This window comes from Nelumbo nucifera, chromosome 3 (genome assembly GCF_055504915.1).
Source record: "Nelumbo nucifera cultivar China Antique chromosome 3, China Antique-T2T, whole genome shotgun sequence".
In the NCBI taxonomy this organism is placed as follows: domain Eukaryota; kingdom Viridiplantae; phylum Streptophyta; class Magnoliopsida; order Proteales; family Nelumbonaceae; genus Nelumbo; species Nelumbo nucifera.
In genome coordinates this window covers 52,729,980-52,850,394 of record NC_142651.1, presented here as the reverse complement: position 1 = coordinate 52,850,394, position 120,415 = coordinate 52,729,980, and the positions used below count along the sequence as shown (strand labels likewise).

Sequence of the window (120,415 nt, the reverse complement as noted above, 5' to 3'; positions counted from 1 at the left end):
TATTTTAAATTGTAAATAATTTTTAAATATGTTTTGATATATATATAATATAGATAATATAATTATATACATAACCAGGGTCGAGGCAGGGTGGGGACCTCAATCCCCATCCCCGTCCCCGATTCCAACCCCGATCGAGGATTCCTATTAATCCCGTTCCCATCCCCGCCCCGTCTACATTTGTTTTAATAATTGATTTTTTTAGAAAATTTATAGAAATAAAATATTAATAATGAAAATTACTTTAGTAATTAAAAATTATGAATTTGCATATGATATGCATCTTAACAGATTTGATATATTTTAAGTTAAGATTGTATATATATGTATAAATTATTAATTGATATTTTAATTTATATTTCATAATAACATATTTATTTTTTTACAAAAAATATAAATATTGTTTACCAAACATTTGAGAATTAATCTTTTAGTTGACTTTTTTTGTTAATGTTAAAATTAAAAATAGTAAACTAGAAAATAATTGATATGATAATTGTGTATATTTTGTGCCTTGGACTTTAATAGGAAATAAAATACTAATGTTTTTGCATGTTTTAATTAAAAAAAATTGTATAATATGTGTATTGGGCTCTTCATTAATGCATTGTCAATACAGTTGTATGATATCCATGCATCCCAATATATTAATTGTTGTTGCTGCCAAGGATGGGGCCAAGGGCAAGAAGGTAACTTCACTTCTTTGGCCAAGGCCAATGCGTCCAACCTGAGAATAAGAGGATACACGTCAAAGGCCCCAGGTGTTATCCCAAGGGATGAGGCTCCGATGGTTAAGTTAGTTAAGTGTTTGGAAGGGATCGGAAGAGACTTGAGATGAGGGCTCAAACGAGGCCACTCTAGAGCAAGAGAGCTAGAGAGAAATAAGGAGTAAAATGGCTTTACCTGGACCTGGGCATCCCTTTATATACTTGACCTTGCCATGGAGTGGTTGAAGGTTGTTGGGAATGGACGTCCAGGATCACGTCCGTTCGATGCCATGTGGTGCAATCCTGGGCCTAGCCATATGTGTCTATATCAATTGTAATGTATTTTCTTGATATATATTATTAATATATATATACATCATTTGTGGCTATTTTGGAATTAAATTTAGTATTATTAATATATTTATGAAATTTGTAGCATTTCCCTAGTGTATCCAAGCATCTCTGCATTTTTTTCGTTCGTATCCATGCATTCTGAAAGCATATTTGTATTCGAGTTAACCAATACAATACTCAATATCGATACTTTAATCATTCGTTTCATTTATTTGGTCCAACATTTTTAAGTGTAGAGAGGACATTAGAAAGGGGTCTCAATGGAGGGTACAAAATGGGTGGTCGATTAATAAATGCTAGGTGGGTGCAAAGTTTATTCACTCAGAAAGTGGTAGGTGGAATGAACGGGAGGAAAGAAGGACGTTCAATGAAGCTTGAAGTCAAGCCATATTTGGAATAACTAAAATATGATCAACCTGTGATCATATTATGAAAAAAACTCCAACAATTAGAGAGGTGAAATTTTAAAACTTTGTTGAAACCTTGATGTTGAAATTGCATAAGAATAAAAAAAAATCGATTTTCTTCTTTTGGATCATTTGGGATCTTGGACTAAGAAAGATCAAGTCTTTTGGATTAAGATTGAGTGTAATACCTGATTATGATGTTCAAAAGTGAAGAAATAGAAGTGGTGTTCACACCTAAGCTTAATATTCTTGAAAACACTACAATAAGTTGAAGATGGTGCAACTATATCTTTACAACCTTGGAATTCTTCTCCAAAATTTACAATAGCAATGGTCCGACCTTTGTCATGTTTTTGGGTGATGTTTTTGTTCCAAAACACGTCTGAAATAGTGGTAATAAAGTTGGATAATAGATGTGGTTGAATGGGGTTCAAAACCTTAGCTAAAAGGTCTCACAATGGTAGGATTGATTTCAGTTAGAACGAGAGAACATTTATAGTTTGATCCCTTCTAATTCCTCTCTATTCATAGAATTTGGAGTAATTCTAAAATATTCTTACCCAATTAGGAGATTACAGCTTGTATGTTGTGGAACCCACAACTTAATGGGAGAGTCAACATGCATGTGCATGCTTTATGCAAGCTAGTAAGGCGACCACTTAACTTTTAATTGGCCATTATAGGCTAATTCGACAATAGTTGTTATGGGCTTAAGTGATTGGGCCCATTAAGTGTCTAAACACTTTAAATCACTTGGAACCTTACCATCCTAAAGGCCCAAGTCTATTGGTTTAGCTCATTATGTGATAATCAAGTCAATACAATCCAATTAATCACTTGTAATTAACCTCTCTACTAAAAACAATTAACACCGCATTAAGAAGACTTTTTCCCTCTTCGTCTTTATGACATAGTGTTAACTTCCAACACTATTGGATCCTTCATTGAGGATTCAAATAATCCAAATACTAGTAGATTTAGGACTCCAAGGAGGAAGTTGTATAAAGTGTTATCTACCTGATATTAATTGCATTGGTACTCAATTTGATTTTAATTTCAAGTCTAGGAATTAAAAGCAACACTTAGTTGTTCCACTTATTGGAATGTTTAGGAACATGATGGGCTTAGTATAGTTTAATGTTTCTTGTAAACACATATCCTCACACATTAGGTCACAACCCAAGCAAATAAGACCCACTACTCCACTACCTTGGGCAATGTGAAAATGACAACCTTGTTAAGATAGACTTCCCCAAGTGTCTCCAATGATTGTGAATCTTTAACTCCATATCATGACAATCATGTACTAACTTAAGGTATTTAGCAGAGCAACCCAATGACGCATTAAGTAAATATTCTCTTATTCATAACAAAAGTATGTACAATACGTTAGTTAGAGCTAAAGGCATACACACCGTCTACCAATAACAATTCCTAAATAGTGTAGCTTAGAGTAAAGACTTGTTGGTTTGATATTCATACCCGCCTATAATGGCGATCTCATTATAGGGGAGAGTTATAGATTTCTCATATTACAGGAGGCCCAATCTTCTACAGTTTGGCCTATAATGCATGCAATAGGATATGAAGTTTAAGAGGGCAAAATAATAAATGTAGGAGTTAGAAGGCAGCATAACAATAAGTGTAAGATGGTGATGATAAAGGATTCCCAACCACCACCACACACACCCTTCATTAATTTGGGTCCCCATAAGGCAAAGGCTTCAAATAAGTTTAAGATGTTCTTGTAATTATCCCATGTGGGATTCAAGAAAAACATTAGGAGAGAAAAGTGGCTTAAAAGTGGAGGGAAATTTGAAATTTGGCTAAATCTAAAAATAGTTTGTGTGGGCATAAAATATACCAGTACGAGTGAATTAAGTGAAAAAGACAAAAATACCTTACTAGACTTTGAATAACATCTAATGTTAACTAGCAAAACTACTACAATCTTGGACATGATTCAAAAGTTTAATGCAAAAAGTGATACCAAGTTGAAATTCTAAAATAGAAACACAATGGTGTATGTCTTTTATATTTTAAACCTACATTTAGGATATGCAAATCAGGACCTACAAAAACTTGGTGCATTGAGCATACGAACTAGTCTTCTTCATCATAGATCTATTGTTGCATGTTTAATTAAGTGGCATTATTTTAGCCTTATGTCATCTTGGTTTCATGAACTTAGTAGAAAATTGGCCTAAGTTTTTATGGAAGGGAACCTTACTCCCAAGCTCACATAGGTGAATCCAAGAACCATACATGTGTGCTATCATTTCACACAAAATCATAATTATAACATGATTCATTAAGAGTATAAACACAACCTTAAAGGTAGAGGAGCACTTAAAAAGAAAAGAATATGAGATAAGGACATTATAAAATTTATAGTTCTCAATGGGTCATCTAGTAATTTGTTTTTTCCATATGAACTTAGTGTGGAATCTCCACTCTCATAGGCTGGGTTTCCATCACTAACAACCTCAGTTCACAAGTTCTCTCTAACAATTTAGACTTTAGCCCATAGAGCTTTGCTTCCAATTTTGTTATTATTGCATGGAGTTTATAGAAACTAACAATTCATGTCATGTTTAAGGAGCCCTGTAGATAAATATAGTTGGTTTGGCTGGTAAACTTTGACCTAGTAGGGTTGGGTTATCTTTCATTTGGTTCCAAGTCAAGCTCGGTTCACCTAAATCAAACCCAACTTGTTGATATTATAGGCTTGTTTGAATATAGATGTACTATATATATGGAACAAGTCAGCGAAAATACAAGAATTGTGGGTTGTGTTCCAATTTCACAAGCATTGACATCAATGAATATTTGGCAACATTGCCTTAGGTGGCATTTTTTGAATATTGTCAAAATAGACATTTCTTAAATCGTGTTGATGATCCTAAGTCACCGAAGTGAATTGGCACATTAAAATTTAAAAAAAACTAACAAATTCTTCTTTTAAGATGTCATATCATTATAATAAATACTAGTGTAAGGGGTACGAGATGTGTGTAAGGGTAAAGGGTAAATATATAAATTAACATTGTATTATCAAATTGAGCTTTATAACTTGCACATAGGGGTGGAAATGAATCGACCCTTTCACAAGCTATTCGATCTTGGCTCATGAAAAAATGAAAACATTATATATAATAATTTTAGTTTATATGTATAACAATAACTAGTTTTTATAATTCTTAAATTTTTTATATGTAAAATAAAAAATATTTTTTATATTTATAATTTTTTAATTTTATAGGAAGCTTGGCTTACAGTTGAGTTCAAGCCGAGTTGAACTGAACTCAAGCTTAACTCTCTAGCTCGAACGAAGCTCGACCTCAAGCTTCATGGCTTTCTGGTGAGCCAAGCTCGAATAGCCAAATATTCAGCTCAGCTTGGCTCGAATCCACCCCTATTTGCACTTAGCCCAAGGCAAGTGCTTACCTTATATATTGTAGAATAGATTATAGATATAAATACTATAAAAATAGGTCAACACATTTTAAACACTTAAGGCTATTTAGTTAGATTGTCATTTATTAAATAAAAATTTTGTATAATATCTTACTTGAAAAATGAGAAAAATGGTTTAAAAATGTTTTTTTATGTTTTTTGATAGTTAGATGCCATTATAGGCCATTAGATGCACAGAAATTGAATAGTGAGAAAATGCCTAAGTGTTAGGGAAACATCAAAAAGACGTTTTCCCTAACAGATAATTTTTACACAACCTAAGAAAAACATTTATTGGATAAACGATTTAACTAAACAACACTTCAAACTCCATTGGGGGTAACACCTATGTGGCGCTAAGTTGCCACCATTTCTCAAATAAACAACAATTGAACCAAACACAATCCTAGTAAGATTGTATCTCCACCACACATGATTTTTTATGTTTTCTTTAAAAATAAAAAATAAACAAAATGGAACACTTGTGAAATGCAACGATGTGAAATACAAACAACGATGGAGCCAAACCCATACTACACACAATCGGGTGGAATTTGGATTTTGTCCTCACAAAATCCGAACTCACACCATCCTCACAACAATTGTAGCTTTGCATTGATAATATCTCCCCATGAATAAAGTCATACAAATATGGAGATGTTTCCAATGCATGACTATAAAGGTTGTGACAGTGGTATGATTATGGATTTTGTGAGGATGAAATCCATGTTCAATCAATTTATATCCCTATTCCCTGGTTGTGGATGATACATAAACTACCTACTTTGACATCCCCAACAACAACAAAAACTATCAAATGTAGATAAGTAAAAATGTTTTGTTGATGGGTACAATTTAGTCGGGCCTTTTTGGTATTGTAGTAAGTGGACACCACAGTCCGTGGGGAACTATCCCTGGTCACCTCGCGCTATCCCGATTCCGAAGTCCGTGGGGAACTTCGTGGCCAAGTAGTACGTGGACACCACAGCCCGTAAGGCATGGGTAATCGACCGACCTACTATGGCGTTATACAGGGAGGGGGTTGCGACCACTAAGAAATCGTGGCTGAGCCTCACTATGCTAGGCTATGTGTTGACTTCCACAGGTACTGTGATCCTTCCTAGGGGCCTGACTTCCTCTCCGCGGAAGCCACCAGGGGAGTGTTCGCGGGCTTCAGGTCGCTCTCTTGGAGCTGAAGTTGGTCGAAGGCTGCTTTGAAGAGGATGTCTGCTGAGCTGCCTGAGTCAACGAGGACACGCCTGATTTCAAAGACATTGATCTTCATCTTTATGACGAACGCGTCATCATGGGGGTAGTGGACCCCGCGTGTCATCTTCTATGAAGAAGATTGGGTCTTCCATCCTTGACCGCTTTGGGGGGTTTTGTTCCTCCCTGACGGCCTCGCGAGCTGATGCGTGAGCTGCAGCTGAGGTGCAGCCCACCACAATCGAACCGCCAACTATCACATGGATGGTCCCCCGAATTGGTCTCTCTTCGGGGGGCTGCTTCTGCGTCTGTTCTACCTGCTTGCTGGACTCGGGAACATCTCTACTCTGCTCCCCCTGCCGACCTGCATTATTATTATTGTTATTATTCTATACAAAATTTCTCAGATACCCGCGATGGATGAGCTCCTCTATCTCGTCGTGGAGGTTTTTACAGTTCTCGGTGCTGTGATCGTGGTCTTTATGAAAGCTACAATACAAACTTTTATTTCTAACATTAGGGTCCGCCTTCAACCAAGGTGGCCACTTCACATACGGGGCGTCCTTGATTGCCATGAGGATCTCGGCCCGCTTCGCGTTGAGGGGCGTATAGTCCCTTTCTACTGCTGGAGCTCGGAAAGGCTGATTTGGCTTTGCCCCCCGAGCTTGGTCCTTCTTCTTCTTGTTGTCGCCCTGAGTTGAGGGCTCTGGTTCCCTTTTTCTTTTCTCGAGGGCCAGCTCGCCCTTTTGGTTGATCTCTTCCTCCGTCCCTATGAACCGATCTGCGAGCTTGAGGAACTCGGTCACGGTCTTGGGCTGATTAACGACCACGTGCCACTTGAACTCTTTGTGGGTAATACCTCACTTGGATGCGGTGAGGCGAACTGCGGGGTCCAGATCGGGTATCTGTAGACAAGCGTCATTAAATCGCTTGATGTAACTCCAAATGGATTTCCCTTCCTTTTGAACTATGCCGAGGAGGCTTTCTTGAGTTCTTGGGCACCTCTTGCTAGTGACGAAATGGGAGGTGAAAACTTGCACGAACTGCGCCCAACTTCTTATCAAACCGGGGGCGAGGTTTCGGTACCATGTGCGGGCTACCCTTTTGAAGGTGGTGGAGAAGGCCACGCACATGCTGGATTCACTGGCCCTTGCCAGGTGCATTTGGGACTGAAAGGCGTTCATGTGATCATTTGGATCGAAGGATCCATCATACTTGTCCAGTGGAGGGAGCTTGAAGTCTCTTGGCATGGGGACAACAAGAAGTTCTAGAGACAATGGGGAAGGAACTGAGAGGAGAGGAGTAACTTTTACTTCACCTGAGCTCACCTCCTCTTTACCTTTGAACTCGGGCGAGACACGGGTAGCAGTTCGGCGAGCTCGTTGGCGTCTTCGCTGCTGCTTTGCCGGCTCAGCGTTGGTGCTGCTTGCTTCAGTGTTACCGAGCTCGATGGGTTCGGACTGCTGGTGGTAGCTCTGGACTGAAGGATTTTCTGTGAGCGGGAGCTCGAACTACGAGTGCTGGGATGATACGGGCTTGATTGGTTGGGAGGCCCCCGACCTACCTATAGGCTACGTGGCGGGGGTGACTGGCCTCTCCTTTCTGCCATGTGAAGAGGCTTGGCTCTTGGAGAGATCCTGGGCCTGAGAGGCTTCTTCCCAGCGAGGTCGTTCGCTCCGGCAGGGGAGTTTGGTTTGCTTCGAGGCCGGGTGCCTAGGAGGGAGTGGCTACTGGGCCTGAGGCAAGGAAGGAAACTGCTGCTGATATTGGTACTGAGAGACCTGATGCAACACTTGTTGCTGGTAGAGTTGGAACTGCTAGAACTGTTGCATTTGAGCTTGCATGGCTCGCATGCATTGCACTAAGTCTTTCAACTGATTCTGGTTGGTCACTGGGGGCACAACTGAAGGTTCAGCAAAGGTCGCTCCAATTGTGGAAGGGAGTGGAGCGTTCACGGGTGCCACTGTGAGAGGCACGTTCAAACTGTGAATCCCGTCCACAGAGAGGGGAACGGTGAACTGTCCGATACAGACAATGGGAAGCTAGGGTTGCTCTTCAGAAGCGTTCTGGTTGGCACCACGCCCGGTGTTGCAGGAGGAGGCCATGAATGCTAAGTTCTCAAAAGGAAAATGTATAAACTTATAGAAAGGTTTTTTTGAAGTGTTTCCCATAGACGGCGCCAAATGATATTGCACAATCCGAGAACTCCTAGCTGGAAGCTGACTGGCTCCTCGCTGGCGACAGACGGTACCTGAGAAGAAGATGGTGAAGGATTCCCGGGGGACTTGCCCAGTGGGAATACTCCAATGCTTAAGTTAGAACGTTGGAGAAAACAGTAAAGAGTGTAAAGAAGGCTAAGAGTGTAGGTCGCACTAGATCACTGAGTTAGCTTGAGTGAAAGTTCGAGATATTCAAGATAAGATATCAGATATTCGAGAGAGCTCCTTCCTTCAACTAGGGGGCTCTTATATATGAGTGTTCTTGTCAAATCGGGCATAACCGCCACTGGACCTCTATCACAGCCGTTACCTACCAGGGCTGCGCAGGTAACCGTTGTAGTGTACTACCCAATCGGGTGAGTGACACGTCCCGGAAGGACAGACGCACCACCATCTGCCAAGAGACGTGGGCGCAATCTTGTTGAGCTGGCAGGGACTGCGCCGTTGGTCAGGAGACGTGGCACAGTTTGACGGGTACGGTCTTGTCAGATAGAAGCTTCCTGAAAACATCGCGTCGCTTAGTAGCGAGTTGCCCTGTAGGCTGTAGCGAGCTACCCTGTCGCGAGCTGCCTTGTAGCGAGCTACCCTGTCGCGAGCTGCCTTGTAGCGAGCTACCCTGTCGCGAGCTACCTTGTAGCGAGCTCCTGAGGGTATTGCGAGGTGATTCCTCCTGAAGTGGCCCCTTAGGCAATTTTTTTGCCTAAGTATTAGAGTGAGCTGGTTACCCTAGCTCGCGAGCTGGGATAGACTTGTCTTGGAGTATTCCCTTTCAGTACATCGGGGGTCCTTGAGCTCGCGCTGTAGCGGGCTCCCCCTATAGCAAGCTATGACGTAGCGAGCTGTCCTGCGGACTCGTTACTTAGTCGCGGTCAGGCTGTGATGCTGAGCTGTTACTTGTGCTGAGTCATGTCCACGTGTCATTGTCTCAAGGGGTCGGGTCAAATCATCCTCCATCATCATAGATTTGACATATTAAACAATTATGATAAATAGGAAATATTTTGATTAATGATGAAAATGTAATACAAAATTTAAAACCAATTGGAAATAAAACTATTTTCCTACTCTATTTCATTAGATCTCATATATAAGTTATATTCTCTCATCATTAAATTCTACTAATTAAATCCATAAATAAAATCAACAATTTTTAATATTTTTAACCATATTTATTATTATTATTATTATTATTATTACTACTACTACTACTACTACTACTACAACTACTACTACTACTACTACAACTACTACTACTACTACTACTACTACTAAATTTTAACTATGAGTTTATTTGAAAAGTTAGATCATTGACCCACCTTCTAGATAGGAAAATAGCTTTGCTTTTATATAATTATTTTTTACTTAATATACTAATTTTTGTTTGATATAATTAATATATAACATTGGAGATTTATATATATTTTTTATAATTTTTGTATTCTTTTGACTATTTGTACTTTTTTTACTTTTTAAAGATTTATTATTTAACTATGACATCATTAGTTAATTCATTTGACCCAAAAAGGACAATAGTAGGTTGATTTTTAGGTTGACTTTAAATTTTTTATTACGTTTATATCATTGATAAAGTTAATTTTTATGTATAATATTTATTTTTGTTCAATATAATGAACGTATAATATTATAGATGTACCCAATATTTTATTTTATTTTTATAAATATATAACATTAGATATGTTCCTAAAATTTTATCTAGTTTTTTAATTTTTGTGATTATTTTTATTTTCTATTTTTTAAAATTTTATTATTTGACCATGACATCATTTCATTTATAGGTCAATTTTAGATTTGACATTCCATTTTCATCATTAATAAGAATACTTCTTATATTTCATATTTATTTTTGTTTATATAATGAATATACAATATTAGAGATATGCTTAATTCTTTTTGTTTTTTTTTTTTTATTTTTTTTTTATTTTAAGTTTTTATTATTAAAGTATGACATTGTTGATTAATCAATTTAATCCCAAATGGTTGAATTGCTTACCCACCATCAGGAGGAAAAGAAAAGGGTTTTGTTTTCAAATGATTTTCAAAATATTTATTTTTATAATAATAAAGTTAATATTGCGGATTTAATTAGTGAAATTTAATGATGAGAAATATATATTGAATATAGGATTTAATGAGAGAATATAACTTAGATATGAGATTTATAGGAAAATGGCTTTATTTTAGATTGGCTTTAAATTTTATATTCAAATTTCATCATTAATAAAAATAATTATTATTTTCCATATTGTTATTGTTTAATATGTAAAATATATGTTGTTAAAAGTGTTCCAAAATTTTCATTAATTTCTATTTTTTTGCATTTTATCTGTTTTTGAATTTTATATTATTTAAATGTGGCATAACACAATACACTATCTTTCAACTGGTGGATAATTGTGACAATATGAGCTAGGCCATTTTGATCCAAAATGGTTTAATTTCTTACCACCACCTAGATGAAAATACCATTTTTTTCCATGTATATTTTAAAAGCATAAGTTTTTATGTTATTGGAATTATTAATTTATTATATATGGATTTAATTAGTATAATTTAGTGATGAGAATAAATAAAGATGCTTTAAATTTATGATTCAATGAGGCCCAATGGGAGTTAGTACCTTAAATGTGTAATTTATGATAGAGAATTGAATGCATTGAATAATAACATTTAAATTACATTTTCTACCCTCACAATAGAGGGATCATATTTCAAAAAATATTAAAAATTGCAATTTGGGGCCAAAAGGGGATTTTTTTGGTAAAAATAGCAATACAAGATGCTTAAGGCACTTGGGGCATATAGATCTTGAAAAGTTACCTAAAATAAAAAATAATCATCCAAATTGGACATCGGAGTGCAAAGTTATGGCCTCCAAAAGTTTGCACGTAATTAAGTATGTAACCCATAACTCGGTGACTGGGTCGAAGGGGTCAACGGTTGAACTGCTTGGGTTAAATGGTTTTTGACCAAAAGGACAAGCATCAACAAAACTAGACCCCGAAATCAAGGCCGAGTGATGGTTCAATCAACCGGGTCAACGGCGGGTTGAAAACACTGATGTTAAATAAGAAATATTTTTATTAATGATGGAATGGAATGTAAAATTTCAAAATAATTGGAAATAAAACTATTTTCCTATTCTCTCTTATTAAATCTCATATCTAGGGTATATTCTCTTATTAAATCTTATATTTAAGATACATTTTTCTCATTATTAAATTCTACTAATTAAATCCATAATATTAATTTTAATAAGATGAGAATAAATATTTTTAAAAATATTTTGAAAACATAACCATTTTTTCCCTCCTAGTGGTAGGTAAGCAATTTAACCATTTGGGGTCAAATGGGTTAATAAATAATGTCATAATTAAATATAAAAATTAAAATAAGTAAAATATATAATACAAAAAATAAAAATAATTAAACATGTTTCTAATATTATATATTCATTATACTGAACAAAAATAAGTATGAAATGTAAGAAGTATTTTTATTAATTATGAAAATGGAATGCCAAATTAAAGTTAACCTTGAAATGAAATGATGTCATAGTAAAATAATAAAATTTAAAAAAAATAGAAAATGCAAAGAATACAAAATTGAAAAAGTAGAGAAAATTTTGGGCACATATCTAATGTTATATATTTATAAAAAATAAAATGTTGGGTACAACTATAATATTAGACATTCATTATATTGAACAAAAATAAATATTATGCATAAGAAATAATTTTATCAATGATGAAAATGTAATACAAAGTTTAATTTCACCATAGAAATCATACTATTTTTCTTTTTGGATTATGGGATAGTGGTTTGTGTCAAATGGATTAATTGGTAATATGATAGTGAAATAATAAATTTTTAAAAAGTAATAAAGAAGTACATGTAATCAAAAGAATATATAAAAATTGGGTTTGACTATGATATTGGAAAGATATGATATCTGAATTTTTTTACCAATCAACTGATATAAAAAATGTGGTAGCCAATTAGATGTTATTTATCAAAATTCATGGGTGGGTTTTGATTGGTCAAAACTCTTTCGGTACCATGCTTTCCCGCACCATAAATTTTTATATATTAATTTTGTCGAGCAAAAATTAAGTGTGATAAGTAAAAATTATTTATATAATGTAGATATAGTATATAACTTAAAACTGGCCCGAAAGCAAAGCTATTTTCTTATAGAACACAAAAAATGAAAATTATAGAATTTTGTCAAAAGCATTTAGAAACATTTCTAATGTGATATATTCATCATATTAAATAAAAATAATTGTTAAAAAAATATCTTTATTTATTTATGATGATGATGAGGATGATAATTGTTATTGTAATTTAAAATTTCCACTACAATGCATGTGCACATTTACTACAAGTATTTAAGTTTATTTTTAATCATATTATTACTTTTGTTAATTTTCAATTCCTATCTTAATTATTATATATATAAAATTCAAGTAATTAATATAAAAAAAATCTTACGTGCAATGCACATGCTTAACTACTAGTATTTTCAAATATTTCAATGGTGCAATGGAGCAAGGATTAGCAGAACACAACGACTGTTTAGTGGGTTGTGAAACCAATGGTAATGTTCCACATCAATAAAATACATATAACCCACACCTTTTATGGTAATGTTCCATGTCAATAAAATACATGTAACCCACACTTTTTATGGTGGGGCCCATGAATTTATTATTGGTATGGAATATTATCATTGGCTCCATAACTAGCTTAACAACCATCACGTTCATCTAATCCTAAGATTGGTGCAATGGTAATAGGTTGGGTTCAACACAAGTTCTTCTCAACCCAAATCTCAATTAAGGTTGAGCTGCCCCTAACCCAATAGAATCAATTCATTAGGGGCATACCATTAGGGTTGTTAGTGGGCCAGGTATAATTAATAGATCCTGACTGTACCAATTATGTCAATCTTGGTTATGAGGTTTTGTCATGATTAAGAATTGGGCCGGGATCTAATTTTTCTATTCTGAACTGATTTAGAAGTGAATGGATTTTATAGTGCCGCTTGATAAGTCTTGGTAAATATCCTATTCTACCATGATCTATAAAATTGCTAAATAAAAGCAAGACCACATGAAAATGCTAGATTTTTTTTTATAACTTTTGTTATAACGAAAGAATAAATTTCATAACTATATAAGTATGATTAAAAGCACATATTTTATACCTTAGTTTCAACTTATGTTATCAAATTAAAGTTCTAAATTATTATTAGAGTTAAATACTTAAAAAAGAGGATCCCACCAATCACAAGCAACAAACAACTCATCAGCCGAAACAAATAAGTGGGTTCCTGTGCAACCTTTTTTTTTGATAACCCGCTCAAGTTGCAGAAGGTTTTAGAAAATGGTTGATAGCACCAACTGCTTAAAGAACTCAGACCAAGCGCAATAATTTTCTAGAAAGGTAAAGGCCCTTCATAAAGGGGTTTGGGTTTATAACTCTAGAAAGGTACAGGACGGACATTCACAGAGTAATGCCTTAAAAAAGCCCATTAGAATTGGTTTATCTCAAGCATCAAGAATTGGTGGAATTTCAGAACCTGTGTCTCTGAAACAAGAATTAAGAGTTGGCTTATGCCTCTCCCAGAAAGCAGAGTTGGTTGCTATGAAGCGGTTATCAAAACCAACATCTGTGGTTTCAGAAGCTGAAACTGTTAAGACGTTGTATAACCCAAATAAAACTGGTACAAACATCTCAATATGAGATTGTTTCTAATCAACAGAGGTCAAGGGTGAAATATCAAAGGGAGAGCTACATCATAAGGGAAAGTTGAAATCTGTACCTCCAACATCTAGCTCTAATACCGGTAATAAAGTTTCAGAGATAGAGGGAATTGTTTCGTCTCCAAAGAGATTATTGGTAGAAAAAATTTTGCTTGGTGAAATGCTGGAGAAAAATGCAGTTACATGGACTTACTGGACATCTGGCTATACCCATCAACACTTTTGCTCGTCGCTCGATGATTTGTGCCGGATGTCTTCCAACGCAGTACATTTGATAGCGTACTCTGAGCTTGTCAGGATTCTAGGATGTCTTCCAACGCTAAGTTTTTAGGGGATAGTTTCGACCTTTTATTAGTTCTAAAACGTGTCTCTGTTAAGAGGCGAAATTAAAATTTAAGATATGAAAACAAAATTCAAATATATTTTCAGATGCATCGCCAAATACATCTGATTTTTTCACAAATTCGCCCTAAGTTTTTGTCCGTTTGTTAAACGGAATACTTTTAAGTATTTAACCTTATTATTATTGATAATTACATGTACCAAGTATTGCTGTAACAAATCTAATCGGGTTAGACCCGTTTATCCCGATTATCAATTGGTTTGGATAGGTCCTTCATAGTTCATATTGTCCCAATTAGTAATGGGAGCGGGGACTGTACACATCACTATTCTTTTTTTTTTCGAAAGATAGTACACATCACTAGTCAAGTTCGTGTAAACAGATTTCCGTCTCTTATCATGAATCTAAAGAGTGTATACACAGTGTACTACCATCACGTGGACAAATATACACCGTCAGGTTAGAACATAACCTCCTAGCTCTTTTAATCAAATCGAATCATATAATCCAACGACTTTAAATGTTCATCACATTCTAGTACGATGTCACTGCTTGTATGTCATACCACGTTATAGATATGTACCGAAAACCAACTCAACTCTACGTAAGTAAAAACTCTCTCTCTCTCTCTCTCTCCCTCCGTGGCTCTGGTCTCGTTTCCAGAAAAAGAAAGAACAGAGTGAGTAGTAGTAGTCTTGGAGAGTTTCGGTGTCTGTCTCGTGCCTTCTCTTCATTCTTCTACCCCTTTCTACACTCGCTCTCGTCGTTCTTTGACTCTCCTCATAGATAAATCTAGGGTTCTTCTTTACGTGTATTGCTTCGTTGGTCCTCGTTGGCGATCGAAATCCTGGTTCGGAATCTAGATCTGGATCTTATTTAGAACCAGTGTAAGTTAAGTTCTTTAATGTTTGCTTGATAGTTGATATAGGAGAGAGGATCTTTGTTGGTTCTATTTCGTTTCCTTTTCTGTTCTCAGCTTGGTTTTGTTGTTGGATTTGACTGCAATGTAAGGTTTTTTAATAGATCTGCTTAAGTTGCCTGTCCGCATTAAGAATTTGGTTGTTTTGATGCTCAATGACTTCTTTCGATGGTTTGGGTGGGTTGTTTCGTGAGAACTTGTGGTTGTTTTGCGTGGTTTTACTTTGGAGTTTGTTTGGGTCCAGTAGTTGCAAAAAAGCTTGATTGTTTTTTTTTCCTTTATTCTTTTGTGGTTTTGGCTTTGAAAATTTTGTGAATTTAGTGATTCGTGATTCGTTTTGCTGCAGTAGTGTTTTGTTTCGTTTATTCGTTCCAGATCTGCGAGTCCCTGCCTATTGAGTGATTCATAGAGTTATCGAGTTTGTTGATTTGTTAAGAACTTCTTTCGGATCGTTGGAAGAAACGTTGTACTTTTAACACAAGATAAACATTTGTTTTTCTTTCTTTATTTTTTATTTGATATTCTGCCGACACTGTTATCTGAAGCGCTCATTTTCATTTACATCTCTTTCACCGCTCGGCCATGGACTTTATTGCTTGCGGTTGTCGGTGGTTAACGTCAAACATCAATATCTTGTGTTTTTAACATACATTTGAGGTCGTTGATGTGTTACTGGGGCCAATTAAGAGTCAAATTTCTCGGGGGAACATACTGAGAAGAAAAATTCTTAGCGGAACATGGAGTGACCAAGGAGATAGAGGTCGTTTTTATGTATTGTCAATGTTTTCTTAAATTTTTAATGTTTTTTATCATACTTTCCGTTATGTGGTTTTGTTAACGCTTATTGGTGAAGTCAAATAGGTTTCCCTAAAAACTACTCACAGTTGTCAAGGTGAAGCTAGGCAACAGAGGAGTGGTTTGTGACTAAGCACCTATGTCCCCGCATAGGCGGTTTATTTATTTATTTTTAAATAAAAACTTAAATCGTAGGGTAATTCCCTAGGTTTAGTAGCAACTAGCAACAACTTTGCACTAATAATAATCAGTAGTCTCTATCAAATAACTATAAACTTCACATCAAAACATAGAAAATCAACACATTCATAGGAAGAAAAAGAAAGGAAAACTCAGGAATTTTAAGAAAAGAAGGAATGGGTGGAAGAAAAATTAAAGGAAGAACATAGAAAGTAAAAAACGAATAAGACATTACCTTGGTTCTTGATGTTGACCGGATAAAGTCTTGAAGTTCTTCCTTGCTCATCGTTTTAAGAGAATGCCTACCAACTTGTGTGCTGATTGAACCTTAAGAAGTAAGAAAATAATACAAAGAAAGTAGTATATGAGTATGAAAATATTATAAACACAGAGAATGAATAATTTAGTGTAATGATGTCTTTTATAAGTTATAACATTACAATTTCATACACTAAAAAAATGCAAAAATATAGGTGTTTGTACATGGTAACCCACCATCGGTGCTCTAGTATTTGCCTTGACAACTATGAAACCACTAAATTTATTGTAATTATGGACTTGAAACCTTCTTTTTTACCCCTAAACTGGTCACATTTAATCAAGTCTGAATGGGTTCCTGGGAATTCTTAGATTTGTTGATCAAGGTATTGCTGGCATCTCAAAAAATTATGGTGATTGCATATGGCTTTTGTGGCAATTATTCTGGCTGGTTCTTTATATTCTAATTTCAAATATATATATATATATATATATATATATATATATATATATATATATTGATGTGAGGATAACTTTCCCTCTTCCTGAGGACTTTTAAGGCCTTTAGGTGTTAAACCTCCCCAGTTATTGTGAAGATCAATGATTTGATTTTCTACAGCAGTATTTTAGCTTTAGTAGTCCATAAATCCCACTTGTGGGAGTCTTCCATCTGACTTGAATCTTGATTTCCATACACCTGTGTATTAGACTCTTTGTTGGCTATACACAGCTCTGTGGATCTTTCTGACAGTTTCTTACCTTAATTTTTGCAGGGTTTAAACCTTTTTTGCTTCACATCTAGATCATGCATATCTGAAGGGATTTCTATATTATGATCAGACTTTAATTGAAGAAACATTGCAGAATGAAGGCTTTGGCATGAATATTAAGGTTCTGTTTTTTTTTTTGTTTTCTATCTTTGTAATGCTCTGGTTGGACTAGAGTAAAAGCTCCACTAAAGGTTCTTGACACCGAAACAATGAGGGGAAGAGCTGACGAGGCCCAAAAGAAGCGACTGGTCGCTGGATTGTGTGTTGTTGCAACTTTTCTTATTTTCCTATTCGTTTATTATGGATCCTTTTTCGAGTCTCAAATTCATCATGGTGCATCAACTGTTGAATATGGAAGTAAATTGACATCTTATTTGGGTGGCAATGATGACTCCGATCTTGACAGCAAGCAAGATGGGGGGGAAGATATTGTACCAAAAAACTTTCCAGTGAGTTCTCTTACTCTCTTATTCTATATATTTTTTTTATTTTATAAGTAATGGTGAGTTCTCTTATTCTATTTTTTTTTTTTTTTAAATTTTATAAGTAACAGTGAGTTCTCTTATTCTTTCTCTTTTATTCTTCTTGATCGGTTTTTCTCTCTTTCTTCTAAGCTCTGCTGTCATTGCACCTGTTACTTTCCCCCAAGAAAATGACAACTTATATCAACTTGCCTTTTGTAATTTGGTTTGTGCCATATTAATGAGATCCTTCTATATTTTCTTCTTTGCATTTGAAGGTTTGTGATGATAGGCATTCAGAGCTTATTCCCTGCCTAGACAGGAATCTTATATACCAGATGAGGTTGAAACTGGATTTGTCTTTGATGGAGCACTACGAGAGGCATTGCCCTCCAACTGAAAGGCGTTATAATTGCTTGATTCCTCCACCATCAGGCTACAAGGTTGATTTTGGTTACATTATATATAAGGAGTGAAGCTAGAATTTGGTTCTCTTATTTTGAGATTTTTCTATATTGTCAAATCGGCCAATACATTTTAATATTATATTACAGATCCCGATTAAGTGGCCAAGGAGCAGAGACGAAGTATGGAAGGCAAACATACCTCATACCCACCTTGCACATGAGAAGTCTGACCAGAATTGGATGGTTGTCAAAGGTGATAAAATTTCATTTCCAGGGGGTGGCACCCATTTTCATTATGGAGCTGACAAATATATTGCCTCTATTGCTAATGTAAGTCTCTTCTTTAATAAGCTTTGTTTTTTAGTCAAACCTCACATGTCTGTGGAACTCAGCTCATCAAGTAAACAAACTTTCTCATTGCCTAATGTAAGTCTGTCTCTTTGTAGTTTGTACTATGAGAGAAAAAGGATATAGAACTGACAAGTTCTTCCTTTTCTCAGTTACATGACCGTGCCAATGTTTAAAAGGCAATTAATTGCGTGAATAAAGGCTTTGAAACCTCCAGAAGCAAGAGTTATAAGCCATGAAACTTCAGTTTAATTCTTGCACCATCTAATTTTTTTAATAAAAAAATATCAAGGTTGCATAAAAAAATAATAAAAATTGTATACATGCAGACATAAGATTATTCATATAACTTGGTGACATACATAAAATCATGTTAACATATTAATTATATGTGCATATCAAAAGAATATAATATCCATGTATACCTTTAGAAAAAATGTAACTCAACACATAATTTATGCATGTAAAATAAGTAAACATAACCATGTAAATGATCTAACCATTGCATATAAATGAATGATGTGAGTCCAACTATGATACTGGCAAGGGCATGATACCTAATAACCTTATAACCAATAAACTTGTATCATAAAAGTGGTAAACAATCAGCTGGTATTCATCAAAATATTTTGATTGGTCAAAGTTCTTCCAGTATCATATGGAAGGAGACATGGGGAAGAGAGGGGTGTTAGTTTTTGAAACCGAACTGGGGTTACTGGTTTTCGAAACCTAACCGAAGCTGATCGGTTAACTGTCGGTTCGGTTCATTGATTTTTTGGTTTTTTATTATTTACAATATTTATTTTAGAAAAATATATAAATATATAATAAAATACTAGAAATATATATAATATTATATTTTAAATAATAAATAATGTATTATATATTATAAATATATATATTTATATATAATGCATATTTATTAATTTATAATGTATAGAAAATATAAAATATATAATATATAAATATACATAAAATATATAGAAATATATGTATACCGGTCGGTCCGGTTAACCGCTAGTTTTCTATCTTGGTTAACTGAAATAGGGATGGCAATTTTCCCCATTTCCCCGATCCCCGTGGGGATCCACCCCATTCGGGGTGGGGATGGGGAAATTTTCGTCCCCATTAGCAGGGACAGGGAGATCACTCCCCGCCCTACGGGGACCCCAATCCCCGCCCCATGGGATCCCCAATAATATATATGTATATATGTATATATATACACATACATCTATATATTAATATTTTTAAAAATATGGTTGAATATGTTTGAATCTTTTCTAATAGGATTGTAAATTTTAATTATTTTATTTTTATTTTTTTAAATAAAATAAAAAACAAAAACACAATGGTTAACATTATAAAAAATTACAGGGAATGGGGATCCTTGTGGGGATGAGGATGGGGATAACCTTGTCCCTATTAGCGGGGACGGGGATGAAGAGAGGCTCCCCATCCCCGCCCCACCCCGTTGCCATTCCTAAACTGAAACTGAACCGGTACCTTCGGTTTTTTTAAAATATTGAATTGAAACCGAATCAACCGGTTTGGTTAACCGAATTTTTGGTTTATTTTGCTCACCCCTAGCTGCTGCAATGGACTCCAAATCAACTTGGGAAAGGGGTGTCGAAGAGTCTCCTGTAATTGTCACATTTGCATTTCCCTTCTTGTTCTTTATTCGAGCTGGTATGAGATGAGGGTAAAGCTTCCAACAAGTGTCTCCAGTATGCTTAGTCTTCTTCCAATAGTCACACACCAAGTTCTTCTTGTCCTCCCTCCCAGCCTCACTACTCCCCCTGTCTGCATTTGGCTTAGATTTGACTATACTAATCATAGCTAACTGATCAATCCCAGGCTGTCTCAACATGACATTCCTCCTCTCCTCTCCAAAGACAAATGCATAAGCTTGAGAAAGAGACACTTTCTTTAGAAAGGAGGTGTTGCCTGGCAATGTCGAATTCAAGGTTCAACCCAACTAAGAACTCAAAAACCCTATTCTTTTCCACCAACCCCTGATAGGTTGCTGCATCCTTCATATTCTCCCAAACCACAATATCTAAGTGGTCTATCTCCTACCAAAGAGTTTTCAACGTAGAGAAATACATGGCAAGAGGTCTATATCCTTGTTTTGTATTAATCACCTGATTCCCTAACTGATAGACTCTAGCTACATTTTATTTCTTTTTTTTTTGATAATTGAAATGATTTTATAAATCAGCAATAAAATAGTACAAAGTCCTCATGGAAAGGTATGAGTTGCAACCTCTCCAGGCTAGTTAAGTACAAATTTTTGAATTAATAATAACTTACATAGAAGCACGAAAAAGATCTTCCCTATATACCCCTTGTTTGGCTAGAGCATCAGCCAAAGAATTAGCTGACCTACTAATCCATTTTACCTCCACTCTCATATTGCTGGTTAACCACTTTACTTTTTTGATGAGATCTTTGTAGCCCCAAATGGTGCTATCCAAGTTTAGGAGCCACCTGGTTACCACCTGAGAGTCCCTTTCAACTAGGAGATGCTCCACCCCAAGCCGGTTGGCGATCTGAATTCCTTGTACTGCAGCAAGTATTTCTGCCCTTGTGGAATCCCCCACTCCCACTGGTCCTGAGAATAGGGAAATTATGTTGCTGTCCTTATTTCTCAGGATACCCCCTATACCTGAAGGCCCGGGATTGCCATGGCTGCTTCCATCAAAGTTCAGCTTAATGACACTTTCCAAAGGCGGAACCCATTTTGACAGAATTCTATCCTTCTTTGTTGAAGTGTTGGCTATTACTAGCCAATTTGTCCACAAATCATCACGGGAGAAGTCATCAAAGATATCCACAGTTTTCAGCCAATGGATTGCTCTTGTTAGGATACAATCCTTCATTTCATCTAACCCTCTTTCCTTCTCTAAAGAAATTCTTGCATTCCTTTCATCTAACCCTCTAGCTACATTTTATTTCTGGGAATAAGTTTTAGTCACTCCATCCCAAATCTCTTTTGTAGTATTAGCCCACAAGAAATTTTTACCAATGTGAGGTAACATAGAGTTACACAACCAAGTCATCACCATGTAATTCTCCTGTACCCACCAGGAGGGATCTGTATCAGGTTTCTTCTCTTCCCTAGTGATGTAGCCTAGTTTCCCATGAGCACCAATGGCCATCTTGGCTGATTGTGCCCATTCTAGATAATTTGTACAATCAAATTTCATTGTAGTAATAATTCCAGACCCAAAAATATCACTAGTACCACCAACACCCAGACCCATGTTACCGATGGACTTTTGCTCAGTACTCCAACTCTCTATTTTAACTTCAAACAATTCAAAACTAGGAAATAACTAGGTAGAAAGCCTTCAAGATCAAATTGATCTCACACAGAAGGGTAACAGACCTTTTTGGAAGAAGAAAACCTTATTCAGAGAGAAATCTCTCTCCTCCCAATGTTTCCCACCAGAGAGAAATGTGAATCGGTCACTCCAGAGGGCCTAGAGATTCCCAGAAACCTAACTGCCCCCTATAGAGGTCCAACAATGCCTAAGCGCCCAAGATCAGATCAAAATTGAAGAGTCCAACATGACTAGGATTCTTCCCCACACTCCAGTTCTTCCTTATTTTGTTGCCAAAACATAGATCACCCTCCTGATGACTAGAAAACACCAAAAAATCCAAGAACTGGGCAATCGGCTGATCTAGGACTGCATGGAAGAACTCCAAGTCTCCAAGAAACTCTAGTTGAGCTCTGATACCAAGTAAAAATTTTCTGCCTTCATGATTTCATAAGATAAGTATTCTCACTGTCAGAGTAAGGTGTTATTCACTTTTTTGTGAATTACCATTATTTTATTTTTTGAACTTTTAGAAAAATTTTCTGCCTTGTTTTGAGGTGTCCACCTCACCTTGTGCCTTGCACCTTGGTCCAAAAAGCCTCTTTTCTTTTCTTGTGCCTTGTGCTTTTAAAACACTGCCCTCATCAAAGCAAACCTCAAGTCATAGATATAAAATGTTTGCACTGCTTATTGTACTGTTTATTGTTTAATGAACTTTTCTTGGCAAGCATGGATTTCTTGGATTATGCACAACTAATTTCAGATATTGTTGCTCTTTTTCTTTATCTTCTGCTCTCCTCTGTTTTGTTTTTCTTCTTTTTGGTAACCTTGGTTCTCTTGTACATTTTTTACTTTGTAAACCTGTCTTGACCTGCAACTAAAGTGAGCTTTCTTTCTCCTGTTTTGCATTGGCAGATGCTCAACTTTCCAAACAATATCTTGAATAATGAAGGAAGGATCCGAACAGTTCTTGATGTGGGTTGTGGGGTTGCAAGTTTTGGGGCATATCTTCTTTCATCTGATATCATAGCAATGTCTTTGGCACCAAATGATGTGCACCAAAACCAGATCCAATTTGCATTGGAGAGAGGAATTCCTGCATATCTTGGTGTTTTGGGGACGAAGAGGCTTCCTTATCCTAGCAGATCATTTGAATTTGCTCACTGCTCTCGCTGTAGGATTGATTGGCTCCAGAGGGATGGGATCCTTCTTCTTGAACTAGATAGGTTGCTTAGACCAGGGGGCTATTTTGCTTATTCGTCTCCTGAAGCATACGCACAAGATGAGGAGGACCTCAGAATATGGAGAGAAATGAGTGTCCTTGTGGAGAGAATGTGTTGGAAAATTGCTGCCAAGAGAAACCAGACAGTCATTTGGGTTAAACCTCTAACTAATGACTGCTACATGGAAAGAGAGCCTGGTACCCAACCTCCCCTCTGCAGATCTGGTGATGATCCAGATGCAGCGTGGAATGTGAAGATGGAAGCTTGCATAACACCTTACTCTGACCGTGAGAATACTTATCTTATGAAATCATGAATATCATAATCTCTTTGCTTCTAATGCATGGTGTTAAGCATGCAGTTGCATTCATATTCTTGTGTAGGAAAATTTAAACTTGTATTGTTACATTGTATGATTATAATTGTTAAGGTTGTTTGTAGAGCAGTAATAGCAAGTATTCTATTTCCACTATTTTCGTTTTCTTCAATGGAAAAAAAATTTATGGTTTACTTGGATTTCCTACCTAATCCCTATTGCTTATTTTAAAATATTATCTCCTTGCATGCTTTACATATGATTTATTTCTATGTAGTGCATTAATCGTTGTTCCATTGTTGCATACTTCATGCTGACAGCATCATTTTCTTTTGATAGCCTATCATCAAAAGCTCAGCACAAAGAAGAGATACCTGGGTTATTCATGACCTTACTTGATCATGAAGATGGTAATTATGTGCTCCAAAATAGCTCACTTCTAGAAATCTTTTCTCCCTTGGGGGCACCCTTCTAATCCCAGGACAAACCCCCAAACAAAACATCAAACTGTAGAACATACCAATGGCCAGAGAACCAAGACTTTTTAACTTTCTAACTTTCTAAACCCATAGCTTAAAGAAATTAAAAAAGAAAGAGGGGTGGGGTGGGGGGGGGAGCTATTTTCTTGCATCCTCATGCACATTGTGTTTTCTTTCAATACGAATACAGTTAACATTTAAACAAAAAAAGTACAAAACTCACCTACCAAAAAAAGCCCAAAGGCATATTATTTCCCCATTTTCTTTCTTTACTGTAACCAAAAAAATTATAACTTGTTTCAACACCTAAAACATATAAAGCTTTGACTTGGTGTTGGGTTTCAACACTGAAACTGTTCCAAATGTTATCTCAGAAATGTAGCAGAACATTCTATTAGTACGGGTTGTCCAATGCAAACATCTCGAATTTGAAATTCTTGTAGGTTTGGTTTTTAGGCCTTATGGTTTTGGTAAGGTCTGATATTGAAAAGTATTTCTATAAAAAGACAGGGAGAAAAGACAATTTAGAAGCTTGTGAATGATTTTCGAAGAAAACATCTTATTATGCAGAGAGGTGTTCTCTGGTGTCAAAAAAAGAGATTTGAAAACCCCTTCCATTGGAGATTTCTTGGAATGGGTCTAGGGAAGAAAAATGTTGGGCATGAGAACTTTCTTAACAAAACATGGATTTGAAGCATAGATTAACTTGTGGTAATGCCTCTAGCAATGCTGTGTGCCCCCAATCTAGCAGTGAATGGTGTAAAGTAGGGGGATTTGAGGGTTTTTATTTGAAGAGAAATGTGGGGGGGGGGGGGGTGGAGGGTTGACAGAAGACCCGCATGTAGATACTAATCATATTATATTAAGCTTAGGTATTACATGCTGTTGTATTGGTGAGGAACATAGTTAGGGCTTTTTACGAGACTGAGAATTGGGTTAGGGTCAATTAAGAGCTTGTGTTCAAGGGGAATTAGAGAGATTGTTGCCCTAAGGTTTCAGGATTGAATGCAATGATAATTGGAGGATAGGGAGTAGATTCATTGTAGGTGGAAGTGCGCCCTTTTTTTTCTTTTTGATCAGTTAAGTTGCTTTGTGATGGACTTGTGGAGGAATTTGGTCTTGTGGATTAGTGCAAATGATTCTAGCTGTAGTTTTGATTTTTGGAGTATGTATTTTGGGATTCTTTTGTATTGCTCCTCCTTTGGCCCTTTTGGCCTTGTTCAAGCTTTTTTTCTCATCTTAAATTAGTCCTCTTTATCAATGAAATAGAAAAAAAGAAGGAAAAAGAGATGAATTGGGCAGAATGAATTTTCACATTGCTTTTACTGCATACCAGGTGATTATAATAATGCTTTATTGATTATTATTGATTCATTGGACAGTCAGTAGGATATTTAAATATATGCTACTTTATAAATATTAGGGAAAATTCTCGATTAGTACCCTGTACTTTGGGCCTAGTGTCACTTTGGTCCCTGAACATTAAAATGCGATAATTCAGTACCCGAACTTTCAAAACATGACAATCCAGTACCTGCTGTTAATTAGCTGTTAACCAGTTGTTAAGTGGCATTTGAAAAAGACACAAATGCCCTTCGAGTGTCATCTAATTTTCTTTATCAACCATCCAAACATTGACATAAAATTAACAGTCTCAAATCCTTGCCTCTTCTATTAAAGAAAGTTGGGGTTACCAGAATGCCCATTCAAACGTAACCCCAACTTTTTTGAATGGAAAATGCAAAGATTTGGGACCGTAAATTTTTCCTCAATGTTTAGATGGTTGATAAGAAAATTAAATAACACTTGAAGGGCATTTGTCTTTTTCAAATGCCACTTAACAACTAGTTAGCGGCAGGTACTGGATTGTCACTTTTTAAAAGTTTGGGTACTGAATTGTCACATTTTAAAATTCGGTGACCAAAGTGGCACTGGGCCCAAAATACAGGGTACTAATCAGGATTTTTCCCTAAATATTATTGCTTAGGAGTCATTACAATAATCTCTTAAAATACGTATTCATTTCTAGTCCAATTATAAATGGGTTCCTTAACTGGATTGAATTCAAATTCAGATAAACAGATACCATTTGCAGCCTTAGATTGCTTTTCCTATCTAGGAGTTCACACAAAAATCGCAATGATCTAGTAACTTTCAACAAATTCATTTTTATTTAATGCATTTTCAGGATTTTTTTTTTCAAGACTTCAAATTCTATAGAAGTTTTCCCCATCTAAATTTCACGAAGGAAAACAACATGGTTGCAAATAATCTTTTTAAGTTGATTGTTGGCCATGTTGATATTTATTGTGGGACGTATTCTTTGTTATATATACATATATGAGATGTAGACAGTTCTTAGCCCTCCGAGTTGGTTGCTTTGTCTGGATTCTCATTTTTGTTTTTAGTGTTAGACTATTAACTCTGATATAATAAGTTGTTAAATACAATCCAATTGTACCTCTTTTAAAAAATAAGAAAATTGAGGGCCATAACTGTTGCAAAATTATAGCAATCCCATATCTTTATAGGGCAATGCAATTCCCTCTTTTGTAGTCCTAGATGATAAATATATGCATATTATCTGTTCATGTCATATTGCAGGCAACAGACATGTTTCCTCGTAACTCATTTTTAACATGTTTGACATTTCAATTACTTGTTTTTGTGTGCCATCCTGTGATGCTGCTCAGAGTATCGGTGGTAATACTAATTGAATTTTGTTGGTCTCCTCAGAACATCATAGAGCCAGGGGAAGTGGCTTATCTCCATGGCCAGCTCGATTAACTACTCCTCCCCCTCGGCTTGCTGATTTTGGCTACTCAAATGAAATGTTTGAAAAGGACACGGTAATCCATGTGAACATACTGTCAATCACACGTATTTTCATGAACAATTTTCTTATATCTGCCTTTGCAATGATGTATGCAGGGGAAAAAACCGTTCTTACCTGGTGTTTAATATTACTAATTTGATGCAGGAGTTATGGCAAGGGAGGGTAGAGAGTTACTGGAATCTTTTGAGCCCAAAGATTGATCCAAACACTCTCAGGAATGTGATGGACATGAAAGCAAACTTTGGCTCTTTTGCAGCTGCTCTGAATGATAAAAATGTTTGGGTGATGAATGTTGTGCCAGAAAATGGACCAAACACACTAAAGCTGATATATGACAGAGGCTTAATAGGCACTGTACATGACTGGTATGAATAGAGATATCATTAATAACTTTGTCACCTTAATGAAAAATTTAGAGGTCTGGTGTCAGAAAGTGCCCAGTTAAGGACAGGAATTCTAAATCGAGTTCATCCCTTTTGGATATGAATTCTAAATTTACTTTTAGTTGGTTCTTAACTTGCCTTTTATTCCAACACAAATATAGGAGCAATGATTCACAATGTCCTTGGACATGGTGGGATATCTTTGTGTAATTTTAATTTGGTTAAATATGAATAATTGAACCAAAATTGATGCTTATCAAAAGCATTTTTAAATAGTACTTGTTCTACCTTGACTGGTGGCATCTAGTGGCAGCCCTGCTGAGGTAGTGTGTTCCTTGGCTGCATTTCTGGCCTGTTTTTCCTCATTGTTAGCTTGTTTAGAGGTCTGAGGTCTCCTAGGTCTTACATTATTCCAGTACTAATGGCTTGTCAATGGTATCCTCTCTCTCTCTCTCACACACACACACTCTCATTATGATGTTTCCGTTACTGATAAGGGGGGAGAGGGAATGAGGCTTCCTTGAACAGAAAACTGAAATAGGACTTGAGAAAGGTTGTAAGAGTAAAGTTCTAGAATATGGAAACAAATGAATATCTGATTGTTCAATTGATGTCATTCTTTACAGGTGTGAAGCCTTCTCAACCTATCCACGCACTTACGATCTTCTCCATGCCTGGACTGTCTTCTCTGACCTCGAGAAGAAAGACTGCAGTGCTCAGGATTTGCTGATAGAAATGGACCGCATACTCAGGCCTACTGGATTTATTATTGTACGAGACAAGAAACCAGTTGTGGAATTAATTAAGAAATATTTACCAGCATTGCACTGGGAAGGAGTGGCAACGGCTGATGCATCAGGTTCGGAGCAGGATGAAGATGAGGTGGTGTTTGTTATCCAAAAGAAGACATGGCTAACAAGTGAGAGCCTCAGGGGTTCAGACTAATGAAGACGAGGCCTCTTGGTTCATAATGGTTTGATGCTATCCCCCATCCACTTCTCTGGTACACCTGATAACACGTTGTTTGCAGGGTCTCACCCAAGGAAGTAATGACCCAAATAGTATAATCGTCATCATTTTTTTTTTTAATTTTATCTTGTAATCTTTAGTAATATATTTTGATTTATTTATTTATGTCTAATTACGTGGTATGCAGTTAAGTACTGTTCTCTCTGTATTCTTCCATCAGTTTCAGTATGAATGTATGATCAAGTATTTTTTTAGGTCTCCATGAAAATTACTTCAGCTGGTTATGTGAATTGTGAACCAAAACATGATACACGACATGTTTTACTGGAATGATAAGAAAAAGAAATGCGTGATGTGTTTCAACGGGTTCCACAGTTGTCCTTCTTAATCTTATATTGTGATACTTTTGAATTGGTTCTTGTTCTTGTTGAATCTGTCAGGATGTGAAGCGTGATTCAAGTACAAGGGACCACCTACATTACGATACAAGGTGGAGGCTATGGCGCATGGGTGTTGAGAGCAAGGTATTAAAAAGCAAAAAGGTGAAGCGTGGAGGTGAACTAGTTCAGCGTTGGACAGGAAGGCAAGGAGTAAGGCTTAATGTATATGCAAGTACAAGCATGTGTACATTAGTCTGCATGTATACAAATACAATATGTAGATAATTTTTAATTTATATATAAAAACAATATATTATAATTTTTAAGTATCTTGGAACATAATTTATTTTTTCATAGCCAATTTATATATTTACTTTTTTTATCACATACGTATTTTTTAATATGAATCATTTTTTTTTCAAATTTTATTCGGCATTTTATTTTATATTTATAACCTTTTTACTTACACATATTCTAGCTTCTTTAAATAAACAATAATAATTTTTTTGAATGAATATACAACTTTATTGGAACTAAATGGCTTGAAAAAAAGTGAAAGTGGATAAAAAAGCGTGGCACTTCTATTTATTTTTTTATTTGAATTGATAATTTTGTTTTTGGTTTGTAGATGGGTGTGTTCCATCATCATTTGTCATGGATGAAATTGCTTTAAATAGGACTGGCGCCCATACTGTAGCACAACTGACATGTGCTGGTCTCTTTAGATGCTGAATTGGGTTTCAATTCAACTGCTAGAAAAATTACACGAGTAACATTCCAGGGATTGAACAATGCTGAATTGGGTCTCTGTCAAGATGATTTACAAAATCAATCAAGAGATTCAAGACATCATTCATCATTCTACAAACCTTGAAGGCTTGAACAATGACTGATGATTTACAATTTTACATAACATTCCAGGGTCTAGCTTACTCGCGTGTTAGAAATTGACTATAGGAACAGAAAAGCCCTGGGAAACATGACCGACATCAACTATCCTTCTTAACCACCCATTGGGAGCATGTTCTAGCTTACTCACTTGTGCAAGACGCTCTTCTTTGGAAGCTTTGGTTTCTTTTGAGTTTGGTTCTATCAAGAATAGTTAACAAGGCCATAATCAGAAACCATGTAAAAAAAGTCAACGAGTAATTCAAAAGAAGTTGAATCCCAATGATGAAATGTACTTTTTGCCTTTCCAGTGCTTCATAATCTATCCCATCCTTCCATTTTCTCTTACGTAGTTTGATTGGACGGTTCCCAACATATTTACCTGAAATGATTTGGTTGTCAAATTAGAAATGTAAGACCGCATGGCCAGCGAAAATGTTCTTTGTAAAATTTCAGAGGTCAACAAGCTCAACTTCAGAGGTGAAGCACTCAGCTTGATCCATCTATAGTTTTCACCATGGCAAATATACTCTTGTATGACTATATGCACAATATACTCACGATGAGCAAACACATTCAATAAAGCAAATGGCTATGAGCAGGAAACAGAAAGATGCTTACCATTCATTTCTTTCATTGCTGCTACAAGGTCAGAAGGGTTGGCAAAACTAACAAACCTGTAGCCCTTGGTCTTGCCAGTCCGTTTTATCTCTAACCACCTGGAAAAGTGAATTTACACATAGACGTGCGAATGTTTACATTATTAAGTTTGCATGCATATATATAGATAACACAAAGGCTACAATAAAACCGGAAAGACATCAATAGACAATATTAATAATTTAAAAATAATGCAATGCACCATAATATGAAAACTTCACAGAAGATGCAGTGGAAAGAGAGAAAAGAACCATACAACCGCAATTGCAGTATTGGAAAAGAGAAAGTAAAACTATTAAAACCGAGCATCTTCCCAATGAAACATTTTTTTATCACCAGATCAGTAAGCCAATAAAAGGCCAGCCACTTGATTCCATTTATCATTTGGAACTAGCACAATGCTCCTAAAGGGCAGGAATAATCTTGGATTATATATTTGGGATAATCTTGGATCAGATTTATATGCTAACAAAAAAATGACTTAATATTATATTCATGTTGCCAACCCATACAGTTGGGACAATGCTTAGATGATGATGGTATCGTTGACCAAATGAAAAGGCCATTTTTGGTCCAATGGTAAATTTTGGGCTGACAAAGCATGTGAACACGGTTTTATACCCTTTTTTTTATAAGACCCTTTTTGAGTATATAACATCCATGAGGTCTTAATCCATGACATTTTACTAAAAGATACAGTACTCAAACTAAGCTTGCCAAGGGGACTGATTTGGGTATACCCCATTTTTTTTTATAAAGGGGCGGTGGGTACACCTCTAATCATTAGTCAGAAGTGCATGCGTTTTAATAGACAAAAAATACCCCTAGGTTTAGACTACTATCATTACCAACACTATTTCCTTGTTTCTTTACTAGGAATATGACCTCTTATCAAAATAGCAAGTTCCCAATCACTTCCCATTTGCTTATGAATATATATTGTGGAATCAGATCAGGCAGATCCAGACTATGACCAATTGTAAGAATATCTAAGATTCTAAGCATGATGCAATCATGAAAACATGCAAACATTAAAAAAATACACACAGGAGCTATCACTAATATTAATGCCTGATAAATATGTCAAGTACTTAACTATCTACTTCCAGATACTCTTTTATGGTATAGTCAGTTAGGATTAGGCTGATCCCAAGGTTTACCATATAATCAGTTTCAGCTGTAGGTGGACTCGTCCAGGTGGTGTGGAATCCATATTTACAAGCTCCTTCAATCCTCAACAAAAGGAGAGAAAAGGTGATGCAGAGATGCACTAGGATGGCTATTTTATGATCGATTTGGGAGGAAAAAACAGATACAGTGCTCTTGGAAAATCATAAAGCAAAGAGGTTATTATACAAAAATCTTAGTAACAATGGTTCATTGACTCAAAACATTGGAGTTATTTGCTCCATTTAATACTAATGAAATCTTTAGAGGCTGGTCTAATGTAGCAAACTCATGTACTTTAACTCTTCAAGGATTGAAATAGAAAAGATTGTTGAATGTTAGATATATGGAAATAGAAGGAGTAAACAGGGAATGATAACTTAGGGAAATGATAGCACTTTGAATAGGAAAAGCAAAGGAACAACTATGCTCGGGTGTGGTGGGAAATGGGCAAGGGTACCCACATCCTTTTAGACAAGAGAGGGTAAAGAAGTTAATCTAAGAAACACAATTTTAATTAACTGCTTGGAATTTGGGAAGATTAAGTGATTAACAATAGAGTATAGAATTGGTAGACACAATGAAGAGGAGAATGATTAATTTTGCATGTTTACAAGAAACTAAACGTAAGAGAAAAAAGATAAAGAAATTGATGGCTACAAATCATGGTATATGGGAGAGGTAAATAATAAAAATGGAGGAGCGATAATAATAGATAAGGATCTAAAAAAATGAAATTGTAGATGTTAAAGAATTTGAGATAGAATAATTTTGATTAGACTTGTTTTAGGTGAGGAAACCATTAAAATAATTAATGTTTGTGCATGTCAAGTACGCTTAGAAGAAAGTATTAAAAGACAATGTTAGGAAAACTTAGAAGGATTGATCTAAGAAATTTCAAATGAAGAAAAGATCTTTATAAGAGGAGACCTTAATGAGCATGTAGGGGAAAGAAGTGCAAGATATGCTGTGATGTACGGAGAATTTGGGTTTGGTTGGGGAAAGGAATGAAACGGAAGATGCACTTTTAGAATTTGCAATAGCTTATAATGTGGCAATAGCAAACACATTTCAAAAAGAAGAATGAGTGCATATAATGTGCCAATTGTTCCCTGTTTTTCTTCTTTAATTTTTTTTTTTCACATTTCAAAAGTGAAGGAGGGAATAACTCATTCACTACACTATTTGGATCTGATTTGTCTAATCAACTAAGAGCATATCCCAAATTTCATATCCATTCAAAAGCAGCCACCAAAATACTTACATAATAGATTGCAAGTAGTCATCTTGTTTCTTCAACATACTTTCATGTTTCACATCTCCTAGACAACAAACACAGTCAAATATCTAACTGATGTATAGAGAGGCCTTGCTTAAGTACATAAAAAATATGAGTTCAGTAAACTTTAAACAAGAATCTGTAATGACATTCTATTGATTGCAGGCTTCTACAAAACATAGTTGCTATGTATGCAAGAATTATGGGACTAAAGTTCACAGATTCTTACTCTTGCCATATTAAAAGAAGGAAATCTTGAAAATGTTTTTGAAAGAACCTCATCATTCACTTCGTTACCAAGATCCCCACAAAATAAGCGGAAATCATCTGCAAAACATTGTTCCAGTATCAGAGAGCCTTAGCAATGCATCTAGACATGAAATATTGGGAAAAATAGAAACACCTACCTCATGAAGGGAAATGGTCTAGGAATCCTACAGAATCATATTCAGTGAAATGGTATTTACACAACAGAACAATGTAAAAGTCAAACATCAAATATTAATTAATAACATTGAGCCTGAAATTATGCTAAAATTAACAAGACATTTGATACTAACTTGTAATTGTGAAATTAGAAGTTAGGCATACCCTATAGAATGATTCTTGCCTGTGAATTATTGATGACACACCTTTTAAAATATTGATTTATTCATTACAGATTACTTAGATTAGTTTTATATGTAATCTCTTTAATAAGGCAAAGGTTAGAGTGTTTATTTTTTCCTTGATGCTTTTAAGGTTTGGTTTCGTGCCTATGTTACATTTTAGAAAGAATGGGTTGAGATCTTTACAATCTCTTAAAGTTTACTCCTCTAGAATCCCATAAATAAAATTTAACATTTTTTTCTTCTCAGAACTAAAGACAGAGTTTTGTTTCTTTAGAGAAAGATGAAGTGATTTCTCACAACTAGAAGGAATCCCAAAACAGATTATTGAAATGTTAATCAGTTCAAGCTGCAAACGGGGCTATTGCTTGATGCAATGGTAAAACCTCAGGTTTAAAAACATAAAAAAAAAACATTCTCAGAGAGGCTGCTTCATATAACACCAGAGTTTAGGTCTGTGTTTACTACCCCTCCCAAGATCCCAGATAGATGGGAGTCTGGGACCAGCTTAAATTGTTCTCATAGCAAAAGATGTCAATCAAGTGGCAGCAACTACAGCATGACCACATAAAACAACTTTTTGGATCAGTAACATTGAACTTCAGACTGGGATGAGCCAGCCAATCAATAAGCTAGTATATTTTATGCTTACTTTCCCAAAGCACATGACCTAACATCAACTGGAGTTGCAATCTGAATCAGAAGGCTACATCAAATTATTTGTGTGAATTAGAAATTTTATAAAAACACGTACACACAGATCTTATTCTCGGTAGACATGCACAATGAAAAATGACTAATGAAAAACGTAAATGGATCATACTCTCTGGCCAGTCTGCAAGTGTTGGATCCTCCCATGTTTGCCCAGCTGCTTTATAAGGTATTGCTTTCTTCTTTATTTCTGCTTTATGCTCAGTTTCACTGCTTGCAAGGGCAGCTTTCATGCTCTCGAGAGCCTTGGGTGTAATTGTCTGTGCATCCCTCTGGAATAACTGCTGTGCCTGAATAGATTAAAACAGAAAACATTAACAAACCTGAAAGATGACGCAAAATATCTCAATCTTTTAGGATTAAGTAATATGAATATAGCAAGTTACATAAACAACTGAAGTATGAAAAGATAAAAGTACAAAATTCTTAATACTCCATACTTAAAAGCAATGTGAGCATAATACAACCTTATACAGGCCAGCATTTGAAGAACTCTTTAATCCTTTATACTTGGAAATGTTTTGTTAAGGTCTTAAACGTTAAACAATTTGTTTGCTGCATTCTAACAATCTTAAGCTTTTGGCTTATTGGTCAAGCATATAACAGTTGGTATCAAAGCCTACTCCACGTCACAGGTTTGAATCACAGGAAGAAGGGTTACCTAAAGCAGGGTAAGAGTCAGCAAGGGAAAGGATTATCTGTCGCCAAGTGTGAGAGCTGCCCAAAGTGAAAGTCACAAGCGTAGTGGCTTGTTACGGTCCTAAAGGTTAGATATCTTTCATGACACGTTCCAACAGCCTTAAAATGCTTCTGCCGTATTGGTCAAGCACGTAACAAATTGGGATATAAATAGAAACATGAACAAACCGGCGATCCCAAAAAATTCTGAAAATTTTCAACATGGACATATGTGGAAAAGAAACAACACTAGCTTATAGGGCGTAATTCTTATTCAATATATGAGTAGAATCATGTTTTTTATTTTATTTAATTATGATCGATACATAAAGGAGGAACATCACACACCAATACACAGAATATACATAATCAATAAAACGTCCTATTTGAGAAACGAAAAGATTAAACTATTTTATTTTATTTTGATAATAAAGGATCAGTTTTTTTTTTTTTTTTTATGGCAGAATATACAATTGATCGAAGATACCTTGAATACTGCGAAAGAGAACAGAGTACAAGAAAGAACAATGAGAAAACAATGGAAAACCAAACAAATAACTCGCCTGCTGATACTGCGGAAGCGAATATACGCCGGCAACAGGCGCTGCAGCGGGATACACCGGAGGGATAACCGAAGCAGTAGGAATTTTCACCGGCGGAGCAGGAGGCACGTAGGGTTTGGTGTATTGCTGAGCCGCCGTTGGATCCTGTTGTTGAAGATGGAAAGGCACAGGGAAATAAGGACCGTTTGTATACGAGTACGGCGCTGAAGCAGAAGGAATAGTACTCGAAATTAAGGCTGATCCCGTAGCCATGACTGCAAATTTCTTAAACAAAATCAAACTTCTAAACGAAAAATCTAGGGTTTCTAAAGGCAGAGATGAAAGCTTTGGCTTTTCGCAGAGAGAATTGTAGGTTTAGGACTTTGAGCAATGGAATGGGAACGTTTCACGCAGACGGAGAGCTTCTTTTCCTGAGTCCTGACGTTCTTGAATGTTCTTTTTCCTTGTATGGGCGTAAAACGAAAATTCCAGAAATTTCTATTTTGTTTTCTATGAAGACTGCTAACGTGCGCCGATGGTTCAGGACTTGACTGCATGGCACCCGCGCTTAATACTTTATTTTTACCATTAGATTGGAATCCACTGGATACCAATTATACTGATGCTAATTTGACGGTCAGGAACAATACTGCACCTCTGCAATCACTACTTCCACTAAGCTCGCTTCCTTGCAGGATTTAGGATTCTGTCGAAGGCTCGAAGCTCGCTTCTCTTATGAGAGATGGAACCGTGAATCGAGAGAATGGAGAAGAGTTCAACATCAATGAGGAAAGAAAGGCCTACTGGAGGAAGAAGATGTCGAAGCTGAAAACGATGAAACTGATGAAACGCTATCATTCGGTGAAGTCAGTCTGTTTTTAATCTTTTAATTTTGTTTAATTTGTTTTTTTGGGGAATCTGAGCATTCTGTTCTTAAGTTGCGTAGAATGGAATTTTCGATTCAAGAGTGAACATTATAATTAGTGTGGGTGGATTTTTCATGCATTTCGTCAGTTTGGTACTTCAGTTTCTTGTGGATAACATATGTTGAATTCCAGAGCATAGCTTCAATTTGGCTCCGTGCTTGATACATGTAGAGAGACTAAGGCTTTTGAGTTTTTATATTTATAATATGAATTGGTAAGACCAATCATCTGAGGCAAGCACTAAGAAGGCATTATCGTATCAGCCTATTTCACATGCAGAAAGGCCTTCACACTCCCACTCAAGCTGAGCATATACGATTGAGTTCATCTCTGTGATTACATTGAATTGGGGTGGAGGATAATATCATTCTTTTCTCATAAAATCTGTCAGTCTCCATGTACCCCAGCTTATTGACAGAAACTGATTCCCTGATCCATGCCTCTATTTAGTTACATAGTTTTTTTAGATGAATATATTTAGTTACATAGTTGGGATATAGAACAATGGCACATGAAATCTATCAGAACCCTCATGGATCTTTCAGTCTTTAGTTGTTGTTGTTGTTGTTATTATTATTATTTATATCGTCCTTTTCATATCTCTATATTTTCTCTAAAAATTTCTCCGGCGCCACATAACATGGAACTATTTCATTTTACTATTGTACAGCATTTGAACCCAAATGGTAGTTGCTGGAAATGGAACTGTTTCAGGTTGTCAGGAAAAATGGAAATGGTTTCCCAACAATGAGTCTCTTAGAGCTAAATCCCACATATGAATCTATCAGGGTTTAGATATTGGGGGGTACAAACTTCCCATCAGTACAAGAAGTATATGCTCTAGTACAGTCAGAAGAGAGCTGACAGAATGCGATGAATAATCCTGAGGGAGAGCATGTTGCTTTAGCAGCTAAAGGGAGTGTTGCTACGGGTGGTGGAAATTCCTTCAAGAAGAGTGACTTCTAGAAGCAAGTTGATGACAAAGATAAATTATGGTGTACACACTATCAGAAGCCAGTACAACAAGGTTAGAGGTCTGTACTCGGGAGACATGTTGGGAGCTTCATGGGAAGCCAAAGTGGGCTCAAGAAATGAGTAAAAAGCCGGATCAAAAGAAGAAGCCAGTACAACAAGGTTAGAGGAAGTTTAATGCAGCAAATTTAGCCTTTCAAGAGCCTCAATCATCTATCACTACTATGAGTCCTTTCGGGACTGATCTGAGGGAAGATATCATTAATTCTTTCCGTGACTATTTGGAGTTGTATGGGAGGGCAATCTGCCAGATGGATTCTGCTTCTCCACCCTCGACTTCCTTTGCATCTACATCAAGTAACGGTAATTCTGCCATAGCTTTCCATGTGTCCTCTCATCCCTCAGACTCCCCTTGGATAATAGACTTTGGAGCATCAAACCATATGACGGGTAAGTCCAATTGTTTTCAATCTTATCATCAATTATCTGGTCGGGACAAGGTGAGACTTGCTGATGGTTCTTTCTCCACCATAGCTAATCAAGGAAGAGGAGTGATGAAGTTGTTATCCTGGAATGTAAGGGGATTGAGAGATGGGAAGAGGAGAGAGATGGTTAGGATTCTCTTAAGGAAACATAGTCCTGATGTAGTTTTGATATAGGAAACTAAGTTGCAGCATTTGATTTAAGGATGACGAACGAGATTTGGGGGTCAAACAGAGGAGAGTGGGCCGAACTGGATGCAATGGGTCTGTCAGGGGGTATGGTGGTATTTGTGGGATTCGAGTAGCTTGAGGAAAGTTGGGGAAGAAAAGGGGAGATTTTCTATCTCAATATGCTTTCAAACAGTGGAGGGGGGTGGCAGTGGGGGTTGTCATGTGCATATGGGCCAAATACAAAAGGGGAGAGAGGGGAGATGTGGGAGGAGTTGGAAGAGGCAAGGAGAGGGTGGGGGGGACTTTAATGCAATAAGAAGGCTAGGGGAGGGGAAGGGGGGAAGGGATCGAAGTGAGAACGTGACAATGAGAAGGTTTAGTAACACCATCCGAAGAAATGGCCTAATAGACCCCCCATTAAATAGTTGCAGATTTACTTGGAGGAATGGGCAGGACCCACCAATTCTTAGAAGACTTGACAGGTTTTTGTACTCTGGAGATTGGGAGGAACATGTAGGAAATATGATTCAAGAAGCATTGCCATTTCTAATGTCGGTCCATAAACCAGTTATGTTGAGACAACTTGTAGCAATCGGTGGTCCAAGACCTTTTAAATTAGAGAACATGTGGTTAGTGTTTGTTGGAAAGCAACAGCCGAAGAAGAAGAAGAAGAAGAAGAAGAAGAAGAAGAGGAGAAGATTTGAGAATGGCGGCTTACCCACTTCAACCGGCCCTACAATCTTATATAGATGTTTACAAAGTAATGTTACATGAATGGCCTAGAATGCCCCTGATTAGTGATGGGACACCTAGACAAATAAAAAATCAAACAAGTTTAGGCCCAATAACTAAGAACTTAAGACACAAATATGACTAACATAGACACTAAACCAGCCGAACCAACACTCCCCCTCAAGCTAAGCATGGATGTCAGTCATGTTTAGCTTGCCAAGTAAGTCTAAGAATTTCGTTGAAGCTAGTCCTTTTGTTAGCACATCTGCAATCTGCATCTCGGAGGGAGTATAAGGAATGCAGAGTTCCCTTGAGACTATCCTTTCTCTAACGAAGTGTCGGTCAATCTCAATATGCTTCGTCCTATCATGTTGCACTGGGTTATTTGCAATGTTGATGGCAGCCTTGTTGTCATAGTACAACTTGAGAGGACACTCGACCTCTATCCCGAGCTCACCAAGAAGGGTCCTAAGCCACAATAGTTCAGCAACACCATGAGCCATAGCTCGATATTCAGCCTCTGCACTTGATCTAGCAACCACATTCTGCTTTTTACTTCGCCATGTAACCAAATTCCTTCCAACGAACGTGCAATACCCAGAAGTAGACTTCCTGTCTCCAACAGAACCAGCCCAATCTGCATCAGTATATGTTTCAATTTCAATTTTATTGTGTTTTTTGAACAGAATTCCTTTTCCTGGGCAAGTCTTCAAGTACCTAAGAATCCTTTCCGCTGCTCTCATATGAGGAATCTTTGGAGAGTGCATGAACTGGCTGACAACATGTACAACATAAGCAATATCTGGTCGAGTGAGAGACAAATATATCAACTTCCCTACCAGTTTTTGGTATCTCTCTTTATCAAGGTACTCCTCTCCTATTGATTCCTGTAGACCATGGTTCTGTTCTATTGGAGTATCTGCTGGTCTACTCCCCATCATACCTGTCTCCTCTAGAAGATCAAGGACATACTTCCGTTGACATATATAGATGCCCTCTTGTGACCTAGCAACTTCAATTCCAAGGAAGTATCTCAAATGGCCCAAGTCTTTGATCTCAAACTCAGAAGCCAAGAACTCCTTCAATCTTTTTATCTCTTCTAGATCATTCCCTGTAATCACTATATCATCCACATAGACGATGAGTGCTGTAAGTCTGCTATCCTGTTTCCTTATGAACAAGGTATGATTTGCACCACTTTGAGTGTATCCCACTCTCTGCATTGCCCCACAAAGCTTCTCAAACTAAGCCCAAGGAGACTGTTTAAGACCATATAATGCTTTCCTCAGTTTACACACTTACCCATCAAAGCCATAACCTGGTGGAGGATCCATGAATACCTCTTCATGTAGATCGCCATTTAGGAAAGCGTTCTTCACATCCAACTGATGTAGCTCCCATGAGAAGTTTGCAGCTAATTACAATAGAACCCGAATTGTGTTGAGCTTTGCGACTGGAGCAAAGGTCTCTTTGTAGTCAATCCCTTCTTTTTGAGTAAACCCCTTTACCACAAGTCTGGCCTTGTATCTTTCAATGGACCCATCCTCCCTATGCTTCACAGTGAACACCCACTTGTATCCCACAGTGCTCTTCCCTTCTGGTAGATCCACTAATTCCCAAGTCCTTGCTTTCATTAAGGCTTTTATTTCTTCATTCATAGCCTCTCTCCATCTTGGGTCAGACATTGCCTCTGAGTACCTAGTAGGGACATGCACGGAAGAGAGAGCAGACAAAGGAATAATAACGAGGAGATGAACGTGAGTAAGAAACAAATTCAGCAATGGGGTATCAGATAGTACAAGAACGGGTAGACTTACGAAGAGCAATAGGGAGATCCAAATCAGAAGTATGAGTGATAAGATTACCTAGAGTTGCTGAGACAGATTGATCTGAGTCCGATTGGTTGCTGCCATGAGTTAGAGGGTCTTTTTTCCTTCTGTTGTAGGTGATTCTTATATCTTTATGTTGCCTACTAGTGTCCTCAGTTACATTTGCAGTATCAAGAGTGGTAACAGGTTCAATGGGAGCCTCACTAGATTCACCTGGGATGCTACAACTAGGAGGATCAGGAGGAGAAGATGGAAGGCCCGAGGCAGAAAGAGGCACAAAAAAGGAGGGGGAAGAAGAATCCTCTTCCATCCCACTAGTCTCTCTGAAGAGGATTCTGGGAAGAATGAAAATAGGATTGAGACTCAAAAAATACATCTTTTGTGATGTATTTCTTCTTGGTAACGGGATCATAACACTTGTAACCCTTCTGTGTAGGAAAGTCCCCTAGAAAGATTCCTTTTGTAGCCCTAGGATCCAACTTGGTCTTCTTTGGATCCTTTACATGTATAAAACATACACAACCAAAGACTCTAGGTGGAAGAGGAAAGTCTGGAAGATTAGGACAAAGGGCAAAGAAAGGAGTTTTCATACCCAACACCTTGGATGGCATCCGATTTATCAGATATGATGCGGTAAGGACTGCTTGAGACCAATAGTGCTTGGGAACCTTGTGCTGAAATAGTAAAGCTCGAGCGGTCTCCAATAAGTGTCTATTTTTGCGCTCAGCAACCCCATTCTGTTGAGGGGTACTAGCATAAGATGACTGGTGTAGCATGCCTGCATCCTCCATGAACAAGTTCGAGGATCTTTCAAAATATTCAGCAGCATTGTCTGAACAGAATTGCTTAATCTTCTTGTCAAATTGAGTTTCAATCATTTTACAAAATGCCATGGTTATCCGTGGCACTTCATCACATCCTTTTAACAAGTAGATCCATGTGCATCGAGAATAGTGATCAATAAAACTGATAAAGTAACAAAAGCCATCTACAGAAACAAGAGGTGAAGGGCCCCAAACATCAGAATGGACCAAATCAAAAGGAGCTTAAATTTCATTACTAGAAATTGGATAAAGAGTTATACATTGTTTTGACAACTGACACACTTCACAAACTAAACTTTGACTTGAAATACCCTTGAATAATTCAGGAAACAGCCCTTGCAATGATAAAAAAGGTAAATGACCTAGCCTTGCATGCCACAAGTGTAACCTAGCTATTGACTCCTCATTATTCTGACTACTGGCAGCAGATAATTGTAAGGCCAAACTGATGTTTGCATCAAAATAGTAAATACCTCCACACTCATGACCGCTCCCAATCGTTCTCTTCGTCAGTCTGTCCTGAAAGACACAATGAGTAGGAAAGAAAGTTATGCTACAATTTAAATTCTTGGTAAGTTTCGAAACAGATAAGAGATTGGAAGTAAGATTGGGAACATGTAGAACAGATTTAAGAGAGAGGTCCTTGCTTAGGTCAACCCCCCCCTCCCAAAGATGGTGGAGAGAGAACCATCAACAACTCTCATCTTATCTTGGCCAGACATCAAATGGTAAGAAGAAAATAAAGAGGACATGTGTGTCATGTGGTCAGTTGCACCGGAATCAATAATCCAAGAAGTAGAGTCTATAGAAGTAGTTGCACTATAAGTAGAGACAATACCTGATCTAGCAAGAGAGGTGGAAGCAAGGGAATTAGTCCTTAGACAGGTTAAGGCCCGGCTAAGGACCTCTACCTCATCGACAGTGAAACCCAAGGACCCGGATGTGGTGGAATTAGCAGTCTGTCCCATGGGAGGAGGTGTAACTGTAGATGTGTTCTTCGAGCTATCACCACTATGACTAGTAACAAGGTTCCCACTTGCTGTTTGATTCCTCTGGGGCTTCTTGTCTTTCCTTAACGCAGTTGGTTTCAGATGGGGATAAAGAACCCAACAAGTCTCTTTTACATGCCTTTCACCTCCACAATGAGTGCACTTAAGATGCCTCTTGTCTGAATGCTTGCTCCCTTTTTGGTTTGAAGAAATCAGGGCTGAATGTTCAACAGATTGTATTTGAGTGTCAACTTGCATCTCTTTCCTCCTAACCTCTTCATTCCTTACTAGATAGTAGACATGGTGTAAATCTGGCATTTCATCTCTTCCCAAAATTTTGAGACCTTATGCTCTCATACATTGGGTCTAAACCAGCCAAGAACTTAAAGGCTCTACCCTCTTCAATTTGTTTATCATGCCTCTCCTTGTCTTTTGCATTCTCCCAATCGAGAATATGATGATGATCAAGTTCTTCCCATAGTCCTTCTAGGGTTGCAAAATACGTTGCAACTATCATATCTCTTTGTCTCAATGCAGCAATGTCTTGGTTTAGCCTATAAATTCTGGCATTGTTCTTTCTCTGTCCATAAGTTTTAGACACTTTCTCCCAAATCTTAGTAGCAGTGGAAAAGTGTTGAACAGTCCTGGCCACTCTTGGAGTCATCGAAGCAAGCAGCCAGGACATAACAGTAGCATTTTCCTTACGCCATATTGCGTACTCCACACTACCCACTTCAGGTTCCTTCTTCTATCCATCTAAATAACCCGTAAGTTCCCGGGAAGTAATGAAGAGCATGGCTGAAACAGACCATTCTCTGAAGTTATATTCATCCAACAATACACTGGTGATCTGCAAGCTGTGCAGATTTGGGTTTTCCAGATTAGAAGACCTCCCACCAGTTCTATTATCCCTAGAAGACACTTCTCCCGATATTGAAGACATCTCCTTCCTCTTACAGTGATCACAATTGAAAACTCAGTACAAAGAACACGATTTCAGACTTACCGAAGCTGTTACAAGTCTGAGAATCCCTCGTAACAGGTCTGAAGCCATGAACAATCCACTTCTGTACTGTGCTGAACTCTTCTGGACTAGGCTGGGCTTTGACTTCTGCTGTCATAGACTGTGACCACCCTTACAATCTGTACTAGGACTGTCTCATTCAGTCCTTCCACCTAGATCTGTTCCACACAGATCTCTCTTAGCAGCCGAATGGCTACTACCTGCTGCAGGGTGTCTAGTAGGGCATCAGCTTCTGGAACAAACTTCCCTTGGGCCCTACAACCAAGGGAAACCCTAGATACAGACCTTGCTGTGTTCTACGGTCAGCCCTAGGGTTTCTTCACAGTGGCCAAGATAGGAGAGAGAAAAAACAAAAAAAGGAATAGAGAAGAGGAGAAAAGAGGCGGCTGTAACCAGAAGACGGATTAGTGCTCTGATACCATGTTTGTTGGAAAACAACAGCCGGAGAAGAAGAAGAAGAAGAAGAAGAAGAAGAAGAAGAAGAAGAAGAAGAAGAAGAAGAAGAAGAGAAGAAGATTTGAGAATGGTGGCTTACCCACTTCAGCCGGCCCTACAATCTTATATAGATGTTTACAAAGTAATGTTACATGAATGGATTAGAATGCCCCTGATTAGTGATGGGACACCTAGACAAATAAAAAATTAAACAAGTTTAGGCCCAATAACTAAGAACTTAAGACACAAATATGACTAACATAAACACTAAACCAGCCGAACCAACAGTTAGGACACCCAGATTTTTTAGGTTGGGCAAAGGAAAAATGGGAGAGGGTTTCAAGGTGGAAGGCTTGGTAGGCTTCAAATTAGCTAGAAAATTTCAGCTACTAAAAGAAGAGATCAAGAAGTGGAATGTTTCAGTGTTTGGCAGGTTAGAACTAAGGAAGAAGGAGATTGTGGATAAGTTGGGCAAGTTGGACAAATGGGAAGAAACAAAGCTTTTGTTGAGGGAGGAGAGGGTGGAAAGAAAGAGGCTGGAGTCAGATTTGAAAAGTCTGATCTATAGAGAGGAGAGTTGGAGACAAAAGTCCAGAATGACTTGGTTAAAAGCAGGGGACAGAAACACAGCCTTCTTTCATGCTTACGCCAATGCAAGAAGGAGAAATTTCGTTTCAAGAATTCAGGTGGGAGGGGAATTGACAGAAAATTGGATGGAAGTTCAGGAGAAGGTGATAGGTTTTTACAAAACATTGTACACATCAAGGATAAGGAGTGGGTTAACACTTGGAGATCTAGCACCAAAAAAGTTGTGTGAAAATTCAGCAATTTGGTTAGAAAGAGTTTGGTATCTCCTCAGAGAAGCTCTAAAAGGCATCATTGGAGACAAAGCACCGGGTCCAGATGGATTCAATTTTACTTTCATCAAGACTGGTTGGAAGTGGCTTGGGAAAGATTTTGAACAAATGTTCAAGGAGTTCCACAGAGAGAAGATGATGAATGCCACCTTCATTTCTCTAATTCCTAAGAAGGAAGGTGCAGTGGATTTGAAGGACTTTAGGCTTATTAACTCGATTTGTAGCCCATACAAGCTGTTGGCTAAGGTTCTATCCAAAAGGTTAAGATGTATGTTTCATGAGGTGGTTGGTGAAGCTCAAATGGCTTTTGTAAAGGGGAGGCAGATGTTGGATGGGGTCCTAGTGCCCAGTGTGTGCATTGATTCCCGTCTGAGGAGTGGTAGGCCAGGTCTGATTTGTAAGATTGATTTTGAGAAGGCCTATGATCATGTGGAGTGGGGTTTCTTAGAAGAAATACAAAGCTTGATGGGGTTTGGGGAGAAATGGAGGGCTTGGATGCTTGCATGCATATCTACTGTCTCCTTTTCAATACTTCTGAATGGAAATTCTTCAGAGCTTTTTTAGGCTTCTAGGGGCTTGAGGCAAGGAGATCGTGTGTCTCCTCTGTTGTTTGTTATGGTGATGGAGATATTGAACTTATTTCTAGAGAAAAGTGATCAATTGGGCTTAATTGAGGGTTTTAAGGTAGGAGGAGATGGACCTTGCATTACTCATCTGCAGTATGCAGATGATACTCTAATCTTCTTGGATGCCAAGGTGGAACAACTGCTGAATTTGAGGGCGGTGTTGGCAAACTTCGAGTTATTAACAGGTCTGAAGATTAACCTTTCCAAGAGCACAATAATAGCAGTTGGAGAGGTTGGGAGGGATTTGTTGAGGGAGTGTGTTGATGTCCTGGAATGCAGGATTGGTAAGCTTCCTTTCACATATTTGGGATTGCCGATCAGTGGTGCAATGAAATCAGTGAATTTGTGGAAATCACTTTTGGAGAGAATTGAGAGAAGGCTAGATGGGTGGAAAGCCAAATATTTATCCATGGGGGGGAGAGTGACTCTAATCGAAGTGTTTTATCTAGCCTTCCAACATATTACTTATCTCTGCTAAAGGTTCCACCTAAGGTAGCTGAAAGAATTGAGAAGCTCCAGAAGGACTTTCTTTGGGAGGGTGTGGGTGGGAGAGGAGGGGGCAAGAAATTTCATTTAGTGCGCTGGGATAAGGTGTGTTTACCAAAGGAGAAGGGTGGGCTTGGGATAAGGAGAGAGAATTTTTAAGAGGGCTCTACTGGGGAAATGGTTGTGGAGATTTTTTTTTTTAGGGAGATAGGAGAATTCACTGTGGAAGAGGACTGTGGCTGGGAAATATGGAGTGGTGAGGTTTGGCTAGGAATCGAGGAGGATGAGAGCTTCTTACAGGGTGTTTGGAAGGGGATCATGGCCTTTAATAAATTCAGAGACCTTACTAGTTTTGTGGTAGGGGATGGGTCTAAAATCAGATTTTGGGAGGATGAATGGTGTGGAGTGGGTAAGCTATGCGAGTTATGCTCGAGTCTGTACAGATTATTAGAGTCTGAAATCACTATTAGTGGATGCTATGAAAGAAGGGAAGATCAGCTGACTTGGAGCCCGCAATTCAGGAGGCCTCTGCTGGACAGGGAAGTTGAGGAATGCATCTTGCTCTTAGAAAAACTTGAGGGGGCAAAACCTGCATCTCAGTAGAGAGATAATCTCTGGTGGAAGGAGGGAAAGAATAGAAAATTCACAGTTAAGTCATGTTATATGGCTCTCAGTAGATCCATCTCAGCTTCAAGTCATATGAAAGGCATTTGGGGAAATCCAGTCCCTCCAAGAGTTGAATTGGCCTGGCTGTAGCCATGGATAGTGTATTGACAGTTGATCATTTGAAATCTAGAGGTTTTAGCATGGATAACAGATGCTGTCTGTGTGAGGGGCAGGAAGAGGATGCTACTCACTTATTCATATCTTGTAAATTCTCAAGCTTCTTATGGAAAGTATTCACATATATGTTTGGGGCCTCAGGCTTTCACCCAATTTCAATTGCAGAGATTTTCTCTACTTGGCCCAGGCTGAGTGGGAGTAAGAAGGTAAAATTTCTATGGAGTTGTATACCATTTGCAATCTGTTGGAACATTTGGAAGGAGAGGAACAGAAGGATCTTCAAACATAAAGCTTGCAGCGTGGACAAGATGGTTGCAGTTGTGGGCAGATCAGTGATAGACTGGTTGCTGATTCTTCCAGAGTTCAGCCAAGTAGAAAGAGAAGACTTTGGTTTTAGGAGAAATCCTGGATTTTCAGATATGTATTGTGGTGAATGTTCTCTAATCCGAATTTTGGTCTTTGTATTCGGGTGATGACTTGGCACCTCCTGCTGTAACTTCTTTTTCCCTTTAATAAAATTTTTATTTTTACTTGTCAAAAAAAGTAGAGCAATTAAGAGACTTAGTCAATTTACTAACAGACATAAGGTTAAAGGCGTATTTGGGAACATACAAAACTGAGGACATGGATAATGAATCTATGTCAACATTACCAATACCACAGATGGAAGATGTGGAAGACTGAGAAAGGGAGGAAAACACACCTGGAGTCCCAATCATATGATCGGAAGCTCTAGAATCGATAATCCAATGGGAGGGTTTGGATGCCAGAGTGTGCAAGAGTAGTCGTATTCTGTGGAGAGGAAGCTTGATGAACCGCTCATACTCATCATGTGGGACACCCATCATCTCTTTCCTAGAGGCATCTGTATATGTAGAAGGTGTTTGGTCAACTTGTTGAATTTCCTCTCTCGTACCACCACCATTAGCTACCACATGATTTTCCCAAGTTAAAGGCGGGCCATGTAGATCATAACAAAAGTTGATAGTGTGTCCCTCCATTCCACAGTGTGTACACTTCCTCGGACCATTACCACGTCCCCTACCACGAGCTCCCCCTGAATCTTGGCCTCCAATGTGCTCATCACCACAATTATACATGGGACCATCACCACCATCACCACCACCACCACCTGGCTAACCTCCCTGAGCTCCTGCTCTACCTCCACGATCTCTCCCTCTTGTCATTGCAAAAGTAGAGCTATCAGAGATGGTAGAGTTCTCTGTAGGTCCAAGTGTCTAACAGAAATCCTCTAAAGACGAGCAAACACCTCTTCAAGAGAGGGAAGGGCAGACCCACCTAGTATCTGTGATCTCAGCGATTCATATTCAGACTTTAACCCTACTAAAAACCTGGTTACATCAAGCTGCTCTCTCTATTGTTGCTGAATCTTGACATCAGAAGTAAGGGGATGATGCGCATTCAACTCATTGCGAAGATTCCTCATGTTAGCATAATATTCCTTAAGACTTGATTATCCTGTTGCAAATTAAAATACACCTAGTAAAGCTGGTATACTCTAGTATTATTGTCTTGTCCAAAGTAGAGCTTCTTTGCATGGTCCCAAATCTCCTGTGCATCTTCTTGTTCCCACTCACTGTATCCTTGAGAATCAACAAAGGGTTTTTCTTCTTTCACATGCTTCACCTCTTCTTAGCTCTAAGAAAAACTTCTACAGATTTATCTCAAGGCACATAATTCTCACCATTCAGTTTAATAAATGTTATCTGCACATTTAGGTAATGTGTGGGAATCGTAACACTAGATTTGTGTCCACTGCTGTCTCCCTTAGCTGCCATGAAATTTTTTTTCTTCCCTTCCTTTTTTTTTTCACTCACTTGTCACACCACCTCACTTACTATCACCACACTGCACACTAATGACTGGTTATTGCTGAAAACATCTACTGTCACAGTTTTCAGCACTAATAGTCACTGTTATTCTTCATTTTCAACATCATAAAACCAACTGAATACACCCCACACGCATAGTACTAGGTCTGCAACCAATCAACACTCACTTCACACCATAACACCCATGCAACCTACCTATTTGAGCAACACAAATCAGACCTGCATTCGTCTGTCCACTACACCACCTGAAACAGCCCTCTTCGATCCATCGATTAGAGAGCTCCCTACCAACCACCACAAACGGCCACTGCACCACAAACCGGAGGCATGAGAACCTCCAATAGAAGAAAACGATCACTTCTTTTCAGCCCTTTTGCTAACGTCCAAGAGATCGATGGGAAATCTACAAATAACCTAGGGTAAATGGTGCTGAAAAATTCTGGCAGATCTAAACTTGTTACAGTTGCTTTGATACCATGATAAAGTTCAGATCTATACCATTTTTAGTTATAGAATAACAGAAGAGAAAGAAGAGAGAAAGAAGGAGAAGAGAAGAGAAGAAAAGGCTGGTTCGAACTAGAGAAAACTCACTCTCTCTAGTCGGCCGGATTTTATTTATAAGTTTCTAACTAAAAGCACAAAGACAGTTGTGCCCCTATTTAAGTTTGGGATATAACACTTAAATCAGACTAAAACAGAAATTACCCCACACTCTTAACATAAAGCAAAATGACCAATCACCCTTCTACAGCCGACTTGAACAGATCTTGTTTGAATTGATCTTTTGTTCGGATTTAACCTATTCTCTTTTCATACCTGCTGAGTCCCTCAGTCCTATTCTTTTGGGACTTGCCAAGCATACCACGTATGAGTTTTAGGTTAAACTTGTAGCCATTACCCTGATATTTATCATCTACATTATGACCATATTGACAAATGGATAGCAATTGTGGAGACACCTGGCAGCATATGTTTTGTGTTAGTATGTTTAGGCTTTACATAATTATCTTAAAATGCCAAAAAAAAAAAAAAACACAACACAATTCGTTTTGGTACATACCCACTGTTTTCATTGCATAGGTCTGGGATGCGTTTGATGATGCCTCCTGTTCATGTTTAGCCTGAACTTCTCTTTGGCTGGTTGAGGTTTGACTGATGCGCGTCTTAGTTCTCCTTTTATAGCCCAATGCTAAGGTGACCTGATTAGAATCAAACTCAAACTGGATGAGGTTGTTACCCATAAAAAAACTCTCACCAAGAAGCCCCCACAGTTAGAGTTATTCCCACATCAATCTCTTCCATCTTAGACTCCAAAAAGGAGTCTAACTTAATCTCTCAATCCATATCCATATACCATCCCACTTTTCATGGTTTCCAAAAGGTAAAAAAGAGTGTATTGGTTGTCAATCATTCTAACATTTTGCACAAGGTTTTGACTTCATGGAATATAATTAAAGGTCATGTAACTTTTCTATTGAAAATGAAATAAAAAAGAAAAACGTGTCCTGAGAATAAGAGCTCTAATGCCTCAGAGGGTATGTCCAGCTTAGCTGAGGTATGGAGCTTTTCAACGCACAACCTGAGTAGTAGCACAGGGAGGCTTACAATATTGCAGATGTCTGATTTGGTGTCCACTGCACTCTCTCCTTGGATACTGGCCATTGGGTTGTTGTATGTCCTATCTCTTAAAACATTGTCACTATCAAAAAGGAAACTGAAAATAAGAAAAAAGAATTCTGTTTTAATGCATACTCCTATCATTTGTTAATGGCTTAAGCATAATGCATAGAAACTTCATGGCTCCAAAGTCCAAACTTCAAACCCAAAGGTTACATACTAGTGGATTAAGAATCATCCTTACAAGGAGAAATGATTATCTTATTCCCACATGATTTTTTCCTATAATCATGCTAATTATATTTATTAACTTCTGATCCAATTGATATATAGACTAGATTGTTGCTTACTAGTAACCATTCAACGTTATATTAGCTTCATTTTTCAAACCCCAGTAATGAACATTTTTTTACATGATATTCTTTCAGGATAGACAGGAGTTGTTGCCTTTCCTAAACCTCAGGAGATATAAAGAGATGCAATTTTGTCATCTGGTTTGCTGAAAACGCTCCATTCCCCAACTTGCTTGGTTGTTCAGATCAAGGATTAGATTTCTAGATGCTACACCATCTCCGTGTGGATTACTTATTCTTGCAAATGATCAATTCAATTGCATGGCTAATTCCTGAGTAATATTTCAGCCAAAAAGAAAAGAGAGGCTTTTCCTTGTTGATATGTGAAACTGCTTGAGACCTGGGTTTAGTGAAATGGGATGACACAAAATTGGGGGCACTACATGAGGCTATTAATCCTTGAGTAGTCTATTATAGTAGGCGATTATGTATTTTCCTTATTTCTTTTTAATTCTTTCACAAGTGTTATGTGTTGTCGTTCCCTCTATAAAAGAAATAAATTACCATAACACCACTAAGAGTGGCATGTTAGAATGATATCGAAAAGCAGAATGTATTGAGGTTGTTCTTTGGATAGCCTCTTTCTAGTGTATAAAATGCATACCCAAGCATATTTTATCAATGCATTAGCATCAACTACCTAAACCATTAACAACCTATCCACATTTTATTTGACTGAGGACATGGCCAAGTGGGATGACTAGCCATAGAGCATTGTTAAGATTAGCCTGCAGCCTTGTATGCTGTAGCGAAGAGGGCTCAAGGCCTACTATATTTATGTTCTTCTGAGGTGAAGAACTGAAGAACCAAAATTGCTGAATGAAAAATCGAGTTTCCCTGGGTGAGTGATTTTTATATACAGGCTTCCAAGGTTTTTTAGTGTGTTGCAGAATGTGTTGTTGAGGTCCAATTCAATTAGATCTGTATTCTTGGTTTGAGATCTCAAGCTTTTGGATTTTGGAGCACTCAAAGTTGGATCTAATTCTTCAGGTTAGGTTGGGGATGACCATGACAGATATCAAGCCTGTCCAAAACCAGGAATGAATGTGGTCTTGCAGCCAAATGACTTGACATCCATCACAAGTCAAATATTAGTTGGAGGGACTTTTCTTCCTCCAACTAATTGATGTCTTCAACACCATATCTCACTTGGATGAGCTATGGGACAATTGGGTTTTCAGCATTCTTTGTTTCTGGAAACATATGATCTTGGATGACTAGGTTATATAGCCTTATCATAACAGCTTCATAATAAGGAATATGGGTCCTTAGCTAGAATGCTGAAAACCCACCACAGGACTGACTTTGTCGCATTCTAATCACCACAGGACTACAGGAGCAGTGAATGATTGGACTGGGTCTTTAGCTAGCCTGCCATGGACAAAGCCTGGCCTTCACTCGGTTTAAGCCTTCTGGTGAGGGAACAGAAATGGGCTGACCGGACCCACCAACAGCTGTGAAGAACTTTATCAGTATTTGAATTTGCAACCAAGCATTTAGACAACCATAATTCATATACGTTAAAATCCAATTTGTTCTAAACGACAGCTCCATTCCTCCTTCGGTCCTTCCCCACTCCCACAAGGGGGTGAATGTGTGCGCGGTTTGGTTTATCTCTGCCTTCCATTGCTGTGCAACTGGATTAGTGTGTATGCGGTTCGGTCATGGTCTAACTTTTTGTTCCCAGTCACCCAAATTATGTCATGTTGATTGGATGTAAACTGGACGGAATCTCTCTGTAGAGAGGGTAGGAAATTTCCGAGTCACATACTCTCCTCTTCTACCTGATTGCTTTAAAAGTTGAATGCTAATTGATTAGCTGGACATGGACATAGAAAATTTCCTTTCCTTCCGTTCCCATCTCCGAAGAATGTGAAGATGAGAAGGTTGGGGATTGTCCTTCTGCCCAGAATCCACTACCCAAGTGATAGATCACTATCATCCTTGTTGTTCCGAGGTCTCAGCAGCTGTAACTGAAAGTTGATCAAACAGGTTTACAGCTTGACAAGGGTTTTGGCACGCCAAAATTTATACGCCAAACAAAGACAGAGTGTTTTATGGGTCAGTATTCTTTCTTTTATCACCTTTGTTTATTGGTTATTGCCATCTCAGTTTTTCAATAATAACAATAATAATTCAATAGAAACATCTTTTTCCATGGAGAAAAAGAGCTTCAATAGAAACATCACGCTCCACAAGTATACAAGCAGAATCTATTTGGTACTCAGTGCCCTCTGCAAAATCTTTTAATTATCAGAACCCAGAAGGATGTGATTGCAGTGGTTGAAAATACTTCTTTTTAGGAAAAAAAATACGAATTGAAACGTTCTGAATCCTACTCTCCAGGTCAAATATAACTTATCAAAACAGCAACTTGAGAGGTTTCTCTTTTCCTTTTCTCCGCCACCCAGTTAGGTCGGACCTCACAAGGAAGAGGATACTAGAATAGTATTTGCCAAATTTTTATTTATATTATTTTTAAAATTTATTGATTGTAACCCCTTTCCCTTAAGGTAGTGTTTTAGTGCTGGAATACTTGTTGTTGAAAGTGGAATGTGGAAAAGATTCTAAACCTAAAAACAGCTTAAATCCAAAGCTATTAATAATAATTTAATAGTATTTCATAAACTAATAACCTAAAATTAGAAACTTTTCAGCACCTATTTTATCAAATACCACCACGGCTTGAATCTGCTATCCATGAGACACTACCTATACCCCACCCACAAGGCGCTAGAGCCTTATACATCAGAAACATCTCTCCATGAATGACAACATACAAGTACAGAAAATGTTCCACTGTTCCCATTGTGTGTAGGGTCTTGTGGGTATGGTGTGGGCAGTCTTCTTAGTAATAGATCCAGACTCTCACCCTCACCCATCTTCAGGGAAATACTAGACCACGGGATGATTCCTTCTAAAGGACATGGTGGTCAAAGAAAGTAATTTTGTTGTTTGGCAAAAGTGCCCTTCAAAATTGCAGTTCTCTTGGGTTATCAAAGCATCTTCATATATAACATTGGAAGGAAACTTCCAATGCATGGTGGTCAAAGAAGGTAAGTAATTTTGTTGTTTGGCCCAATTCACGTTCTATTTCCTTACTTCTTTTTCCCTTGCTTGATAGACAATGACAATCCAAATCACATTTTATATGGATATTCATTTCTGCATACTTTTGTTTGAAGCATTTCAATGAACAGCTTTCAAACAACTTGAAGAAATGCCAAATCCTTTTTAAATCTCTATGTTGTCTTCCAAGATATAATAGGACAAGAAATTGAGAATGGAATCACGCTTTTCTTGTTTCTTTCTGGCATCTAAAGATACCTTTATTGGATGCATGGGGTGCTTGGTCACAGATACATGTTTATATATAAATATAGAACCTTGTTCAGACAAATTAATTCCAAGTTTCTAAGAACTATTTTTGATCCATTTCCACTGGTTTGAAGGGTCAATTTGGATCTTCCTCAAGTGTAAAATTGTCTTGAATAAGATGTGGAAGAAGATGATTTCATTTTTTTTTTGTGTGAAAACAAGCTTACTGCAATAAGTAGACACCTCAATAGAATATATAGGTCAAACAGGTAGAAATAGTTGTGTAAACCATTTGTACTTACAACTCAGATCATTTGAATACTAATCAGAGACAAGAATACGTTTTGTGTATAAAACTTTTAATTCTGGTTTCAACAGAAATAGTAGTAGAAGTAGAAAGTATTAGTCTTATTCTTATCCTCACAGATAGACGTGTTCATGGATCGGGTAGCCTGACGGTCCGGCCCGGTCCTCAGACAGGCTTGGACATGTTTTTAAGCCCACAGGCTTGATCTTGGGCCCAAAACACCAAGCCCGATTGATTTATGGGTTGGGCTCGGGATTTGTCAAAAAAGCCCAGCCAAATCTGGCCCAAGCCCAGTTTTCATAAAACTGAAAACCCCACCCGATGTTCCCTTTCCCTCTCTTTATCGTATATATTTTATCAGTTCTCACTTCTCAGAGAGCTCAAGCTAGAAATGGCCAATGAACCAGCGATCTCCAATGAGTCAGTTGCGAACATAGGCTAGCAACGGTAGGCGGAAGCCATTTTTTTTTGCATTACCTTCTCTGGTGAACTCAGGTAGCAGTGAGCCAGTGACTAGGTCCTCTCATCTTTCCGCTCTCTTCGCTTTCATCAATCTCCAGCGAATCATCGACGAACGTAGGCTAGCAGCAGCAGCCGATGAACTCAGGTAGCAACAATTAGGTCCTCTCTCTCTCTCTCTCTCTCTGTACCAGTGAACTCAGGAAATCGACGAATTAGGGCTTTGGGCTTTTTATAAGGGCCAGGCTCGGGCACAAGTTATAGGCCTGATGGTTGGGCCAGGTCGGGCTCGGGCCTGAAAAAAATTTATTAATGAAGAGTGAAAGCCTGGCCCATGAACAGATATGCTCCCAGACTATGGGGTTTAGGGATCTATTAGCTGAACCAATCCTAGTAAAATTTGACACTTAAGTTGCACTTAATTGGCCATGACCCAGTAGTTGAGATGGTTACTTTGGTCCCTCCCCGAATACAGAGGTGCAGGATCAAATCCACGTAACTGCAAGATCTTTGTGATAAGATTAGTGGGGAGAGAGAGAGAGAGGACATATTGAGAAAACAAATTTGAATAATTGAGAAATATGAATAAGCAGCTTATGGATCAAGAGTAGATCTGTTCTTGGGCCGGGTTTTGCTTCTTTATAAACAGAAAATTATTAGGCCCGAGCCCGAGCCCGAGCCCAAGCCCGGCCCTTTATAAAGCCCGACTTTAAAAGCCATTTTATAATATATTAATTATGTATTATTAATAAGATATTATATATTATATAATATTTTATACATTTAATATATGATACTTTTTTTTGCTATTAATTTTGTTATTATATAATATATATTATGTATTATTAACATATCTATATATTGTTATACATTTAAAATTATCGGGCCGGGATTATTTGGGAAAGCCTGAGCCCGAGCCCACGGGCTTAAAATTTTGCCCAAACCTGATTTAATACGGGTCGGGCTGGACCAGCCCATCAGGCTACTCGGCCCATGAACATGTCTAATCAAGAGGACCAGACTGGGAAAATGACTTAACGAAAAAATATCAGAAGGAACATCATTTTCCGACAATATGTACCAACTTTCTAGAAAATGTTTATCTTCTACTGATATTTCACATACAACCAAACACTGTAAAATAGCATTTTTTCAAAAAAAAAAGGAAACCACTCTCACAAGAATATGAAATCTACGGTCTAGAACCTAGGTATCACGGGTCTTCTTTCTTTTGTTTTTTTTTTTTTTTGTTTTTTAATTCAAACAAAACACGTGATATTACTGAGAGGCTACCTTAATTTTCAATCAAGAGTTCCACCCTCACGGAGTGTACTATGAGAGAGAAGAGACAACTATAGATGGAACACAAGCCCCAATTTTATTGCTTCAAACTCTCTTAGTGCCATCACATGTCTGTTTGATAACAGAAAGATTCCCGTGAAACTAAGCCTGTATTCAAACCATTCATGGAGGTGCTGGCCGCTAGGGGAAACATATGATTGTATGGTGCTAATCAGTGTCTGATTTTTGAGGCCTCAGGCTCTGTTTGTTTGCATCATGACTTTAATTTGCACTGGCGTAAAAGCATAGGAGTGCAAATAAAATAGGCTGAGTATCAATTCTGCTTTACATTTACTTCATATTTGACATTACCTTGTTTTCTTGTTAGAAATAAAACAAGAAGTAAAATGAAGTATAGTCCCCACCATATATAAGTGGCATCTTGTTTTCTCAAGAAAGAACACTTCAAAAATGGTTATTTTCACTCTCAAACAAAAGCTTCTTCCTTGTTACTTCTCAAAAAAGTTAGTGATAGTTAATTTCATGAAAAGAAAAAAAACAAAAGATCATTTCAAATGATGTAGGATGTATGAAGTGGGGTATTATTTAGAAATAAAACTTGATTAATCTATTAAATTAAATAGAAAATCTATACATAAAAAATCAAATAAAATAATAACATAATTTTCTTTGATAAGTGAAATAATAAACTAAATTTACAACATATAAATTATGTTTGAAATAAAATTTATTAAAATATATAAATAAAAAAGAATATAGACTAGAGAGCTCCCTCAAACAAGTGGTATCTTATTTTCTTAAGAAAAAGCATCTCAATAGTGGTTATTTAATTTCCACTCTCAGACAAAAACTTTCTTTCTCAAACACGTGTTTATCCACTTAAATGGTAGTTACCTCTATTCTCAAAACATGTAGTACTAATTACCTCCACTATAAAAAAAGAAAAAAAACAAAAAAATCATTTCAAATGATGGTAGTATCCATAAAGTAGGTTATTATTTAGAAATAAACATCAACTTAATCTCTTAAATTTAATTCAAATCTATACATAAAAAGTCAAATAAAATTACAACTTAACTTTACAACATCAAAATGGGTATCAAACAAAAATTATTAAAATACGTAAATAAAAAATTAGAATATTGGACCTGTATTTAATACATGGGTCATTCTCTAGTATATATTAAAGGAAAGCTTTCATACTAAAGTGCTTCTTTTTGAGACAAGTGGCATCTTATTTTCTCAAGAAAGAACATCTCAAAAATGGTTATTCCTTCTTTAGACATGTGTCCATCCATTCAAATGGTAGTTACCTACTTCCACTAAAATAAAAACAAAAAAAAAAAACAAAAACTCATTTCAAATGATGTAGGATCCATAAAGTTAGGTACTATTTAGAAATAAAACTTGATTTAATCTCTTAAATTAAATAACAAATCCATACATAAAAGATCAAATAAAGTAATAACATAAATTTACAATATAAAAAATGGGTGTCAAACAAAATTTATTAAAACACATAAACAAAAAAATATATCAAAATACTTGCCCGTACTTGGTACATGGGTTATTTTCTAGCTTTATATGAAAAAGAATGGAGGTAAGGGAAATGCTATTCATTTGAGATAAAGGTAGGAAGAAAGATGATATGGTTCCCATTTTATATGCATACGAGACAATTGAGATAGGAGGAACCATGTGCAAATTATGCCACCGTTTCTAGGATGCAAAATTTGCACTTTCAATAAGTGCAAATAAAATAAAAGGTACACATTTTATATCAGGTAAGAGTGCAAACCATAATTATTAACAAACAGTGCAAAACTGAACTAAATACAAAATTTGCATCTATTTCAAATTTGCACCGCAGACAAACAGGGCCTCGGGTTCAATAATTGATCCAAGTTTTCTTGGGGATGCCAACCCTACAGCCATCTTGTAGTTGTGAGTTTGGTTGCCATTCCAACATGAGACAGGTGGTACTAGAACCCCTTGTTACCTGTTGAACAGGTTGGACCTTGGAACTCAAACCATCCTTTACCTTTTCAGTTCAACCCACCCAACAGGTAACCAAGGTTTTTCTGCCACGTATGCTATGTTGGTGGTTATAGGGTCAGCGTTCCCGTTCCCCAATCTGGTCTAGAAAAGGGCCTAGGCCCTACAAAGCAGGAAAGCAGGAAAGCAGGAGAAATCCCTTTGATTCAGATTAAACTATTAACATCCATGGAAGACCTGCGGGTCTGAATCACTACCCACATCTCTTTCGCGTGCAGTTGAGGCCTAATCCTCAGATAGAAACCTTCCATCTTAAGGTATTTCTATACCGTAAATTCATGAATTTCGGCTGGGTTCCTAGATGATTCATTTTAACTTTCTTTAGTTGAAGTTGATGTCAAGGACAAAGAGAGACTATATAACGTGGAAAGGTGGTGCAGATGAAGAAAAAAAATCATACAAATCGGACTACAAATTTAGCCATCCATGGCTCCAATCTTATATGTGTGTATTATTTATTTATTTATAAATTAAATATAATTTATATTGCATTTTTGTAAGTTTTTTATATTAATTATTTTTTTATAAAAAGCATATATATATATATGATGAAAATAATTAAAAAGATATTTATGTTTTTTTTTGTTTTTTTCAAATTATTATATTTTATTTTTCTTTTAATAATTTATTAATTTTTTAACAAATTTAAATCGAATTGGATCAGATCCAAAAATCTGACTTTTTTATCAGATTCGAATTCAAATTTATACTTATGATATACCCTAATTCGAATCCGATCATCACGTTAGCATCCCTACCTTCCCACCCGTTTCTTTTTGTCCTTTGTTGGGCTGGGTTTGGCACAGTTTTGTCCATGGTGACCTAACTCGGGTTTGTGTAAGATTCTTGAAAGTTGAAAGGAATTGGGTTTAACCCGACCCATTTCTATTCCAATATAATATTGACATAATATTTCGTTGTTCCGTGAGACAATGAGGGCCCCCATTTCTGTTCTCAATTCTGAAACCTTCCTCACCTTCCATTTTGTATTTATTTCCTGTATTGAGATAACGTCTCTCTCTCTGTCTATACAGTTTTCTTTTCTCCATTATTGAATGGGAAGACACCCAACTGAGAATGACATGTATGCATAAAGTGACAAAACCCCAACATGATGGGGGAAGCCAAACAAAAAGAATGAAAGCAACAAGTGTATAGTGAAGAATAAGTTGGGTGAGGAAGAGCTTTCCTATACAGGTACTGAGTATACTGCTTCAGATAAAAAAAGAAAAAAAATCCAGATTAAGAAAACCATGGAACCCCAGAATATATACCAAGAGATCGAAGGAATGGAGAAACTGAACCCACGTACACAAATGGGATGTCTCTTGTCACTACCCATGAAACATGGGGTCTCATCTCATCTATCCCCCTCAGAAGATAAACATCCATGGAGCTGGCACCAATCCACACGTCGGCCGGGGGGATCGGATCTCCGGTGAGAACTGATCCAGGCGTCCAGATCCTACTTCTGTCTGCGTCGCTTGTGGCAATCAAGTTGGCGTGAAGCAACCATGACAGGCCTCAACGTTTCTGGCTTCTGCTGCTGCTGATGAGCTTAGAAATTATTATTATTATTATTATTGTTATTTGGACTTCCATTAATGGTTTCTCTGTTGTTAGTTATAATAATATTTCTTTTAATTCAATTACTAACTTGGTACTATTGTCTCTGGTTCTTGGTTCTTATCTACACTTCCTAACCAATGCAAGGAAAGTGTGAGACTGTGGGACAATGCTTGTGGAGAACGATTACCCACCAGCCCAAGCTATCAATCAAATCTTCATATCTTGATGACATATCCAATTTTCTTTCTTAATACATGAAAAGACTGATATTATCGCCTAAACTCTTGAAAGACCCTAAAGGCCTAAAGGGGTCATTTGTCTTTGAGATTGAGATATGTTGTAACAAGGATGGGAAATGAAATCCTTCTTAGTAAGACTTGTTTGGGTGGCAATGACAATTTGAGTGCGTGGCAATTAATTGATTTTAACTGACAAGAGAGTGAGAGACGTGTCTATTTCATTTTGTTTTGTTTTATTTTGGTAGAGGCAGTAGCTAGACGGACAAATATATGATTAAACAAGTATTTTAATATTGCTAGGACCAAAGAAGCAGCACTGATGATTTAATTATGTGCAACGCTAGAAGGAATGAATGATAACCCTACCATCCTTGGGGGGGTATGAGCCTCTCTAATTAATTAATCACAAAGAAACAAAAGCTAAACCAGGGTATTAATGTGTGGGTTTAGGGTTTCTCTCAATTCAACTCAACCTTAACGGCTAAACCTCAATTATTTGAGATTTAGGGCCTGTGGTACTGAATAGAGAAATAAAGAAATGAAAGAAAAGAAAGATGTAGATGAGAGGATTGCTTTATAATAAGGGAAAAGCAGAAAATCCAATGCATGTCATGCATAGGAACAATCTGGAGCAGAAAAACTAGGTAGAAGGAACCATTGGGATGTCTTATTATTCACCATATTATTGAAAAAAAATCTTTGCCTGAGAATTCGATTGTAACGATTTTGATGTAGTGTGATTAGACAGATTTTGGGCTGTGTTCTAAGAGTTTCCCATCAGTTTGATTTTAGTGATGGCGGATTTTGTTTCATTGCAGCACTGGTCAGCATGTTCAGATGACGCTAGAGAGAAACATTTGTTTTCAAGAGACAATACTATTGAACAGCTAGCCTGACATGTGGATACTCACAATCGTCACTTCTAGTAGCTTTGGGCTTTCTGTGCTCAAGCTCAAGGATGATGTTTTATGATCCTGTTTGCTTTAAAATTATGATAAATTTAGATAAAATGGCAGTGATTTGGATTTGGGCACGTGGGAGACTACTCTAATCCTATGTTTGGTTTGAAGGAAAAAATAGGAAAAGAGGTAAGGAAATTTTTATAAATTTTGTATAGGTTTTTTTTTTTTTACCTTTCCCTTCAAACCAAACATAGCATAATTATTTGAAAGAAAGAAAAAAAAAGTGTGCCAGGATTATCAATCTCCAAGATGAAATTAAGGGTTTATTATCATTTGGTTACATTTAAGGTTTATTTGGTTCACAATCAGAATTGGAATCATAATGGTTTATTCCCATAATTTATTTGGTTCAGACAGAAATGGCAATGGGAATTGAAATCAACAGGAATGGAATTTCACTCCCAACGGAGGGGGTAAGGAATGACCATTCCCTCAAATTGAGATTTCGATTCTACCCAACCAAATAATTAAAATCGGAATAGCCCAGTCTGATTCCAATTCCAGACCCTATTCTCACAAATCAAACGGGGCCTTAAATTCCATTCGTTTGATTGAGTGGAATAAGAATCCTGTTTCTATTCTTGGTAAAATGCCATTCCCCATCTGAGAGATTATGACCATTCCCTCCTCTTCGAGAATAAGAATAAATTCCAGCAAATTCTGATTCCTGTCTGAACCAAACAGCCAGAAGGAAAGACCATTCTCATGTCAATTCCAATTCCAATTAGGTAACTGTGAATCACAAGGACCTTAAAATTAAAAATTCTCTCAAAAATATTTTTTTTCTATTATTTTCCATCAAATCAAAGGAAAGAATTAACGTGGAACCAAAAAACACGGACACAGTCACACAGACACAAATCTGTCTTTTCACATCCATCTTTGTGACAACATTCATGAATAATGGCTAATAATTCAGTATTGAAAGCGATATGGCGATCGATGGGTTAATTTTTGGAGTGTTAGTTACAATATTATTTCATCCACAAATTTTTAGTTAGTTCGATCAGATGTTTTCAAACAATTAAACACTAGCGATATTTTCCTTGGTATATAGTAAAGGTTGATGATGAGTTGGTAGGAAGCTTAAGCCATTCCTTAGTTGAACCATTCATGCTATCCATATGCTAATTAAAGGAAGCAAATGGGCTGAAATTGTTTTCATTTACATTTAGCTTAAGATTTGGTAGCACAAATAATGACTCATTAAAGCGATGTTCATAAATGTGTTGAGTAAATTTGGTGGAAATAAATCTATTCGTTAAGGTTATGTTTGGTTTGAAGGAAAAGTATAGGAAAACCTGCTAACTGTTCTATCTTTCTTTATTTCCTTTCCCTTTGTTTTGTTTTTGGTGTAAAATATATCAACTTACTTAGTGATCAGGGCACACCCAACCCACTGTTTATCATCAAAGAAGTGGAGACACGGGGTGCTTTTTTCTCTTTAAAAAGGTACTTTTTGAGTGATGATTAGGGGTGTGCTTCCTTATGAGAAATGAGATTTGCTCAAAACAATCCTTATTTCAAAAGGGTGATCTTGGAAGCAAGCTAGTATAGAATTGAGTTCATCATCATCCAAGCCTTGTCCCAATTATTTGGGTCCGCAATGAAAATCATCTTTCGTCATTCCATTTCTATTCAATGTCATATCCATTGTTAAATTATGAGTGCTTAAATAATTTCTCATTATTTATAAAAAAACCATTTCTTATTACTTTCACTCAAATCCTTTCAGTCTGTCCTGCCTCTTCTAGCCCCTCAACTTTCTAGTGCAGAGCTAAGTTATAATACATAAAACAGTTGAGCTAGTCTCTAGTTAATTAAATCCTTGAATTTACAATCCAAAGATACTCTGTTCATTTTCTCATGTTTTTCCTTCCACCTTAGAAAAGCCATAATTTACTCCAAGCTTTTTTTTGAAAGCAATTTACTCCAAAAGTTGCTACTGTACTTTTCTGCATAATAATGTAATTCTCCTCAAGTAATTAACAACTTACAAGTAGCAGTATCTCACATACTAACATACATACATACATACAGATGCCTGCATTTTGTTTTCAAATGTTTGTACTTTGTAAGGCAAGTTGGTATCCTTTAATTATTTTTAAGTGCCCACCAAAGCTTACAATATCTATGACTATATCAAACTGAATTTTATAGTTTAAGCCAAGAATCGACTATTTTAATATTATGTTTAAACTTGTATATCTCCAGACATAAACATCATTACGAGAAGAAGTACAATGGACATATAAATTTAAATCTTACTTGATTTCTCTTTGTTTTTTGGGTATATCTCTAATTATTATCTTAAAGATTTTATCACAATATCCACCGAACTTTTCCATATCTAGAAGTAGTACAAACGACACCCAGAAACTTATAATCTACTCTAATTCATGTGTAAATATAAAACTATCCTATTGCAAACATCACCAAGAGAAGTAGTAATGTTGATATGTATAAGTGTGTTATCTTTCCTTCATTTTATTTTTTCTTTCATATTTGCAAGTCTGTAGATTGATGACAGAGAAGGGTTCTCCTTAAGTTAATTATATTATTAAGGATGTTATCACAAAATCCACCGAATTCTGCAATATCCATGAGAATTAATTAAAATTATTTCTTAATGCCAAATAAGACAAGTCAGAATTTAGATTTGGCTTGAAATTGATTCCTCCTGTACAACCTATAGCTATCAGAACCAGTCCAGCGCTTGGCTAGAAGATGGGGACCAGTCTAAGTCAATGTGGACCGATTTATTAATGGGGCAATAAAATAGTTCCCCGACATTTTCTAAGCTAATTAAACAAGTCTTCAAGCAAAATTAACAGCTTAAGTTTACTGTTTTTTTTTTTTTACTACTATTTCAATCACAGAGGATCTGCAAAAAAGAATGCTTAATTTAATATTATTGTCTGATCAAATCGTGGACCAAAGCCTATGGTAACAGTCAGAGACTTCACCAACTTAGCAAAAATGAGACCTTGGAACCTTTTCTATCGATCAGAAAGAAAAAGGGGAGTTAATTAAGTCATCATCTTATTTGGAGCAAACCATCTAATTATGCTTTAATTTCTATATACAGTATTAAATGATATCACATGCACCCTCATTATATCTGATTGCTGATGTCAAATGTCCATCCCCTTTTCACTCGACGTGGGACCTAAGTGTACTTTCTCCAATCTTGTTCTGCACTCCCACCTTGGAAGATCCATCTCTCTGTGTGTTTGAGAGAGAGACAGGGAGAGAAAAAGAGGTTGATGGGTTAAAAAAAATCAATACCTTTTGTTGACTAACTTGGCTGAGAAACAAAGAGCAGTCACCAGAAAAAAAATAAAAAGGTGGTGAGAATTAAAAAGATCGAATTTGCAAATCATTCCACGTATTTTGTAGATATGTTAATGGAATTACTTCATTGCAATCATCACTGAATTGATCTTGGAAATACAGAGCCAGATGGAAGTTGATAAGGGAGGACACCATGCCACGTGTCAACTTCAGGGTCTCAAAAGAACTATCAATATTCAATATTAAAAGCAGGCCATATATTATTCAATCAAAATTAAGCCTGACTTTTCCTTGGGAAGCACATAACTTATGGGAATGTACTAAACCAAGATGATTGAATTAAATTAAAATTATTGGTTTTGAGGGGAGCTAGAAAACGAGTCCTTCACTCAATATTCTTAAACAATAATATCACCTCGTCAACCAAAACAGTGAAAATTCCCAATTATATCTATGTGTTAAGCAACTGATCATGAAATCATGGGACCCTTTTTACATTTTCCAATTTGACTGGTCACTGCTCACCATATAATATTGAAGCCTGGAGTTCTGCTACAAGTAAGCTTATTACAAGCTAGAGCCATGGTGAAAACAAAATCTGAAAACATAGAATAAGCACAATTTACATGTGATGTCCATGGCATTTGTCCTACCCAGATCAAATGTAAGCACAATAATTTCCTTCATCTGTGCTAATCAGGGAGAGACCCTCTCAATAAATCTTTATCTACTGGTGTACACTTCTTAGTTGTTATCATCTTATGCATGCTTATAGTGACAGATAGTTCTGTCCTTATTTTAATTATTATTGCTCACACAATCAATAATATAAGTTGCTTACAATTATTTGTCTGTTTGTTCCTTTATTTATGGCTGCAAGAAAAGAATAATTCGGCGGCCATGAAGCCCATCATCCTCAATGGACCATGCAATGCATGCATGTCCCACCAACTTATCAATCCAAACAGTTCTTCCGTGAACGAGAATCAAATGGATAGGAACATCTCTTGTGAAAAGATGTCTAATTAGCTTTAAACTTTTTTTTTCTCCTTTAGCCTTAATTAATTGTAATAAGGTGCATGGTCTGCTTTTTAATTAGAATTTGAAGTTTGCAATATCACATCTAGAAATCAATTCTGAATTAAGAATGCAGAGAATTAGTCCCTTCAATTTAAAAAAAAAAAAAAACATACCATTTTGGAACTGTTTTTCATTAATTAATTTTTCTTATATAATTATATTTAACATTTAATTTTCCCATGCCACTTTACTAATTTATAATCCATCCTATACAATCAAATAATAGCCATTTAATTTGTTCATATATATAGTTCAAATCCTTATTATCTCTACTTTAACATGGTTTTATGGTTGATACTTGATAGATAGTTTATGTTAATAGATTAAATAGAATTGAATGGATATATTACATACAGTAGTAATATTTTATTTGTGAATTAATTATATATATATATATAGATAGAGAGAGAGAGAGAGAGAACTTAGCTAGGGCCAGAGACTCCAGGCTGACATTCTAAAGCTAAATAGTAGTGATTATCCACCATCTTGATCCAATAATTGTTTCACTATGATACATGGAAAACAACTTCTTTAAGGCTGTAGGCTGTGTTTGGTTTGAAGGAAAAAGTAGAGAAAGGAAGAGAACCCTTAACAAATCTTGTATAAGCTTCCCTGCCTTTCCCTTCCTTTCCCTACCTTTTCCTTCAAACCAAACATAACCTAAGGTTTTGTTTCTTATTCCCTTTTCTGGAGGGGGATGTTTATGTTGATCATTAATAGAAACAATTTAATGGTATTCTAGCACGTCTCCAGATGACGTGGCATGGATTATCAGTTACAGTAAGGTATTGACAGCTCATCAAATGGGCTAAAATCATGTCACACATACAGATCACACAATCACAGCCATCTGATTAGGAGCAAGTGGATGGGAAGAAAATCATGTGCACAGTTCTTTGTAGAGCATATACATTGCACAGCTAGGATTGTCAATTTGATTGGCTATAGTCCACACAAGGAGGGCCTAAACACCTAATTTGAAAACTACCCAAGTTCTCTATCTTTCTGAATCATTATTATTTTGTCTTTAGAAACAAGAATTTTGGAAAATAGCTAAAATTTTGTTTTTTTGAGTTATTAAAACGCCTTGGATTTCCTCATTTATAGCATTGAATCCTCATTCATGATCACTTCCCACTCCACCCACAAGTCATGCAAAGTCTTCTGGAGATGATTTCTTGTGTCCATGGTTCTTCTTGAAGATAGAGCTATACATGATCTCACAAGCATAAGTTCCTAGAATGTTGCCGTGGAACCTGACCTGTTAGCCACCTGTCATAACCGACTAGCCACAAGAGGTCTTGTCATCTATAAAATATTCCAACCACAAACAAGAGATCCTGAGGTTCTATTGATGAACTACATGCCAGCTCCCAACCATCCTCAGCTGTAGACAATTTTTACCAATTCAAACTCAAAAGCCTGATCATACCTCTTTCACCCATTTTCTCTCCAAAAGAATACATGGGTTTAAGGGACATAGAAGCAACTCTACCTCCAGGCTTTAGGTTTTATCCAAGCGATGAGGAGTTAGTCTGCCATTATCTCTATGGAAAGATTGCTAAGGGGGTAGTATCTAAAGGAACAATGGTGGATGTAGACTTGCATATCTGTGAGCCTTGGCAACTCCCAGGTGGGTAAACCCTTTAGTTCCATGGTTTCGGTTTTGTTTATTTCAAAGCATTCTTGTAGTATCAATCTCTCTCCCAGATGCTTCAACTATTTTCTTTTCAATACATGCTTCCTTTTTGATAAATTAACTATGGTCTTAGTAATTTCTATTCTGTTATATGAAATATATGAATTAAGCACTTTGATAATTGCTCATCTGCACTTACTTTCATGTTTGATGTCATAACCATTATTTATATTCACAGAGAAGAGGGGGGGGGGGGGGGGGGGGGGGAGAGAATAGAAGAGAGGAGAACAAGAGAGCATATCCAATAGCCTATCCTATTATATATCTATATATAGAAGGGAGATTTCAGAAGATCAACTTTCACCAAAAAGAAAGCAGAAGATTGACCAAGAAAAGGGAAAAAAAAATAGTCTGCCATATTGCAATATGCATGAAATGATAAGGCTGTGAATGATCAATAGTTTCTGGGTCCTTGTGTTTTCATGGTGCACTTACTTCTGTTTGTAATCTAAAAAGTAACGCTTTGTTTGCAAAAAGGCTTCATGTTATTTAGATTTTGTAATTATCTAAATGATCATTGCCAATGTTAAACATGAAAACGAAACACACAGCAGCCCCAGCCAAAAGTTGATGAGGCTACAGCCCTTCAACCCAAGGATCATAACCACTGATTTGATAGACTTTTTGGAATTTTAATGAGCTATCGTACGTATGTCTTTGGCCTTCTGTATATATAAAAGGATAGATATATTTATTTTAGACATTCACAGTTTATATAATGTTCTATCCATTCCCCAGTTTGGATTAATGGCTGGGTCCATGATCAGTATATTAATGGGTGAGAACTGAGAACCCTTCATGGATTGATTCAAGTTAGGGCACAAACAGCGTCCAGATGATAGATTGTTTCTTACAGTATAATTAATTCTTTTCCTGTATTTTAAGAGAAAGAGCTTTGTCTGCTAAAAGAAGAGAGCATATGTATTTCAAATGGAATTACAGTCCTAGTTTCTAACAGAAGTAGTCTTTCCTTCTAGCAATTATACAAGCTATGGATATGGAGATATATGCCAGCTGAATTCTTCATTATAGTTTCTTTTTACATGTATATCTTTACCAGAGACAAAAAAAAAACAAGTAATTGCGTAACATCCTGAATGGCCCACCAAAGCACAGAGGTGATGTGTCCGATTGGAGGGATAACCTGTTGAATGAAAACAACCCATTAGCTTAATCATTAATTTGGTCTTCTATGTGAATCTCTCTCTGCAACTAGCTCATCCAAGTCATGATCCTTTAGTGTCCGGAGACCTTAGATACAACACAAAAGCAAAGCGTCCTTATTTCCTTCATCTTCTTCTCTTTCTTTTTCTTCTTCTTCTTATCTCTTTCTCTTTCAAGTTATACCCTTATTTCCCGGCCATTGGCTAGGAACAGTCCATGCGTGAAATACAAAGCAACACTCAACCTCTAACGCGCAGTTTAAATAAAACGCAGTAGTTAACTTCTAATCACGAGTATGCATGATTAAATAAAATCATCATAAAACCCATGACAGAGACACGAGGTTTGGATATTCCAAGGTATAATTAATATTAATACAATAGAAAATTACAGACAAACCTATCACCATTCACCAATACAACAAGAAACACAAAAAGAAAAGGGATAGTTAAAAGCTTCCAACAGTGGCTCTTCTACTCTGTAATATAAATGCTGATATTTAGCCACCCAACTGTTCTAGCTAACTCCTCCCTATACCAGATTACTTGCCACATTCATCTACAACTCACAAATCAACACAACCCAATAAGGCAGGAAGCCATGGAAGACTGCAAGTGTGTGCATATATATATATATATATATATATATATATATATATATATATATATATATATAAATTTGTTATAATATATGAAATTTGTTTAAGTCGGTGATGATGGGTAGGCTAGCTAAGTAATTTGCATATATATGGACTTGTGTGGGCGCAGAGGTGGCCAAGCTGGGAGCCAACGAATGGTACTTCTTCAGCTTTCGGGACCGCAAGTACGCCACCGGCTTGCGTACCAACCGAGCCACGACATCTGGATACTGGAAGGCCACAGGGAAGGATCGTCCCGTCTTCGATCCGGCTTCCCGCGCGATTGTTGGTATGCGCAAGACACTGGTTTTCTATCGCAACAGAGCTCCGAATGGGATCAAGACAGGCTGGATCATGCACGAGTTCCGTCTGGAGAACCCACACATGCCTCCAAAGGTCTGTCTGTCTGTCTTCTCTTTCTCTACCTCCAATTAATCCAGCTCATTCAATATAACTCACTCTCTCTCACACACTCTTCTCAGCACTCAGTAGACATAGACACTGTTTGGTTCTTATTGGGTGCAACTCAACTCTACAAGTCTACATTACCTTGGCCTGCTGAATGCTGAGTGAGTGAGTTGGTGCTGCTGCCCAATAAAATAACAGCCAACATGAATACTCAAATACAGACTTGATTAAGAAACTGACTGCACCAAACACTCCCTTAGGGGTAGGCATCGATATAATAAATGCTACAGAGACCCATCGCTTGAGAACGACGTTGTATGGGGACTCCACTGAAAGCCAAAGGTCCAACAAGGGAAAATTCACGTGAACCCCACGTAGGGGCAGTTTTGACGATTGATGTGGGAAGTGGACAAAATGGGTTTGGCTTTTATCGATCAAAGCACCTGAAACTTCTTCAGGGTGCAGTTTCCTTGGAATTTCCCATCAAAAGACTATTATGTCCCCTTGCTGTTGTTTGTAATACACAGTATCTTAGTCAAAGTCTAGCACAGGTCATGCCATAGACCAGCTGGTTGAAAACCTTCCCAACTCCTAAATAACTCATCGTTAATTCTTGGTTGGCTCGAAATTAAATCTCCTGAGAGCATTCCCTAGTGGTTATGACACTACTTTAAAAAAGAGTGGCGATTAATCCAGAGAGACGCTCTCATTTGTTAAACCATGCATACTCTATTTTATCATCATTCGTTGGTTCAAAATAGAAAAGTTTGGAATTTTTGTCTTTTAACTTTCACGCCACCAGTGAATGATCGATAGAGACAATAGGGTTAACGAGGAGAGCTCTTGTAGAAAAAATAAATAAGGAAACAAGGAAAGATTATCTCAGCATGCATGGTTGTGACTCAAGAATGCTACACTTGGTGTTCCATTAGAGCTCATAGGTTTTACTCACCATGAGATCACTCCTGCATGATCGTTACACTTGGGGGCTCATTTGCTTTTCGATAAATTATTTACCCGGGTAAATATAGTGTTTCTCAGGAAAGATTTATCTGAGTAAGCATATTTATCCATGCTTTTTTATTTCCCAGACAATAGGGTAATGACCATTTTAGTCATAAAAATTTATTATTAAAAGGGGCATTTTTGTCCTATTCAAGTGTTAGTGACTTTCCCCTTAGGCCCGTTCGCTTTTCAGTAAGTTACTTACCGAGGTAAATGTAGTTAATTGGGTAAGTTTTTCCTGAGAGACACTTACTTGCATTTACCCCTATTCTTTTGTTTCTAATGTAAATAAGGCAATGACCACAAAGATCCATTATTAAAAGTAAATAAACTTTCCCTGGTTTCCACATAAATTTGAAAAAAGAACAGCAGATTCTTGGTCAGTGAGAACCAAAATTCCATTGACCAACTTTCCCCCCACTTAAAATCCAAAAAAAAAAAAAAAAAAAAACAACATCCCCCTAAGTGAGAAAGTAATTTAACCACATAAATCTAAAATGGGTTTCTCCCATTAACCAACTTTCCCCCTCTTAACATGCAATAAAAGAGCTAGGGATGTAAATGGATCAGACTTTGTTTTGGTTCAATAAGTGCATGATCAGACTTTTTCATACTAAGTAGTAAGTATTAACATGTCCCTAGCCTGCCCTAGATAGACCCAAAATCAGCTCTCTTACAATATCTAGCCTGACCTAACATTTTACCTTGGTTAACCATTTCTTATGTAACCCTGCTTCAAGTTTGTGTTGTTTCATATATATATCTTGCTAGCTAATGTGACTATTAAACTGATTTTGCAGGAAGATTGGGTGTTATGTAGAGTCTTTTACAAAGGCAAGGGAGAGCATCTCACTGAACCTGGCCTTGGAAATCATGAGCCTGAAACCACAATTGGTGCACCTTCTCCAACATTCGCCCCTTTCTCTCATAACCATACCGTGCCAAGTGGTTACAGACAGGTGGTGGACTCATTCTCCTCAGTTCTACACCACCAAGACCAGAGTTTCCTAAACTTGGCAAAGCAAAACCCTAATTTTCTTGGGTGTCCTCAGGAAATGAACAACACACCCATGATTGAGATTGATTCTAGAGGTGGAGATGAGTTCGGGTTTCTGCTGGATATGAGTTTAGAAGAGAACATGGGGGATGGAGGAACGCCAAGTATGGAGGAAATGAAGTTTGACGATGACGACAACACAATGGTTTTCATCTAGATTGGTTTTGTTAAAAAAAAAAGAAAAAAAAGAAAGAGAGGAAAGGAAGGATACCCATTTATTGATATATGATATATTGTGTTGTTTGTTTATAAGGATAGAATTATGCATTGTTTGGATATCAGATGATTGATGTATGGCAAGATGGTCTTTGGGTTCTGTATACGTCTATGTCATGTATATTGTCTACATATATCAGTCATTTTCTTTGTACAAAAAGTTAAAAATCAACTTGTCATTCCATACTCTCCAAATACAACACATGTGCATCCATCCTGTGGTTCTGTTGTTAGTGTTAGAGAGAGATGCAAAAATTATTTGAACATCATAATAACCACCGACATGGTCAAAAGTATTTTACTATAGTTAAACAATTAATCATAAGAATCTACATTTAAAAATCAGATATAACAATATTAAATCCAACATTTCTTTATACACTTTTTTCTATAGTGTTTTTATTTTATCCTTTTTTTTCTAACAAGATTTTTTCATTTTGTTTTCTTTTCCAAGCATCCTCACTTCCTCAGAGAGAGAGAGAGTATTTTCTTTTTCTTTTTGAAAGATATAATTAATTTCTGACTATTTTCAATCCCACATAAAATTGTTGAATGCCAATTACTTTTGTAAAGTTGATGGAGTGTCTAAACCCACCAAGAATTCATGGGAGCCTGACTGTATGTCCCACAATATTAATTAAACCCCACTTTTAATCATCCTTGAGCCAACTTCAAACCCTAAACATATAAGGCTCTTGCTTTTGGACAAAGCTCACCACCCATAAATACATGATACATGCACCAATCCTTGAGCCAACTTCTCGGGAGCATCAACCCTATTATTATTAACCCTTCTAATCATTTAATTAACCCAATTAATATTTCTAACCCCAACCAAACCATCTTCACACATTATTAACCTCTTTTGCATCAATCCCTAAAAGCTAATTACAACCACTTGTTTAAGTTTACCCATTGCATTTCATTAAAAAATGGTTATATATATGACTAAATAATGTACATTGAACTGATCAATGAATGAAAATATTAATATATCCTTGTCTATGTAGCTTAGTGATCTCACAAAAAAAAAAAAAAAAGAAAGAAATAAACATTGTTATCCAAGAAGAAAATTAACAAGAAGAGTCTCCACCAAGGCACCAATTAAATTACAATCTTATAGTTGGTGTGATCACCAAGGTAAATGACTAAAATTGACTCCACTAAGGTCTACGAACATCAATTCTACATTAAAGCCTTACTGTCATGTTTGTTCATAACAAAACCATAGATGAAATGCATGGACTATTGTATGTAGCTACTTGGTCTCTTGTTGGACCTACTTAACCTCCACGATTACCATGTCATGAAATAGGAAATGAAAGCAACAAACATACATAAATGACATGAGAAAAGGCTAAGAATTAAAGAGAGAACGAAACAAATATTGTGATCCTAAAGAACAATGAAATCATGTTTGAAGCAAGGGGTGCAGGAAATAGAAAGCATTATCATGGCCAAGAACCCAACAATTTCCTACAGCTCAGAGACAATATAATCTTACTTGCAATATATTCTTCCTCTCAAACCACTAAGCTCTGAACTATCTTTCCTCTAAACCTCCTTTCTTGCAATAGTTGTCAGCTCCAACATGTTTATAGAAGGTCTCAATATTTTGTTCTTATATGTTAAAATTCAATCCGGATGCATCTAAAAACATACACTTTTGGTCCACAGTTCATAATTTGTCACGTCTCCTTATATTAGATCAAATGGAAAACTCATTACCGAAAAACTCTCGGACCTGCTTGCCCTGTCATCTCCTTACTTTTCCCTCTCTCTCTCTCTCTATACATTTCTTCCGTCATCTTTATATGGTCCTCTGAAGCTGTTTAATAAGATAATAGATCCCCAATGGTTTTCAAGAAAAAGTAGTAACCCAGATAAAAAAAACTCTCTCTCCCCCAAGGTTTCTCCCATTTCTTTCTTTCGTTCTATGAATTTGTTTACAAACATAAAAAAAAAAAAAAAAAAAAAAAAAATTCCAGAAGCTGTAATTTGCAGACAAAGAGAGAGCAATAATTCATATTAGATAACAAAACAACATTATTTAAATTTTAGAAAGTTGGAAATTTGAAGAAGTGAATTACTATCACCATCTGATTTGAAAGTGTAACCTAGATAGCAAAAGACACAAGAGAGAGAGAGAGAGAGGAGATGGAGAGATATTTGGATTTTATAAGAGCAACTACGAAGGGTTTGTCAAGCAATCACGGGAGTAGAAAGTGAAACTCTCTTTGTTCCAGAAAAAATAAATATGGAGAGAGATAGAAGGAACGGTAATATTTGGCTGAAAAATCGTTAAGGGCAGAGATAGTTGAAGAGGAAGGGCGGTGGTAAGGGTTTAGGTGAGAGAGAGTCCGGATCTCCTGCCCACACCTAACCACATAATATTGCAGCCACACATAGGAAACATCTATCTTATCACATAATATTATGCACGGGAGATGTTCCCAATTCTCAGAGGTGGTGTGCTGTGGTTAGATGTGAGCAGAGTTCTTGTGGGCAGGAGATCCGGAGTCAAGAAAAAGGGGTTTTGAAATACTTCATTTTGTGATTATCAAGTTCACAGCCTCAAGTGAACAGTCAAATTAATGCTCAAGAAGGAAATAAAGGGAGAAATTGCCACCAGTAATATTATGGTTTAGTTGGACTCTGGATCTCCTGCCCACGCCTACCCACACTACACTATCCCCGTGAATTGGGAACATCTCCCCCTGCATAATACTATGCAGAAAATGAAATGTTCTCCATGTGTGGCTACGATTAACGTGGGCAGAGTTCTCATGGGCAGGAGATCCAGACTTGTTTAGTTGGTCAACAAAGCAAGTGGTTAGAAGATTGACTCCACTAGATGAGTTCTAGGCAAGGGGGACACTATTGTCTCCCTTTTCTATTTCTATTCCTTTGATGATCAAATATAGTTGAATTATCAATGGGTGATAAATTTTCATTTATAACCATTTCCCATAAATAAGAAAATAAGATATAGATGTATGAAAATATGCAGTAACTCTAAAATAAGAAAATAAGAAAGCCAGAAGATATGAACAATAAGAGATGAGAGTTGATAATTTTGATAGAGAAAAAATAAAGCATTAAAAGGGTTCCTTTATCAAAGAAGGTATGCCCTTTATATGTTTATAGTGGTAATTACATTATAAAAAAAAAAAAACTATTTGGATGCTATAAATAATAGGATCTGTTTGGTTCGCAACTGGAGTTGGAATCGTAATCGGAATCAAAATCCTTTAGAATTGGAATCTGAATAGTCCATTCCCATAATCTATTTGATTCAGACAGGAATGAGAATGAAAATTAGAATCAACAAGAATAAAATTTCATTCCCAAGAGAGAAGTAAGGAATGACCATTTTCTCAAATGGGGGAAGATCATTCCAACAAGAATGAGAATAAGATTCTAGTTTCGCCCAATCAAACAGTTGAAATTGAAATAGCCCATTCTAATTCCGTTTCTAGAACTCTATTCCTGCGAACCAGACAGGGCCTATTTGAATTCAGGGTGAGATCCCTTTCATTGATAACCATAGAATTATTAGGATTCACGCTGATCCCTTTCACTGATGACTATAGATTGATCATCAATAATAGTGACAATGTGACCAAGAAAAAAACTATACTGTTTACTGAAATTCTTCACATGTCAACCAAATTCTTCAACTTTATTAGCCTTTTAATGACATAAACAAGGGAAGAATGAAGTTGTATTGTTCAACAACTAAAATAATTTATTTAGTTGTAAATTTTCCAAAAGTTGAGCATTTACATTTTGAAACAATATATATTTTAGTAAGATTCAGGATAATAACATAGAAAATAGTTATGACTGTATTCAGACATATGCTAACAACATTTAATTTAATCCTCAAAATAATGAATAAAGAAATTAGGACACCATATTTATGAATTAGTTGTAAGTATTATTTGATATCCATTCAATTAACAAGTAAAACAATTAGATTGCTAGTAATATTATTAATGCAAAGTTATGAAATATATAAATTGCTTACAACTTTGCCACCTGTCCCATGTTCATAACTTATTTATGGTATAAGTCTATAGTCCTGCTTGTTAAAAATAGGACAGGTGGCAAGTTATCGGGGCCCCACACATATACACATGGTCCCCCATGCCCAAGATGCCCACTGTTACTTACCATCATTGATTACTTCTTACCCTTCATATAACAAAGCATAGATTCATTTTTGCTGTTTTTGGGCCTTTTGTTTTTGTTTGAAAAACAAAACCAAGCATATTGACAAACACCCCCTCTTTCAAGCAAAAACTTAACAAAAAAACATCGGAGCCCTTGTGCGTCTTCAAGAACCATGCCATCAATTGCAACTCATGTTGTGGACAAATACATCACCTAACTCTTTTCTCATTTTTTTTCTTCTTCTTCTTCCAACCTCATTAGGGGTGGCCACAAGTCGGGCTTGAGCTTGAGCCTAATAAAGTTCAGTTTGTGAGGCTCGCAAGCTAAGCTCGAATAGTTACATATATACATATATACATATATACATACATACATACATACATATATATAATAAATAATAATAACAATAATATATATAATATTTTTATTTTTATATATAATAATAACTAATTATTTTAATTCTTAATTTTTTAAAACATTTTTCTCAAGTTGAGCTTGAACCGAGCCAAGCTCAAGCTTACGAGCTTTTGACTCGAGCCGAACTCGAGCTCAAGGTTCTAGCTTGAACCGAGCTCGAGCTCAAACTCGAATCTCGTACTGCCTTAACGAGCCAAACTCGAAAAACTAACTATTTAGCTTGGCTCGGCTCAAATCCACCCCTAAACCTCATCATCATCATCACCTCTCTCCTTTCTCGAAGAAATAATAATATCTATTATAAAGAAATGTAACAAATAATAATATCTATTATAAAGAAAAATTGACATGCAAAAAAATTGCAAATATGTATAAAACATTTGGAGGGCAATTTAGAATGTAGCAACCTATATTATTACGAGTCAACACAGCAAGGCTACAAGATTAAATTTGTCTGGATTGGGGGTATTCATCAACATGTATGCTTTTGTTCTTTCGGTCCTGTTGTTTGTCAGGAATACAAATCTTAATCAGATACAAATATTGTATTATGCTCAGTTTCACATCTTTTTTGTTTGTATATGATTTGTACACTTTCTGATATAAAAATATGTACTTTTTGTCTTATTTGTGCCACAGTGCAAATCTTATATTCCAAAAACTAATAAAAATTCATCACTTTCCGCCTGCTTCAATTCTCTCTCATATAAAATGGGGATCGTGTCATCTTTCTTCCTGCTCACTCCCAAACAAATAATCTTCCTTTCGTCCAACCCCCTTCTCTTTTATATGATGTGGGTACCACATCATTTGGCTTATTTACTTTTCACAAATAAAGAAGATGAACAAAATAACTCAAGTGGCCATTTAATTTTAAGTCTTTTAAGAATTTCATTTATCATCAATTCAACATTAAATCTCTCTTCTCTTTCCTATTAACTCCTTTGATTATCTCTCCTCCTTAGTCATTCTATTAACTTTTTTTCTTCCAATAACTCGTTCCACTAATTCTCTCTTCTCTCAATTGCTTCATTACATTGCTTAAAACTCATCTATTCTTCATTTTTTTTTCTTTTTATTTTTATTTTAGGGTAAATTACAAAGACCCCTGTACTATGGGGTCTACAACAAAGACCCCTTTATACTTTATTTTGCAACAAAGACCCCCTGTACTTTATTTTGCAACAAAGACCCCCTTGTACTATGACCGTGAGACAAAAAATCCCCTAGACTGTTAAGATAGACGACGGAATGTGTTAAGTTACCAAAATACCTACTAAACTTTTTCTATTTTCTATTTTTGCTCTTTTTCCTTTCATCTCTTCTCCCCCCCTCATCGTCCTCTCTCATTCTTTGCTTATATGGGCGATCCTCCAACCCTCCATGCCCCAGTTCACACTACAAGACGCTACAGTGTACTAGTTTAACATCTCCGGCGAGAACTTCCTCACCTAAAATTGTACATATTAGCCTCCCTACAAAAACTATATCCGTGTGCCAGAGAAAATGTCGATGCAATCTAATGGTGCACGATCTGAATTCTCCTAGCTGTAGGGTGGCTTGGATGCCTATTGCCAAGTAGGTCGCTCGAACTGCAAAGAAAAGGGATGTATTAGAGAACCCAGGGTGGCTAACCCGGTGAGGTCACTCCGATGCTTAAGTCAATAATAGTATATGCGAGCTGAGAGTTTGAGAACAAGGAGAGCTAGAATGCACTAAATTGAGCGTATTTGGGTCCCGAGGGGATTGATGCCCTTATATAGTTGAGCTGCCATGGGTCTCACAAAACGACTCTGGAATCTGTGGCCTGCGTAGATGAGATCCTTTTCCGCTTTAGAAGGAGATTAATGTACCAGTCAATGAAGTCTATCGTTATCATCCGATCCGGACGGGGAGAGGATAAGGCTGTTGTTATGCGGCGTGATCCTTGGAGATTGGAGTCCGCTAAGAAGCTTCTGGAGTTGATTATGTGTCACTTCGGTACTTGGCTGTTGAACTAGCTTTGGCGCTGAGGTGGCTCTATGCCAAGGTGCCCAAACACTCGGGCTCCTAAACTGCTGACTAGGCTCCCCTTGCCGAGTTATCATCCTGCTAGCAGATCGTGTCCACATGACCTTTACTTACTAGGTCGAGCCAAATCACCCCTCATCAATTGCCCCCCACTCCTCGTGCTAGGGGTCTTGACCCGGTACGGGGAATTCATGACGAATCCAGGTGGATTTGGCACGATGTCTAGGTGGTACAAAGGGTGGGCCCCCGGCTGGACCTGTATGACCATTTGGCTCAACCAGGAAATGACCCAGATCGCGTAACAGGTAGGCGCGGATGTCACATTGATTATAAACTCTACGGACATCAAAACGCGTGCTCAACTGATTTCAACCTCAAGTAGCGTGTAGCCAGTTTTCTTAGGATCTGTTGGATCGTGCAGATCTCAGCCATTGATCCTCGAATATAATGGCTATAAATAGGCGCTGAAGGGCCCATTTTCTTCGTCACAAACCGCGTGACTGAGCTCTTTGAGATCACGTTTAGGTCTCCCAACTCGGTGTCAGCTATCCCCATGTCTGAGGTCGTCTTGCTTTCTTTGGTCTTCTTTGGCGAGTTCATCTTTCTTTGTTTTCGATTCCATTGTCTATTCCTTTAGCATGTCTAGCTTTAGTTTGGATAGTCTTTTGGATGGGAGTGGTAAGTCCGTTGGGGCCGAGGTGGGCACTTCGGTGCAGGATGTGGACTCTAACCCGTCCGAGGCAGACTCACCTCGGCAAGAGTATGAGGCTTCTGGTAGGTCGGCCTCCACTTTGCATCGGGGTCATTTTTCGAGCAACTTCAGCCTGTCTTCATTGACAGCGGACAGGCTCTTGTCCTTAGTAGCTCGGTATAGGCTCCCCAATAACTTAGTGTACAACATTCCCTTGGGCAATTTTCCTTGGGATCACGGTCATGACGAGATCGTGGTCTTTGAGGAGCAACTCGTAGTCGGGCTGCACTTCCCACTCTATCCCTTCATATTTGAGATTGTCAAGTTTTTTGATATCGCCATAGACCAGCTCCATCCGAGCTCTATCCGCAACATCGTAGATACCATCTCCCTTTTTCACGATTATAACTGACCTCTAGACCTCAACACTTTTTCTTCGATCTGCTCTATCAAGAAAAATTCGGCATGTGTTCTACCTGAGCATAGGCGAAGCTATTACATGTCTCCTCACCCTGGGTACAAGTTGTTGCATGAACTCCCGAACAAAGTCCCGACCTAGAAGAGGCGTTATTTCGTAGTCCGTAACACCGAGGGGTGGCCATTTCCAACTCACTAGAGGGCTGCCATCCATGACCCCGGTGTCAGATTGAACCAAAAGACACGAGAGGAGGTCCGATCTTGGGCGAAGCTCGGGCTAAAGTTTGAAAATTTCGTGACTGAGGAAAAGCTCGTGCAAGCCTGGCTAAGTTCTCCTGGTAGGTCATCATCACAACTTATATACTTTTTTTCCTTACCTTGCTTTATATTGATCATGTACTTACTCTGTTCGCTGCCTTTTGTTGTTGCCATGGCTAACATCCCCGCCGACGAGCTCTTCAGGGGCATGCAGAAGGGTAAGAAGAAGAAGAGGGCCTGCAAGAAGGCTTGCCTCCATGCAGAGGCCACCACCTCCGACATTGGTGCCACCGTCCCCGAGCACCCACCAGTTACCAAGTAGCCACCAGTGATTGACTTGGTCGAAGAGGACCAAGGTAAAGCTTCCCCACCCCGCTTGCCCAAGGAGAGCACATCTTCCAAGCCCCAACATGCTCAAGCGACCACTCCATCGAGTAGCAATACCTCAGCTCAAAGCATCTTGACTCCGAAGTTTGGTCTGCTCAAGAGCAAGGACGCAGTCTTTGCCGAGGTGGTTGCTTGTTGGGCTGACTTACTGATTGCTCAGCTTGGGGTTAAAGTGACAACTCACTGCCTGGTGGTACGTACTCAACCATTGGGCTATATTACACTTTGATTTTTCTCCATACTTAGATTCTATTTCTTCTTTTGGAAAGTGAATTCTTCGATCCATGCCCTGGCCTACCAGTCCAAGGTGAACCTGAAACGAGCTCTCGAGGCCGAGTAGTCCTCCCGAAGTGCCCAATCCGAGCTAAACCTAGCTCGCAACGAAGTCAACCACCTGAAAATTGATGCGCGAGCTATAAAGGAATTGCTAACTGTGTTGATGGCAAAGAAGAAGGTGCTAGAGGAGCACGAGACGACTCTTAAGAGAGAGAACGAGAACCTCGAGGCGCTGGTTAAGGAGTGGACTGATATTCTGCTCCAGGCAATGGAGGAGGCCAAGGTCAAGGTCGTTGAGGAGTACAAGTCTTTGATAGAACATCGCGAGCTGCTGGTCGAGGCCGGAACAGCGGGCTACCGCAAGGGTTTTAAGCTTAGCAAATGGTTGACCCAGCATGAATTCCCCCATCTCCACCTCAGTGCAATCACAACGTCGAAGATCACCAAGGATATGGTCGTCGAAGCTTCTAAGGACCCGGACTCTAAGGAAGAGAGCGAAGACGACCTCCTCGACGATGAGGCAACAGAAGAGGGAGAGGGAGGTGGTGTCACCGAGGACCATATGGAGACCGATCTGCCTGCCAATGCCTCTGTTGGGGATGAGGAGCCCCGAGTTGATTGATGCCTCTTTTCATGGATACCCCTGTAAATACTTGTTCCCCCTTTTTTTCACTATGTACCTAAAACGTTTCTTTAATGAAATATCACATTTGCAAAATTTCTTGTGTGCAAAAAATTTCTCCAAGTGTAGATTACTCCTGAGCTGGCGAGAGCTAGACTCGAATAGGAATAATCCAACGTCGTTGTACGCTGGGGTGAACAAACACTATAGGGTACATGCCCGACCTGTTTATGCCTAGGCTACTTTGCCTTACCCATGCCAAAGCGACTGGGGTTTTTAGTTGCCCATGCTGAAGCGACTAGGTCTTAGCGAGGCCATGTCGAAGAAGCGACTGGTCTTAGGCTTCCTGTGCCGAAGAGACGACTAGGACTTCTATGCCCATGCTGAAGAGACGATTGGGTATTATATCGTGCCGATGTCTTCTTGTCAGCTCGGCACCATAGCCCTTAGGCTTCTAGGAGTGACTTAGGGTCCTCTCTCCAGTTCGTCGTCCTTAGGGTCAACTCAGTGATCCAGTGGACTTAGTCATTTTTTCAATTGTGTTGAGGTTTCACAGATAGTATCTCCTTAGGTTGTCAACGTTCCAAGCTCGAGGTACCTATTTCCCCTCAACGGTTTCGAGCTCATAGGTTCCTTCTCTTAACACCCATCTCACCCGATATGGACCTTCCCAGTTCAGATCGAGCTTACCCACGCCGGGCTCAGGTACCATTACCTTACCGAGGACAAGGTCGCCGACTCGAAATAGTCGCTTCTTAACCTGGGCATTATAATACCGAGCTACTCGTTGTTGGTAAGCCGCAGTTCGAATATGGCCCAGGTCGCGTATCTCTTCAACCAGGTCCAAGTTAGTTCGGAGCTCGTCGTTGTTTACCTCTTCGTCGTATGCTTCGAGCCGCAACGTTGGTACTTCAATCTCTGCCAGAATCACGACTTCCATCCCGTATGTGAGGTTGAAAGGTGTTTCCCCGATCGCGGTCTTGATCATAGTCCGATAGGCCCAAAGGTCGCTGGGCAGCTCGTCCACCCACAACCCTTTGGCTCGCGCAAGGCGAGCTTTCAGTCCATGGAGAATAGCCCTGTTCTTCACTTTGGTATGTCCGTTTGCTTGGGGTGTGCTACCGAAGTGAAATTTTGCTGAATCCCCATCTCGGCGCACTAGTTCTATAATTTAATGTCCTCAAATAACTTCCTGTTCTCCAATATCAAAGCCTTGGGCAGTCCAAAACGGCACACGATGTTTTTTCAAAACAAATTTTGCACATACCGAGCTGTGATGCTTACTAACGGTTCAGCTTCCACCCACTTCGTGAAGTAGTCCACTACCACGACCAAGAACTTCCTTTGCCCGGTTGCCGGCGAAAATGGACTGAGGATGTCGATTCCCCATTGCGTGACGGGCCACGGGCTAGTCAAATACTTCAGATCGGCGATAGGCTAATAAAGGATGCTGGCATGCCTCTAACATCAGTCACATTTCTTGACGAGCTCGAGTGCGTCTACCTTCATAGTGGGCCAATAGTAGCCTTGTCTTAATGCCTTTTGGGCGAGCGCTCTGCCCCCCAAGTGTCCTCCGTATAACCCTTCATGGATATTGCGAAGTACGAACTCAACTTCTGAGGATCGTAGGCAACGTAGGTTGGGGAGCGTGAAGGACCTCCTGTATAGCTGTCCGTCTATAAGGACATACCGAGCTAATTGACGCTCTACCCACCGAGCTGCATTGCGTTCTGCAGGTAGGGTCCCGTGGAGCAGATAATCAATGAGCAGGTCAATCTGACTTAGTTCCGCTTCGATCCAAACATTGGGGTATTTTCAATTCCCATCTTTAAGGGTAGTATGGGGATTAAAAAATATTATAACAGCCTTTTTGGACAAAAGGCTAACAGAAGGGGATCTTTGTCTCACGGTCATAGTACAGAGGGGTTCTTTGTCACAAAACAAAGTACAAGGGGGTCTTTGTCACTGACCCCATAGTACAGGGGGGGTCTTTGTAATTTACCCTTTATTTTATCCTTTCTCTCTCTCCTCTTCTCATTAATCTAATAAACCAAAAACAATTTGCTTAGGGATGATCATTTCAGTCTAGCTCCTGCCTGGGCCCGCATCAGGCCCACAAATAAATAACAATTTAAAAGTTAGTAAACAAAATTATTAACCTTCCACCATTAACCTATTTTAGCATATTTCTATAAGTCTCTTCCATTATTAGCCTACTGTATTTTGAAAAGATAGAGAGAGGATTTTACTTTCATCTAAATTTCATTTATTTGTTCCATATTCAAATTCTATTTAATTGGTTAATTGTCAAAAAAACTATAATTTCAAACCTAATAACAAAAATTAATAAAAAAATTACTAAAGTTTATAAAAATATTGAATTAGTAAAAATTAGTAATTCATCATATAAAAATTAAAATAAATTTGAATTCTATTCAAAATAACTAATATTAATAGGATTATTAAAATTGATAAGAAAATGTAAAAAAAAAGTATTAAAAGTAATATAACAAACCGCTTGATTTCCCTATAAAGTATAAAAAATAATTAAAATAATAAAACTAATAATGACCTAATAAAAAATGTCATAAAACTCATTCTACTTGGGGATGGTCATTTATAACCTAGCCAAACTTGGCTAGACCTACAAATTTCCAAGCTCAAACCATTATTTTCTTCTGAGTTAGGTCTAGCTTAGATCCGCACTAAGCCCAAACATAATGTAGGTAGTATGGTTGTAAACAAATTGGATTTGAATTGGATGAAACTACATCCACATTTGATAATGAAATCTCTAGATATGCATCTACATCTATCTGATTATTATGTTGGATTTTAGATTGGATTTAGATTTAATCTGCAACCATCTTATTGTGTTTAAAATGATGAAAAAAATTAAAAGTTTTAAAAAACTAATTATTTTTAATGCATATATAATAAGTGTATATAAATATAAAATATCAAATTTATCAATTATTAACTTTATATAATTATACATAATATCTATATATGTACATAAAATAATAATTTTTTATTGGACTTGGATTTTAATTGGATCATATGGGATTAATCCACATTCGATCCAATTATTAAACAAATGCAAGTTCTGACATCCAAATCTAAGATAATTGGATTTGGAGTTGAATCAGGTATCATACCGTTAGAGTCCATTGACAACCCTAGTAGGCAAGGGCCAAGCTAAGAAATCCCTAATCTTGGTTTGGAAGTTATATACATATATGGTAAATATTCTTATATAATATTTAGATAATAAATTTTATGTTGATAAATAGATAGAAATTTTTATATATTTTTTATAATAGACTAAAATTAAATAAAAAAATTGATTTGTAATGAAATTGTAGTTTTATAATTAACACGATTATCCCCCATAGTTCCTTTAAAACTATTAATACACTATCAAAACTTGGCTTGAGATCTTTTATTTTATTCTATTTTTCATTGGGATACACAATGAGGGTAGCTCATCTCCCATACCTCCTTTGGCTTTAATATCAATTATTATTTTCTAAGAATAATTAAAAGCCCAAAAATAATCAATACTCAGGTTGTACTCGATTTGGTTTAGTCCAATTACGAATGTCACATTTTCTTTGGAGTGCAACTTGGATTGGTTGTGTGAGGTTGAGGATCAACCCAAGCCCAACCCAAAGACCCAAACCTCAAGCTTGGGTTTAGATTAATTTAATTATGAGTATAACCTAATTTTATATATTTTCCAATATTTAAGTATTTTAAATATTTAAATAGTATTTACAAAAAATGTAATATTTAATAATTAATAAACTAAAATAAATAAAATAAAACACTAACAAATAAAATGGAAAAATAATTTTATTAAGTAATTTGTAGTAATTTATTATTTTTGTTGAAAATTATTAATATATTTAATCCAAATTACTAAATTACCAAATTATTTTGTAACAAATTAGTAAAATAAAGTTTAGTTATTTTAAACAACATTGTGTTCCTTCCTTATCAGTTTCTATTCTTTAACTTTCCCTTGACAAATCCCGTATATCGTACGGGTCCTCGCTAGTATAAAGCAAATGTAAGGCTTTCAAAACAAAAACAACTGTCACATCAGCAATTGCCATATTAGCAAATATCTTCTAAATTCTACTATATATTAAAAAAAGGCAAGGCTACCACAAATATAAATAAATAAATAAAAATGAAAAAACAATAAAATAAGGTTACCATGACTGTCCACTTGGCAGAGGCTGGACATTCAGCATTTGTTCAACTCCCTAAAGTTTTGTCCACAGGCTCCTTGACTACTAATTAAAACAAAAATGAAATGAAATGAAATTCTTTGTTACAGCTCATAAACAAAGAAAGGGATTGGCAAGAGTTTTCTGAAATGAGTACTCATACCTTAGCAAAATGTTTGCAGGGGATCAGAGGTAGAATTACCAAGAGTTATTCAAGACCATAAACAGTCACCAGCTTGGATATACACCATTGCCCCAATTAATCAAGTTGCCCTACTGTCTTGTGTGTTTCATCCAATTATATTTCTCCCTTGAGACAATGCACAAGACATTAGTTTTCTCCTGTAGAGCCCAAAATAGGATCATGAATGAGTTCCAATTCTTCTCTTCTGAACCCAAACATGTCCCAATGGTCTCTAACAACTACTTCAGCAGCTAGCTGATCAGGTCCCCAGCAGTCAAAGCACTGGCACAAGTCTCTAAATGTAATCTAAAATACAATAATGGCTGTCTGGTTCCAGAGGACAACTCCAGTCGAACTGTTGAGACATTTTCTTCTGCAAAACCTTCAGTTTAGAAAGATAAGTTAGTTCCCAGAGGCTCTACACTGACCAATAAACAACTCCTGAGAACTGACAAGAGAGATAGCTTAATGCTTTATCAGTTTATTCAATCAAGGCATAATATTAATATTGATGACCCACATGAACGTTTTTTTTCTCTTCTTCATGGAGATCCTATCAACTGAACCATCATTGGTTGGTATGGTACTCACATGTGCTTTTCAGTTAATAAAAATAGAAACCCATAAATATTAATTATATCAAGGGTTTTTATTTTATCAGTTTTCTACGCCCTATCGATCAGGGCCCCCATTCTGGTGTTTATAATACAGAAGATCTCACTAGAGAAGTGTGACAAATTTGTGCAGGTTAATACTGCAAACCTGAGATTAAATCAGTCTTGTCTTCAAAAAGGCCACCTTCTCGTCTACCAATGTGTATGGGAAAAGAGTCAGGAATCTTTACTCGTGAATACACAGTAGGATTTTTTTTTTATTGAAAGAAAAAGTGAGGAAATTTAGAGAGACATGCCCCACGCATGGACCTTCAGTTTACAAGACTGATGCTCTACCACTGAACTATAAGAGCGACGACCGAATGGACTATTCAAAAGACCTTACTTTTTCTGTTTATCCTCATCCACAACTTTGTCGTGTGACAGAACAAAAGTGACATTTAATTTTTAATTTATAACTGTTGAAATTAGCAGGAGCTTAAAATGGAATGGTGATAATTAAAGATTCCAAATAAAATAAATGCTTCATTTGATCTATTTAATAGCAAGATGATAACTATAGCTTAAAATGGAATAGTAATTAGCAGGTTTTAGGGTGATTGTTTTTAGGGGTTTTTACTGTTCAGTCCACCCCTACAAATCTTAGTTCCACTGTAGGATTTTATCTCCAGCCCATCCAGTCCTCAAAATATTAATGCAATACATTTTTCCTATATTACCGAATACATCTGATGTATCAGTATGTATCAACCAATTTACTTTTTTTTTTTTTAATTTGAACTTCCCACCCATCTCTCCTATTAGTTCTCTTCTTACCGGTATTTTCAACCTGTCATTGACCCAACTAGTCAAATAGTGGTTATTTGGTCACAATACTGGCTCGGGCCAACTTTAAACCTAGTTGATGGTATACGATCTGGTGCTTCCTGCTAGAGGATAGACGAATGATGGGCTGACTAAGTTGGTTGGCCGAGCTGCAAGGAAACAATGGATAGAGTACTTGGGGTGCTTTACCCAGGGTGGACACTCCGATGCTTAACTTAGCAATGAGTTTGAAGAGAGCAAGGAAGTGAAAGAACAAGAGAGTTGGGTGCTAAATTGTGTGTACCTTCTATGATCAACGGGATACATTTATATAGATGCAGGTTGTCGTGGGCTTCACGTAGCATGTCTAAGATCACTGGCTTACCTCGCTCGGAGGTGGTTTCATGTTCGGAGATGGCTACCGCATAAGGCGATAGAGCTTATACGATTGCCTTCGAAGTGGGTGGGGTGAGAGTTAGCTCTGTCAATCAAGCAACGTGATCCCAGATGATTCAAAGACGATAGTTCAGTCGTGAAGCAAGTCAACCACCATGTCATGCATATCGCCAACTGAGGCTCAATCAGATCGGAAAAAGCAAGTCACCTCTTATGCCGACCCAACCCTGTCAAGTCAAGATGTCCACAAGTCGGCCCTGCCAAGGTGGTGCTGAGACAATTAAGGAAGGCAATGTGTGCTCGAAGTGTTTTTGAAGTCGTTGCCTACATGGCACTGAGGTGTTGTGAGACGATTCTGGGGTGCCATGTGTCACGATGTTACTGGAGTCAAATCACCCATCATCACTAGTGTTAAAAAAAAAAAAAACATTGATTTGGTCAATGAACCACTCACGTTATTGAACCGTTGATCTGTCCAATAAGTTATCGGGTTCTTTATTATTTAATTTTTTCTGAATTTCTTTATGTTAAAGACATCAAGGGTTGACCCATTAACAGTTACAACAATAAATTGTTGAATTATCATGTGTTTCAACTTTCAAGTTTTGGCTTATTACTAAATTTATCTTTTTAATTTTAATTGAATTCCTAAGGTATGTATATGTGCAATTTTAATCGTTTTTCAAATTATTGATGTTTAATTTAATAACCCCTAAGTGTATCCCGATAGTTCACATTTCACATAAACTATTAAAATATGTATTTCTAATATATTGATATCTTATTCATTTAAACCTTATATATATTTAATGCAATTGATGCATTTTTGAGACTTATTTGAGGTTCCGTATAAATGGCGTACCTTTATATTATGCTTGGTTTGAAGGAAAATGAAGGGAAAAGAAGGAAACCTATACAATTCTTTCCCTTCATTTTCCTTCAAACCAAACCAAACATGGCCTTAAGTTTTGCAATGCCACTATTGATGGGCTATACAATTTATATGTATTAACTAATAGGGATGTCATACATACCTAGCCAATCCAAACAACTTTCCTTTATAATGGATGTATGGAATTCGGCCACACTTATCTTTACTTCTGAAAGTAGGGCTGCAAATTTGGGTGGGCTTGCGTAAAGGATTTGTTAAAAGTTGTCTGGGCCCCACCCGGCCTGAGAGTTCCGGCCCAATGCACTCCTAGCTAAAAAGGTTTCCTATATAATGAACTTCTAACGTAAATGGGCGCATCATCCCTGATGTCAACGATATCAAACTGGGACCATGTGTATAATCAAGGTTCAAAGTATTAGTAGGTATCGTGTTGGGAGTTTCCTAATGTGCCTGGAATTGTATTGGGTCAGACCATGGTTCAGAGGGTAGTTAGGACTTAAACCAATCCCTCTAAACTGATTCTAGAAAAAAAATAAATAAATAAAACATTAAAAAAAGCATCGACACATGCCAATATGCCCTACTGGCATATCGACCTGTGTCAATATTTAGAACCTTGTGCATAACTGATCAAGAAGAATATATGGCTTATATATATGATCAACTTTTGATGTCTTTGGCATTTTGTTCATCATTACAGATAAGATAACAATTATATATATATATATGATCAACTTTTGATGTCTTTGGCATTTTGTTCACCATTACAGATAAGATAATAAGCATTGAGATTAATATTAGCAAAACAATAGGTTCTGGGCTAAAGTCACTGATGTTAGAATTCTTGTTAATATTGTCCAGATCAACGCTTTTCAATAGATATAGATTTTATGTATTTATATATTGTATCCAGAATTGTTTGCCTGTCAAAATAGAATTCTCACCAGCCTTATCACTGAAGATGCAAAAGGCACACAAACATATCTAAAGCTTTAGTTCTACATGTGAAATTTTAGGTGGCATAGACATTGACTAAAAATGTCTGTAGATTTTTCTTTCTGAAAATCTTTTTGAGACACAGAATTAATTCTTTTCATCAATATCTTCTATTACTCCTATATTCTGTGGTAATGTACTTAGTTAAAGGGATAAGTTTTTTTTCTGTTTGGCTGCGTTTGCTTTCGGTGTAAACTCAACAGATAGAATCCAATTTTAAAGGGTTTAAAATATCATGAACCATTGGGACATTTTTAAACGTGACAATCTATGTATTATTTATATCGATTATTAATGGAAAACTCAGCTGATGGGTTACAACGTGTGAAAATACAGACCAGGGTAGAGTTTTGTATCAGTCTGTATATATTTACACTAAAAACAAATGCAGGTAAATGCAAATCAGTGGTGGAATTTTACTTTAATTTGCATTTACACTGAAAACAAACGCAACCTTAAAAAAGAAAGAAAAAAAAAATATTGACTGTTTTAAAGTTTGATGTACAAATACAAATATAAATATATAAGATTTTACGCTCAACATATTTATATTTGTACTCCTTCCAAATGGAGCCTTAATTGCAATTATGTTAGAATAAATTAATAAATAACTAAGTGGGGTAATGTATCATGTGAAGGAAGCTTCAAAACAGCTCAGGCTGTTTTTTTATAAATAGCAAAACTTTTCTCACTTAATGCCAATTGGTTGAGACCAGCCAACGAACTAGCTGAAAGTTGATGTTAATGGAGTGATTGAAGTCAGCGGACAGAGCTAGAATTAGTTTCGTTTCGTGATAGCTCCCTAGGCATTTTTGGAATGGAACGTGCAAAAGGTTTACCTTTTATGCTCTTCCTTGGAAGCTGAAGCCTTCTAATCTCAGACAACATGGACAGTTATGTAAAGCTCAGTCCCAAGCTGTTTCGTGAGTGGCCTGCAGGAATAGGATCCATTACTACTTATGAAATTTGAATAGAGAATGATGATAAGATATTTGGCCTAACATTTTGAAAGGGATTGATGTTTTGCAACTCCAAGGCATTAATCTATCAAAATCTAGTCAAATCATAGCAGTAAGAAGATAACTACTGAGCAAAGAAAAAAAAATGAAAGTTGAACCATTTCAAGTTCAATTTTTTTGCTTGTTTTTTATGCAATTTTTGCTGGTGTAAATACATGGGAGTTGTAAGAGATTGAGTGTAAAGTCTGGTTTACTTTTGCTTCATATTTGACTTTGTCTTATTTGTTTGTGCACCTTACATGAAACATAGTAATGTACTTACGTAGGAGGAGGGTTATTTGTTTGAGAGTGAGGTAATAAACAATGTGATGTGGTCCCCACTTTATATATAAGAGAGAAATTTGATGTAGGAAGAAGGTAATATAAATTTTGCATCAGTATGCAAAATTTGTACCACCAGTTAGTGCATGTGATAGAAAGTACAAATTTTGTATCAGGTAGCTAGCTAGGAGTGCAAACCATTTTTTTTTTCTTTTTTGAGAAAAGAAAAGCAGCTTTGTCAAAGAGAGCAAAAAGAGCGATTAGTTTAGTGCCAAGCAGTGCAAATCATGGTTATAAAAGAAAAAAAAAAAAAGATGCAAAATTTGTATCCGATTAAAATTTGCAAAACAAACGGAGCTTTAGGATTCTAGCTAGAGTACAAAGAACTCTTTGATCACACCCATTCATCTAACTGCAGTCCAAGGATATTAAGGTAAGCTTCCTTAGAAGCTTAAAGACATATACATGCATGGAAAAAAGAAGGAAGAAGATGAGAGGTCTAAAACTACATTGAAAGTGTTAAACCGCCTGATGAGAAAAATAATGAAACTTGGAGGAGGCTGTCTGTCCAACATATTTGATCTCTTGAATTGAAGTTGACTGAACGAACTAGAGCAAAGCCTCAAAGCCTCCTCTTGTATTTTCCTTGTTTGCTATTGAGTATCTCCTTTTTCTACTTCCTTCTGCTTCTGTCTAAATTTCTTTTAAGGTTTTGTCAATTTATATATCCTATGTAGTTTATGACTTCTTATATAATAGGTATGACAGACTCTAGATAGAGGAGTTGAGAGGGAGTGGTGATGATTTATTAAGGTTTTAAAAAGAGAGGCTTGATTGATAGACCCTGGCAAAAAAAAAGTCAGATGAAAAAGAGATCTAGAGAGAGAGAGATGAAATAGAACTATCAACTATACCTATATTGTCCACATCTTTGTTAACTTGGTTAAACCATTTAGGTCTTGTACTATATATAGTCTTCTACAAACAAAAGGAAATCAACTTTCTGAACATAGCATAGAAAATTAAGTTGCTTGAATCATAGTTTCTGTTTCTTCTCCATTAATGCTAAACTCATTTCATGTTAATCACCCATTCCAAGCATATGTCAACAAACCCACTGGCTCTTCCTACACTATCAGGACCAGTCTGCAGAAATTAATGCACTGAACAGTGCTTGTGTTGAGTGGCCTCCCAAGTAATCAGCACTTTGATTGGAAGGAAAATATGTCTGAGGAGATGATATATATTGTCTTTATCAAGATTTCACCTGTTTTAAAATAGAAGGAGAAAAAAAAAAAAGAATGCATGTCTGCTCCATCTATGTATCATATATATGATGAATATGGATCAAATCATATTCATATCTGACAAGTTAAATGCAAAGCAACAATTTCTGCAGATGCAAGATTAAAATGATCATCTTATTCTCTTCTTGTTCTTTCGTTTTTAATAAATTTTTATTTTACTACCAACAAAAAAAGATGAAAATGATCAACAGCAACCTAGCTATCGTAAGTTAGGAACTGCTAGCTAGATTAAGGGAATAGGCATAGATGATGGAGTGTACAGAGAGTGGAATGCTTTAATACAACAGGGTAAGAAAAGTAGAAATGCATGTAAATGAAAGTTTAAAATAAAGCTTCTAACCTTAGATCTCAACATGGTAGAGGCAGCAGTTCGGACATCAATGCCCTTAAAATTTTTCACAGAAGACAAGCTCCCCTCATCAGCATTAATGGGTTGTTCATTCCTTCAATCCTTAGAAACCCAGTTGCTACATATAACTGAAAATATAAAAAGCAATTGTTATTTATTACTGTGAGATGTGTATTGATTGTTCATACCTAGGCAACACATGTATGAGCTCAGTATCAAAGGCAAACGAGTGGTACTTCTTCACCTTTTGACACTGAAAATACCTCACCCACTTTTTTCTGTATACTAATCAAGCCACAGTCTATCTGGTACTGGAAGACCACCGTAAAAAGTTCTCCTTTGCTTGATCCGAATTCCCAGTAGTTCTCATTCTATTATTGACATAATCGAATTGGGATCAGAATTGAAAGGTGTTGGATCCTGCCTCCGGTAGTCTAGTATCAGTGCTTTTGGTTCAGGTCCACAGGCAAAAGCACTGGCACAAACAAGTATCTCAATGCAGTGAGGAAATCTAAGCCAAAATCTAAGCAGAGTAGCAGACTGTTTGGCTACAGAGGGGCAGAGAGAAGTGAGCAGATGGGGGTGGTAATTAACATGCCAAAAGCCCATTAAAGGATCGACCTGTTGATGACACTAGATCATTGGCAGCCTGGAGAAGTAAACAACATTCTATGATCTAATGAACTTTCTAGCAGAAAGGTTGTAGACATGGAAGACTCAGACTGGGTTTTCCCTTGTTGATCATAAGCAATGAATAATCATTTTTTTTTTCTGAAAAACCTTCATTTTCAGAAAGATGCTTAGCTTGGGCTAAGCAGTACACAGTAGCCAGTAAATTAAACCCATGAGAAACAAGGAGAGTGGCTGTCATTCTTCATCATTTGCGTTGGAATAGACTGATGGAGATAACCCAAACACACCTTTACACAGAAATGGACAAACATACGGACATGAGATGACAGAATCATCATGGAGGACCACCCCCAAACAGGGCCTCTGTTAATGAAGTAGTCCAGAGAGGGAATGCTAATGAAATTTCACTTGTCCTCCCATCAGGGCGCTTTGGTCGAGACACATGGGAAACTGAGAAAACAACAGGGGTTTCTATTAACTGTACGTATAGTGTAGCGCCTATAGATGAATCCACGCGGTTTCCTCGCATTTTCTTTTCTGGACTCATTAGCTGAGGTTATGTGGCAGAGTGGCAGGACTGAAATGGTTGGTTCCCCTGGAGGGCTTTTCGTTAGGTATATTTTGGCAAGCGAGAAGATTCCCACTTGTTGAAAATTGATCGTCAAGTCTGGGGAGTTCTTACAACAGACATGATCTAAACTCTAAAGTGGGTCTTTTACCCTTTTAACAACTCTCTGTTCATCCCCTCAGAAGAGGCAAGGTGTTGTTTTTGAGAGAGAGAGAGAAATGGAGATGTAAGGATTTGCTCTTTGGTGGGGTGTATTGACCCAATGCAACAATGGATATCATTAATTGTGAAAAGAGGAGAGAATTAATTGTCAAAAGTGCAAATTGACTGATTACAAGTTGGAGGGGTCAGAAGGCCTAAGAGCAGTCTGAAAAGATATGGGTTGAAGCAGTATAAAATGGTTTAAGCATTCATAATTTAACAATGAATATGACATATGACACCAAATAAGAACAAACCACATTTGCTATGGCAGTGTCCTGTAGCTTTAGATGTTTTGCAATGACCCTACCTTTGAATTAGATGAAGTGACATGTTAATAGGTGTTTGGCATTGATACTGTTGCTTTAGAGATGTTTTTTGATAAAACGATATTGTATGCAGGATCTATTGCATCGTTTTCTCAGAAAATGGCTCATTTTTTTATTTGGCATCAATGCTGATGCTAGTGTTGTATAATCATTTTCAGTATTGGTATACATTATTCAATGCCTAAAATGATGCTACGCCATTGCACCGCTGGCAGAAACAGGCTGTTTTCTGAGAAAATATTGAATTTAGTGTTTCTTCAAACCATACTTTCCCAATTTTTAGGCATGATCTGGAGCAACATTTTTTTTTAAATGATGCTAAATAAGAGGCCTTTTTCTGATGTATCACCTATGTGGCGTTGTTTTCTTAGAAAACGGTATCAATGCCAAACACCATCTTAGTGTGTCTGGTGCAATATATCAAAGGCCATGATTCTCGTTTTAGCCCTGTACAGTATCGTAGCAAAAATGAATTCATACAAGAAATGGACTAGTCTTAGTCCTACAACATGTAAAAAAGGTAAAAACCAATCATAGTTACAAGAATCTCAGTAGTGAACCAACAATATTTATATGTTATTTGCCTCTAAACATATTGGGCTGGAATTAGGGTTACGTTGGAGAAGAAAATATTGGATTGGAATTGATGAATTTGGATTGAGCATCAGGTTGAGTTAGGGTCGACTAGTTTGAGATCTAGGGGCAGGTTGATAACAACTGATCGCGGTAGCTGAACTGAATGAATTAATACTTTGTATTTTAGTGGATATGGTATTGAGGGTGTGAGCTCCTTAATGGCTGAAGCTGAAGTTGGATTTATTACTATTCAATAAAACTTTTTATCATTTAATTGTTTTATTCACTAAATACAAAGCAACAAGTTATTCAGTTCTACTTTCAGATGTTATCAAATGATCCATATTAAAACTGAGATCACATTTCCTACAACCGTGGTAATTAATCCGAATACCTCTCAATAAAATATGAACACACAATTTGAAAGAAAAAAGAAAAAAAGAAGACATTACATCAACTGGTATTTGGTTTAAAACACTAACATGTTAATATTTCTTGGGAACACTTACCCGGATAAGTGCATTTATCCATGTTCTTTTATTTTTCTGGTAAATAAGACAATGATCGTTTTAAACATAAAAAGACATTGGCAATTTTGCCCCATCCAAGTATTGGCAACTTTCCTCTCAGGTGGATAAGTAACTTTCTCACCTAGGAGATAGGTATCACTTACCCACTAGGGAAAAATAAATTTTCCGTAGACCCCACATAAATCTGAAAATAGAATATAGATATCTTAGTCAATTAGAACCAAAATCCCATTGACTAACTTTTCTCCTCAAAATCCCAAAAAAAAAAAAAATGAACAAGCCCTAATGTGCACATGCATTGCATGTGGCAGTTTTTAATGATAATGGTAATAATGATAAAATTTAGAGAAAAAGACTTAAACATACCATGAGTTGTTCAAAAGGACTTAAGATGCCTTGTTGATTGGCCCTTCTTGACTTAAACATACCTCCATCAATGGAATGTCATATGTAAATTCATTTAAATCCTACTTTTCCCTTTAGCAAATGAAATTTGTCCATCTGTAAATCTATTTTATTATTTGAATTATAATAAGGATGGCCTTCACTTTTTATTTGAAAAATTAATCATCAATAATTAGTCTGGTGCAGATATATGCTTAACTATTGACCAATGCATATCCTTTGCATCAATTGGAGGAACAGGTCATGAAGTCTCTCTCTATAGAAACAGTTCCATTTTTCTTACATCAATGCAGGTGCTCTTTTAGCACTATGGCTCATATAGGACCAAAATTACTGAATCGTTAAATCTAATTCTTTTAAAGATGCTTTTGCTTCTTAAACCTTCTTCTTCCACCTTTTATTATCTACTACTATGGGTAAAACATCCAAAATTAGAATCTATATAGACAAAATTTAACTTGAACTGGGCGGGGCTCATCAATCAATCTCAAAATCCATGTTAAAGCTTCTCTTACCATTCTCGCTAATGGTTGGAGGGGTATCCAGATTTATAATCCTTTTGGTTCTTTTTAAAAATTTTAAAGGAAATGAAGTGTAAAAACTCGGATATGCTTAAGTCTTTTACCCTAAAATTTAAAAGTTCTTATAAGAGTTCATATAACAAGAATAAGTAATCAAAGCATGATGTAACTAATATCATAAAAGTGATAACCAATTAGGTGGTTATCATCATAACCTAAGAGCCTGGGATCAGGTACAAGAATCCTTTTTCACCATTCAATTATATTCAATGCTATATACATCATTAAATTATGGGCACTTGTATCATCTTGTCTTAGTTACACATAGGTCCTTCTCAATTTATCCCTAGTTCTTCTATCCCCTTCAACATTAAATCCATCACTTTTTTGTACCTACTCCCAGGTTCCTTCATATGCTACCAATCAAGTAGTACTCATTAAAATTAATTGGAGGGAGGTATGATTAGTTAAAACTCCTTTGGTATAATACATTTTGGCATCATATATATGAAAATATATACAATATTAAAGACGTATTTAAATTTTTTATAAACTTTATATTTATATTTTCATTATTTATTTTATGACATCACAAGTTAACTTGTTTAAATGGGAGGGAAATGCAATTGAAATTACCTTTTAGAATATTGGCTTTATCTCATGGTCAAATCTTCTAGTTAAACTGGTAAACCCATCATCTCACAATGATTTCTAGTCCATTTATCACCAAACCACTTACTTTCAAAATACCATTTACTTGGTTAGCAACATGATGACCTAATTGAACAATTTGACTTAGTGGGATCACAAATTAGACATCATTTTTTTTTTAAGTTTTGTATTCCACTTCTATTATTAATAAAAACATTTTTTATTTATCACACTTAGTTTTTTAATATGCCAAATATATAATATTAGACATGTGCCCCAAAATATTCTATTATTTTTTATATTATTTCATTTTTTTCTATTTCTTTATTTTAAAATTTTTATGTTTTAATTATGGACCATTGACCTACAAGCTAGATAGAAAATGGTTTCATTTTTTATTGATTTTAAATTTTACATTCTATTCACATCATTAATAAATACTTCATATTTATTTTTTAGGTTGTCCTTGTATGGCTTTGGGTTTTTGCCTACTCTATTTGGGCATTTCTTTTTATACCTTTTTCTCTTTTAATAAAGTTATACTTTACAAAAAAATAGCATAGTTGTGTTTAAAATAACAATATATAATAATAGTATGGGCCCACAATTTTCTACAGACTTTCTTTATTTTTATACACTTATCTATTTTTTATTTTTATTATTTAATTATGACATCATGGATGACCCATTTGACCTAGATGGTTGAACTATTTAACCACCACCTAGATGAAAAGGAAACAGTTTCATTTTTAGGTTGATTTTAAAAATATGTGTTTTTATACTATGAAAATCATAATTTATGGACTTAATTAATGAAATTTAATAACAAAAACAAAAATATGTTAAATATAGGATCCAATTATAAAAAATAAAAATTAACAGCTTAAATATGGGATTTAATGAGAGAGAGAATTGAATAAATGAATAATAGTATTGAAATAGAGAGTGTCCAAATTTAAAATGAGGGATATTTTAATAAAAAAATCCAAAAATCTAGCTAAACTAATATTACCTAAGAGTGGGTCGGATAAATGAAGATAACCCATTCCATAGAATTTCTATCTAATGGATGGATAAAATGCTTTATTAACATGCCTACCTTTGGGTTTTCAAATGGTTTCAAACTCTGATATGAGTCAGGTGATGAGGTCCAGTTGCTATTACTATGAATTTTAAAAAGGATCTGAGGCATAGAACGGCTAATTATTGTGGTCTAGGGCCCAAATTCATAACTCATTACGTGGCATAAACCGATAAACACAAAAAAAATGAAGACCCATCATTGGAGAGAGGGCTTACATCAAAATTGGTACTTTTTGATAGATACACCAAAAAAATCATTGCACACATCATTTTCAAAGACTTCATTGCCTTTGAAGTATTTTTTTTTTATTATTGGAGAGTTTAAATAGAATTTTTTTTTATTATTATTGTCCAAATGAGTCCAGGTTAGCTTAACGGATAGCTTACGCTGTTAAATGGGCTGCACACTCACTCATAACATGCGCTTCTCACACCAACCTCACATTGTGTTCGGCCGGTTGTACATCGGGTACTTTGTATTATTATTCACGGGGAGATGTTCTCAATACATAGTAGGATGGGGATGTGAGGTCGGTATGAAGTGTGTTTTATGAGGAGCAAATCCCAATTTTCATATATGGGGTGTATCCGTTTGATCCCACCACCACCCCCTCTCCCCTTTTATTTTTAATTTCTTTCAATCAGAAGAATCGGTTTAAGGCCTTCCTACCCCTCTTGAAATAGGTCCGTCCAAACACCAAAACTTATATGGTTGACATATCAGCAACCCATCGATAAGATAGATATTGGCAAATATGCGACGAAATTTTTAACCTTGGTGCATGTCCAATGACAAGATTCTATGTATTAAATTTTACACAAAAAGGCCTATTCCCATGCGAGAGAACATAGACTCACGGGAATGGGTTAACAACATCTTTATTTGTTTTATTTTACTTTTCAACTCTTCTTTCCATGTTCTAATCCCTCTTTCCTCTTCCCTTTCTCTTCCACCTCTAACCCACCACCAGCGGTCTCTCTCTCTCTCTCAAACTTTACTAATACCGGTGGCAGTGAGATCACAGGTCAGTGGAATCAACAGGTTCATTTGGTTCATAGTTAAAATCGAAATTGAAATTGGAATGGTCCATTCTTATAATCTGTTTAATTCAGATAGAAACAGGAATGGGAATTAAAATCAACAGGAATAAGATTTTGTTTCCAAGGGAAGAGCAGGAAATAACCATTCCCTCAAATGGGGGAATGCCATTCAATCAAGAATAGGAATGAGATTCTAATTCTACCCAACCAAACAATTGAAATGAGAATAGTCCATTCTAATTCTAATTCTAAACCCTTACTCTTGCAAACCAAATGGGGCCTACAATCCTACAAGTCAAAGATTCTATCAGTTGAGCCACCATCATCAGGTGGTTGTTCTTCATTTAGGTCACCTTGGGGTTGCGTGCCTTTTTGTTGGATCCAGGTTGAGCCAAACCCATCTCCTTAACATCCCACGTGACGTGAGTGCTTATATATACTGAGTTTGAATCACATCACTCAGAAATATAAAAGTCTATGAGGTGGACTGCTGAACTCTAAATTTCCTCATATAAACAAATATTTCAGTGCTTTGATTCCTCAATTATTGACTAATAAACATGTATTACTCAAAGTAACCACTCCCATGACCATGATTCACTGACAAAGTTGATCGAATGTCTTTATATTAACACGTTAATTAAATTAGTCTTTTCGTGGATGATTTCTTGATAAAAGATTTTAATAATGTTACAGTTTCTTTAGGGTAAGGGTAAAATTAATTAATATTATTTTGGGTTTTGAGAGAACCCCAAATACAAGCTAAGACAATGTATAAGGTAGAGAGAGGATTTGTTGAGTGAACACACAAGCAATCTAGATGGCCCCCTATCCAATGGATGGTCGAGACTGGTGCATCAATATTCCTTCTTATGGAAGAAATGATTGGGTCATCTAGAGAAGAAGCCAAATTAACCTAAGCTGTGAAATCTATATAAAACTTGTACAAGTTTCTCTACCTTCCCCTACTTTTTCTTTCAAACCAAACAGAACCTAATAGATACCTTTCTCATATAGTGTATTAACATCAAGGTTTAAAATGCATAATGTAAGTCGAGAAATACCTTGAAAAAGGTGTTTTTGTAAATCCACAATACGATATCATATGCCTGCCAGGTGATATATCATATCAAAATTTTGAACCTTATATCGAACATCTGATAACAGGTTTGGGATCAACATAAATTAAACCTTTGTTAGAATTGATGTAGCTCAGTTGGTACGATCTCTGACTCATCGGAGTAGACACCTGGGAACAAATCCCACTAATAAGTGATTTTTTTTGGTATTACATATTACACATTACAGGGGGTCAAAGAATGACGACAGATCAGAGGTGTACATGAAGTCCACTAACCTTACCATGGAGAGCCTGCAGTCAAAGTAGGTTTGACCCAGGATGCCCAGTTTACCTCCATTTAATTTATTTTCACTGGCTAGACCAATTTTTGTTCTTTGTTACTAAGTTTGGACTCAAAGTCCTCATGTGGATAGGTCTTATCTTGACTCGTTTGGTAAGAGATGGCAAAACATGAGCATGACGCAAACCCTAATTTATTTATTTTCTATAAGACCAAAATGTTGGGTATTATCTTTTTTTCCTTCATTCTTTTAAAAACAATGTCCATGTACTGCATTGAAACTAACAATTCATTTGGTTTCAAAGGAAATAGAAGGAAAATCCAAACTTTGGTACAAGGAAATTAAACCAAAAAAAAATATATATATATATATATATATATATATATATATATATATATATATATATATATAACGGATTGTTGAGACAACATATGTAGAAAATTATCTCTTTGACAGTTTGACCATTAATATGAAAAAGTAAAAAAGCAAAGGAAAACAATAAAATGTAATCTTTGGGGTTGGATTGCGTGAATGAAGTCGAGAAAAACAACAAAAAGGTAAGAAGAAACAAAAGTGGCCCAACTCTGTCATCTGAAAGACATTAGTGAACATGAAATTCCATAAGACAAAATCACACCCAGACAGAAAATTTGACCCTTCTTAACGTAGGAAGTGTGAATTCACTACCACAGCAGCAAAGGACACAAAATAGATATATATATATATATATATATATATGTAGGAGATAGTTTTGATACCAGGTCAAAGTATAGCCTGTGGCTGTACGTTGTGCTGTTTGGAGGCACTCTGAATTTGTTGGTTATCTATTGGCTGGATCCATTGTTGAATCCTCAATAGGAATTCACCTTTGAGTGTGTTAAGTATATATAGATTGCCGCGTAAATATGGTATTTACACGTGGCAATTTATATTTATGTGACAATCTGTATTTACACGTTCAATGGAAGCAACAAATTAATGTAATCTTTCCAGACTAAAGCTGAAGTCGTTTTGCTATAATCTTGAGTCACTATATTAATCATGTTTCCCCATTTCTGTCTCAACTAATAACATAACATTTGGAATATTTATGCTCAGTTTAGAAGACTATAAATATAAATATGTACAGTGAAAATACAAGGTTTAGAAAATATAATATACAAGGCTTTTTTCAAAGCCTTAGGTTTCGTTTGAATTCGGTGTAAAAACATCATCAGTGTAAAAGTACTTTAATGCATTCTACATTGAATCGTATAAGAAGTGACCATTACATTTTGAAAATCGTGATAAAAAAAGTATAGAGTTTTACATCGATAAAATCGATGTAATATTTACATTGATTATTGATGTAAAACAACTTTATACTTGATGAAGTTTTCTATCAATTCACGGTGTAAAACTCCACTCCATCTAGATGCATGCAAAACTAAACCAGAGTGAAGTTTTACATCAATCATAATTGCACGCTCCTTCCAAACGCCTATAAAACCGAATCAATGTAAATTTACATTGGTTCTTGATTTACATCGCTTCCAAATGCAACCTTAATGATAATAACCAATGTTGTAAGACTCAGCCATGACTGAACGTCCAAATAGTGAAAACAGGGAACTGATAACCTTTTGTGGCCCTATTCAATGAGAGTTTTTTCAGTGTTTTTCACGGACTGAATAGGTAAACTGTCCAGTTAATCAGTAAAATGGGCTTGGATATCCAAGAATAAGACAGTAATAACTGTACCATGTTCTCACTTGAGAGCCATTCGATAACAGCTGAAGTTGCCAAACTGAAAGACTTATTGCTTTATCTCAGTTGTGTGTTATGTTTTCCTTAATGATTCTAGACCTTATTAGGTCTTTTGATAATAGCTGAAGTGGCTGAACTGAATACCATACTACTTTGTCTTCTAGCTAATAAGTTAGGATGATCGTGGCTTAGATAACTATATAGTACAGTATATGATATTAGTTATTTTATCTACTAAAAGACAAAAAATAAATAAATTATATATATTCTAACTTGTGCTGTTATCAAATGGCCCTTAACGCACTCAACCTTTGGCAGCACGATTTAATTGCAAATCTTTATTACACCCTACAAACCTAAAATTAGTCAGAAATCCTAACAATAGAGCCCTTGGCTTTTCATTAAGAGGTGGATCAAAATTGTTTGTGACCCTATATGATCGGGTCACCTTGGGGTTGTGGGCCTTTTTGTTATATCTTTGAAAAACAGATACGGCATATGCATGGAAATTGGACATTTTGTCTTTTTTCATACATATTGGATCCGTATCAGACCGTATCAGGGTGTATTGTGGGTGTATCGGGACTGTATCGAGGCGTACCGGTAGCATATCGACGAAAAAGATACGACCAAAAACTGAAAAAAAAAATAAGTGGAAAAGCAAGCTTATTTTCCCTGAAATAAGCCTTCTTTCACCCCAAAATGACTTTAAAACTCCAAACCACATTCCTAGAGTGCTAAATTTGAAAGAAACAAGTGTGAATTATTAATTTTGAGAAAATATGGAAAAAATAGGTAAATTTTTTTCAATTTTTATAATGTCTTGTGGTTTCTTTTTCTTGAATGTTTAAATTTATATTGATCTACATTTCTTACATTCAAAATTACATTTTTTGTGTTATTAATAAATTTATGGAAATTTCATGAAGATATTTAGGGAAAATATAAATTAATAAAAAATTTAAAAATGTAATTTTTCTTTGCCTATAAAGACTAAATATGTTTTAGATCTATGAATTCATCTATCATATACCCATGGAGCAATTGAAATTTCTTCTTTAGTATTTTTTGATTTTTTATATTGTTAGAATTAAAAAATAAATAATAATTAATTATATTTTATCATTTGATCACAACAATTGAATATATTATAATTCTATAAATGATCTATCACATCCACAGACCAATTGAAATTTCTTATTTAATAATTTTTTTTTTGTATTTTTAGAATTAAAAATTAATTATTTATATTTTATCATTTGATCACAATGATTGAATATATTATAATTATATGGATGATCTATCTTATCCACAAAGCAATTGAAATTTCTTCTTTAATAACTATTTTTGAATATATTATATAATATTTTTATTTTTTATAATTGTTGGAAATAAATAATAAATTATTATTGATTATGTTTTCACTTAGAAGTTGTGCCAATGCATGTTTTATAGTTGGATAGGAGATTTGGGTTTTTCCCATCCCATAAAACATTAAAATTTAAGAATTATAATTTATAAATTATAGATAAGCATAGAATTTTTAGTGAAATTATAATTATATTTTCACTTAGAAGTTGTGCCAATGCATGTTTTATAGTTGGATAGGAGATTTGGGTTTTTCCCATCCCATAAAACATTAAAATTTAAGAATTATAACTTATAAATTATAGTTAAGCATAGGATTTTTAGTGAAATTATAATTAACTACAATATATTTCTTCATAAAACCATTAAAATATAATAATTTATTATATATACACCTCATTGGGGTCTTATATTTAGTGTTATTGATGTATTTTTATGATTTGTTAAAGTATTTATAGTGTTTCCAAGCATATCTATGTGTATCTTAGTTTTTCTCCAATATGCATGCGTATCCAAAGCGTATCCTAATACGTCTCTTAAAATTGTTTTTCCGATACACTTGGCGTTTCCGATACTTTGAACCTTGTTGCTGAGTAATTGGTTTGAATCACACATCACCTATCCAAAGACATTCATTGACAAAGTTGAATGAATGTCTTTGGATAACATTTATAGTTAGTCGTTTGTGGGTTTTTTTTTTGATAAAAGATTTCAATAATGTAATAATAATTTTTAAAAAGGTAAGGGTAAAATTAATGTTATTTTGGGTTTTGAGAGAACCCCAAGTACAAGATAATTTATAAGGTTAAGAGTAATTGTTGAGCGAACACACAAGCAATCTCCCCTATCCAATGGATGGTCTAGACCGGCGAGTATGCATGGATTCAGTTCTCACAGAACCGTCTTCAAACCGTGCTCAAAGCCTTTTGGAGCCATTCATCCAGAACATATTTGTATTTGTATGTTTCTATTCATAAAAGATACTCAATACACAGCTGCAAGTAGTTGTGAGTACAGTGTGAGAACTGTTTTGTGAGGACTGAATCCATACTCACCAGTCTAGACCATCCATTGGATAGGGGACCATATAGGTTGCTTGTGTGTTCAGTCAACAAGTTCTCTCTACCTTATAAAGTATCTTGTACTAGGGGTTCTCTCAAAACCCAAAATAACATTAAGGAAAAATTCCCAATTAGTACCTTGTATTTTGGGCCTTGTGTCATTTTGGTCCCCGAACTTTAAAATGCAACAATTTAGTACCCAAATTTTTAAAACCTGTCAATCCAATACCTACCGTTAATTAGCTATTAATCAGACGTTAAGTAGCATTTGAAAAAGACTCAAATGCCCTTTGAGTGTCATCTAATTTTCTTTATAAACCATCCAAACGTTGACAAAAATGCTCACTGAGACATGACCCCAACTTTCTTGAATAGAAGAGGCAAGGATTTATGTCCGTTAATTTTTTGTCAACGTTTGGATGGTTTATAAAGAAAATTAGATGACACTTAAAGGGCATTTGTGTCTTTTCATATGCCACTTAATAGATGGTTAACAACTAATTAATAGTAGGTTTTGGATTAACACATTTTGAAAGTTCGGGTATTGAATTATTGCATTTTAAAGTTCACGGACCAAAATGACACTAGGCCCAAAGTACAGGGTACTAATTGAGAATTCTCCCTAACATCAATACTACCCTTACCCTCTAAAAATAACTATTACATTATTGAAAAAAAATGTCATTTTAAAAATAACATTAACTCTACCTTATAAATTATCTTGAATGGGACAAAAATGCCCCTTTTAATAATGGATTTTTATGGCTAAAATGGTCATTAACTTATTTACATGGAAAATAAAAGAACATGGGTAAATCCATTATTAAAATAGGCATTTTTGTCCCATTCAAAATAATTTATAAATTATCTTGTACTTGAGGTTCTCTCAAAACCCAAAATGGCATTAATTCTACCCTTACCCTTTAAAAATAACTATAGTATTTGTGTACGTGCTTTGCGCGTGATAAATTTTGTGATGATGATAGTATATATATATACATATATATGTATATATAATATTTCCATTTTTTGCAATTTTTTTATATTTCTACATCTATAAAAATTATTCTTATTTATCACATTTATTATGGTTCATTAATATAAAGATATGCCCAAATAAAATTCTTGCAATGGTAACAAGAATTAAAAAGAAATCTTATTCTTATTTATAATGGTTCATTAATTATTTTTATCAGTTACCTTCGTCAAAATTTTATTTGAATTCTCATTACCTTTGCAAGAATTAACTTTTATACGATAAATCCAACTCCAGCTCCTTCAACCGCTAAAAACCTTGCAATGAACTGCTATAAAAAATATTACTTACTCATGGAGATATCTTGACATTCAATGATGTGGGCTTTAAGGTAATTAAATGGATATGAAAAATTAACCCACCATATGGTGGGAATAAAGAAAAGAAAACCATCTACTACCTTAATGATCAAAAACTGAACCAATTAAAATAGGTTAAAAATATTTAAAAAAACAAGAAAATAGTTTAAAGAATAAATTGCCCATCCATTTGCAAGTTGGAAATCTCTTCATGGTGGTTAATGTGGCTTAACGTTGGCTATTGAGAACATAAGATATCCTTTAAGTTTTTTTTTAATTTTAATAAATAAAAGGGTAAATTGCTAAATCCTCCCTTAAAATTTTTTATCATTGATGACCCCCCAAAAGTTTGGTAAATGCAATAACCTCCCATGAACTTTTTGACACAATTGCAATTAGACCCTTTGTTGGAATCTTCTAACAAAAAGCATAAAAATGTCCAAAATACCTATATAGTTACTTTTGACCAAAATGCTTATTTTCCAAATTTTTTCTTGGTATCAATTGTCCAAAGGTAAAATTGCAACTTTAAACTCTCTTTTTTGTTATTCGTAACATTTATATTGTTTTTTTATGTATAAACCAACCTCAATAATAATTACATGGGTATTTTGGACATTTTCATGCCTCTTGTTAGAGGATTTTACAAAGGGGGTCTACTTGCAACTATGTCAAGAAATTTAGGGGAGGTGATTGCAATTACCAAACTTCAGGGGAGGTTTGGGCAACGATAAAAAACTTCAAGGGAGGTTTCAGCAATTATCATGGTTTGTTTTCCCATTATTGAACAAAAAGATGGATTTTTGTGTATTTTTCCTAACAAACATGAAATGGGAATGTTAAATAACATTATTGCCATTGACTTGTTTTACAATTATGAACAAAAAGAATGGAGTTTTGTGTGTTTTTTTTTTTTTGTAATAAGCATTAAAAGAGAAAGAAGAGTTTCCTAATAAGCATTAAATGAGAAAACAAAATTATATATTTACCACTGCTCCTTCGCTGATTCAAACCTTAGAGATGGGGTATTTTAGTCTAGTGAAAAATAACATAAGCCAACCACATCTATTTATACTTTTATAGATAGTATAGATATATAAGCATAAGTTTTACGGAGAAGTAAGGACAGGCCCAATGTAGATTTCTGATTTCCACTGCAGAACTATAAACATTCAAAATGGCAACAACCCACACTCTATGCACCAACACCCACCCATGAATTGGCATCAATTCCGAGCTGACACCTACCCCAACAGTACTCTGTGTCTATAAATTCTGACCTGGGTTTAAACGTCTTTCTCCCAAAGTTTTAAGGGAAAACTTTAAAATGGTGTTTCTATAAATCCACAAGCACATACAAATATGATATGCCTGATAGGCAGTGTATCGTACCGAAGTTTTGAACTTAAGTATTGTGCATCAAACAGGTTTGGGTTCAACTTATATTAAGACTTTTCACACATGTGCCAGACTTCGGCTTGAGGTTTTTCACTGAAAATAAATTAAAATATAATACTGAGGCAGGAGCGCAAGTGGAATTAGATATTGAAATATGCATTCTTTTGTGACTACCTAGAGATGCAAGTTGGGCGGGCTGGCTCGGGTTTTAGCTCAACCCAAACCCAACCTGGGAATTAGCCCTAAAACTTGAGTCTGAAGTTAAGCCCAAACTATTCAGCCCAAGCCCAGCCTTAATGTAATATGCAACACATATGCACATATATATGTATATAATTGGGTCGGGGCAAGTTCAACCGCTCAGACTGGGTTTGGGCTTCTTAAAGACAAGGCCCAAGTCCAGCCTAAAACATTTAAAAGCATGAGCTTTTGAGCCCAGGCCCAGCCCAAGGATAAAAAATTTAAGCCCAGTCCATGTAAAATTACAGGCTGGGTCAGTCTGGTCTTAAGTTGGGCCCACCCAAATTGCACCCCTATTTGTGACAATGGTATTTTCTTCTCACATTTAACCAATAAATGATTTTTTAATATTACATATTACACATTACAGGGATCAAGGAGTGGCGATAAAACAGGGGTATATATGAGCAAGGATGTCAATGGACCAGTTTTAGGTTGGATTGCATCCAAATCAAGACTAATTTGGACGGATTGGATGGACCTATAAGATATATTGAATTGGAGAATTCCAAAGTATTTATTGGGTTAGATTGGACCTAGATCATCCATAGTGGACTTATATTAGATTAGTTCGGATTGAACTAATACCTGGTCCATTGATAGAAGATAAGAATACAGGTGCATTGGATGGTCCATTGAACTAATACCTGGTCCATTGGATGGTCCAGACATTGAATTGGATCAGTCCAAGGTATTCATGAGATTGGATTAGATCTAGTCTATCTATAATGGACTCGTATTGGACCGAATCGAATTGGACCAAATTCAGTCCAATTGACACTCCCTTTACATGAGGTCCATTCACCTTACCACAGAGAGCCTGCAATCACGTGGCTTTGATCCCAGTGGACGCCAAGTGACCATCTCAGCTACCAGTAATTAATCACCTAATAAGTGAAACATAGGTTAGGGGTCTGTAGAATAGGATTTAATAGGAATTTTTCCTTTTTTTTCTCACATTGGTCAGGTGATAGAAAGATTACGAGGCCGGTTTAGCTCTGTTTATTTTCACTATACCAGTTTTTGTTCGAGTAACAGATCATGCATTTTCACTTATTAAGGCTGCATTTGGCATTTCTTATTTTAAGGATTTATCTCTTTTTTGCAGTTAAAATATCCTATGAACATGACTCCCGATCTCTTACCTACAAGAACTCTACCCACATCTACCCGTAAAATACTATCTCTGTGCATTGGGAACATCTCCCCGTGTATAATAAAATGCAAGAGGATGAGACGTTTTCATGTAGCTGCAATGTTATGTGGATAGAAAATCCAGACTCAATGAACATTGATTTTTAATAGCAAAAATGAGATAAATCCTTAAAATAAAGAATGCCAAATGTAACCTATGTTTTGACTCAAAATTCTCATGCGGATATATAGGTCTTGACTCGTTTGGTAAGAGGTAGCAAAACATGATGCAAACCCTTATTAATATATTTTCTATACAAATGACCAAAATGTTGAGTTTTTTTTTTTTTTTTGCTGTTTCTCTTTCATTCTTGTAAAAACAATTCCAGGAATTGAAACTAACAATCCATTTGGTTTCGATGGAAATAGAAAGAAAGAAAATCCAAAGTTTGGTACAAGGAAAACCAAAAGAGAATAAACAGTTGAGACAAAAATATGAAGAAAATAATCTCTTATTCTCTTTGACAGTTTGACCATTAATATTTCTATCCTAAAAGTAAAAGATGGAAAAGGAAAAGAAAAAGCAAAGAAAACAACAAAAAGTAATTTGGGTTGGATTGTGTGAATGAAGTCGAGAAAAACAACAAAAAAAAAAAAGTAAGAGGAAACAAAAGTGACCCAACTCTCTCGGACATTAGTGAACATGAAATTCCAGAAGACAAATCACACCCAGACGGAGAATTTGACCCTTCTTGACTATGAAGCGTGAATTCACTACCACAATCCACAATGAGGTCAAAGGCAACTGGACTGACTTGCGTCCTGTTATTTGTTCCTGCAATGGAGAGCTTATTAGAGCCATTGCTGTTACCTGCCAACTATGCCTCTGCTTGTGAAGCCAAGAGTTATAGCCTGTAGTTGTACGTTGGGTTGTTTGGAAGCACTTTGGATTTGTTGGTTATCTATTGGCTGGATATGAGGATATCCATTGTTGAATCCTCAATAGGAATTCATAGAGCTGTAATGTGGGCCGGCATGGCCCAGCCGCTACAGTACTATGCCATGCCGGGTCTAGGTTGCGGAGTGGACTGCGCCTCTGAGGCATGGCCCGGTCAGAAAGCCCGGCCTGGCATGGCCCAATGCATGAGTCGGTATGTCATGACCTAGATACCAGGTCGGCATGGCATGCATGTTGCCCATGACAGAATATAGCCATTGGAGGGGTCCCAACAGAGAACCCATCCCTGTCGGGGATTGGGGATAGAAGACAACTTTTATCTCCATTGAAAATTAAGGTCGGGGATAGAGATTTATGCCAAAATCAAGATTAGGGGCGAAGAATATGATCCCTGCCCTGTTGCCATTCCTAGCCACTAGAGGGTATTTTTGTATTTTAGATGATTGAGGTAAAAATGACCTAAGTGCCCCCTAAATTAGGGGTATTTAAGTTTCACTCCTAAAAATGATCAAAATACCCCTCCCAACAGCCATAAATAACTAATTTTTAAGGGTATTTTGGTCAAATTAATCCCCCAATTCCTATAGATACCCTACCCTACTTCATTCTCACCACAATTCTCATACTCTATTACTCTCTGCAATGGCCAACTCTTTTCAAAATCCTTTTCCTTTTGCTGATGAAGCCCAATCTGTAACACTAAAAAGGAGCCATGCAAGTTTGGAATATATTTGAGATTGTGGAAATCTGTAGAAAGGAAAGAAGAGCAATTTGTAAAAAATGCAAACGTGAATTTAGCTGCCACAGCAGTGGTTGCACTGACCATTTATATAGACACGTGGCATCTCACCTTAATTAGAGAAGAGGAGGAGAGCGAGCATCTTGAATGAATAAATGACCAACTCCATTTTATTATTTTTTTAATGTATTATTTTTTTCTGTACACATTAAATTTGAAATGATAAATTTCTTTCCAACTTAATGTCTATTAGTCATGTTAATTTTTTCATATTATATATTTTTTTTATTTTTTTACTAATTTTTCTTATTAATCTAGAAAAAAGTGGAAAGCTGCACTGGAACCCGGAACTGAAAGCATGGAAAAGAAATATGGTAGCTAGGTCCGACCTACCATGGCCCAGCATGACTGAGAACCAGGCCACGGGCCGTGCCAGGGCTGACCTGGGAGGTATGATCCCCCCAATGCCCGAGGCCTGGCACAAATGGCGTCTGGGCCACGGAACGGGATCTTCTCCTCACACGGGGGAACATCTCCCATGAATAATAACTTATAAGTATGGGAGATGTTCCCAATGCATGGTAAGATGTGCATGTGAGAAGCAGATCCGGTCTCTTGGGCCACCTACTATCCATGGGGTGCCGGTCCACGTAGCAATTTATAATTATGCAACAATCTGTGCTTACACGATCAAAAGTGCGTTCTTATTGAAGGGTGCTGAACGAGTTTGGTTTTGATTAGTGCAAAACCCGTGCTTACACCATTCAAACAGTCTCTGGCAACCTTGTATTGGGAATATCTCCCCATGAAATAAAAAACATAAGTACAGAGATATTCCCAATGCAAGGCTGTAAAGGCGGTTTGAACGGGCTTTACACTGACCGAAGCCCAACTCACTCCTGACACGTTTAAGGTGCTGATGAGTGATGAAGATGGAAGCAACAAATGTGAGACTAAAGCGAAGTGGTTTTTCTCCAATCTTTGGTCACTTTGTTCATGGACAATTTCGCCATTTATGTCTCAACTAATACCATTGGGAATATGTTTATGCTCTGTTTGGGAAAATAATATAATTGTGTGCAATGCAAATACAAGGTTTAAAAATATAGTATACGAAGTTTTGTACTGTATATATTTGTATTTATACTCTTTCCAAATTGAGTCTTAAATCTTAATGATAATAATCAGTATTGTATGATTCAATTTTTTCCAGTTCTTTACTGGTTGAACAGCAAAACTGCCTAGTTAATCAGTAAAATCTGGAACCATGGAGCATTCCGGTTCTTAATCTAATTCGAATCCTACAACATTGATAACAACAACAACAACAATAACAAGCTTACTGTGAAGTGTTCTTACTTGGGAGCAATTTGATGACAGCTGAAGTTGCCTAACTGAATGACTTATTATTGTTTTATCTGTTAAGGAGGTTGTGTGCTATGATTGTGGGCCTTGTCAGAGTTGCTTGAAAACAGCTGAAGTGGCTGAACTGAATAGTTTACTGCTTTGTCTTCTAGTTAATAAGTTAAGGAGGATCTAAGCTCCTAAACGGCTGAAGCTGAAGTTTGGGTAGAAAAGTACAGTACTCTATATGTTCTCCAATATTTTATCATTTAATTATTTTGTCCACTAAAAGACAAAGAAATTAGTTATTCAGTTCAGCAATTTCAGCTGTTATCAAATAGCCCCTTCCACTTGAGAAGAGAATAAGTGCCACAAATAACAAAAAATAAATAAATAAAATAAATAATAAAGCATCCCTCCGAATGGATTAACCTTGGAAGTATATATCATGGGTTGGGCCCAAACCATGGTAAAACAGAGTATAGGCATGGAAGGGCAGGAGACCCCCTAGGGATATTTTATCATATAACATTTTTATGCATCTCTTTATCTATTCTATAAAATAAAAAAATTATATTGATATGATGGGTTTGGTTATGATACAAGAAAGATGTGATATCAGAAAAACTTGTAACCAATCAACCGATATCATAAAATTGATAACCAATCAGGTGTTTTTTGTCAAAATTCACTGGAGATTTTGATTTGTTAAGACTTCCAAAAATTCACAGGGGCTTTTTCCTTGTATAATATGTTTATGTCAATAAATAAAATAAAAAATAATATATAAACCAGGAGAAAGTAGAACGCATCAACATTTTACAACTATGCCACTACTGAAATACAGATAAATTCTGAAAATCATCTAGAATGGGCCTGATGGGCTTTGAGATATCCAGCCCAACTTCACCATACTTCAAACAGGTTCAAGATATGTGTAGGAGAGGTGAACGCAATCAATCATTCATCATTCAATTCCCTTTACAAGATTTCTTGCCTATATAAGTTTTTCGGGGGGAATCTACCATACCAGAAAGATATGATACCGGAAAAGCCTTAAAGCACTCCGTGAATTTTGATTAATACAACTCATTGATCACCTCTTTTGTGATACCATCAGATTGGCCTTAAATTTGTTCGATATCATATCTTTTTGGCATATTAGTTGAATTTTTCTTTTTTTTTTATAAAAAAATTATTAACTATGTCAGTGCCGTAGATTTTGTGTGCATTTTCTGGAAAACTTTCTATCCCGTGAGAAAAAGATATGAAATAATTATGGATGTTCGTGTTTCGTTTGTAGCCCACCAAAAATTTTTGAGGTTTTTATACTTTAATCTACCTCAGAAATCTTAACCTCATGGTATAAGTAGTGGGATGAATCCTGATCATAGATCGATGTCAAATCTATAGGAAATGCATTTATAAGATAGCTACTAATAGATTAAGAAGAAGCTATAATTTCAGAATTATGAGGTGAATTACAGTCTACTTTTCCTAAAAATTTTTAAATTGAGCAAGCATAAGTGTGCGAACAACACTGCAACAGTACAGGTTTGGTGCATTAGGACTTTTGGAGCCTTGAGCTAAAAGAGGGTACACAATTTGCCGGGAACAATTAATACAGATCCCGACTCAGCCTTGTATCATTGTCGTACACTTGTCTCAAATCTGTAACGTTGGTTAATTGCCTCACGTGATTCCTTTCCTAAATGCCGTTCCATGGTGGGTGGCCAACAACTTGTTATTTTCCTTTGGGTCGTGAATTTTGATGCTATCCTACCACAAAACCACAAAAGAGAAAAGGGTAAATTTACCTTTATGGTTTAGCTAATTGATTATCAGATTTTTATAGTAGAGAGGAGGGGGAGGGCGGCAGAGATCTCCGTCGGCCTGCGCATGCTCCGCCGTTCGGTAGTTGCAGCTGCCTTCCTTTACGGCAGAGATCTCCGTCACAGGTGCAACTGCATTTTCTGTTCCTCTCAGGTCTTTCCCGTTCGGTAGAGATTGGAGACAAGGAGAGAACCGGAGACCGTCAGACATCTCCAGAAAAAAAATGGTGAGATTTCAGACAAAGGTTCAAAGGGTCTGGGTTTTATAGGGAGACCGAGATTCCTTTGAAACCCACCCCACAAACATTTAAGACCCTCTGCATTCTCGTCCATCAACCCAAATTGACCTCTACTCAGTTCCTTTCCGAGCATGTAACGAGCTTTAATATCTTCAAAAGGCAAGGGAATGAAGAGAAGGCTTTACAGGCGTGGCGGCCGGCGGCTGAGGCTGGTGCCTTTCGGGTAATGGGTGGGTCTGCTGGTTAGGAATTTTGGGCTGCGCATGAACGACAGGCTCTTGTCTTTTCCGTTGATGCCTAACAACATTCGCTCCTGATCTATGCCCGTTAACATCTAGCTCCGGCACCTAATAACATTCGCTCATGAACGACAGGCCCTCTGCATTCTCGCCCATCAAACCAAATGGCGCTCGGACAAGCAATCTGAAAGGATCAGATTGAGAAGGAGGGGGAGGGCGGCAGAGATCTCCGCCCGCCTGCGCACGCTCCGCCTTCGGTAGTTGCAGCGACGTCGTCGTTGGCGATGGTGATGGTGATGGCCGCTTCGATGGATGGCGCTCCCTCCCTCTTTCGATGTGGCCATCTATTAGTCAAAATGGTCGCTGGCCATTTCCAACATTCCCCTTTCCCCTTCATCTCGTCGACGACTATTTCCAAACTGCTCTTATCCCCTGTCCCCTGGTTATGAAGGCAATCCTATTATCACCCCATCTTCTCATATTTGTTTTCACTGTTATTTGGTTTCATTTTTAGTCTGAACTAATGGACTTATTTTTATTTGATCGTTTGCTTCATTTAATGGCTGCCATTAAATGTGCTTTTTATTAAGTGCTGTTAAATGAGCTTCCCGATTACATGGTAGAATTGATAATTCAGCATAAATAAAAGAAGAAACAATAAAATCAACAAAGAGAATTATAGACCTTTAAGGGCTTGAATTTGGGTTGCTGAACGTGTTTAGAACTAATGGAGAGTAAAGGTTTTATTTTGAAAACATGAAAAGAATAAAGGGTAAAATAGTTTTTTTGTCTTTCTGGTAACGGACGCTGAGGTGAGGAAAGTATTAATCAATTGTCAGAAACAGTAAGGGTAGTGTTAGTCAATTTTTAAATAAAAAGGGTACACTTAATCAATTAACTAAACAATAAGAATAGTTTAAGAAATTTATCCAAATAAAAAAGGCCACTGTTGAGATTGTTCTCCCAAATGGCTTAAAGCTTTGACTGATATATGACATGCAGAGTTTATGCTTAGGAGTTGTAGGGTTTATTGGGCTGCATTTATTTTCAGTGTAAATGAGAACTGAATAAATTTTATACCCTAGATTGAATTTTCTTGCATCTGTTTGAGGTGTTGTTTTGTATCTTAAATGAGTGTAAAATTTAGCTCTGGGTGAGTTTTCAGATCCTGGAGGATCCTATGGATTATGAAGTTCATTGTCTTTTGGTTTTATAATTTTTTTTATTTTGGATTTTTGGTTATAATGACTCTTGAACTTTGCAAAAGGCCATTTTTATCCTTGCATTTGACATTCCTTATTTAAGGATTTATCTTATTTTTGTGCCTATATCACATATTCATAAGGGTATTTCAACTGCCAACTACAGCCTTAAAAAGGTTATTTTTGCTTTCGAATTATGGTAAAAAAAAATATTTTAAGGCAAAAACAAACAATGTTGGAGACATCATTGACGGTTTTGTTAGACAAATAATAAAATAATAAGGCTTACTGATGTGATACTACTCAAATAAAAAACTAAAAAATTACATACGGATCCTGCATAAAATTCTCATTTATTCACATGTGACCAAGAGTAAACACAAAATAATTATTTTTATTTACAATTAATTAATAATAAATTGTTAATAAAACAAAAAAAAAATCTACTCTTTCAACTAAGTAATTTTAAGGGGAAAAATAACATGTGGGTCCTAATTAAAATTAATAATGAATTATTGATTAATAGGCATGAATAAGGTTTCCGTGGGCAAGAGATCTAGACATGATTGGAGTACATCGCCGTTTTAGAAATGAAGCTTACCCTAATTATATTATTAATAAAAAGGGAAAATCTATGATACCGAGCAGACATGGTATTGGAAGAGCTTTGACTAGTCAAAACACTCTCATGAATTTTGATAAATACTATATTATGTCTCACCTTTTTTATGATACTAATTGATTGGTTGTAAGTTTTTTCGGTATCAATGTCGAACCTTAATAAAAAAATGCCTATTTAAAATACAAAAATACCCTTTGTTTATTTCTAGGGTGGTAAATTAGAAACTATCACCCTTGGCATTGCACCTCCTAACTTTGTATTGCAATCTAACGCTCCCTACTAGTAGACAGTTCGGACATCAGACTGGGTAGGTTGCGTGGCCAAACTGCAAGAGAGAAGTGATCAGAGTGTCAGGGTTGCTTTACCCGGGGTGGGCACTCTGATGCTTAAGTTAGCGAGCTGAGTTTGTAAGCTTGAAAGTGAGAAAGCTAGAGTGCTTAGAAAGCTAAATCACGCATACAGCTTTTGTAGAAGGGGATACCTTTATATAGGCAGGCTGTTGTGAACTCCATGAAGTGTGTCCAGGATCTTTGGGCTTGGATTTTTGGTCCTTAGGCTGGGTTCAGGCCCAAGAAGTCCGTTTTTTTTTTTTTGGGCTGGGCTCGGGCCTAGCCCTTAGGTAGCTTGAACCTTGTTCGAGCCCAGCCCAATTATATACATTTATACATATATGTGTATATATGTAAATATATATATACATATTTATATGCATATGTAAATATATGTATATTTGTATAAATACATTTATATATGTATAATTTTAGAGTGGGTTCATTGACCAACCCGAGCCTAAGCCCAACCCGAGTGCATCAAATTACAGGGCGAGCTAGGCTCGAGTTGAGAAAATAGGTCTTGACCTCAGGCTCGGGCCTTAAGCCCAAATTTTAGGGTTGGGCCTGGGTTGACCATAAACCCGGCCAAACCCGCCCGATTTGCACCCCTAGGTTTCACACCTAGAGGTGGACTCCGTGTAAGCGGGTAGTGTCTATCTAGTCACGCCCAAAGTGGGCGGGGTAATAATTGGCTCTTCCAACGTGGCGTCATGATCCCGAGGAAATCAAAGATGATAGTTCGCTTAAGGAGGAGGTCGCTCGGCACGTAAGGCAGGTTGCTAACTGAACTCGGGTCAGGTCGGCAAAAGCAAGTTACCTCTTACACCGACCTGATGTCTTGTTGGATCGTTCGCAGTTTAGCCTACCGAAGCGGTGTCGAGGTCGTCAAGGTGGATGCGAGGTGTTTGAAGCATTCCCAAGATTTGCTTACGTAGTGCTGAGATGTCACCTGGCTGTTTTGAGGTGCAATGTGTCATCACATCATTGGAGGGCCAAATCGCCCCGGTGGTAAATTAGAAACTATCACCCTTAACACAGCACCTCCTAACTTTGTTTTGGGATAAAGAACCTTTAAACTTTTGGATTTAAGCACTTTACCCCTTATTTTATTAACAAGGTTGATGGTGAAGATAAACTTATTAAATTATCCATTCAATAAAATTAGATGGGTTGAGAGAAAAAATTATCAAAATGATGCAAATAGGTGTGTTAGCGGCCGTTTGGCAAGTCTTTTTGGGAAGATCTTCTGGTAGCTCTAACAGTCAAAAGATGCATTGAGCTTTTGCATGAAAGTCTGAACAGCCTGAAGTTAGTTTGGCTACTGCACATCTTTATGTGCACCTTTTCTTGTCTTTCAGCATGAGAATAAAGCAAAGACGTGAAAAAGCTCCATTTAGAGCTTCCCGAAATCAGCCCAAAATGGGTTTCTTGCGCCTTTTCAATGCACTGACTTTTAGTGGCTAAATCTATTATGAACCAAATGGAAAAAAATAAAAAATAAACACAGCATGGTCTGCCCAACTTATAAACAGCCGAAATACGCCAAACAGGGCCTTAATAAAGCACAATATCTCTTTTGGATTGGGTTTGGACATCATGCCCGTTAGTAAGGGGTACATTGCTTAAATCTAAAATTAAGGGGTCTTTGCTGCAAAGCGAAGTTTAGGAAACTAACTACTAAGTATCATCACCCCAAGGTGGCAGTCTATAATTCATCTTTATTTTTATGACTATAAATAAGAATATCTTTTATCATTTTCACTAGAGGTAGGTGCCTATTTAGAGATTAATTTCCACATTAGTCCTAATTTTAGTTCCCCAAAATTAGTGTCTTAAAGGATTAAAACAAGTCTTAATTTGTAATTTTGTATTGGGTAGACAGTTGCCACAAATTATTTTTATTGGGTAGACTTCCCACAAAATCCTAGGCCTCTTTTGGGTAGCCAGTCTCCATTTCACCCTCAACTTTCTATTTTATCGAACCAAACACAGGGCAAGTCTTGCAACCAATTATAGACATTATCAATTAAACCAACAGCTTTTATGTTTTTGTGACTTAAAGGGCTGGGCCTACATTTGTCACAAATTTGCACAGATCCCATCAATTTGTTTGAAAATGGTTGTATATAAGGCTTGTTAGGAGAGTTAACCATTTGGTGCTATATGCAGAGCTGTCAATTTGATTAGATTTGGTCCAATCCGATCTAGTTCAATGTGAGTTTATTATAAATGGACTAGGTCCAATTTAATCCAATGAATATTTTGGATCATTTTGGACCAATTTAATTCAATGTTTGGACCATCTAATCTATTCAAATTCGTTTTGATTTAAATTGGTTTCAATCCAAACCCGGTCCATTTACACCTATATTCATATCTTATACCAATGGACCCTATATTGGCTTAATCCAAGTCAATCCAATATAAATTTTTCATGGACGGACCGGGTCTAATCCAATCTAATAAATATTTTGGACCAGATTGATCCAATCCAATATGTCTTATTGGTCCGTCCAATCCGTCCAAATTAATTTTGGACTGGACGGGGTCCAATCCAAAACCAATCTCTTGACACCCTTAGCTATATGTAGTCAAAATTTATTTTTCCTTAGAACAAAGTAGAGCTGCAACTTGGGTGGGTTAAGGGTTAAGCATTTGTCAAATTTTGAATGGGCTTGATGCTATATAAATTCTTTAAAATGGGTATCCAACTTGAAACCCTAGGAAAAATCAAAACAATTTAAAGTGAAAGAAGAAGAAGAAGAAAAAGATATGTACAAGTGGTGTCATTCATGAGGACAGAGGAAATCTGTAATGTTAAGGATTGATTATAGTATATTTACATTTCTTTTTTGACCTTGCATATTGTAGATTTTGCATATCATATGGTACCTGATGTCAAACTAAGTGGCTTAAGACATTAACTAGAATATCTATGCTAGTTTAAGTGGTTCAGTTGTAGGGTTCAATTTGAACCTTAAATCTATCAAAACTACTCTAAATCTTTATCTTTGAACCAGAAAGGCATCCATTCAATTTAAAAAAAGTATATACATAAATGATCAGTCCCACATGCATTTTTCTAGTTGAAGTGACTCATGTGATAAGACAAAACATATTTTTCATCAATTTGTATTGATTAATCCAAAATGTTTTAGGTAGAAAAAACAATGATACCAAATACAATTGATGAGGATGGATTTGGCCCTCAAATGATATTGTGACACATGGCACCTCGGAACAAATAGGTGACACCCGGAACCACTTAGGCAACAACTTGCCTTAGCCAAGTTGATGGTGTCCCACCTGGTGGCCTGGCCCAGGCGCGAACTGGCGGCCTGGCCCAGGCACGACCTGACGGCCTGGCATGGGCGCCAACCTGGCGGCCTGGTAGTCTGGCATAGGCGCCGACCTGGCAGCCTAGCACAGGCGTCGACTTGGCGACCTGCGAGACGTGCTCGCCAACAAATTCGGCATGCATTTCCAAACACTCCCACGATCCTTGGAAGTTGGCCCACGTACCGAACGATCCGGAGGGTGGTCAATGTGCATGGCAGTTGCCTCAGGGAATCTCGTACTACTTAGACGACTTCTCGGAAATCTCAGATGCGGTGTGTGAATCCCACGCCAAATAATGCCTATATAAAGGCACCAACCCCAATGGCATGGAGGGGGCAAGTAAGCATATTCTAGCTCTCATACTTTGTGATTTTTAGCTCGCAGTCTACTATGAGAGTACTGACTTAAGCATCGGAGCGACCTCGCCGGGTTAGCCACCCCGGGTCCTCTGACATTGATTCCTTGCAGGTCTCTAAAGAACTACGAAGCTCAACAATCAATCCAGCTCGGCACTCTAGTCAGCTCGACACCAAATAGGTAGCTTGGCAACTAATAGGCAGTTCGGCCCTCTGGTCAGCTCGACAACTAATAGGCAGCTCAACAACTAATAGACTGCTCGACCCTCTAGTCAGCTCGGCACCTAATAGGTAGCTCGACACTCTAGTCAGCTCATCACCTAACCTGCCTAGCTCGGCCCAGCCAACCCGTCACCTAACCTGCCTAGCTCGGCCTAGTCAGTTCGGCACCTAACCTGCCCAGCTCGACCCAGTTAACTCGGCACCTAATCTGCCCCCAGCTCGGCCTGGTTAGCTCAGCATCCAGGTCCTCATCCAACAAAAGTTTACTTCGGCCTCTGAGTCATTGGCCACTTGAAAGCAAACCAAATGACGAGGTACTTAGCACAAAAAATTGATACATCACCAAAAATTGATTCATCAACAACCTTACTAACTTTTGGACTAATATAACATTGGTAGTGGTACTAGCTAGTTTGTAATCTAAACGTCTAAGAGGTTTAAAAGAATCATTATTTGGTTATGCTTACCAAATAGATAGGTCATTTTCAAAAGACATTTGCCATTTGATTTTTAACTGTCCAAAAAAAAAGTTACCCAATGGCCTTGACTTTTCAATTTGAAATTGTTTTACCTGGAGCTTATAAATTGTACATTTAGCTCAGTTTGAAAAGAGTGCAAATACAAATATTCATGGTATAAATGCATACAAAATGCAAGGTTTTGCATTCTATATATTTGTATTTGTACTCCATCCAAACTGAACCTTTTGCATTAATGAAATGGTTCAAAAGACATTTGTTTTTGCGTCAGAATAATCTTCGAAGTAGGTTTGATTTGACTAAAAAAAGTCTGATTCTATGATGAATATCAACCTTTTTTATTTGGACATGGACATATATAACCTATTACCAAGATATGTAACCACTCCGCGCACTGGTAGCTACAAATGTTCCCACATCTCTACTCATAGAATACCACCATCATGTATTGGGAACATCGAACATCTCCACATGAATAACAAGGGGGATATTCCAGATTCTCATGTATAATATCCCATGGATATGGATGTAGAAACAGCTTGCGGGTAGCATATCCAAGCCCATATTTAACAATCACAACTCAAAGCACCCTGATCTTGGCACTACTTTCATTTAAATAGTATTACTACTTAATCATATTTTCAAAAATTTGATTTATGAGTAATATGAAACACTAGAAAGGTTTGCTTTCTAAGTCACAGCTTAATAGAACAAACCAATGGTTTCATGCCAAGCTTATAAATCCTTAGGCTCCATTTGTTTTGCAGTGAAATCAAAATACGCATTAGATTAAATGCATGAGAGTGCATATGGGCCAAGTGTAAAATTCTGGTTTACTATTGTCTTAGGTTTTGATTTTGCTTTATTTGCTTATGATGAGGAGTAGTTAAAATGAAGAGTACAATGGTATGGTCTCCACTTCTATATGAAAGAGAACAGAATCACGAGGAAGCTAAGCAAGAGAAATAAAAAATAATATTGTCCCACTTTATAAGGTGGTATGAATTTTGCATGAGGTAATGGTATGAATCATTTAGGTTGTGTTTGGTTTGAATGAAAAAGTAGGGAAAGGAAGAGAAATATAGGGAAACTTTTATAAACCTTGTATAGGTTTCCCTTTTCCTTTCATTTCCTTACCTTTTTCTTCAAACCAAACATAGCCTTAGGGGGCGTTCTACAATATGAATTTTTTTGTTTTCATTTGTTTTTGGAATTGCCACATTAGCAA

The 120,415-nt window shown here is 36.7% G+C and overlaps 2 protein-coding genes, 2 long non-coding RNA genes and 1 pseudogene across 12 annotated transcripts; 3 read left to right on the top strand and 2 right to left on the bottom strand.

Moving 5' to 3' along the window:
* The first annotated feature begins 15,083 nt into the window (after positions 1 to 15,083).
* Positions 15,084 to 28,511, top strand: LOC104600892 (putative methyltransferase PMT3). Its single transcript, XM_010264045.3, has 8 exons — positions 15,084 to 15,365; positions 17,404 to 17,849; positions 18,140 to 18,304; positions 18,416 to 18,598; positions 22,858 to 23,452; positions 26,697 to 26,809; positions 26,941 to 27,161; positions 27,806 to 28,511. The coding sequence occupies exons 2-8, from the start codon at positions 17,610 to 17,612 to the stop codon at positions 28,122 to 28,124; spliced, it is 1,836 nt and encodes a 611-aa protein (XP_010262347.1). The 5' UTR covers positions 15,084 to 15,365; positions 17,404 to 17,609; the 3' UTR covers positions 28,125 to 28,511.
* A 743-nt stretch (positions 28,512 to 29,254) lies between these two features.
* LOC104600891 (uncharacterized) lies at positions 29,255 to 35,522 on the bottom strand (annotated as a pseudogene). The gene is made up of 6 exons (XR_016084637.1): positions 35,083 to 35,522; positions 33,954 to 34,131; positions 32,742 to 32,849; positions 30,038 to 30,127; positions 29,713 to 29,798; positions 29,255 to 29,617 (listed from the first exon to the last, which is right to left on the bottom strand). The product of XR_016084637.1 is annotated as an uncharacterized LOC104600891 (transcript).
* A 176-nt stretch (positions 35,523 to 35,698) lies between these two features.
* Positions 35,699 to 59,127, top strand: LOC104600890 (uncharacterized). The gene is made up of 3 exons (XR_735784.3): positions 35,699 to 35,927; positions 50,096 to 52,081; positions 58,496 to 59,127. It is a non-coding gene; the product is annotated as an uncharacterized LOC104600890 (long non-coding RNA).
* A 6,480-nt stretch (positions 59,128 to 65,607) lies between these two features.
* On the top strand, positions 65,608 to 70,895 carry LOC104601012 (protein CUP-SHAPED COTYLEDON 3-like). The gene is made up of 3 exons (XM_088901794.1): positions 65,608 to 66,238; positions 68,236 to 68,501; positions 70,319 to 70,895. Exons 1-3 carry the CDS (start codon positions 66,070 to 66,072, stop codon positions 70,730 to 70,732), a joined length of 849 nt encoding a protein of 282 aa, XP_088757920.1. The 5' UTR covers positions 65,608 to 66,069; the 3' UTR covers positions 70,733 to 70,895.
* Positions 66,509 to 92,104, bottom strand: LOC104600889 (uncharacterized). 8 transcript variants are annotated; one of them, XR_016084337.1, is made up of 7 exons: positions 91,291 to 92,104; positions 91,094 to 91,204; positions 89,006 to 89,098; positions 86,187 to 86,659; positions 84,444 to 84,846; positions 84,267 to 84,346; positions 66,509 to 67,671 (listed from the first exon to the last, which is right to left on the bottom strand). It is a non-coding gene; the product is annotated as an uncharacterized LOC104600889 (long non-coding RNA). The 8 variants fall into 8 exon arrangements; XR_016084342.1 differs by having other exon boundaries at positions 86,268 to 86,659; XR_016084335.1 differs by lacking the exon at positions 86,187 to 86,659 and having other exon boundaries at positions 91,291 to 92,091.
* Positions 92,105 to 120,415: the final 28,311 nt, after the last annotated feature.

Coding starts and splice junctions, on each gene's coding strand:
- LOC104600892 (XM_010264045.3), top strand. CDS start 17,610: ATGAGGGGAAGAGCTGACGAGGCCCAAAAGAAGCGACTGGTCGCTGGA. Junction 23,453..26,696: donor CATAACACCTTACTCTGACC/GTGAGAATACTT, acceptor TGGTCTCCTCAG/AACATCATAGAGCCAGGGGA. Junction 27,162..27,805: donor ATAGGCACTGTACATGACTG/GTATGAATAGAG, acceptor CATTCTTTACAG/GTGTGAAGCCTTCTCAACCT.
- LOC104601012 (XM_088901794.1), top strand. CDS start 66,070: ATGGGTTTAAGGGACATAGAAGCAACTCTACCTCCAGGCTTTAGGTTT. Junction 66,239..68,235: donor TGAGCCTTGGCAACTCCCAG/GTGGGTAAACCC, acceptor GTGTGGGCGCAG/AGGTGGCCAAGCTGGGAGCC. Junction 68,502..70,318: donor ACCCACACATGCCTCCAAAG/GTCTGTCTGTCT, acceptor CTGATTTTGCAG/GAAGATTGGGTGTTATGTAG.